This window comes from Papio anubis, chromosome 8, assembly GCF_008728515.1.
Source record: "Papio anubis isolate 15944 chromosome 8, Panubis1.0, whole genome shotgun sequence".
In the NCBI taxonomy this organism is placed as follows: domain Eukaryota; kingdom Metazoa; phylum Chordata; class Mammalia; order Primates; family Cercopithecidae; genus Papio; species Papio anubis.
The window spans coordinates 85,439,992-85,554,510 of NC_044983.1; the positions used below are offsets into that span (position 1 = coordinate 85,439,992).

Below are 114,519 nucleotides of genomic sequence, written 5' to 3' on the forward strand. Positions count from 1 at the left end.
TTTGCAATTTCTTAAATTGCAGGTGTTCTTTTGGATTCTAGGGATGGTGATAATAATGACGAAGATAAGGATTTCACCTCAAAGTAAACTCATTATTTTTACTCTTTTCTAAGTTCAAGTCAACTTGTCCTAACATCTTTATTTCATAATGCCGCCGTTTCATCTAATCACATGCTAACTACTGGGCAGTCTCCTGTATTTAATACCCTTCCTTTCCATTTCCACTTGTCTCAAGCTGGTTCAAGCTCTCCTCCTAATTCCAGTAGCTTCCTAACCCATCACCACCCACGTCCCCCATAATGTAGGCTACATCCTGCGCACTACCAAATAAACATCTGAGAGCACACTCCTGATCACATACATTTTGGCTTTCAAAAGCATTCTGTAATAGGGGGGAAATGTCACTTTCAAAAGGCTCGTTGAGGCTCAGCACCGTGGCTCATGCCTTTAATCCCAGCAGTCTGGGAGGCAAAGATGGGAGGATCACTTGAGGCCAGGAGTTTAAGATCAGCATGGGCAACTTGGCAAGACCCTGTCTTTATAAACAAGTTTAAAATTAGCAGGGCATGGTGGCATGCTCCTGTATTCCCAGCTACTCAGGAGGCTGAGGCAGAAGGATCACTTGAGCCCAGGAGTTCAATGCTGCAGTGAGCCATGATCATGTGCCACTGCACTCCAGCCTGGGCAATAAAGCAAGATCCTGTCACACACACACACACACACACACAAAAAAAAGAAAAAAAAAAAAAAAAGCTGATTTACCAATCTCTTTATCATCATAGATGCAAAATCCTAAACACAGTGTTAGCAAATTGAATCAAGTAGTATCATAAAAAGAATAATCATAACTAAGAGGGATTTATCCAGAAACAAAAGGATGGGTTAACATTGGGGAAAAAAATAAATGTAATTCATCAGAATAATTTTTAAATAGGAGAAAAATCATGATTATCTTGATAGTCGCAAAGAAATTGATAAAATTTAACACCCATTTATGATAAAAACCTCTCTGCAAAGTAGGAATAGAGAAAACATCCATGATCTGATAAAGGACATTTACAAAAAAAACTACAGCTTACGTTATACTTAAGGTAAATTAGCGAACATTTCCCCATGACATCAGTAATGAAACAAGGAGGTACATGCTCTTACCACTTATTTTCAGCATGGCTTTAGATGCTCTAGCCAATGTAATAAAGGAGAAAAAGTACCAAAAGACATTAAGTTTGGAAAGGAAGAAATAACAGTCATTATTCACAAATTACATGATTGCCTATATTGAAAATAAAAGACTGTTGGCAAACTATTTTAATTAATAAATCAACTTAATAAGGTTCTAGATATAGTATCTAGATACAAAATTTAATTGTATACTTATATTCCAGAAAATAAATAGAAAATTACATGTATAATTATAATGGCACCAAAATAATCAAGTACTTGGTAATACATTGATCAAAATATGTAATACAAAATATTATTGATTACATAACATTATTGATGGAAAGTTTTTTTTTTTTTTTGAGACGGAGTCTCGCTCTGTCCCCCAGGCTGGAGTGCAGTGGCGCGATCTCGACTCACTGCAAGCTCCGCCTCCCGAGTTCACGCCAGTCTCCTGCCTCAGCCTCCTGAGTAGCTGGGACTACAGGAGCCCGCCACCGCGCTCGGCTAATTTTTTGTATTTTTAGTAGAGACGAGGTTTCATCGTGGTCTCGATCTCCTGACCTTGTGATCCGCCCACCTCAGCCTCCCAAAGTGCTGGGATTACAGGCGTGAGCCACCGCGCCTGGCCGATGGAAAGTTTTAAAAGTCCTAAATAAATGCAAGGATAATGGATCATGTTCACAGATTGTTAAGATGTCATTTCCTCCAAAATTGATCTATAGATTCAATATAACTTCAGTAATGTCTCAAATGCTTTTTTTGAATAGAAATGGATAAGCAGATTCTAAAATTTATATGGAAATGCAAATGCCTAGAATGGCCAAGTCAATTTTGAAAAACAAAGCTGGAGTATTTAAATTATGAAATACCGAGATCTATTATAAAGTTACAGTTATCAAGTTAGTATTTGCTTGGTACAAGGATAGAAAACAGGCAAATGAGTCAGAATAGAGGGACCTAAGAGAAGTGGACACATAAGGTAATTTGATTTTTCAAAGGTGATTACAGGGCAACAAAGGAAAGTCTCATGTGCCCTCACCCCACCCCACAAATTAATGATCCCGTTTATTAACATGACACAAAAAATGTGTTCACATAACACAAGAAATGAAGACTGATCCCCCTAATTCATTTAGATGAATTAGACTTCATCTAAATTCCAGATGAATCATAATTTAAATATGAAAGTAAAACAATAAATATTGGTGGAAGAAAACATGATTTCAAAGTAGGCAGATCTTTCTTAAGTAGGACACACAAAAGTATGCCCTGCATCATCGAATCCCTAAATTTCACTGATTTAGTGAAGCATTAACATTTTGCAGGAATTTTCTTCCACACTCTGAAGTATACATACCTCACCAACGCCTCCAACCTGTTTGCCAAATCCTTGCTCATCCAATCTGGCGAGCATCATACCATCACTGTAGTAGAACAGTGGGATGTTCTGCAGCATGTCCAGACACTTCAGGTCTCTTGGGACTACATTATGCTAGAGGTTAAGGAGATACAACTTAGCTCTGGGTCAACATTGCAAATATTTTCTAGTATTTGTTCTAATTAAATATGAGCACTTTTGGATTCTACTTTCTGATAAAGTTGGGGAAACACATGTCATCATACCAAACACCCCAAACCTGTTGCCTAAGGTCATGGTGCTCTGCTCTTGTAAAGATTTCACATCTGGTACGGCAGCTCTAATTTTATTACTTTGTTGATTGCAGTAGTCAGCTGTTTATTCTCCAGAAAGTGTCAGGCTTTTGTAGGTCAAGTATGATGAATTAAATGGAGATATAAAGGGAACCAAAAAGAAAGCACTAATATCTATCATTCCTCTATATTGTTTTTGCTCACTGTCATGGCTGTACAATTTCAGAGGCTGCTCCCTGTTGGCCTTGCCCACATTGATAGCTCTTACCCTATAGGCCAAGGAGCTGATGTGAGTATTGTAAGAACTACCAAGGATGTTCATTTCGATTATGTATTTGGGAACTAGGGAAATGACCACCACGTAGGTCTGTGTGTTCAGTGGACCCACTGTGTGCCAGACCTGGACAAGGACTCCCTGAACTCTCTGGCTTCTGAATACCTCTGCTTTAACCAGGAGCCATACTATTTTGGGTTCATGTGTATCAATAATGATCATGTCCCACAGCCCTTCAAGTATGTGGGCATTCTCTTTTCCTCAGTGTATGATTTTCCAAGTGAATGGCTATAGGTCCCTTAAGGGAAAGACTGAGCGTAGGGTAGGGTGCGGGGAGGTTATTACCATATACTCTTGCTATGGGATTGCAGGATCCTTCTTCCTGGCAGTCCTGCCTCTCCACCAGTCAATGGGTTCTGGATTGGTAAAGTGGCTCAGGTCATGAAATTCAGAAAGAGACTGTGACTTTCTATTGAGGCTGCTTCTCTGAGCCTTGTGTCTTCCATTCTTGTTACCTGTTCACTGAACAGATTGAGTATATTCTTGGTTAGCTGTCTTTCCCCATAAGCATGCCTTATTCTGTTAAGCATCCTTTAAGCTCGCTCTGGGTCAAGAGCTCTGCTGCCACTTCCATCTTGCCACTCAGGATAATTATACCATTCTGATGGTTAAGTACCAGCAGCTGGCCTCTATTATTTCAGGATTCTATTATCCCCCTTCCTATCTGTGAACTCAGTTCCATAACAGCATCTTTTATCATCAACCATGACCTACAGAGGATACTTACCACTCAGCTTCTCAGTGATGCTGGTGCCCTTCTCACCAGAGAATTCCATGTCTCTTTAATAAATGGCACATCTCAACTGGAATTTTGACATCTGGGGGTTTCCAGCCTTACATGGTATGGCCACTCTAGCATACCCATTTCCCTGAGCAGTTTGATCCCTGCTTCCACCATCTGCCATGGCAGCTGTGGCATTTTTACTTCTCTTAGTGTGGGCCACCACTTTTCCACAAACTCCTAAGAGCTGTCATAGAAGCATGATAGCAATGTTTCCCAGAGTCCTTGCCAGCATGTTCGATACTCTCTCCCTGGAGACTGCTCTCAAATCAATAAACTCTCCCTCATACAAATTTACTTTCCACTCTCCTCTTGTTCAGCCTCCTCAGAAGGCAGCCCCATAAGTACTGTCCTGTTCCAGCTGTTGCATGGTGGCAGGGTTCTACAGCTCCTTCTCGGTAAAGCCACCTCCTTCCTGTATCAGGCCCAGTTCTTCCCGGCTGGGAAACACTATAACTTAGCCCAACTTATTGTCTGATTGTCAGGATGAAAGACGGTAGAGGCAGAGTGATGAAGGAAAACTGAGACCCCACGATTTCTATCTGTTGCTTGGTAACAATGCAGGTCTAATTATCAGAGCCCAGAAAAAAATTGAAAAGAGGAGCATGATGCAAATAGGGTTTGCTTTTAGTAGCAAATTAGTCTGCTTATTACTCCATGCTCCCTGCTGCTTGTACCTTGCTGGCATCTCCTCTCACCTCTGTCATGGTATAAACAAACTCTTCTAAATCTTCAGAGTATTGACAGAGTCTTCCCTTTACATCTTGCCTTAAATGAAACTTTGCTGTCACCCAAGACCACAGCTTCCCATGACAGATTCTAGGCTAGTTTGCTCCAATGCCTCTCCCACTCACATCCACCACAACTATGGGCCACTAGGGTTACTACTTCCCCCTAAACTTTACCTTCCATTTTAGTGTATTACTCTTCCTGCTTTGCAAAACCTCTCCTTGGTCAGGATCATTTCATGTAACTATCCACCTGTAGACCTTCTTTTCCTATTACCTACTGCAGGTATGACCATGTCAGTTGCCCATATTCATTAAGGACACTGTCACGTATGTGAGAGATTTTACTCCATCTCAACTCTTGCCATCACTCTCAACTATGCTGAAAACTCACTCTAGGCTCACCATTCTTCAACTGTCTCAGCTTCTGTGACTTTCACCTCTACTCCACACATACCACCCTCTCGGTTGGCCACACTTTCGATCTTCACATCATCAGAACCTTCTTCACCCTTATTCTCCTGCTTTCTAACTGGAGCTGCCTGGCCTTCCCACTTCTTTGTATGTTCACTTCCATTGCCCCTCTTTTTAGCCTCACCCAGGACTCCAGCCACATGATCCTTCCACTTTACCCAGGTGTCAGTCTCCTTCCATCCTCCTTCTTATCCGGGCTGGACATCAGGATTGATAGCTCAGTAACTTTGCTGTCAGTCAGCTTCTCAGTACTGAGCTGTAGCTCTCAGAAGTACTTTTACTCTGAGATCTCTCAGCTCCATAGCTCACTTGTCTAGAAGCCCTAACAAACTCAGAACTATGAGTCAATCCCACAATAAATTTCTCTACTGAGACACCTGAGTAAAATCTGTCCATCTTCAAAAATACAGAGCCAATGCCAATCCATAAACTCTTATATCAGTTGAACTACAGAATACAATTGATCAGTGTCTTTTCCTGCTTTTAAGAAAATCTATTCTCAATAACTCTGAAGAGCTATTTGACACATTTGCTGAACTCCTCAGATCTGATCATCTCCTGCTTTCCTTCCAAGAAAATGGTATCGTATCTTACTAGAAATTGATGCAAGAACTTCCTTACAATTTCTGACCTTACACTGCTGCTGTTCGTATCACGAGACAAACCTCTTGTCTTTTAAAATCTGTACCCATGCCTTATCCTTGCCTTCTTATTTCTGGTTTAATATGATTTTACTATTCAGTTCAGGATCAATTTCTCCATGTGCTTACACCCATCTCCTCTCATTTACCCAGGGTTTTGCTTTATCGGTTATCCCTTTCTCCTACTTGTTTTCAGTTTCTCCCTTTGGTTCCCTTACCTTACCCTAAAAATATTTACCTTGTCCTCTCCCCCAAAATTCCATTAACCCTGCCATTAATTTCCAACTAATGTTCAGCTAAAGTATAAGTTCAATAGTGCTAGACTTAATTATTTCAAGATCACACAATGGGTAACTAAGAAAGGTAACTCAGTCTCCTCTTATCCATAAGTGGTCTTAAATAATAGCTAGCTTGAAGTGTTATTGTTAGGAATAAATGAGATTATAAATCAAAAAGTCTCTGAGACAAGTCTCAATCAATTTAGAGGTTTATTTTTGCCAAGGTTGAGGACAGGCTTGGTAAAAAGACACAAGCCACAGTAGAATGTGTGGCCTGTAATTTTTCCAAGAATTTTGAGGGCTTCACTATTTAAAGGGGAAAAGTGGTCAGGAGGGGAAAGAGGAAAAAGAAAAAGAGGGAGGGTATGGTCACACTCTTGTGAATCCACACGTTGCACAAGAAAAGGAAGGGAGAGAAGGAACAGTTGATATATTCATATCGTGCTCAATAAATCTGCACTTTACATAAGATAAAGTAAACATAGAAGAAGCAGCAAATATGCATTTGTCTCAGGGTGGGTCGGTTGGGGGGGCGGCAGGATGATTTCTAGTCTCCTCTTGTCCCATACCTGTGAAGATAACGTGTTAATTTACATCATCAGAGGGAGGCCCCCTGTGGACATACATGGCCATCTGTCAGTTTAAGACAAAAGGAAAGGTAGTTTTTTCATGACTCAGTTTCTGAGCTTAACTATTCCCTTTTGGCATAGTGAATTTGGGGTCCTCAGATTTTATTTTCCTTCCACAAGATACTATACTATATACATGGTAGTTGTTAAGCAATTGTGAGTTTCCTTTTCTTCCTTTCTAGTTCCATGAGGGAGGAGGTGGTGTCTAAGACATGTCTGTGTTCCTACTGTCTAAATCACTTTTGTGTCTCATATTTACCATAGTGATGAACACATGGAAGATACATAACTCTTTGTTAAACTTAATTATTCATTGAACCTCTTCCAACTTTTACTTAGATTGCAACTGTGAAGGTCGTTGGGGTGTGGGGTGTGGGTGAATGAGAAGCATGTGGTGAACAAGTGTTGATTCAAGGTGTATCTTTATTATTATGAATATGTCTGATAGTAAGGTGCAATGAGTTCTATTTTTGTGTCCCAATGCTCATTCTACTTTACTATAATGGCTTTGCTATAATAATTATATATTTTACTAGAATAAATAATTTAACTTCTATGTGTCTTGTTTTATCTTTATATGGGAATATAACAATATATGTATGATTAATCTGTGCATAAGAAATAGAATTGACACATCAGTGGATTACTTGAATCATACTGGCTGTTTGATCATAGTTTTTTTTTTTTTTAATTTAAAGATAAAAGAATGTAAGACTCCAAATTGCAGAGTATAAGATTTGGCTTCACTGAATGAGAACAAATAAGTCTGTGTAATGGGATCATGGGCAAGCCTCCCTTGCAGAAGTCATTCCAGAAGCGAATTAACAATTGCAAAGCACTTTGAAACTCTGAAGCTTAATATTTACCTAAAATATGTAAATTAGTCGGAGTATTCAAACACCAGAGATACATAAGAGCTAATATTATATATATATGTTATATATATATTTAAGTTATTTTTATTTTAACAGTATTTCACAATGACCTCCTTAGTACCACACCAGGTTACCTGTAGCAATCCTATCAAATCTAGTTTATTTGCAAAATCACAGATTTTTAGAACTACAAGTGATCTTATAGTTCTATACTTTTCTCATTTATGCAAACACCCTAGTTTTATGAGGAAAATAAAGCTGATAAAAGTTAATTTGTCCGGTAGCAGAAAGCCAATTTGTCACAGAGTTGTGACAAGAACAGTATCATCAGGTGGTTTGCTTCTCATTGCAACTCTCTTTCAATCCCTTCAGCTCCCAAATGGAATAGACTTAGTTCCTGGAGCACAGCACAACTCTTGAGCAATTTCTGTAATGTACAATCTGGGGAGTGAAGGCAGGATCAAAAACCAGAGAGGCCTAGCACAGTGGCTCACATCTGTAATCCCAGCTACTCTGGAGGCTGAGGCAGGAGGATTGCTTGAGCCCAGGAGTTTAAGGCCAGTCTGAGCATCATAGTGAGATCCCATCTCTAGAAAAAAATTAAAAGCAAAAATCCAGAGGGAGGAACATTATTCACTGTAGCTCCCTTTTCCCTGACTCAGACTTGCCCTGTAAGGATGTCAGTGATCACTTGTCTGGCACCTTCCACCAGACGTAAGCATGACTCTCCCTTTCAGGTGGGCCTTACTGATATTCTTCAGTAGTGAGTCAGAAATCAAAGAGTGTCTCAGTCTATTTATTCTATTTCCAAAATAATATGGAGTAACCCTGTGGCCATTTCTGAAAGGTGTGGGTCTTCCTCACCGCAGCAGCACAGGCTGGTATAACAACATGGCTTTGGGGCTGGGTGCCAAGGGGTTTACTTGCAGCTTACTGCTGTTGGGGATGTCCAGTTAAACACAACATTTCCTGCCATCCCAGTAGACTCACAGGCAATTGACTAGAGATTGTGAAGACAAAAATAAATCTCACACTTTATATAGACAAGCAGATACAACCATTTCATACATGTTCTTTTTTTTTTTTTTTTTTTTGAGACGGAGTCTCCCTGTTTCCCAGGCTGGAGTGCAGTGGCCGGATCTCAGCTCACTGCAAGCTCCGCCTCCCGGGTTCACGCCATTCTCCTGCCTCAGCCTCCCGAGTAGCTGGGACTACAGGCGCCCGCCACCTCGCCCGGCTAGTTTTTTGTATTTTTTTAGTAGAGACGGGGTTTCACCGTGTTAGCCAGGATGGTCTCGATCTCCCGACCTCGTGATCCGCCCGTCTCGGCCTCCCAAAGTGCTGGGATTACAGGCTTGAGCCACCGCGCCCGGCCCATACATGTTCTTAAGAGGAACAATAATTAGTCCTCAAGTAAGAGGACTTGACAACACCCTTTGTCACACCTTGTTCATTCCAAATTCACTTGGTAATTAGGGTGATCACCCATATTAACTAATTGGGTTGATTTAAAGGAAAAATTAACTTATTTTATCTTTATGACTGGGGGTAGGTTTCAACTTGAAGCTAGGTAAACAGCTGAAGTTAGGCTCCTACTTTCCCACAGAAATAGGAGATAGGATAGCGGCACTATCTTCTTTGATTATTACTTTGCAAAGGAGTGGCTGTAGGGTCCTTAGACACTGCTGCATTGTAAGGCTGGCAAGAGGCTTACTTAGCCTTAAAAAAAAAGAGAGATTTGCATACATTTCAAAGAGACAACGAAAGAATTTGCAAGGACAAGATTTATAAAGCAAATGCTCTAAGAAAAGGGAGGAGGGGAAACCTCTTCCTTTATTTTCAACAGGGAGAATTAAGCCTCTTATTCTTAATTTGTGTTTGCCCTTACATTCCCAACCTCTCTAAGCCTGATCACCCTCTTCAACCTCTTTTCCTGGGGCAGAAGCTGTGAGCCTTAATTTCATTCAAACACAACTCCATTTTGGATACTGCGTGTCTTTTTTTTTTTTTTTTTTTTTTGACTCTAACAAAAATATTAAACTGCACTGGCCAGACGAGGTGGTTCATGCCTGTAATTCCAGCATTTTGGGAGGCCTAGGCGGGCTAATCGCCTGAGGTCAGCAGTTCGAGACTAGTCTGACCAACATGGTGAAAGCCCATCTCTACTAAAAATACAAAAATTAGCTGGGCTTGGTAGTAGGTACCTGCAATCCCAGCTACTTAGGAGGCTGAGGCAGGAGAACCGCTTGAACTCGGGAGGTGCAGTTTGCCGAGATCACACCACTGCACTCCAGCCAGGGCAACAAGAGCAAAACTCTGTCTTATATATATATGTGTATATATACATATTTGCACTAAGCATAATTTCTAGACACCAATGCTTTCGGTAAGGCCTTTTGTAGGTTTTTTCTTTTTCTCCCTTAGGGTAGTTTACTTCATGGGTAATCATCCTGTTGAATTTGCTTAGTAGTTATAGCTTGTGATTCTGTGAGAAAAGAAAAATCATTACATAGTGGTATCAGGGGTTCTATGCTGATTCTGGGCTAATTACTGGCCATTCTCCATGTGCATGATGATAGTGAGCATTTGCTGGCTGTTTTGTATGTGTCATGTTCTGTTCTAAGTGCTTTAAATATATTATTTCATTTAAATCTGAGTAGAAGCTTTTGAGGTTGGCACCCTTACTATTGTATCTGCATCTCACAGATAAGGGAATCAAATGAGAAAGTTTGTAACTGGTTAAACATTATACATCTAGTGAAACATGTAGCTTGGCTTGAACCCCAGAAGTCTGACTCCTGAGGTTCCACCCCACTAGCAAAGAGTAAAAAACAGTGGCTGAAAGCAGGGGCCCTATAGCGTGACAAGGCTGGGTTCAGATTCCATCACCGTTGTTTACTAGCTGGACAGTTTGCCTACCTGTGTTGTGCCTCAGTTTCCCAAATGCTGATAATGATAATATAAGCCTTATAAGTGCTTGTGACAATTAGTGAAATGTGTACACAGACTGTGTGCAGAATCTGACACACAGAAAAAATTAAGAAATACTAGCTTTCATGAGAAATAGATCCTCAGACACTGAAGTTATGTTCCATGGCTCCCCCTCATGGAAATACTGTAACTTAGTGCATTTTGAATGGCCTCTTTGTTTTATGCCCCTTGTCTGTTCCTTAGTAGCGCCTATCACTGCTACACATTCTCCTCTAAATTACTTTTGTGATAATCCCATTAGAAAATGTTAACAGTCTCAGTACCTCATTCAACAAAGTGTTTGAGGGCTCACCATGCACCAAACATTGTGCTAGATATGAGGGACAGAAGGATGGTAAATTTAAAAAGATAGGCACCCCACCCTACAGCCTCTAATATGTAAGAGAAAGACGCAATTGCAATTGTAATAAGGGCCCCAAAAGGGAAATTCAGTGCCCTGTGAAAACATATAGCTAAGGCAAGGGCTGATTTACCTGAAGCTGGTAAATTTCAGGGCCTCTCGCTTGCACAGCTCTTCCAAGGCCCCAGGGCAAATTTTTTTTCCAGTCAAATTCACAAAAGTAAGTTATTTTAACAAAAGGAGTTAAAATAATTATCTTTCCATTCCTATTTCTGTCAAAATTCCTCTCATGTTGGATGATGTTGGAGTGGTCACCAGCAGTTTGAGTGTCTGCTAAATTGAATTGGGGAATTAATTTATTTCTTAGATCAATTCAGAAATACTTGTGTGGTTGGTCGTCACTTCAGTATAGAGTTAATGCTAGTTGTCCCTCGGTGGGGCTGTCTTCCAGCAGACTGGACTATACTTTCTGCCCGCCTTGTGACGTGTACGTGCAGGGCCAGAGGTGGTACTGAAATGTAGAAGTGTCCAGTGGTACCCAGCTCTGGAAGTAAATGGGAATTGGAGGAGAAGCAAAGTTTGAATCGTTTAAAGTGTATGAAGCCATAAGCTAGTACCAAATTACGTAAAACTGTTAGCAGAGGATATGGTTTCATGGATGCAGAGTCAAAACAGAAGTTTGTCCCTGTCATGAATAGTCACAATGTAGTGTTTACTATTATGAATGCACCATGCTTTTTTTGGTATATGATAATAATTGCATGCAACAGAAATTTTTAGAAATTCTGTGTTGGCCAGATACAAATCTGTAGTGGTCCTATGAATGGCAAGTCTAAGTGTGTGTGAGGCATGATTTAGCACTTGAACTCCCTATTCTCTCTATTAAAAATATGCGTATAAAATCTTCAACAAAGGAAGAGGTGATCAAAGAGAATGCAGCCCGGATATGTAGGCGGAAATTACAAATAGAGGCGTGTTACATATTTAAGTAATTTGAAACATTACCTTATATTTGTGTGAAATTTAGGATACTGTGAATTTTTTGGAATTTGTCATTTGTTATAATTTCTTTTTATATTCTAAGTTAATATTTATTTGTGCATCTAATTTTGTATTCTTTTTCTTAAATGACTTCCCAAAGTTTGTAAGCTTCAGATACCACCAAACTTGGATGCTTCCCTAATGGGAAGACCTGAATTAGTGTAGAAATCAAGGCAACTTTTCCTGAGAAAACAAAATTAAAGCTGACCCCTGATTATGGGGTCAGAGGCAGCCATACTAGGGTGATGATGTGAAAGTGGGGAGAGGAGGTGTGTGTGTGAGGGAAGCAGCCATTGCTGGAGTGTAGGAGTCTGCCAGGCACTAAGGCTGAACCATCAGATAGGAAATCAGAAGAATAGCACCAAAGGGAGAGATCTGTACTCATGATCCAGTCACCTCCCACCAGGACCCAATTCCAACATTGGGGATTACAATTCGACATGAGGTTTGGGTAGGGACACAAATCCAAACCATATCACTAATGTTGCAACTTCTTCTTAGAAACAAGATGAACCCCACTTTTAGGCCTTTGGATTTCAGAAAATATTAAAAATTAAAAATAATGTAATCATTTTTTTCTGTTGATATTCAAGACACGCTAGTAGTATCAATGTTCAACCATATATTCAAGGATAAAAGTAATATTTTATTTTATTTCAATTCCATTCTTAGCCCTATTCATCCCTCCATGATTGTGGGAATTGTGAGAAATTCAATCTTAGTCATCTTTAGTGCCCTGTCTCCTTTCTTCCCTTTCGGTATCATAAGAAGGACCCTAAGTCCTATACAGGCCTTTAGGGGAGGCCTCTCTGATTTTCAGTTCCTAGTGGTTATATTTTTCCTAACCAGCTTATTCCTTTGAGGTTCCAACCCTCTGCTTCTGTACCAAGCTTGGGGAACATAGTAAAACAGAACCCAGAGTCCAGGCTGCCTAAGTGTTTTATGTAGCTATTTCCCTCTGACAGATTGTACAGTGTGGGTGATGCAGTTTTGATGTGTGTCCCCACCCAAATCCCATATATTGAAATGTAATCCCTGGTGTTGGAGGTGGAGCCTGGTAGAAGGTGATTAGATCACAGGGGCAGGTTTCTCATGAATGGTTTAGCACTCACTATTCCACTTGGTACTATCTTTGCCATAGTGAGGGAATTCTCCTGAGATCTAGTCATTTAAAAGTGTGCCCCTTTGCCTTCCATGAGTGGAAGCTTCCTCAGGCCTCCCCAGAAGCAGATGCCACAGTGCTTCCTATACCACCTGCAGAACCATGAGCCAATTAAACCTCTTTTCCTATAAATTACTCAGTCTTCGATATTTATTTATAGGAACGCAAGAATGGACTAATACGGGGGGTCTACCTAAAACTTTTGCAACCTTCTTTTTCATGTCTAGTGTATGGTTGTGGTAGACAGAGTTCTCAGATGGTCCCATGAATCCAGTCCCTGGTATTCATGCTCTGTGTAATTCCCTTCCCTTGAGTATGGATAGGAACTGTGACTCACTTCTAGTTAACAGTATGTGGCAAAGGTGAAAGAATTTTGCAGATGCAACTAAGATCCTGTGAAAGAAAAACAGAATATAGGGACTCTGCACTCACTATGCCATAAGGAAAGTTAAGCTTGGGAACTCAGTCACCAATACTGTCTTTTTGTTGTTGTTGTTCCCAAACCGATAGCTGTAATTTCATAATCCCAGGACATAACGTCATTTCGTCTACTCCCTCTTTTCACATGTTTATTTTATCTTATGTAAAATGTAGATTTACTGAGGCTAATCAGAGTCTCAAAAGAATGGAACCATCTGCCTCACTGTCTACCCTCTTTTCCTTTTTTTTTTTTTTTTTCTCCTGCTTGCTCTTTCTTTTTTAAATAAAGAATTTCCCAAAACCCCCTTTGGAAAAAGCATAGGTTACAGATGCTTCTGTGAGTTGCATTTTTTTCCCCAGACATGTCCTCAACCTTGGCTAAATGATCTCTAACCGACAGAGACCTGCCTCAGTCACTTTGTGGTTTGCAGTCCCAAGTCAGTTGATTTTATTTAATCAAAAGGAGATTAAGACTATTTTCAGTGGGCCTCACTTAATCTGATGATTGTCCTTAAAAGATGGGCTGGGGCCTCCCTGAGGTACAAAATTATCCTTGCTGGCTTGATGTAGCAAGCAGTCTGCTGAGGAAGCCCACATGGGAAGGGATGGAGGTGACTTCGAGAAGCCGAAGGCAACTCCAGCCAACATCCAGCAAAAATCTGGGGCTGTCAGTCATATGGCTATGAGGAAAATAATTCTGCAAACAATCTGGATGAGCTTGGGATCAGATCTTCTCCAGTTGGGACTCCAGATAAAAACAGCCCAGTTGACACCTTGATTGCAGTCTTCTGAGACCCAGAGCCAAGGATTCAGCTAAGCTGTGCTTAGACTCCTGACTCCTGTGAACTGTGAAATAATAAATGATTGTTTTAAGTTACTAATTGTGTTACTCCATTCTCACAATGCTATAAAGACATACCTCATACTGAGTAATTTATAAAGAAACGAGGTTTAATTGACTCACAGTTCTGTAGGCTACACAGAAAGTATGACTGGAGACGCCTCAGGAAACTTACAATCATGGGGGAAGGCGAAGGGGAAGCAGGCTGTCTTACACAGCTGGAGCAGGAAGAACAGAGAGGGTGGGAAGTGCCACACACTTTTAAACAACCAGATTTCCTGAGAACTCTATCAGGAGAATAGCACCAAAGGGAGAAATCTGCCCCCATGATCCAGTCACCTCCCACCAGGCCCCAATTCCAACACTGGGGATTACAATTTGACATGAGGTTTGGGTAGGGACACAAATCCAAACCGTATCACTAATGTTGCAACTTCTTCTTAGAAACAAGATGAACCCCACTTAAAATTTGGTTTGGAAGTCAAGAATGACAGTGCCCCTATACATATATCAAGAGCATAGCAAAAGGTTTATTATTGATATATTCTCAAGGTTTTTTTTTTGGGAGGACAGAACAGGCCCCCTAAATTAGTCTAAAAGTTATTTAAGAGAGCAAGTGTTCTGGGCTGAATTGTGTTACTTCTCCTTTCTCCCAGCCAAATATATACATTGAACTCTTAACCCCCAATACGTCAGAATGTGACTATATTTGGAGATAGAGTCTTTAGGGAGATAATTCCAGTTAAATTAGGTCATTGAGGGTGGGCCTTAATCCAACACGACTGGTGTTCTCATAAGAAGAGGCAATTTAGAAATTGAAAGGTGCACAGGAGGATCATGTAAAGACATAGGGAGAAGATGGTCCCACAGTGGCTCCACAAGAAACCAGCTCTGCTAACTTGTGGCCTCCAGAACTGTGAGGAAACAAATTTCCATTTAAGCCACCCAATCTGTGGTAGTTTTGTTCCTGGACCAAACTGAGGGTCAGCTGCTATTTCTTGCTGCCAGTAATGAGATGCCGATGAACTGGGGAGGAAGAAAGTTTTTATTTCTGTAACCAGTTACAGGCTTGGAAATTATCACCAAACCAACTCAAAATTCAAAGTTTTTCAGAGTTTATATACTTTCCAAGCTATATGTCTACATGTAAGTGTACATTCATCTAAAGACATAAGTAATTAACTTCTTTTAATCTATAACTAAGGTCTGAGTACTGAAGACCTTCCTCTGGAGCCTCAGTAAATTTACTTAGTCTAAATGGGTCTAGGTGCTGGGTGATTACCCTTATTTTGTCTCCTGCTAGATTACGGAGGTTTGGGGAGTTCCTTCAGTCCTCCAATAGACTTGTTTGTGGAGGCCTGGGGAGTTTCTTCAGGCCCCCAATAAAACTTGTTTAATCCTGAATGGGTCCTGTTAAGAATCCTTCATTATTTTGTCATGCTTTAAGTTTAAGGCCCAGGAAAGGTCTAGGAAAAACTGCTGATGGGTTTTTGTTACATCCCAGCCTTTGTATAAGGACATTGGTTTTTTTTTTTAGCTTTTAATATTTAACTTATCCACTCAGTCACTACTGAAACAGTTGTGATGGAGGCCTGCGTTAGTGAAACCTGCCACACTTTCTCGTGGCAGCCCTAGAAAACTAATATAGCAAGGAAAAAATGTTTTGGGGTTTTTATAATGGTTAGGGGATTGGGCTGGACAAACAGTTTCCACACACAAGAAAGGGCTTGGCTGCCAGAGCCAAAGGAGGGAGCGTCTGGGCTTTCTTATCGACTTGCCCAGATGCGGGAAACAGGGGAAGAACTATCAGCAATCAAACGTCAAAAAAGGGAGTCAGACTTTTACTGCAGCTAAGTTTGTGGTAAACACTATTTCAGGGCACCATCTAACTCCAACGATAGTGTCTGTGTCACTTTTCTTGAGGTCTTTTTCTGAAGCAAGCCCTGATGCTACTGTCACAGGCCAGAGTGCTGGGGAATCAATAGTCCTGGCCCTCAACCGTTGGCGTGAGAGTTTGTGTGCTAATACCCCAGCTTCCTCATCCCTTGGATGGGATTTCTCTGAGGCGTGGGTTCTCCATTTCCACCCAGAGTTTCCCCTGTGGCATTAAGCTCTAGTAGCCCACTGCCAGACGCCTGGATGACTTACCTGGGTTGCCTATCTTCTCTTCCCTGCTAGTGCTTCCCCAGGTTCTCAAATGGGTCACTTGCACTGGATACCAGCCTCAGAGTCTGCTTCAGGAAAATCAACACTGAGACAATGAATTAATACTGCTTTCAGGGCACTGTCGAGGCCTTCCAGCCAAAGATAACCAGGGACAAATCTGCAGTTGACAAATAAACCAGTTGGGTTTATTTTTTTTTGCAGTGAAGGACACATGCCATGAAAAATTATAGGGTGTCTCAGTAAGAGGTGTTAGAATGTTAGAAAGAACTTCTTACAGGGTTTGGATTTCAAATGATTTAGGAGATGGCCTAAGGAAGTTGGGGTTCACTCTAGAATGGATGTTGTCAGAAAGGGCGGGCAATTCTGTGAGAATCTCAATAAATCTTACTTATAGTGAAGGAAGATTAAGTCTATAGGTAGAATGAGGTTAAAGTTGTAATTGGAAAAGAAATAGCAACTCATTTTGGCCAAGAGACATTGTGTTTGGTGTTTTGTGGGTGGCACCATGAGTTGTTTTCGTTGGTGCTTAGAACTATGAAGTTGACTTGCTTTGCCTCACCTTATTATGATCACAGAGCAACGTTGTCTGAATTGGTATTCTGTGTGAAGGTTTAATAGATTAGTATGACCTAGCTGTGAGTCCCGGGCCAGGTTCTGAATATCAAGGGCTGCTTTCTTTATCAGCATTTGGAAAATTCCACCACATAGTAAACACTCAATATCATCTACCACCAGCCTGAGCCTGGGGCCTCACACCCGTCCTCTTTTATCTAAAATCCTGAATTAGCTATGAATATTCACATTTTACGAATGAGGAAAGAAATGTGATCTGAGCTAATGCCTCGTGTCAACAGGTATATTACACTAAGATGGAGAATGATATACTGAATCTGCGTTTGCCTTTAACGTGTGTATAACTTCGAGAAAAAAGCCAAGGTTGGGCGGTCGGAGCCACGCTGCATCTCGGCGACAGGGGGCGGTGTGTCCTGCGAAAAGTCAAAACGCCGGCAGCTGGCCTTGGTGTTTTTCAGGCTCTTAGCCTTACGGAAAGTGAGGCCGTGTTTTACATCCAACATATTATTCTGATAATATGTGACTTGGCGCCACGCGGACTCCGCACTTAAACACGCACTTAATGGATAAACATATACTACTGAAAAAGGTTTTCGCCCTTGGTGGGCAGTGTAGGGGACGCGCAGCTGCAATCTGCAAACCTTTGCAGGGCGCAGGGGTTCGTCCACCCGCTCAAGGACACAGAGACCTCCGTGCTCTGCTATACAAAGCACTCCCGGCCGGACCAGAGAGCAGGAGAGAGCATCAGCCAGGCAGAGCTAGGCGGCGCCCTCGGCCCGAACCTGAAGGTCAGGGCCGCGGGGCGTCCTCGCCGCCTGGGTCCCAGTCCCGGTCCCAGCTCCCGGCAGCCCAGGCAGCGATCCCAGCCGCAAGAACTTTGTTCTTTTTGTCCCGCCCCCTGCGCTGTACCGCCTTCGCTGCCTTCCGGCCCGAGTTCCGGAGAATCAACATGACGCTGCAGGCCAGGGTTTTCTTTGCTCTGGGGTCGCGGCTGCCCTGTGGCCTCGCTCCTCGGCGGGTAAGGCGGCCGGGGTCGCGGGGAGCGAGGACAGGGCGTCCCGACGCGCAAAGAGAGAGGACAGGGCGTCCCGGGTCCTCGGAGAGCGAGGACAAGGCGTCCCGGGCCTCGGGGAGCGAGGACAAGGCGTCCCGGGACGCAAAGAGAGAGGACAGAGCAACCCGGAGCGCGGAAGAGAGGACAGGACGTCTCGGGGCGCAAGAGAAAGGGCAGGAGGTCTTGGGGCACAAAGAGAGGACCCGGCGTCCCAGGGGCTCAGGGAGCTAGGACAGGGCGTTTTGGGGCGCAGAGAGAGGGCCACCAGGTCCCGGGGAGCAGGGCAATGCCAGGAGTGAGCACCGGGGCCCAGGTCGTATTCCACTCTCAGATGAAGCCCTGATGTGTGTAGGGGAATAGGGAAGACACGTGATTTTCGAAGTTTTCACAGTTCTGCAAGTTTCCAACTTGTGTGTAAATAGGTAGGAAGAGGTAGGGAAGAATATGGCCCTCGCCCGTCCGTTAAGGAGTGAGAGAGGGACCAGGCCGAGCGAGCACTGGTCTTTGACGTAGTTTGTTATGAGGAAAGCCCATCTATGTGTTATGGAATTAAACACTAATACAAACAAATTCTCATAAAAATGAAACAAAAACAAAACCCCAGCTGTTTATAGACTCACCTTCCCAGATGTATAGCTGGGAGAGGTCTGTCTTACACTGGCTTCCCCCTCTCTCTCGCCTACACTCCTGTCAGCATGTCTCCATTGCACCCATAATGGAAATAAAATACTGCAAGTAAAAACAGGAAGAGGAAAGAGAAACAAAAACAAAAAAAACCAATATCCAAGACAAGCCCTCCGCACATCTAAATTACAAAATTGTAATAAGTAAACTAAAAAGCACGTTTTCTTTAGCCAGGCAGAAAAATTAATACCTCAACTGTGAAAAAACTTCTTTTGATTTGATAGAATAGACAGCCATGGTGTTCTTTTTCAAAAAATATGGGCAGCAGTAGTTCCAAATAGGAATACAAAGAATTAGTATGATGGTTCCCTCAAGTAAGAGATCTTTCTTTTAAAAAGTGAGATTTGTTCAGGGTTAGGTGTTTGCTGAGTTTTGTTTTTTTTTTTCCTCCCTGTGAAAACTGGGTTATAGATCATTTTAAAGGAAGCCTATATTTTCTGATTCTTTCTCAGAGACATTTCTCATTTGAAACCTGCAACAGCTCTGTGATGTCTTCAGAGATTTTATTTTTTAACACACATCATTAGGATTGTAGTAATAAGGTCACACAGACCTTATCCGAGCTCTTCTGACACCATTAGACAATACAGTTTGAGAGGGAGAAAATGAACTCATTTAAAACTTAATTGTAATCTGACAATTTTGAAATTTCTTTGCGGAAAAAAAAGTGGAAGTTTTGAGGATCGAGGTTGGGAGGCAAGAGAGGCACCTGTTAGTGTGGTTTGTCCCCTTCCTAGCACATGTAGCCTCAAGTTTGAATTCCTGGGAGAAGAGAAGTGTTTACATCTGTGAAGTGGGAGGTTGTTCCAGGGAACATCATGTTTTTGTGGGCAAATACAAGTTGTTATAATTAAAACCCCTAATTTGAATATTTTTGTTACCAAGAACCAAGGCAAATGTTTCATTTGTTTTAAAACCTATTTGTGAATTGCTCTATTAAATTGTGCTGCTGACGAGTAGACCTCATTTCAATTTAATAAGTATTTATTGAGGACTGGCTTTGTGTCTGGCCCTGTGCTATACCCTGGGACTCAAGATATAAAAAATATGAGCCCTGCTCTCAACTGCTGTCAAGTTGCTCTCAGTTCTATTGAGGAAAACATTCAGTCGTTCAGTTGTTTATGAGGAAACACTAATTAATTAAGTACCTACTAAGTGTTGGGCATTCTTTGGCAATTTGTGGTTGAAAGACATTCCTACCTTCAATGCAGTATAGTCTCATATATGTTTTTTAAGCCACAAGTAATAATGAATGAGTAGGCCTTAAAATCAATTTAATGGAGCAAAACAGCCCTTTGGGAGGCTGAGGCGGGCAGATCATGAGATCAAGAGATCAAGACCATCCTGGCCAACATGGTGAAACCCTGTCTCTACTAAAAATACAAAAGTTAGCTGGGCGTGGTGGTGTATGACTGTAGTCCCAGCTACTTGGGAGGCTGAGGCAGGAGAATCCCTTGAACCCAGGAGGTGGAGGTTGCAGTGAGCCGAGATTGTACTACTGCACTCCAACCTGACAATAGAGTGAGACTCCATCTCAAAAAAAAAAAAAAAATCGGAATAGAATAGGGTATATCTAAATTCATCTCATGTAGTAAGGTTGTTTATTTTGTTTTATATTTTTATATTTTTATATATTATTTTTTATTTTTACATATAGTGTATATATATTTATATAATAAAATATATTTTATTTTATATATTACTTATATATGTCAAAGAGTGAGACTTCATCTCAAAAAAAAAAAAAAGTAGTAACTATCAAGAATAAAATCACTATTTTTAGAAAAATGGTTCCTGGCCTCTATTATTCAGCAATACAGTTAAAAAAACAAAGTAACATATGACCTCAAACTGGCCACCCAAAATTAACTAGGTTTAACATTTGGTGAACATCATTCCAGGCATCTGTTCTGGTAACAGGATGGATAGGCATAATTTTACTTGGATGTCACATTTTCCCTTAGAGTGTAGTCAACTTTGTTTCATTGCTTTCTCATGATGAATATTGTCTTGGAGCAGTATAAAACCAGCTAGATGTGTTTTCTATATATATTTTTTTAAATCTGGAAGCCTAAGTATTTCTTTATTCAGTGTAAAATTCTGGAATATAAGCTGTATGCAGGCAAATATTTTCATCTGTTTTGTTCACTGTTTATACCTAGAACAGTGCTTGGCATAGAGTAAACATTCATGTATCTGTTACATGAATGAATATGTGTACTGTGTTGCTATGAACATGTGTATGTTGCTATATAAAACAGATTTCTTGCTATGTTTCACAGTCAAAGAAATCTGAAAAATGGTACTCTAGTGAGTCACCAGCAGACATCAATAGACTGTGAAGATGCAGATGTGTATTATAATGCGTATATGACCCAAACTGCATACCTAGAGGAGGCAAGGTAGGCTTCATGGAGGAGGTGGCCCCAGTAGCCTACTGTTAAACCAGGAGATGGAATTTGTATGGTCCCAATGGCAATACAGACCTAAGGAATAGCATGTATCAAGAAGTGAAGGAGTGGCTTATTTATAAAAATTCAAGTGGTTTGGTATTGTGGAGTTGGTGAAGTATGGGAACAGAGAAGCGTGTGGAGATGAGATCAGTCAGGTTGCTGGGGGACAGGGCATGGTGGGCTTTTCTTATTTATGTAGAAAATTGAGCATTTACTTTTTGCTAGGCACCTTACTAGGGATATGAGGGTGAGAAGAAGAGCTGATCCCTGCTGTCAGGAAGCTTAGAGTCCAATGGTGTTATGGTGTGATGTGCTGCATGTTAGGTTGGGTGTTCTTGCCTTTGGAGGGGATCCCAAATAAATAGCATCCGTTTTTTTCCAGTCTGAAAAATGAGTAAAGGTGGAAGCCAAAGTATCACTTTTATTGTGGTTTGTGAGAGGCAGCTGGGCCCATCAGCTGCATCTCCCAAAGTAGGCAGACTTACATAACTCTGGAGGAAGGCGGAATATTGCCCTCTGAAGGCAGCTGGCTCCCAAGAGGGAGACCAAGGAGGACTGTTCATACCCAACGATCCTGTCAAAATTTACTGGTCATCCACTGTCTCTGCAGGGACAGATTGTACCTCAGTTTGTGTTGTTATAAAGGAACACCTGAGGCTGGGTAATTTATAAAGAAAAAGGTTTGTTTGGCTCATGATTCTGATGCCTGGACAAGTTCAAGACTGAGCATCTGCATCTGGTGATGGCCTAAGGCTGCTTGCACTTGTGGCAGAAGGTGAAGGGGAACTGGAGTTTGCAGAGATGGAAGTGAGAGGGTCCTGGGAGGTGCCAGGTTCTTTCCCAGCCTGCTTTAGTGGGAACTAAGAGTGCAGACTCACTTGCCACTGCCAGGATGAGGATGGTACTATGACATTCGTGATGGATCTGCCCCCATAACCGAGGCACCTCCTATTAGTCCCCACCTCCAACATTGGGGATCACATTTCAGCATGAGGTTTCAAGGGACAAGCATCCAAACGTCCCTAGCAGGTTGACTGGAGTTGTACTACCTGAGCTTCTCTCAGTAGGGAGATGTCAGGACTGGGGAAGAAGCATCTCCTGCTCGTGGGGGAAGTATGTCCAGTTTTATGAGAGTGTTGTTGTTTGGTATATATCAAAGCTGAGACCTGAAGGATGAGTAGGAGTTAGCCAAAGGGAGAGATGTAAGAATGTTTTAGACAGGAGAGTAGTCTATGTGAAGGCCCAGCATGGAGGTTATCAGTAGAGAGCAGGGAGGCAGGAGGTGAGAGAGAGCTTAGTGAGCAGCCTGTCAGCTGTGTTAAGGAGTTAACACTTTGTCCTGAGGGATGGGAGTGGAGACAAACGGCCAAACCCCGAGTAATCCTCTCATCTGATGAGAGGTGATCGTGACCTCAACAAGGGCGTGCATTGGGTTTGGAGACACTCGAGGTTGAGTGATATTTGGGAGGTAAAATCAGAGGCCTTGGTGATTGGTTGGTGGTGAGGATGCGAGATAGGGCTGAGCTCAGAGTTGACATGTTGCCATCAAAATTGTGAGCAGAAATACAATATCCTCAGGTAAGACTGGAAGTAGGGAGACCAAACATCAAAACACCAGTGATGAGGGTCTGAACTGAGTGTAGCATTAGAGCTACTGGGGACTAAAATGAACTGGGCTTGGTTTGAATGTATGGGGCAAGACGAAGCCCAGATTTCCGTCTTTGGCCCCTGAACTAAGGACAATACCACTCTCTTGAGTGAGGACGTTAAGTGGGGACTGGAAGGAGAAGAGGAGTAAGTGACATCATTCTTGAAATGTCAGTAGGATCTGGGACTCCTCAAGTGGTATATAGATAATTAAGCTACAGAGGTGGAGGAGAGAATGTTAATTCTCCCTGGGAGTGTTAGGGAAGGCACCAGAGCTCTCACAGCTGGGTTTCAATGATGAATGTTGGGTGACGATAGGGAGCAATTTGTGTAAAGACAGGGAGGTAGGAAAGTTTTGGGGAACCCTGAGTACTTTGTTTTCCTGAGTGTAAATTTCAGGGGAGATGAGGCAGGAGAGAGGGGCAGGAGCTAGGTCGTGAAGACATATGCTGTAGGGAGCAAAGGAATCTGGATGTTCTGCAGCTACCAGGAGCCGTTAGAAGATCTTAGGAGAGAAGTAACATGAGCCCGTTGATAGTCATCTGGAGATCAGTTAAAAGATGACATAGAGTAGGCCCTCAATGTTTGTGAATATTGTGAGTTTGGGGTTTGAAATCAGGTGGTGGATAGAGAGGGACACTGGGGAGGTAAAAGGCATGGGGCTTAGAGATGGATGGGATGTATCAGGTGAAGAGGAGGAGAGGGAGTCACCGAGGTGGGGCAGGGCAGGGCAGGTGGTGGGGGTGGGGTTAGTGGATGAATCTTGGCCTTGTAGCTTAAGTGTGCATCTGAAGAAATTTCAAACAAACTTCCTGCCCAAACTAAAAAGCTAACTTTATAGTATTACCAAAAAAAATCTAGATCTCAGATATCTCCCAAAGGTCATGATAATGGCATCAAAAGAGGAGGGAATTTAAAGTTATCCAGAGTTTCTTATAGCCCATGGTAGAAAGCATGCCATTGAAGTTTAGCAACTTTTAGTTTTTGCAGAAAATTCTAGGTAGAAAATGATCAGCATTCTCAGCTGTCCACAGCTCTTTCTAAGTTGATGAATCATTCTGAGATCGAAGTGCCAGGGTAATGATAAATAAGTCTAGAATAAAAAGTCAACTGCACTTTGATCCCTTGCAGTCTGGGAAACTCTCACACTGCATTGTAACATGAAAGCAGTGATAGAACTGTAGGCTTTCATAATTGCTGGAATGATGAAATGATGTTGCCATTTACCTTTAGCCCTGATTTATTCTCTGTGCTTCAAAACTATATTTCCTACTGCAGCTTAGATATCTCTACCTGACTATTCCAGAAGCATCCCAGGTGTAGCATTTCTAATGCAGAACTCATTATCCTCAGTGCTGCAACTTGGTCTTCTCTTGCCAACCCAGTCATTTCAGTTACAGCATTACTCTGCATGCAGTCACTTAAAACTGGAACTCAGTTACCTTCCGCAGCTCTCACCTTACCAGGTCTGGCTGGTTGGCTTCTGGGTTCAGGCTAATTTACATTTTAAATGTGTGTGGAATGTGTTGTCTTAATTTCTGCTGCCCTTAGTGTCTCTCACCTAGACTAATGACTTCTGTCTGATGGGGTCTCCATTTCCTTTTTTCTGGCTCACAGTTAAATCTTAATTTTTCTAGAACACAAAGGCAGTGCAGATGTAACAGGGATATTGAGGTAAAGGTGAGAGGTAGAAAAATCTCTCTCAGTTCTTTTCAGTAAACAGGAGACCTGTTTATATGCTTTTAATGAAATAGGCAAAAATGTGATAAAATAGACGAAGAACAAAAGCCCAAGCTCATGTTGTTGGGCATGAGGCAAGAAGAAATCATGGACCTAGTGGATATCCTGAATACCCTGACTTGATCATTGCACATTCTATGCATGGAATAAAATATCACATGTACCCCACGAATAGGTAAAAATGTTATGTATTAATAAAACCTTAAAAAAAGAAGAAATAATTGGACCAGGCAGTATTAGGTACAGTGGTAACTCATTACGTCCTCATTTTTGGGGACCTTTGTTCTTGCAAGTAGTTTTATTTGCTAACTTCCCACCAGTTCACATGATAGCATCCTGGGCTAAGCATCACCATCTCTTGCCTGGCCTGTTACACAAGTGTCCTAATAGTTTCCCTGCTTCCAACCTTGCCCTCTACACTCCATGGCAGCCAGAACCATCCCTTAAAACTTCAGGCAGATCATGTCCCTTCTCTCCTCAAAACTTAGAAGATGTTTCCCACTTGACTCAGAGTAAAAGCCTGAGTCTCCACAGTGGCTGACTCAGCCTGAATGGTCCAGTCCCCTTTACCTCACTGACCTCTTCTCCTGCCCCTGTCTCCCTCCTTCCTTCTTCTGCAGCCACACTGGCTTCCTGACTATTACCCCATCCATAAGCATGCCCCCTGCTTAGGGCCTTTGCTCCCAATCCCTTTTGCCTAAAACCCTATGATTCATTCTTCTCCTTCACGTCTTTGCTCCAATGTCACCTTCTCAATGAGGCCTTTGCTGATGACTCTATTTAAAGTACCAATGCTCTATCCCTAATGTCTGCCTTATTTTTTCCCCACACTACATACCAACTTTTAATATACTACATATTTAACTTAATTTCTGTATCCCTCATTCCCTCAAGGATAATCTTGCTGAGAATAGAATATTGTGTCTTTTTTTTTTTTTTTTTTTTTTGCTGCTGTACTGCCATGCCTAGAACAGTGCCTGGGGTGTAATATATGCTCAATAAACACTTGCTTAAAATGAATAAATGAATAAACTCTATATCTATCATAATGTCATGTTTATCCCTAATACTTTTTCATGTAAGCAAATTCTCAAAACAAACTCTTTGCAAGAGCAGAGATTCTAATTTTTGGTTTAAAAAAGATTGTCATTATAGTTTTGGTTAACATGCTAGGGGATCAGTAAGAGATGACTTAAATCAGAGGCAGGCAGGAGTGAAGACCCTAGCTGAAAATTTCAAATTGCCTCTTAGCTCTGTGATTTCATCTGTTTTTATTTTGTAGTATCGGGGAAGCATCTGTTCAGTCTGCATCTAACTGCAGACAGATAGGCACTGTAATAAAATGAGATGTACACCCTAGAGCATAGAGCACCGACATTTTCAAGGACTCATGTTCACTGATATAAAATGTATCATTACTCAAAAATGTAATTTCTGTCTTGCTCCTGGCAACTGCATAATTCAGCTTAGCCATTGGAGCTTGGAGTCCAGCTAGGCAGTTTCTTTTATATTTGTTCAGCCTTACCTTCATGTTGCTGTGGCAACAAGATCTGTGCTCTGCAGAAGCTGAGAATATCAGTGGCCTCTGTTCAGTGCCCTGCTATAAGTTAAGGAGCAGGCAGATGTGCTTAAGCAATCTACACAGTCATGGAGCATGAGTTAACAAGGCCTTTGGCAAACCTTCGGTGTGGTAGTCAGTTATTTTAATGTCTGCAGGGCAACTATTGGCATTTGGGGTGAGACAGTTCTTCATTCTGCAAGACTGTCCTTTTCTGCACTGGAACATCCAGTAGAACATTCCACCTAACTATCCCTTGTATTTGCAGATGCCTCCATCTAAGGACCACATACACTCTGCTGAAGTGGCAGTGGTCTGGCCGTTGGAAAGAATGCATGCATGGCACAGAAAAGTGCCTTATAGCAATCGGACAAAATAAATTGGGAAGTAGTTATGGAAGGCTTCCTGTGTTCAGGAAGTACATAAGGTGTTTTGGGAATGCAGATGTACATTTGTCAAACTCATGCTTTGAAAAATACGGTTGTCCAGTGTTTACCATGCTGACATTTTAATATGACAGTTAAGTCCCAGTCTGCAAAACTCTTATGTGAATTTGAGTTGGAGTAAATTTGATCTCAAAAATATTCATTCAGCCTGAACCAACAGATACTTAGAAGCTCTAAGAAAGTAGATATGGAAATATTTCATTATTTTTATAAATATAGTTCACACTTTAGTGTTTAATATAGAGTAGTTATGCTTCAAGTAAGGTATATGTCCTTATCATGAAATTGATTCTATGCCATTTTTTTTCTTGCTCTGTTTTCTTCTACGCACTTCTCATATTGTGTGCTTGCCTATATGATTCAATTTTGTGTTAGCTATTGTTAATGAAAAAAAAATTTATGAACATGTTGAACATTCAAGCAATATAAAAGGATATGCAGTGACAGTGTCATAAGGTTATTATTACTATGGTTATTACTATGAATAGTTTCTTGTGGATACTTCTGACGGTTTTTGTGCATATGTCAACATATGTATGAAGATATCCTCATTTTAAAAAACCACACGAATGGGAGCATGTTACATGCATTTCTCTACCTTGAGTTTTACACTTAACACATAATGTCTCACATTGTTGGTATCCAACAAATACTTATTGAATAATTAAAAAATGATACATCTATAGCCATGTTTACAGTCAGCATATACATTCTAGCTCCTTCTTTTGGTAGATAATAGATCCATATAACAGTGTTTTGTAGTATAGATGTGCTCTAATTCATTGGCTATGTCCCCTAAGGAAGCACACATAGATTGTTTTGTAGTCTTTCTATTACAAACAATGTTTTATTGAATCTCTTTGGCTATTTTGAGTCTCTTGCATTTTCATACCAATTTTAGGATAAGCTTGTCGACATTCACAAAAAGCTGATTAGGATTTCGATAGGGATTTTGTTGAATCTGTTTATCAATTTAGGAAGTACTGTCCTCTTAACAAAATTAAACTTTCCAATCCATTAACATAGAATGTCTTTTTATTTACTTAGGTCTTTAATTTCTTAATGATGTTTTGTAGTTTTCAATTTATAAGTCTTGTACTTCTTTTATTAAATGTATTAGTATTCTTTTCAATATGATTATAAACAGAATTGTTAATTTCATTTTCATCTTAATGTATATCTTTGATCATAGCTACTTTTCCCCCTGCTTCTTTCCCAGATGAACGAGTATGTATGTGTTTTAGATAAATTCCTGCATGTGGATTTGCTGGGTCAAAGAGTATTTGTATCTAACATTTAAAAAAGTGTTGCCAGATTGGCCTCCTAAGAAGTTGCCAGAATTCTTATCAACAGGTTGTAAGGGTGGCTTTAATCAGCTGTTTCTTGTATTATATATGATAAAATTTGAACCTTACTGGTCTAGTAAGAGAAAAATTATGTCTCCTTTTGTTTAAATATGCTTATTTAGTTATAAATATGGTTGTATATTTGTTTTTTGTTTGTGTGGAGTACCTTTCTAAGCCCTTTGTCCAGTTTTTCTATTTGCAAGTAACTCAATACTTAACATAGATTGATTTAGATTTTCTTTTCTTTTCTTTCTTTTTTTTTTTTTTAAGAGGGAGTCTTGCTGTGTTGCCCAGGCTGGAGTGCAGTGGCACGATCTTGGCTCACTGCAACCTCTGCTGTCTGGGTTTAAGAAATTCTCCTGCCTCAGCCTCTCGAATAGCTGGGACTACAGGCGCATGCCACCACGCCCGGCTAATTTTTGTATTTTTAGTAGAGATGGGGTTTTACCATGTTGGCCAGGTTGGTCTCAAACTCCTGACCTCAGGTGGTCCACCTGCCTCAGCCTCCCAAAGTGCTGGGATTACAGGCATTAGCTACCGCGCCCAGCCTGATGATTTAGATTTTCTATTCTTGGGATGGCCAACCAAATGTTACATTCAGTAAGACAAGCATTTACCGAATGCCTAATTGGTGCCAGAAATTGTACTGTAGTGATGAATATAAGGTAGTGTCCCTGGCTTCCTGAGCATCCTGATACGTTGATATGAATTGCGGCAACTCCTTAGCAGGCCAATTTGGAAGCCTTCCATTTGCCTGTTTTTAATAGGGTGCCATTTAAAAAGTGTTGACAGAGATATTGACAATGTTGTCTGGTTTTGAAGGCCAATTCCGCTGGGTTGAGAAAGACAGTGGTTGGTTCAGGTCAATGAGAAAGCAGGAGCAAAGGCCAGAAGGTGAAAGAAGTTGACAAGTTTTTGGAATGCTGAGGGCTTGGTAAGTGTAGAGTTTACTTCTACATGGCAGACCAGTCACGAGGTGGGGCTAGGAAAGTATTAATACATTGGCACCATATTGTCCAGTGGCTTGAATGCCATGCTCAAGAGTTTGATTTTTGTCTTTTTGACTTTGGAAGGCATCCATGTTTTTGAGGAATGGAATTTTAATGTGGAGGACCCATCCATAATGATGATGACGATGATGATGGTGATGATAAATAGCTAAACTAAGTGCTCAAAAGATAATTCATTTAGCCTCACAACTCCCATATGAGAGTCTGTTATTTTATGAATTTTATATATTTGAAACTGGATCTTCTTAATAATGTACCTAGCACATTAAACAATTATTTTTGTAGAAATTTCTTTTACATGAAATTTAGTTATGGTGCCAAAAAAAAAAAAAAAAGCCTTGCCTCTTCTTTCGTTTTTTTTGTTTGTTTGTTTTAGTTTCTTGTGTGGTACTTAGACTAGGCATCTAGGAGTCACATACTCAGATGCCTGAAGTCCTTGAAGGCCCTGTTTATGAAAGGCCACCCAGTGAAAAGGGCTCACTTTTCCTGTGTGAGTCAGGGCTGGGCAGAGCTCAGGCCTTGTCTCAGCAGGGCTGTCATAGTCGTACTTAATCATGTGGGAAGGTGTGCCCAAGTGTTGGTAGAGCTTCTGACTTTTATGTGTATTCTTCCATTATCTAAATGTTGGCTCAAGTTTTAAAAAATTTGGGCAGGATAACAAAACATATTTGGCCTAGAATCACTAATCTACTTCTGTTTGTGATACTCTAGACATTTTAGATTAGCCAAATTATACCTAAGTAATTTATGTATATATCTCATGGATATACAGTCCTTATCCTCGAGGGGAAGGTGCAGTGTCAAGACTCTCGGAATTGCCATTTTGAAGATTAAAAGTGTGATCATGTCTTATTAGTTTAGATGCTGTAATTTTGGAATACATGAAGGAGGAAGCTATTGTTTATATGATGTGGGAGAGGGATGAGTATGGTGAGGAAGGTGGGTGATAGCTAATTTTTTGTGGGAGAGATTTAGAGCTTGTAACTAAAAAATAATTCTGTATTACCAAAGTTGGAAGACTCTAGAACGTTTTAAGAATTTTAGGTCACTAAAGATCTCCAGAGAAATCAATCTTGATATGAAAGGTATTATTTACATTTTTGAAAAAAACTTATTTCTCTAAAAACCATAAAGCAGGACTTGAAAATCTGTAAAAGCCTGTTTGGTATCCACATTTTATAATTCAAAAAAGCCCAACCAAAATACTGTTTCAGGTTATTAAGGATGCTTCTTTGTAGAAGCAGGGGATTGAGTATGATGTGACCCTGTGACATCTGATCATCTCAGTGGGTCTTAATGTTGAAATGAACATCTTCCTTTTAGGCAGAGAAGATGGCTTGAATTTATATTAACACATAATGCTGTGTATTGTTAGGGGGTAATGAGAATTAAAATAGCTTATCAATTTCTTCACTTTGGTGGGGAAGTGGAATCATAAGGTTAGTATTGATCAGATCATATAAGATAAAAAAGTGCTACGTAATAACCTGTTACATTGTAGACACTAGGAATTATTTTTATCACATGTGACATTTTTACCTTTATATCCTTTTCTCTACCGGTGAGGAGGTTGAGGAAATGTTTTAAAATAAATTTAAAAATAAAGTTTGTATGCAAATATCTTGTTTAATTATTTTCATGAAGTCCCACATCAAATCCCCTATACACATTAACATTAAAAAGTTAAAAATTATGGTAAAGCCTTCAGAAAATTAGAATACTTTTTTCATTATTATTAATGACAAATTTACCATTCTATTTGAGTAAACTTGTTGATTCATCATCTTAATGTAATAGTTCTGAAGGCAGGTGGCAGCCTTAAGGAAAACTGCCACTTATGTAGAAAAAGATTATTGTGGAGTTGCTTGGATTACTGTGCTTTGGCAAAAGGATATGAAAAGAAAATGCTTTGTCAATATGAAGCTAAAATAAATATGATGACTATGGAGCATAACAAGATTTACAAATGTATCTTCAATTATTTTATACATGATCTCAAATTTTGTCTTTCAGTAACTTTTTTCCTGCTTATAAAGATCTAATCATACTTACTGGATAGATTTGGAAAGTACTAAAAGCCAATCAAACAAACAAACAAAGCAAATAATTATCTATAATCTCATCACTTAGCCATAACTGTAAACTAATGGGTGGACTGTGAAGTCAGATACTGGATTTAAGTCTTTATTCCCCATTATTATTTATTTTTAAAAGTTAGCTACTTGACCTTTCTGTGCTTCAACGTTTTTCATCTATAAAATAGGAGTAACAATAGAATTTACCTTATAGAGCTGTTTTGAGGACTGTGTGGTAAATATTGAATCTACTACTTACTGTTGTTATTTCCTTCTAGTCTTTTTTTCTAAGCATATATTTTTATTTGTAGTTAAAAAATACCGTATATTTGTTTCTTTTTTTTTTTTTCATTTAACATCACATTATAAACATTTTCTTGTGCAGTTTCCAGTTGATGAACAGCCTTGTTCTAAATCATTGACCACATTTTCTTATTCTTTCCTTAGGATAAATTTCAAGATATCCTGAATCAACTGATGACAGTATATTTAGCTTACAGGAATACTCTGGAAGGAAATGGCAGCTTCTGGAGTTTTAACTGGAGTTTTAATCTTGCCACCATAACCTAATGGAATATCACATAACCTCCCTGGTGTGATCATTAAGCTTAGCAGGATCTCAGAGAATAGACAGAGGAATATGTAAGCTGGTTATCAGAGAAGGCTCTGGAGCCTGTCAGTCTGTGTTTTAACCGTGGTTCTGCAACTTTGGCAATATATATATTTTTTATCACTCTGAGCCCTTTCTGTACAACAGGATAAAACTAATACCTATTTCCTGTGGTTGTTGGGAAGATTAAATAGTTTGATATGTAATCCTGGCAGGTGGTAACCACTTAATGAATGTTAGCTCCTATTGTTCATTATATTAAATACCTAAAGTTTGTTTTATGATTAAATGTGAGAGAATGGCAGTGATGTTTGCATGTAATGTAAGTACAAGCTGTTACATATAAAATAGGGCAATACAAATATTTTTGACTCTGAAATGTATTGATTTTTCCCTCCGTTTAAAATAAATAACACAAATATTCTGTTTCATGTTTTGTGGCCAGAAGCTAGCATATGAAGAGGCATTTGATTTAATAAACCTTATAGAGAATTTTTAACAATTTTCTTCAGTGATTCAAAGGTGGAAAGTGATTTTTATCCAGATTATTTTCGTTGAAAGACAAAAATGCTTTATGTTAGTTTTTAAAAAATTAAATTTGGTCGGGTGCAGTGGCTCATACCTGTAATCCCAGCACTTTGGGAGGCCGAGGCAGGCGGATCATGAGGTCAGGAGACTGAGACCATACTGGCCAACATGGTGAAACCCCGTCTCTACTAAAAATACAAAAATTTAACTGGGCATGGTGGCGCGTGCCTGTAATCCCAGCTACTCTGAGGCAGGAGAATCGCTTGAACCTGGGAGGCGGAGGTTGCAGTGAGCCAAGATCATGCCACTGCACTCCAGCCTGGTGACAGAGCGAGACTCTGTCTCAAAAAAAACAAAAAACCAAACCAAAACACAACAAAATTAAATTTAAGTAAAACACCTGCAGATAATAATGTAAGCATTTGTAGTGTTTACTATATGCTACACACTGCTCTAGGTGCTTTACCTATAATAACTCATATAATCCTCATAATGCCATATGAAGAAATTTATTTTATTGTCCTCATTTTGTAGATGAAGGAACTGAGGCACAGAGAGGTCAAATAACCTGCTGAAGGTTATACAGCTTGGGAGAAATTTCTGTGCTATGTAATCCAGCTCCAGAGCCTGTTCTTTTTAAATCAGAAAGCAAAGAATAATAATTAAGTACAATACCAATATGTTTGCAAAGAGTTTGTGTTAATACAAGAATTTGATTACTATTAAATTCAAGAGCATGTTTTAAAAAATTCATCTGTTTTTTGGAAATATATGTATGCAAATTTCAATTCATTTTTGCCCTTTTAGTTTTTCAGTTATGGGACAAAAATATTATATCAAAACACTGAAGCTTTGCAGTCTAAATTCTTTCCACCCCTTCAAAAAGCGATGCTACCACCTAATAGTTTTCAAGGAAAAGTGGCATTCATTACTGGGGGAGGTACTGGCCTTGGTAAAGGAATGACGGCTCTTCTGTCCAGCCTAGGTGCTCAGTGCGTGATAGCCAGCCGGTAAGTCCCTTACCTTAAGCCTATTGGTGATGCTTTTGAAGAAACTATTCTGTGCCATAGTATTGAAAACACTGTTCGCCTGAGTTGTTTGATTAGCATCTTAATCTTATATGAAATGCTAGAAATATTCTTTAGATTATTTAAATAAATCATTTTGAAAAAGTCAGGTACTATTTGAGATGAAAGAAACAATGAAAACCGTGGAACTGATGTTTGGGTAAACATCCACAATTTTCATTATTTTAATTTCCCCAATTCAGTGGTAGAATATTTCTTTTTCTGTACACAAAGATGAAGTTAAAAAGCTTGACATGCAGCCAGGTGGGGTGGTGTGTGCCTGTAATCCCAGCTACTGGGAAGCTGAGGCAGGAAGATCGCTTGAGGCCCAGAATTTGAGACCAGCTGGGCAACATAGTGAGACCTTGTCTCAGAAGAAACTTTTTTTTTTTTTTTTTTAAGCACTACATGGAGGTTGCTTTGTCTTCAGTGGGAATGATTATGGTTACTGCTTTAATTAAACATTAAACCATGAATATATTTTCTTTGTAAAGCTGGCTTATTAAGGAATAATTTAAATCTGTGAGTAGATGATGTTAAAGTAACTGGTTTAAAAGTGACTAATTCAATAAATTAGTATCAAATATATAAAAATGATCTAAATTTGACTTTTAGAAAAAAATTCACGTTGATTTTTGTATATAAATAACATCTATACTTTCTCAGAAATGCTTTTCTTTAAGCTATGGATTCTCTGTATTCTTCAATTTATGAAATTGAAAAATATAATATGAAGTCATACAAGGTGTTTATTTCTAGGAAGATGGATGTTTTGAAAGCTACCGCAGAACAAATTTCTTCTCAAACTGGAAATAAGGTACATTAAAAATCAGTTATTTAATTTAGATTTAGGAATTATAACATGTTCAAATAATTTGTTCATGTGTTTGGTTTAAGAAACCTGGAAAATGTCATTTTCTTTTTGTTATTTTGCAGGTTCATGCAATTCAGTGTGATGTGAGGGATCCTGATATGGTTCAAAACACTGTGTCAGAACTGATCAAAGTTGCAGGACATCCTAATGTAAGTGTAGTGATGACGAAGCCGAACTGCCAGACACTTGATGTTGATAACACCCAACAACTTGTACAAAGGAAATAAAATGTTGATATTGATGTAGGACAGGCAAGTCCCAGTCTGGGGCTTAGCCTGGGAAGATTCTTGGCTTTACCCAGGAAAGAATTCAAGGATGAGCTGGTGGTAGAAGAGAACAGCTTTTCTGAAGCAGCAGCAGCAGTGGAATGGATTTGTGACTGTTCCTTCAGAGCAGGGCAACCCCATAGTCAATGTGCTAGGCATAGCAGTTGAGAGGCAGTTTTATAGTCATATTTGTACCCACTTTTAATTACATGCAAATTAACTAGGTTTATGCAGAAATTTCTAGAAAAGGGTTGGTAACTTCTGAGTCATCAGTTCGTTGCCATGGAAAGGGCAGTAACTTGCTGGCATTGCCATGGCAATGGTAAACAAACATAGTGCATTGGTGGATATGTCTAAAGAGGGGGTGCTTTCATCTAGGACTTGGTTTAACTAGTCCTCAATCTGGTCCTGTGTTGGAGCTCTGCCTCCAGAATTAGGCCCGCCTCCTACCTCAATATGAGCAAGTGCTGTGTTGAGAAGCACCTATTTTCTGTCCCTCGGAAAATGCCAGTTCTGCTAAAGCAAAGAATGGAGTAGAAAGACCGCTGCACGACTTCCTTTCAGGAATGCTTAAAGAATCCATTTATGATTGATCGGAAAACAAACTTGATTTCACTTTATTTAATAAGATTATGAAATAACAAGAGCAGTTATCCAAGAGCACAGCATTGAGTTTAAATGATTGATGCTTTTTGCTTCTGCTAATAACTTTTGATTGTCTTCCTCAGTGGAGAACAATATAAACATGAAAAACTGTAAGAAATTCAAAATTTCTCCTTTTAATACCTGAAATATGCATGAATTTTTTTGCTGTTGCTTGGTATATTTACTGGAGAGAAGCCATTTCTTCCAGTAGTCTCAAAGATAGCACTTTCTATGATAAAGGTGTTTTCAGAACCAATAACATTGAATCTCCTGTAGAACTAGCCAGAATCTTTATTGATGGTAAATAGATCATCAACCACAAGCTGCTTTGGTTAAGTTAAACTAAAATAACACCAGAAACAAAAAGGCATTTCTTGACATCTTTGAAATAAAATAGAGTCACATGGTAAATATGTTTATCTGTATTAATTTTCTTTTTCTTTTTACCTTTTAAAATTTTATTCATTTATTTTGAGACAGGGTCTTGCTCTGTCACTCAGGTTGGTATGCAGGTGGCACAGTCATGGCTCAGCAGAGCCTTGACCTCCTGGGCTCAGGCAGTACTCCCACCTCAGCCTCCCAAGTAACTGGGAATACAGGCACATGCCTCCACACTCAGCTAATTTTTAAAAGAAAATTTTTGTAGAAATGGGGTCTTGCTTTGTTGCCCAGGCTGGTCTTGAACTCATCCCAAAGTGCTGGGATTACGGGCATGAGCCTCTGCACCCTTTTAGTTTTCTTAATAACAGAATCTACCCTAATTTAAAGACAGCTTAGGATTCTGAAATTTGGTAACTAACATAGGAGGTTTTCACAGACTCAGACTACCAAATCTCATGGTATTGTTTCGTAGGCAACTGTGAACTTCAACTTTATTGTATTATTTCTATTAATATATTTCAGAAACAAAAACCCTGCAGAGAAAATGTTTTTCCTCATCTAAAGTTTCTGTAACTTGCCTTGTCCATTTATTAGATTGTGATAAACAATGCAGCAGGGAATTTTATTTCTCCTACTGAAAGACTTTCTCCTAATGCTTGGAAAACCATAACTGACATAGTTCTAAATGGCACAGCCTTTGTGACACTAGAAATTGGAAAACAACTAATTAAAGCACAGAAAGGTATGTTTATTTGCTTTTCTCATATTTATTTGACTCTTATGTGTGCAAGGTTCTATGCTAAGCTCTGTGATACTTTAAAAGTCAATGAGACAGTCTACACTTGTACAACTCACAATGTAATGGAGAAAAATGATATTTAAATAATAACTATGTATTACAATTTGAGCAGTAATAAATGTATGTTTCAAGTGCATTGGCAATCCAGGGACAGGAATGACTAACTCTCTTTAGGGTCAGTGATCAGGTTGAGGAACAAGATGCAACTTAAGCTGGAAGTTCAAAGATCTAGATGTAGAGAAAGAGGAGGGAAAGGACATGTAAATGTCCATGGATAGAGGCCTTGTGGAGAGGAGGAGCATAAGTACATAGGGAATGATGAAAAACTTGATGTTATTAGAGATGGGGAGAGGAGTAGGAAATGACTTTGGGAAGGTGAGTTGGAGTGTAATTGGGAAAGTTCTCAATACCAAAATAAGGAGTTTAATGTTAATTCTGAAAGAAATAGTAAGTATTTTTGTGTAGATTTCCATTGAAAGTGGAACAAAGAATGTGACTTGATTGGAAAGGTTAGTGACAACAAGATGGATGATGGAAGGAGTGCTATTCAGGAGGATTTGATTTTTCTTTTAGCATGTGGCTAGATTGCATGGGAGATAAAGTAGAAGATATTTAGAAGATGAGATCAACAGGCCTTATTGATTTGATGAGAGTGTTTTCAGATGGGATGAAGAGTCTGAATGACGTTAATACCACTGAGATTAAGAACACTGGGGGGAAGATAGATTTAGAAGTAACTTACTAGGAGAACATTTTTGTTAGCGTTACGAATGAATTACTTTACAAAAGTTCATAGGTACATGAATAGCAAACATGTCTAATGTATATATGTGTGTATATTCACATATATCTAGAACCAGCGTACATTTATTCACCTGACAGACACTTACTAATGACTTTTGGGTAGCAGGCCCTATACTCATACTCAAAGCAGAGGTGGACAAGACTCTGTCCTTGAATAATTCGGGGAACTTGAAGGATGGGGGTATTTTCTGAGAGAAGGTGGAGAGTATTCTAAACAAGGAAAATAAGGAAGAGTTCTCATGCTCCTCAGAGGGTGTCCTTTGAGGGCTGAGGGGAGGAAAGAGGGCATGGAGCTGACCAGGTTCCTCCCTCTGGTTCAGAAACCTTTGCCTTACAAGGTTCAATTTCTTCTTTTGTGCAGCGCAGGTGATCCTAGCACCAGCTTGAGATAGGATATAGGAGCAGAGAAATGCTACAGAGGCACTAACTGTGTGTGTGTGTGTGTGTGTGTGTGTGTGTGTGTGTGTGTGTGTGTCTGCTCACACACATACACTAATAGCTTCCATCCTTTCTATGCACTCATTGAAATTGAAATTCCTGGTTACTCATTTCCATGACGGCAGAATGGATGTGATTTGTAATTGGAATTTGGATGATAAGTATTTGATTTGATTTTTTTTTTTTCCGTGGGGGGTGGGAAGATGGATAGGAGTGGGAAGGGGGACAGGGAAGAGTGTGACTCCTCTCTCTTCTCTTCTCTATCTGAGGAACCTTGATCTCTGTATCTCTCCTGTGTCTCTGCCTCTGATTCTCTCGCCCTACCCCTTGCTCATGTCTCAATCTCATTCTCTACTGCTCTGCCTCTGTCAGCTCCTCATTTTTAGTTCTCTGTTTCTCTCTTCATCTGTCTCTTTTGTTTCTTTGTCCTTCTTTGCCTCATTGTCCCTTATTTCTTCCCTTGCTCATCTCTGTGACACTCGATTTCTGTCTGACTCTCCCTTCTTTCCTCATTATTGTCTTTCATTTTAACATGGACTCTGATCTATTCTTGTTCATCACATTGGATTAAAATTCTATGGGCTTCATTAAAAATATATTAGATAAGATACCTTTTTAAAAGATGGAAGCCAGTTTTTATTCTTCCAAGATTCCTGTCAGTTATTGATGCTGTAAGCTGACAGAGCTTAAAGAACTTCTTGGACCACTGGACTGAGGGGAGTAAACGATAAAAGATTTGTCCTGGTACTAGATCGACAGTCAAGGAACTGAAGCGTGACATTTTTAACAATATCATGTCTTCCAATCTTGCACCATTTATTTAGGTCTTCTTTAATTTCTATCAGCAGTGTTTTGCACAGGCATTGTACAAGTTTTGTTAACTTTCTCCCAAAGTACTTAAATTTTTGGTGCTATTGCAAATGGCACTGTTTTCTAAATGGTATTTTCTGTTTCTTTTCTTGTAGTATTTAGAAATACAATGGATTAGTTTTGTGTATTGATGTTTTCCCTAGGAGCTTGCTAAACTCAATGGTTATTACAGTTGTTTGTTTGTTTGTTTGTTTAGATTCCTTTGGATTTTCTACATTGGTAATACTGATAATGAAAAAAAGACATTTTTTATATTTTCCTTCCCAATTGATAAGCCTTTTATTTTCTTTCTTGCCTTATTTTACTGGATGGGACTTTCACTAAAATATTGAATAGTAGTGGTAAAAACTTAGATTCTGCTTGTTCCTACTATTAAGAACAAATCAAATACATGGAGGAAAGCAATTAGTTTTTCACTATTAATTATGATTTACCTGTAAGTTTTCATAAATATCCTTTATCAGCTTTAGGAAGTTCTCTTCTATATCTAGTTTGCTGATAGCTTTTTTAAAAAGTTATTATTATTATTATACTTTAAGTTCTAGGGTACATGTGCACAACGTGCAGGTTTGTTACATATGTATACATGTGCCATGTTGGTGTGCTGCACCTATTAACCCATCATTTACATTAGGTATATCTCCTAATGCTATCCCTCCCCCCTCCCCCTACCCCATTACAGGCCCCGGTGTGTGATGTTCCCTGCCCTGTGTCCAGGTGTTCTCACTGTTCAGTTCCCACCTGTGAGTGAGAGCATGTGGTGTTTGGTTTTCTGTCCTTGTGATAGTTTGCTGAGAATGATGGTTTCCAGCTTCATCCATGTCCCTAAAAAGGACGTGAACTCATCCGTTTTTATGGCTTCATAGTATTCCATGGTGTATATGTGTGACATTTTCTTAATCCAGTCTATCATTGATGAACATTTGGGTTGGTTCCAAGTCTTTGCTATTGTGAATAGGGCCACAATAAACATACGTGTGCATGTGTCTTTATAGCAGCATGATTTATAATCCTTCGGGTATATACTCAGTAATGGGATGGCTGGGTCAAATGGTATTTCTAGTTCTAGATCCTTGAGGAATTGTCACACTGTCTTCTACAATGGTTGAACTAGTTTACAGTCCCACCAACAGTGTAGAAGTGTTCCTATTTCTCCCTATCCTATCCAGCATCTGTTGTTTCCTGACTTTTTTTTTTTAATACTTTATGTTCTAGGGTACATGTGCACAGCATACAGGTTTGTTACATTTGTATACATGTGCGATGTTGGTGTGCTGCACCCATTAACTGGTCATTGACATCAGGTATATCTCCTAATGCTATCCCTCCCCCCTACCCCCACTCCACAACAGGCCCCAGTGTGTGATGTTCCCCTTCCTGTGTCCAAGTGTTCTCATTGTTCGATTCCCACCTATGAGTGAGAACATGCGATGTTTGGTTTTCTGTTCTTGCAGTAGTTTGCCGAGAATGATGGTTTCCAGCTTCATCCATGCCCCTACAAAGGACATGAACTCATCCTTTTTTATGGCTGCATAGTATTCCATGGTGTATATGTGCCACATTTTCTTAATCCAGTCTGTCATTGATGGACATTTGGGTTGGTTCCAAGTCTTTCCTATTGTGAATAATGCCACAGTAAACATACATGTTCATGTGTCTTTATAGCAGCATGATTTATAATTCTTTGGGTATATACCCAGTAATGGGATGGCTGGGTCAAATGGTATTTCTGGTTCTAGACCCTAGAGGAATTGCCACAGTCTTCCACAATGGTTGAACTAGTTTACAGTCCCACCAACAGTGTAAAAGTGTTCCTATTTCTCCACATCCTCTCCAGCATCTTGTTTCCTGACTTTTTAATGATCACCCTTCTAACTGATGTGAGATGGTATCTCGTTGTGGTTTTGATTTGCGTTTCTCTGATGGCTAGTGATGGTGAGCATTGTTTCATGTGTCTGTTGGCTGCATAAATGTCTTCTTTTGTGAAGTGTCTGTTCATATCCTTCGCCCACTTTTTGATGGGGTTGTTTGATTTTTCTCTTGTAAATTTCTTTAAGTTCTTTGTAGATTCTGGATATTAACCCTTTGTCAGATGGGTAGATTGTAAAAATATTCTTGTAAAAATATTCTCACTCTGATGGTAGTTTCTTTTGCTGTGCAGAAACTCTTCAGTTTAATTAGATCCCATTTCTCAATTTTGGCTTTTGTTGCCATTGCTTTTGGTGTTTTAGACATGAAGTCCTTGCCCATGCCTATGTCCTGAATGGTATTGCCTAAGTTTTCTTCTAGGGTTTTTATGGTTTTAGATCTGACATTTAAGTCTTTAATCCATCTTGAATTAATTTTCGTATAAGGTGTAAGGAAGGGATCCAGTTTCAACTTTCTACATATGGCTAGCCAGTTTTCCCAGCACCATTTAATAAATAGGGAATCCTTTCCCCATTGCTTGTTTTTGTCAGGGTTGTCAAAAATCGGATGGTTGTAGATGTGTGGTGTTATTTCTGAGGGCTCTGTTCTGTTCCATTGGTCTGTATCTCTGTTTTGGTACTAGTACCATGCTGTTTTGGTTACCATAGCCTTGTAGTATAGTTTGAAGTCAGGTAGCATGATGCCTCCAGCTTTCTTCTTTTGACTTAGGATTGTCTTGGCAATGCGGGCTCTTTTTTGGTTCTGTGTGAACTTTAAAGTAGTTTTTTCCAATTCTGTGAAGAAAGTCATTGGTAGCTTGATGGGGATGGCATTGAATCTATGAATTACCTTGGGCAGTATGGCCATTTTCACAATATTGATTCTTCCTATCCATGACTATGGAATGTTCTTCCATTTGTTTGTGTCCTCTTTTATTTCGTTGAGCAGTAGTTTGTAATTCTCCTTGAAGAGGTCCTTCGCATCCCTTGTAAGTTGGATTCCTAGGTATTTTATTCTCTTTGAAGCAATTGTGAATGGGAGTTCACTCATGATTTGGCAAATGCACCTTGTTTCAGAAGTGGGAAGAGTAGAGCATAGTGGAAAGCTTTCCTTATTTGTCAGTAGTGTGAGTGCAAGGTGTATGTTGCTTAGCATATGTATATAAGAACCACATGAGTACATTTTTTATATTGTGTCTACATATTTTTTCTAGAACAGTAGGTGCATCTAAAGAATATTTTAAAACACATTTTTAGTTATCTGTTGAAATTTATTAAGGCAGTGTTAGTATCCTTTTAAAATCACTTTTTGTAGAGTCATATCGTTTGATGGGAGAGTTCAACCTCATCAGTTAAAATTTCTTAGAGCAACTGTGTACCTTATTTTGGTGTTTTTTGAAGATAAGGTAAAGGTAAAGTGATTTGGGAATTTTGAAAAGAAATTTTTTTTCTTTCTAAGTAGTAATTAGAAATGTCTTGGCAAGGCAGTAGTAGTTACATAGTAGTTAAGAGTGCAGGCTCTAGAGCCTAACTGCCTAGTTCCAATCCTGGTTAATACTTGTTAGTCCTATCAACTTGGACAGATCAGCTTGCTGTGCCTGTCTTTTCTGTAAAATAATGTTAATAATAAAGCCTTTCTCCTAGGATTGCTCTAATGATTATATGAGCCAGTGTCTGTAAAATGTTAAGAATAGTTCCCGGGCCAGACTAGTACTCAGTAAATGTTAGTTATGAAAGAAAATGTTAAGTTTCCTCCAAGGTGGGTGTATTTTTACATCTTTTACAAGGGGACCATCAACTATCTGAAACTTAGGTTTTGACTCATAATTAAAATTGGTTAGAAAAACCAGAGCCCTGATATCACTTATTATAATTAAACTTAAAAATAACAGCCTACATGAGGGATGTATTTATATTAAATGTTTAAATGAGAAAAGTGTTTCCTTAGTAGATAATATTATTTATATAAGGTTATTCTAGTTTTTAAATGTTATAGTCCTATTTTGAGTAGCTTTTAGAGAATTAAAGATTTTTAGATTTTCATATGGGCTCTCATTGAAAAATGGCTGGGAGACAGGTATCCTCTGTGCTCCCATCAAAAAGACAGAGAAGTTTGTCTTCTTACCATGATTATCAGTAAGATTAATTGCTAGCAATAATAGTAGAAGAGTTAGAACTGCAACAACAGCTCAGTTGTGTATTTAGGCATACAAGGAGTTCAGTGTTGCTTATATGTGACGTATAATGCCTGAAGGGGTAGGAGATGAGGCCAAGCAATGTGGACTTTATCCTTTGGTGATAGGTAAAGTTAAACAAGGATTAAAAAAAATTCTTAAGATACTTTATTTCTGTTTGCTGGAAAATTGACATAATACACTATGCTAGTCCCCCATTGTGGCTACAACAAATGACCACAAACTTAACAGCTTAATATGTCAAACACTTATAATTTTATAATTCTGTTTTTCACAAGTAAATGCACAGAGTTGCTTGCCTGGTTTCTCCGCTTCAGATCTTATAGGCTAATATCAAGGAGTCACCCAGCAGAGCTCACGTCTTGGAGGCTCTAGAAAGACTCTATATACAGGCTCATTCAGGTCATTGGAAGAATCAAGTTCCTTGTGGTTGTAGGACTGAAGTGTATATGTTCATGGTTGCTGTCAGCTGAGGGCCACCCTATCTCCTAGGGACCTCTCTCTGATCCTTACATAGGGACTGGTACATCTCAGAGCCAGTAATACCACAATATGTCTTTCTCATGCTTGGGGATTGACTTTCCCTTCTACCACATCTCTCTTGCCTGCTCCTTAAAATTCATCTTTCTGACTACAGCCAGAGAAAGTTATCTGTTTTTAAGGGTTTATGTGATTAGACTATGTTACTTGGATAATCCCAGAAAGGTCCCTGTCTTAAATTCTGTAATCTTTCTTAACATCTTCAAAGTTATTTTGCCATGTAATATAAGAAATTCAGTTCTTAGGAATTAGGGCATGGGATCTTTAAGTGGGGTCATTCCGCCCACACATATTTCTTGTCTTGTTAGAAAGGAAACCCTCAGAACAACCAGAAAATTTTGAAATAAGTAAATAATCATGTAATATCTGTAAAGTAAAACATGCTTCCTTAGAATGGCACCCTTATGCACTGCTCAACCATGTGTAGCAGCCCTGACCTACCGGCGGTTCAACAAAGTCTTAGATGTGTCCATGAAACTAGGGGACTGGGATGCCTGTTGGAGTCTTGGCTTATACAGTTACCTTCCATTCTGGTGATGTTTCGTAACACAACTTGCCAAATTATTAATACACAGGTAGTAAATGGCAGTCTTTTTGCATGAGAGCAGAAGAGTAATAGGTGGAATCAATAACAGCAGTAAATTAACAAGTAGTTCTTAGAATCTAATGACATTTGCTGGACACTTCTTATGTTCCTGTTTTACAGGAGATAAATCTAGGGTCCAGAGCAGGGATGCGACTTCCCCAACGTCTCATAGCTGTACAGCTAGTAAATAGTGGAATCAATTTCTGAGCCCAGGTGTCTGTACTATTCCCCTTCTGTTGGTCACTGGAACTAAAATTGTTTAGTGAATCTTTCAGTTTTCATAGTTTGTACTGAAACCAGATTTTAGAGCTTTTGAATCTTTTAAATCATAATCTTGCACGTATCATAGCTTTTTTGATATATAATATGATTTTTGATGTTCTTTTATTACTATTTTTTCCATTTCAAAATAACGAAGGATGGGCTAGCATATTTATTTCATTTATTGCTTCCCTTCTCTATTTTCTTAACCTCATTAATAATATAAATTCATTTCTATTGTATGCTCTGAGCTGTTAGAAACTTGCCTTTTATAAAGCTTTTCCATGGGCAGTTATTCTAATTGAAATAATGGGACTCTGTACAAGAAGGAAAATAAATGTGACTAACCCTGGGGATCTAGGAATTCTTTGCTTTGCACTTTAGCACCACTGTTCATTTTTCTGAAGCTACTAATTGTTTCACCTTGCAGCATTAATGCTATTGGAACAGTGCAGTTTCAAACTTTTATCTCCCTTTTACACTCAGGAGAATTAAAAGCCACATTATCTCATTCTAAGAGGTGGGCTACCCAAATTTTCTAGGCTGAGAAAATAAAACCTAAAGGGATAAAGAGAATAGTAAAATAACTTTCATTTCAGCATCTAAATTGTGTTAGGATGGCTTAACTCCTTTCCCACGCTTGGAGAAATGTATCTGTTCAGTCTTAGTTGAAAGATAGTGCACTTTCCATTGGAGCATTTGCTTTATATTTGTCACTTTTAAAGCAGTTTTTTTTTTTTTTTTTTTGTAATTTTGCTATAAGAATGATGCAGTTAGCATCTGTTGTCAGTGTACTGTAATGGAGCTCACTAATGTTCTACATCCCTCCTCGTTCACAGAGTACGATTTTGGAAGCAAAGTAATTTTCAGTGATCTGAAAGCCTGTTTGATATATAAAAGGAGTTACCAGAATGACTAACATAACCATTCTTATTTTTTCCTATCCTCAAAATGGTACTCCTGCCCCCTCCTCCACCCCCGTGTTTCCCAGGATGTGCTGAGTTTTCTTTCTACTCTGGAAAATGCTGAGAGAAAGAGAAAGTAAATATATGGAGCAGAGAAAAAACTTATCTGAATATTCTTCAAAATACTTTCCTTGTAGTCCTTCAAATTTAAATTTCTAAAAGTATTTACTGTTATGTAAAATATGTAAACTTATTTTGATCCTCTTGCAAATATTATTGTCTTATCCAGTGTTATGAATAAATAAGAAGAGAAAAATCACTGATTTCTCAGGACCTAAAGATTACTCTTTTAAGCCTGCCTTCCTTCTTTCTTTCTTTCTTTCTTTCTTTCTTTCTTTCTTTCTTGCTTTCTTTCTTGCTTTCTTGCTTCCTTTCTTCCTTCCTTTCTTCCTTTCTTCCTTTCTTCCTTTCTTCCTTTCTTTCTTTCAGATGGAGTCTCGCTCTTGTCACACAGCCTGGAGTGCAATGGCATCATCTTGGCTCACTGCATCCTCTGCCTCCTGGTTTCAAGTGATTCTCCTGCCTCAGCCTCCTGAGTAGCTGGAATTACAGGCATGCCCTACCACACCTGGCTAATTTTTGTATTTTTAGTAGAGGCAGGGTTTCACCATGTTGGCCAGACTGGTCTCAAACTCCTGACCACAGGCGATCTGCTCCTCTTGGTCTCCCAAAGTGCTGGGATTACAGGCGAGAGCCACTGTGCCTGGCCTCATTCAGTTAATTTATTGAGAACCTGCTGTGTCCTAGATACTATTGACCACTATATGTACAGTGTCACTTTTTAATATAGCTTTTATACAGTCAGTTATTTTAAAAAGAAATTTAGAAAACAAGAAAAAATATTTTATATTTACCTGCATATTTACTATTTCTTTCCTTTTGACAATCTGTTTCTCTATAATGTCATTTTCATATCATCTTGATTTTTGAAGGGTATTTTTGATGGATGTGGAATTCAGAGTTAACAAGCTTCTTTCAGCACCTTAAAAATGTAGCTCCATTGTCTTCTAACTTATATTATTTTTAGAAATGAGAAGACAATGAAAATTTTTATCTGTGTTTGCGTATTTTTATTGTTTATTTTTACCTTTGGCTGCTATTAAGATTCTATATATCACTGGTTTTCAGTTATTGATTATGACAATGTCTTTATTTTTTTCCCCCTGTTTATCCTGCTTGGGATTCATTTAGCTTTCTGCATCTGTAAGTTACAGTTTTTACCAAATTTGGAATTTTTTAAGTCCTTATTCAAGTATGTTTTCTTCCTCTGTGACTCCAATTATACGTTTGTTAGAATGCTAGATACCGTTCCACAGGTCAGTGAGATTCTGGGTTTTTCCTCAGATTTTTTTTCCCATTTGTCTTTCATTTTAGATAGTTTATATTGCTGTGTCTTCGGATTCATGGATCTTTTCTTCTACAGCTAAGCTTATTTGTTCAGTTTTTCATTTCACATATTGTATTTTTGTGCTTTAGAAGCCATATTGGTTTCTATTTTGTATTTTCCATTTTTCTCATCATATTAATATTTTCAGTGAAATCTTTAAAAATATTTGTAATAGCATTAAAAGGCTATTTGTCTGCTACTTCTGTCTTCTCTGTCATTTCTGGGACTCTTTGTCTATTAGTCATTTTTCTCCTTGTTAGGTTTCTGTGTCTTTATGTGTAGTAATTTTTTATTGCATGCTGTGAATGCTATGTTGTTGTTGTGTACTTGTGTCTGTGTGTATTTTAATTTTTTTTTTTTGAGGTGTGTGATTTTTTTGTTATTTTGGAAAGCTTTTAAATTACTTGTGCATCAGCGTAATCATTTTTAAGGGTCATTTTAAAGCTTTATTTCAGCAAGTATATAGTAGTCTTTACTTTGGGGCTAATTTAACCCTCCTACTAACTCATGTTTTTTTTTCCTGAGCTCTCTACTGAAAGCCCTGAATGTTCAGTGAAGCTGCTTAGAACTCACATGTCTCCCAGCCCTATGCGAGCTCTGGGAATTGCATCACTTACAGCTTCCTGATAGTTGTTCTCTGCTTGGCCTCCTGGAATCTCACACTAAACATGTATAGCTTATTATTTATCTAAAGACTCATTGAGATTCCATGCAGCTTTATGGAGTTCTATTAATATCTCTGCCTACTTTCCTCCTTGGAGGAACTCTTAGAAACCTTAGTTTCCTCAGGCTCCCCAAACCGATCTCTATCTTCTTAACTCAGTGTGAATGCCATTTTCTGCTTAGGTTCCTCCTCCTCATCCTTCCATCTATATAGTACCTTTAGGCAGAAATCTAGAGTATTTCAGGGCTTATTCATTTTCCTTCTCTCAGAGATCATAGTCCTTCCCTGCCTGCTGTGCAGTATCTGTATATAATTGTAGCATATATCTTACTCAGTTTTCTTGATGTTTATAGCAGAAGGGTAAGTTCATTATGGCTGGAGGCAGAAGTCCCTGCTAGTTTAATTTTAATTCTGATTTATTCTTATTCAAGTAGTATTTAGTTAATGGGAATTCTGACCAGCTGATTATACAAGGTGCAATAGGGGCATGCCTCTGAGATTTGGGCTTTTGTATTGACTCACCAGGCATGCATTCCAAGTAAGTGCAGACCGGGCCATCCTAAATCACAAGATTAGTAGCAAGACATATCAATTTTCTTATTCTCTCATTAATTTAGAGTGAAGTTTTTAAAAATACTTCAGTTTTTCTTACACCCTCTTTAATCAGATCCCATTTTTATAAATCATGTTTTCCTTATGTGAAGTGATACAGCTGTATTGCTAATCAACTGTATCCTTTTAAAATTTCAGGAGCAGTATTTCTTGCTATTACCACTATCTATGCTGAGACTGGTTCAGGTTTTGTAGTACCAAGTGCTTCTGCCAAAGCAGGTGTGGAAGCCATGAGCAAGTAAGTACTTCCTTGTCAATCCTGTTGCTGAACGTAACTAATAGTTTGGTGGTGCAGGGAACTAAATTCTTGCTTTCTGGTGTCCATCCAGAGAAAAGTAAAACAAAGACTTGGATTCACCATGAGACACACATTTTATCTCCCAGATAAGTCTTATTTGTCTATAGCAGCATTGTCCTGTGGAACTTTCTGCAGTGATGGAAATGTTCTGTAAATATGCACTATCCAATAGCCACATGGAGATATTGAACCCTTGGAATATCCCACTATGACTGAGAAACTAAATTTTAAAAATTAATAGTTGTATATGGCTAGTGGCTATGTATTAGACACCACAGGACTATAGCTTTTTTGCTCTCCCAAAGATCTTTATCAGTGCCATCCCTAACCCCTCTCATAAGCACATCTTTATTCTTTTATTTCACATACTGTTTAAGGTTAATGGGACTAACACAGACTATGAGCACTTGCCAAGCCCAGTGGCCTTCTCTCAGCAGAGTATAACTGCTTTTTTTTTTTCCTCTGAGACAGGACTTCACTCTGTTGCCCAAGCTGGACTGCAGTGGCGCAATCATAGCTTATTGCGGCCTTAATCTCCCAGACTCAAGCAATCCTCCCACCTTAACCTCCCAAGTAGCTGGGACTACAGGGAGGTGCCACAGTGCCTGGCTAATTTTTAAAAATTGTAGAGATGAGGTCTTACTGTGTTGCCCATACTGGTCTGGAACTTCTGACCTCAAGAAATCATCCTGCCTCAGCCTCCCAAAGTGCTGGGATTACAGGCATGAGCCACCATACCCAGCCATGATTGCTTTTTGAATTTGTTCTCCATTGTCTTTGTTAAAATGGGGATTCTCATCATTTCATTGCTTGTCTGGCTTGCTGTAATCACGGTATATTTCTTTGCTACCAATCTCTTCCCCTTGTATTTTTTATTCACATTTTCACCAGAATTATCTTTCTAAGAACATGTATGTCTGCTCACGACACTCCCCAGCTAAAAATCTTAGATCATTTCCTGTCACTCTTTGGAATAAAAGCCAGAACTCACTATGGCATTCTAAACAGACTTGTCTCTGGCCATTGTTAATTAATTTATTTATTCAATAAGTATTTATTGTATACCTTATATGTGCTTCGTCCTAGGGATATGATAGTGATGGAAATAGAACAGTCCTCATTGTCAGCTGAGTTTAAATTTTTTACTATTCCATTTATTATTTCCATGCTTTAATTTCCATTAACTGTTCCATGTTTCCCTAAACGTACCATACAGCTTTCATATGTCTATGCCTGAGTTATATTGTTGTTGGAATTTTGCTGTGATGTTTTGCTTACTTCCTTTGGGATGTTTTCTCTGTAATCATTTCCTCCTCTCTGCCTTAAAACTTTGTTTAATCCAATCTAGTGAGAGGACAAACACTAATAAGTAGATTCTAAAATGAAGGTAATATACCAATATAGCAGAGGCAGAGAGCAGGGCATGGCCGGCTGGAGTGCAATGGTGCGATCTTGGCTCACCACAACCTGTACCTCCTGGGTTCAAGTGATTTTCCTGCCTCAGCCTTCCAAATAGCTGGGATTACAGGCATATGCCACCACACCTGGCTAATTTTGTACTTTTAGTAGAGATGGGGTTTCTCCGTTAACATTAAGCAATCTGACTTCCCCACTTCAGCATGAGTTCTGTGAGAGAAAGGGCCATATGTTTGCATCCTCATTACCCAGAAGGTTCTGGTCCATAGCTGGTGCTCCATGCTTGTTCAGCTGAATTGTGGTACTCTTCTTTTAGTAGTCCCAGAGCATTTTTAATATTTAAGTCAGTAAATACACATTAGTTTGAGACAGAAAGAAATATTTATTCACAAGCTGAATCTTAGTCTGAATAGAGATAATTACCATTTTTAAGGTCATGTGGTGTTGGAAATAAAGGATGAGAACTTGACTATTTTGGCAGCATTTGTTCAATGTCAATATTTGTTTTGTGAGAACCCTTCAATGTTGTTAGAAGTTTTCATCTCATGTCCTTTAAGAACTGATTTGGTGCTGCTTTTATTGTGTTCCTGCATATAATAGATGCTCAGTAAACATGTGCCTTCCTTTACAGCTTGAGTTGCCATCAACCTTCTTCTCATACTTTATAGTACACAGTCATACTAAATAAGGCATTGTAGGTTCCCAAATTCTACATGTTGTTTGGGCCCTTGTCCTTTACTCATACTGACCCATATGCCTTGGCTGTCTTCCTTTCTCCATCTGTATTAGTCCGTTCTCACGCTGCTACGAAGAAATACCTGAGACCGGGTAATTTATAAAGAAAAGAGCTTTAATTGACTCACAGTTCCACATGGCTAGGGAGGCCTCAGGAAACTTACAATCATGGTGGAAGGCACCTATTCACAGGGCAGCAAGAGAGAGAATGAGTGCCATGTGAAGGGGGAAACCCCTTATAAAACTGTGAGATCTTGTGAGAACTCACTCACTATCGCGAGAACAGCATGGGGAAAACTGCCTTCAGGATTCAGTTTTGTCTACCTGGTCCCACCCTTGACATGTGGGGATTATTACAATTCAGGGTGAGATTTGGGTGGGGACACAGAGCCAAACCATGTCACCATCCTACCTCCTTAATCTGTCAGCTCCTCCTTTCTCCTGCCTTTTGCAGCAAACTCCTAATCCTTCTTCACCCGTCAGCTCAAATGTTACCTCTTCAGAGAAGGCTTCCCTGTCACTCCCACTTAGGTTCTTCTTCTTTTAAGCAGGTATGGCTCACATCACACAATTCCCAGCCTAGTAACTAATTCATTATATAACCAAGCTCACCTCTCTTGAGAGGGAGGGACTGCTCTTTTGAGAGCAGGGACTGACTTTATTTGAGGCTAAGCAGTATTTATAGTATTGATACATGGTAAGTATATGATAAACATTTGTTGAATGAACAATAATAATGGCTAACATATTGAATATATTGTTCTTAGCATCTTAACATGCAGAGCTAACTGTATGAGGTAGATTCATTATCAGATTACAGTAGTTCTTCAGTATATCAGCTAGCTTAATGACTGTTGAAAGATCATGCTAGCAATTGAACAAATGTATCTGACACACCTCTGAGCACAGAGAGGATGGCTTTTCCTCTAGGCAGATTTTCTTAACAGGTTGCTCAGTTTTTCATAGGATAATATAGACTCTGCTCAGTACAGTAATTCTATTAAGACATGAAGCAATTTAGAGTACATACACTATAAATAAATGTCCAGGGTAGCTATGGCAATGAAGTTTGTCAAAAACATCACTCAGAGAAGCAATTTTTATGTATGTTCTGTCTGAAAGAGATACAGCCCACCTATTTCTCTAAAATACATTCATGGATTAAGTCAGATTAACAGGCTATCTTTACATGTACCCTATTCTGTAGAACTGGTTTTACTGAATTGACCTTTGAAGTGATGCTGTAAGACTGTATTAATGGATGTCTGATAGTTTCATAGAACTTAGCCCATTTTTAAAATTGTTATACTTTACATTCTGGGATACATGTCCAGAATGTGCAGGTTTGTTACATAGGTATACATGTGCCATGGTGGTTTGCAGCACCCATCAAGCCGTCATTTACATTAGGTATTTCTTCTAATGCTATCCCTCTCCTAGTTCCCCAACCCTCGACAGGCCCAGTGTGTGATGTTCCCCTCCCTGTGTCCATGTGTTCTCATTGTTCAGCTCCCACTTATGAATGAGAACTTGCGGTGTTTGGTTTTCTGTTCTTGCGATAGTTTCCTCAGAATGATGGTTTTCAGCTTCATCCACTTCCCTGCAAAGTATATGAACTCATCCTTTATTATGGCTGCATAGTATTCCATGGTGTATATGTGCCACATTTTCTTTATCCAGTCTATCATTGATGGGCATTGGGGTTGGTTCTAAGTCTTTGCTATTAAGAACAATGCTGCAATAAACATATGTGTGCATGTGTCTTTATAATAGAATGATTTATAATCCTTTGGGTATATACCCAGCAATGGGATTGCTGGGTCAAATGGTATTTCTGGTTCTAGATCCTTGAGGAATCACCACACTCTCTCCCACAATGGCTGAACTAATTTACACTCCCACCAACAGTGTAAAAGTGTTCCTATTTCTCAACATCCCCTCCAGCATCTGTTGTTTCCTGACTTTTTAATGATTGCCATTCTAACTGGCGTGAGATGATATCTCATTGTAGTTTTGATTTGCATTTCTCTAATGATCAGTGATGATGAGCTTTTTTTTTTTCATAGTTTGTTGGCTGCATAAATATCTTCTTTTGAGAAGTGTCTGTTCATATCCTTTGGCCACTTTTTGATGGGGTTGCTTGTGTTTAATTTGTTTAAGTTCTTTGTAGATTCTGGATATTAGCCCTTTATCAGATGGATACATTGCAAAGCTTTTCTCCCATTCTGTAGGTTGCCTGTTCACTCTGATGATGCTTTCTTTTGCTGTGCAGAAGCTCTTTGGTTTAATTAGATCCCATTTGTCAACTTTGAACTTAGCTTATTTTATCTATTGCAAGGATACAGTATCTTAAGGAGATTGTTATACTACACAATTTTCCTTTTGTAAGTCTAGAAAGACTTAAACAATTTTTCGTATTAGAAACAATTGTGCTTTTCCTGAACAATTAGCTTGCCTTTCCTTTATGGGTACTGTGGATTGTGTAACTGATTAGGCTTACCTTTTTTGTATAGAGTCATGGGATGAATAGATACCAGTTTGTGATGTGACTGTTGCAGTTATATGGAATGTCACACACTTCAGTAAATGTAGATATTAACTTCATTCTTGGCTCCATTATATTTCGTTATCCTGGCTTTTCTCTCTCTTTATCTTGCTTTTTTTTCTTTCCTTCTTTCTTTCAAATTATCCTGTCTTCCTCATTTGCATTATATGTATTCTTTTAAGCTACCTTGTCATTATTTGAAATTACATTAAGTATATATACACACAAATATATGTATGAATGTAAATTCCTAAAATGAATTTAGATTTTAAAAGAGCTATCTGTAAAGTAAGCTTTTAAAACAACTTACTTTGAAGGTCTTTGTTTGCTATTAGTGTTATATTTTGCTTCAGGACATTAAGCAAGATTTTGTTAGATTCCTATTTCCTTTCAAGTTTAGTTCAACAATTATATTACAGCCTAGTTAGACATGGATGTGGTTAATATTTTCAGTCGATGTAATCTTTTACTCAAATAAAACACTTGTGATGTTATAGACATTGTAATCCAATGTACAGGGCTATGAGTAAAGTTATAATGAACTTTGTAACTATGACTCAACTCCAGAAAACATGAGGGAAGGGCATAAAGCACTCACGTTTTTATGTGAGTAACGAATACCTACTCTAAAAATGTATATTGACATTGGACTTCATATTCTAAACTACAAATGGTAGGTGGTATAGCATAGTGGTTAAGGACACGAAAATGTAAAGGGTAGGTTGTACAGTAGAGTGACTAAGGGTACAGACTGAAGCTAGACCTCTTCAGATTGACAAATTGGCCATTTGACATAGAGAAAATTATTTAACCTCTCTGTGCCTTAGTTACATTATCTGTAATATAGGGAGCAATAATAGTACCTACCTCTTGGGGTTGTAATCTCTGACATGTAGTAAGCATCTAGTGAGTCTCAGTTATTACTGTTTTTAACATATGGTATAATATCTCAGAATGTATGTTGTTGATTTTAATTTTTAGGTCTCTTGCAGCTGAATGGGGTAAATATGGAATGCGATTCAATGTGATTCAACCAGGGCCTATAAAAACCAAAGTAAGTTGTATTTTGCTTGTTATCACATTGTGAATGATTAAATAATGAAACACTGATAGATATATTCTGGTTGTTGTGTAAAGGACTTTCCAGAGATGCCTGGGTTTAGAGCCCTGGTTCTAAGGAAGAGGCCTTTGCCTTTATTCATTATCGAATATAAGAAATAAGGAGGCGGGCAGGAATATAGCAGCTATGCAATTTCTTCATAATGTCAATTTCAGTGTCTTAATCTTTTGGGATCTTTTATGCCATCAGTGTTGGCACTTTATCTGATTTGCTTCAGTGGTTATTGTCCTGTATTTGTTAACTTTCGTGACATTTTAAAGGGTCTTACATTGTCTGACGTCCTTTTTTAAAAAAAAAATCAAGGAAGTGTAACTATATTTATAGTTTGAGAGATGCTCCAGTAACTTATTATACAGTCTTTGTCTTGCTATAGGTAGGTAGCATTTTCCTTGACTCATGCTTGTGCCCTTTCACTCTCAGTCAATTATACATGTCATCTAACGCCCACATCTCTCTGATTATGAATCCTTCTGACAGCATGGATTTCACCTGTAAGTAATAATCCTTGCAGATACTCATTGCAACTTGTAATTATCTCTAATGTTGTCACAGATGTTGCTCAGAATGTCCACAGCTTCTCTGCTCTCTCATTATTCCAAAATAACTTCACCCTCACACTTCTCTTGGTTTTTACCTAAAGCAGGTATTTATAATGCCAACCAGATGTAATGTTGAAAGGTCAGGCAAAATTTGGTAACTTGTTTCAGTTGTGTAAACATATTGGAAAATAGTACTAAGGGATATTTGGGTTATAGGTAGCTCTGGGTATTAATTAATAACTTGGAAATGTCCATATTAGTTTATTTAGCAGTTTAAAGGATGGGAAGTAGAAATAAAAACTTCCTGAGTGATTGCAACTTGATTGACTATCTTATTTATCTGACAATTCAATACTAAACAGTCTAATACAGTTAGTGGAAAGAAACTTAAAAACATAACATTAAAACACATGATTCAGGGTGGCCCTGTCCTAAGCATATCTGAAAAGAGGCTTATAGACACAAATGCTTCTCTCCAGGATACCAATATCTAGGGAAAAATCACCTGCGTTTTATTTATTTATTTAACCTATCTTTATTGACTGTTCACTGTATGCAAGGATACTGAGAAAGATACAGAAATATCTCTAAGAAAGTGCTTACCACTAAGTTTATAGTCTAGCCACTGAGATAGGAGTTGTACCCAAATAATAACTATTTACTGTTAAAGAGATTAAAAGAAAACTGAAGTGTAGAATCTCCCTGGCATGCACTTTTTAGAACCAGGATTGGGACCAGTTGCTACCCCTTGTCTCTGGGCTTTATACCCTCCTGGGAAGAACTGGAGGTCTCTCATGGAGTCCTCTGAGTGTTTGTTCTGTCTTCTGGCTGCGTTATTGAGGAAAACTGTCACCTAAACTTCAAGGCACTAGTACAGAAAAATCCAGTTGTTTTTATTAATCAGTGCACATCCATAATTCATCCTGGTTTGTTCCTTCACATCACTGACAGAAAGCAAATTGTTTGGCAAATTTAGTTATAGTTTTTCTCTGTCTAGAATCTAATTGAATTTCTACATCCTTGTTTTCTTCCTTTTCTAATATTTTGGGATGAAAGAAAAGGAATTTCCTCTTAAATATTTCCTATGAGCCACTTTTCTGTGTTTATTAAATGAAAAGCCAGTAATACCACTGCCTTTACCACCTAAGCTTGTACATATTTCAGAGTACCTTTATATACATTTTTTCATTTGATGCTTATAACAGTTTTGTGAGGTAGCTAAGATAGATATCCTCATTTTACATAGAAGAAACTAAGATTAAAAGGGTTATATTTTCCAGTGATCTATTTTTTTTTTAAAGAAAAATTTGGTGAAATTGTTTTTTACTTACAAAGCCTGAGGTTTTAAGCTGCATGGTAGCATGCCATTTTATACACATTTTTTTCTTAAGTAGGAAAGGAGTTGATTGAAAAACCCAACACAACCCAATTGTTTTCTTAATTTCTAAGGGTGCCTTTAGCCGTCTGGACCCAACTGGAACATTTGAGAAAGAAATGATTGACAGAATTCCCTGTGGTCGCCTGGGGACTATAGAAGAACTCGCAAATCTTGCTGCTTTCCTTTGTAGTGATTATGCTTCTTGGATTAATGGAGCAGTAAGCATTGTTTATTTCTTTTCACTTTTTTTTTCAGGAGTGTGTTTGGGGCAGGGAAGTCTGTTCTGGAACCAATCCTGACAATGCTAAATGTAAATATGATTTAAAATACGTATTTAGCTGTAAATAATATAAAAATATTATATATATTGTTTAAACTATGACATTTATTCAGTGATGTATTAGTCCGTTCTCACACTGCTAAAGACATACCTGCGACTGTAATTTAGAAAGAAAAGAGGTATAAGGGAAGCGCAAGGAGTCAGGGAATTCCCTTTCCTAGCAAAGGGAAGCCTTGACAGATGGTACCTGGAAAATTGGAACACTCCCACCCTAATACTGCACTTTTCCAATGGTCTTAGCAAACGGCCCACCAGGAGATTATATCCAGCACCTGGCTTGGACGGTCCTATGCCCACAGAACCTCACTCAGTGCTGGCACAGCAGTCTGAGATCGAAATGCAAGGCCACAGCAAGACTGGGGGAGGAGCATCTGCCAATGCTGAGGCTTGAATAGGTAAACAAAGTGGCCCAGAAGCTCAAACTGGGTGGAGCCCACCGAAGCTCAGAGAGGCCTGCCTGCCTCTGTAGACTCCACCTCTGAGGGCAGGGCATAGCTGAACAAAAGGCAGCAGAAACTTCTGCAGACTTAAAGGCCCCTGTCTGACAGCTTTCAAGAGAGTAGTGGTTCTCCCAGCACGGAGTTTGAGATCTGAGAACGGACAGACTGCCCCCGCAAGTGGGTCCCTGACCCCTGAGTAGCCTAACTGGGAGACACCTCCCAATAGGGGCCGACTGAAACCTCATAAAACCGGGTCCGCTCTGAGACGAAGCTTCCAGAGGAACGATCGGGCAGTAACATTTGCCGTTCTGCAATATTTGCTGTTCTGTAGCCTCCACTGGTGATACCCAGGCAAACAGCATCTGGAGTGGACCTCCAGCACACTCCAGCAAACTCCAGCAAAACAGACCTGCAGCTGAGGGTCCTGACAGAAGGAAAACTAACAAACAGAAAGGACATCCACACCAAAACCCCATCTGTGTATCACCATCATTAAAGACCAAATGTAGACAAAACCTCAAAGATGGGGAGAAACAAGAGCAGAAAAGCTGAAAATTCTAAAAATTAGAGCAGCTCTTCTCCTCCAAAGGAATGCAGCTCCTCGCCAGCAATGAAACAAAGCTGGATGCAGAATGACTTTGATGAGTTGAGAGAAGAAGGCATTAGACGATCAGTAATAACAAACTTCTCCAAGCCAAAGGAAGATGTTCAAACCCATTGCAAAGAAGCTAAAAACCTTGAAAAAACATTAGACAAATGGCAAGCTAGAATAAATAGCATAGAGAAGACCTTAAATGATCTGATGGAGCTGAAAACCGTGGCATGAGAACTACGTGACACATGCACAAGCTTCAGTAGCTGATTTGATCAAGTGGAAGAAAGGGTATCAGTGATTAAAGATCAAATGAATGAAATGAAGCGAGAAGAGAAGTTTAGAGAAAAAAGAGTAAAACGAAATGAACAAAGCCTCCAAGAAATATGGGACTATGTGAAAAGACCAAATCTACATCTGATTGGTGTACCTGAAAGTGACGGGGAGAATGGAACCAAGTTGGAAAACACTCTTCAGGATATGACCCAGGATATGACCCCAACCTACCAAGGCAGGCCAACATTCAAATTCAGGAAATACCGAGAATGCCACAAAGATACTCCTCGAGAAGAGCAACTCCAAGACACATAATTGCCAGATTCACCAAAGTTGAAATGAAGGAAAAAATGTTAAGGGCAGTCAGAGAGAAAGGTCGAATTACCCACAAAGGGAAGCCCATCAGACTAAGAGTGGATCTCTCGGCAGAAACTACAAGCTAGAAGAGAGTGGAGGCCAATATTCAACATTCTTAAAGAAAAGAATTTTCTACTCAGAATTTCATATCCAGCCAAACTAAGTTTCATAAGTGAAGGAGAAATGAAATCCTTTACAGACAAGCAAATGCTTAGAGATTTTGTCACTACCAGGCCTGCCTTACAAGAGCTCCTAAAGGAAGCATTAAACTTGGAAAGGAACAACTGGTACCAGCCACTGCAAAAACATGCCAAATTGTAAAGACCATCGATGCCAGGAAGAAACTGCATCAACTAATGAGCAAAATAACCAGCTAACATCATAATGACAGGATCAAGTTAACCTTAACTGTAAATGGGCTAAATGCTCCAATTAAAAGACACATACTGGCAAATTGGATAAAGAGTCAAGACCCATCAGTGTGCTGTATTCAGGAGACCCATCTCATGTGCAGAGACACACATAGGCTTAAAATAAAGGGATGGAGGAAGATCTACCAAGCAAATGGTAAACAACAAAAAAAGCAGGAGTTGCAATCCTAGTCTCTGATAAAACAGACTTTAAACCAACAAAGATCAAAAGAGACAAAGAAGGCCATTACATAACAGTAAAGGGATCAGTTCAACAAGAAGAGCTAATTATCCTAAATATATATGCACCCAATGCAGGAGCACCCAGATCCATAAAGCAAGTTCTTAGAGACCTACAAAGAGACTTAGACTCCCACACAATAATAATGGGAGACTTTAGCACCCCACTGTCAACATTAGATAGGTCAACGAGACAGAAAGTTAACAAGGATACCCAGGAATTGAACTCACCTCTGCACCAAGCAGACCTAATAGACATCTACAGAACTCCCACCCCAAATCAACAGAATATACATTCTTCTCAGCACCACATCACACTTATTCCAAAATTTACCACATAGTTGGAAGTAAAGCACTCCTCAGCAAATGTAAAAGAACAGAAATTGTAACAGACTGTCTGTCAGACCACAGTGCAATCAGACTAGAACTCAGGATTAAGAAACTCACTCAAAACTGCTCAACCACAAGGAAACTGAACAATCTGCTCCTGAATGACTACTGGGTACGTAACAAAATGAAAACAGAAATAAAGATGTTCTTTGAAGCCAATGAGAAAAAAGACACAACATACCAGACTCTCTGGGACACATTTAAAGCAGTGTGTAGAGGGAAATTTATAGCACTAAATGCCCACAAGAGAAAGCAGGAAAGATCTAAAATTGACACCCTAACATCACAATTAAAAGAACTAGAGAAGCAAGAGCAAACACGTTCAAAAGCCAGCAGAAGGCAAGAAATTACTAAGATCAGAGCAGAACTGAAGGAGATAGAGACATCAACAACCCTTCAAAAAAATCAATGAATCCAGGAGCTGGTTTTTTGAAAAGATCAACAAAATTGATAGATCACTATCAAGACTAATAAAGAAGGAAAGAGAGAAGAATCAAATAGACACAATAAAAAATGATAAAGGGGATATCACCACCAATCTCACAGAAATACAAACTCCCATCAGATAATACTATAAACACCTCTACACAAATAAACTAGAAAATCTAGAAGAAATGGATAAATTCCTGGACACATACACCCTCCCAAGACTAATCCAGGAAGAAGTTGAATCCCTGAATAGACCAATAACAGGCTCTGAAATTGAGGCAATAATTAATAGCCTACCAACCAAAAAATGTCCAGGACCAGACAGATTCACAGCTGTATTCTACCAGAGGTACAAAGAGGAGCTGGTACCATTCCTTCTGAAACTACCCCAATCAATAGAAAAAGAGGGAATCCTCCCTAATTCATTTTATGAGGCCAGCATCATCCTGATACCAAAGCCTGTCAGAGACACAACAGAAAAAGAGAATTTCAGACCAATATCCCTGATGAACATTGATGTAAAAATCCTCAATAAAATACTGGCAAACTGAATTTAGCAGCACATCAAAAAGCTTATCCACCATGATCAAGTTGACTTCATCCCTCAGATGCAAGGCTGGTTCAACATATGCAAATCAATAAACATAATGCATCATATAAACAAAACCAAAGACAAAACCACATGAATATCTTAATAGATGCAGAAAATGCCTTCGACAAAATTCAACAGCCCTTCATGCTAGAAACTCTCAATAAACTAGGTATTGATGGGACATATCTCAAAATAATAAGAACTATTTACGATAAACCCACAGCCAATATCATACTGAATGGGCATAAACTGGAAGCATTCCCTTTGAAAACTGGCACAAGACAGGGATGCCCTCTCTCACCACTCCTATTCAACATAGTGTTGGAAGTTCTGGCCAGGGCAATCAGGCAGGAGAAAGAAATAAAGGGTATTCAGTTAGGAAAAGAGGAAGTCAAATTGTCCCTGTTTGCAGATGACATGATTATATATTTAGAAAACCCCATCATCTCAGCCCAAAATCTCCTTAAGCTGATAAGCAACTTCAGCAAAGTCTCAGGATACAAAATCAATGTGAAAAAATCACAAGCATTCCTATACACCAATAACAGACAAACAGAGAGTCAAATCATGAGTGAACTCCCATTTACCATTGCTTCAAAGAGAATAAAATACCTAGGAATCTAACTTATAAGGGATGTGAAGGACCTCTTCAAGGAGAACTACAAACCACTGCTCAATGAAATAAAAGAGGACACAAACAAATGGAAGAACATTCCATACTCATGGATAGGAAGAATCAATGTTATGAAAGTGGCCACACTGCCCAAGGTAATTTATAGATTCAGTGCCATCCCCTTTAAGCTACCAATGACTTTCTTCACAGAATTGGAAAAAACTAAATTTCATATGGAACCAAAAAAGAGCCCGCATTGCCAAGACAATCCTAAGCCAAAAGAACAAAGCTGGAGGCATCATGCTACCTGACTTCAAACTATACTACAAGGCTACGGTAACCAAAACAGCATGGTACTGGTACCAAAACAGAGATATAGAGCCATGGAACAGAACAGAGCCCTCAGAAATAATACCACACATCTACTACCATCTGATTTTTGACAAACCTGACAAAAAAAAAGAAATGGGGAAAGGATTCCCTATTTATTAAATGGTGCTGGGAAAACTGGCTAGCCATATGTAGAAAGCTGAAACTGGGTCCCTTCCATCTTATGCAAAAATTAATTCAAGATGGATTAAAGACTTAAATGTTAGACCTGAAACCATAAAAACCCTAGAAGAAAACCTAGGCAATACCATTCAGGACATAGGCATGGGCAAGGACTTCATGACTAAAACACCAAAAGCAATGGCAGCAAAAGCCAAAATTGACAAATGGGATCTTATTAAACTAAAGAGCTTCTGCACAGCAAAAGAAACTACCATCAGAGTGAACAGGCAACCTACGGAATGGGAGAAAATTTTTACAATCTACGCATCTGACAAAGGGCTAATATCCAAAATCTACTGAGAACTTAAAGAAATTTACAAGAAAAAATCCATCCCATCAAAAAGTGGGTGAAGGATATGAACAGATACCTCTCAAAAGAAGATATTTATGCAGCCAACAGACACATGAAAAAAATGCTCATCATCACTGGACATCAGAGAAATGCAAATCAAAACTACAATGAGATACCATCTCACACCAGTTAGAATGGCAATCATTAAAAAGTCAGGAAACAACAGGTGCTGGAGAGGATGTGGGGAAATAGGAACACTTTTACACTGTTGGTAGGACTGTAAACTAGTTCAGCCATTGTGGAAGACAGTGTGGCAATTCCTCAAGGATCCAGAACCAGAAATACCATTTGACCCAGCCATCCCATTACTGGGGATATACCCAAAGAATTATAAATCATGCTACTATAAAGACACATGCACACATATGTTTATTGCGGCACTATTCACAATAGCAAAGACTTGGAACCAACCCAAATGTCCATCAGTGACAGACTGGATTAAGAAAATGTGGCACATATACACCATGGAATACTATGAAGCCATAAAAACGGATGAGTTCACGTCCTTTGTAGGGACGTGGATGAAGCTGGAAACCATCATTCTGAGCAAACTATCGCAAGAACAGAAAACCAAACACCACATGTTCTCATTCATAGGTGGGAATTGAACAATGAGAACATCTGGACACAGGGTTGGGAACACCACACACACGGGCCTATCATGGGGTGGGGGAGGGGGGAGGGATAGCATTAGCAGATATACCTAATGTAAATGACGAGTTAATGGGTGCAGCACACCAACATCACACATGTATACATATGTAAGAAACATGCACGTTGTGCACATGTACCCTAGAACTTCAAATATAATTAAAAAATAAAAAGAAAAGAGGTTTAATTGACTCACAGTTCTGCATGTCTGAGGAGGGCTCAGAAAACTTCCAATTATGGCTGAAGGGTAAAAGTCATAACTTAACATGGTGGCAGGCAATAGAAAGAGAGGGAGAGAGAGAGAAAAGGGAGACAGAGAGGTGTGTGTGTGTGTGTGTGTGTGTGTGTGTGTGTGTGACGGGGAAAGAGCCCCTTATAAAACCATCAGATCTTGTGAGAACTCACTGACTATAACAAGAACAGCATAGGGGAAACTGCCTAGTCCAATCACCTCTCACCGGGTCCCTCCCTCCACACCTGGGCATTATGAGGATTACAATTAAAGATGAGATTTTTGTGGGGACACAGCCAAACCATATCAAGTGATAAATTAATAGATGCAAGTTACCTTGATAGATATACCTTTAAGATGATCTTCAAGATTGGGTAGATTTTTGAAATTGTGGAGATGTTAGAAATAGAATTATGAACTGTGTAAATCAATTTAGGTTTAATCATGAGTTTTATCTTTAAAATTTGGGCTTGATTTAAAGTGCCAAAGAGATATTCCATCCAAAGTATGGGAAAATGGCTAGTGGTTCAGAAACTTTTTAAAAGGAGTAGTTTCAGAGTTTAAAATTTTGTTTTTTCCAGGTTGTTAAATTTGATGGTGGAGAGGAAGTACTTATTTCAGGAGAATTCAATGACCTGAGAAAGGTAATGCCATTTTGTGTGTATAATGTAATATTAGCAGCTCGGATACTAAGCTTTAAAAACATGTAAAAAGCACATTAAATTGACATCTTTTTGTGTTAGGTCACCAAGGAGCAGTGGGACACCATAGAAGGACTCATCAGGAAGACAAAAGGTTCCTAAGACTACTTTGGCCTTCATCTTGGTTACAAAAAAGGGAATAGAAATGAAACAAATGATCTCTCATCTTTTGACTATTTCAAGTCTAATAAATTGTTAATTAACAAACATGCATTGAATATGTATTCTGTGCCAAGCCAGTGATAGCCATTGTATATTCAAAGATGAATAAAATGAAATATAGTCCTTCAAAACATTAAAAAAAAAAAAAAAGGAGGCATGGGGAGAGTAGGTAGTAGGTAAAGATTCCTCTTTACCACTAAAAAGTGCTTAGAAGTGCAGAGAAAACAGATCTTTGTGGCTTGGAAAATCAGGAGAAACTCAATGGTGGGGGTAGTATTTGAGTTACATATTATACTATACCTATACTGATAGGGCCTAAAAGAAAGAAATTAGAGGATACACACTAAATATAATAGACTTTGCCTTTCCAGTATATTTTCTTTTCACTGGACTTGTGAATTACTTCTTTGGGTAACTCAGTATTAACTCATATCTTTAATTTTTACTAGGACCTATTTGTAGCCAGGCATTTCATTTAGTACTGAATAAGCTATAGCCCTTGCCCTTTTGAAATTCATTATCTAGCAAGATAGTCAAACTTATAAATAATTATTTATGGTACATTGTGATAAGTATTATTCCAGCAGTATTTGAGTGTGGAGGAGGAAGTAATTCATTCTGTCTCGAGAGTTTAGAGAATGTGATGCCTAGGAGATAGCATGCCATCCCAGCTGTAAAAGAAGAATAGATTTTTCTGGGTAAAAAAGGTAAACAAAGTCTATAAAATATTTTTGTGTATCATTTGATTAAATTTCCTCTTTGGTTTGACTAATTTGTCATCCTGAAAATCAAATAATAATGAATCCAAAGTCTCAAGTCTACAGAGCTATACTTCTGAGCCTATATTTTTAAAATGTCCATTTTGCTTTCCCAGGAGTCACTTATACCATGTTCACTAGACTGACTATCGCCATTGCCCAAGTTGACAGGAGAGGAAACCGGCTTCCATATTACCTCATCTAAATAAATCTGCAAAGGAATCCAGTTTTCCTGTTTGAATATATATGCCACAAGCCCCATGGAAACCCCAATTACATTGACAGTTAATTGTGTACATAAATTACATTTATTACATTTAATTGTGTACATATAGGGGAATGTTATAGGTTTGGAATAAGTGGCCTGACATTTCTAATTATACTGACTTTCACTGGGCTTTTTAGGCTGTTACACTTTTTCTCCACATGCTTGCAATACAATACTCTCAAAATAAAATGCAGGCAGTTACCTAGTCTCCATTTTACCTTTTGTACTAATCGTGCCTATTAGTCTGTTCTCATGCTGCTAATAAAGACATAACCAAAACTGGGTAATTTATAAAGGAAAGAGGTTTCATTGACTCATAGTTCAGCATGGCTAGGGAGGCCTCACAATCATGGCAGAAGGTGAGTGAGGAGCAAAGTCATGTCTTACATGGTGGCAGGCAAGAGAGCTTGTGCAGGGGAACTCCCATTTATAAAACCATCAGATCTTGTGATGCTTATTCACTATCACATTATTGTGTTGATATTGTGTCCACACACCATTAGTGATGGTTTATCACTCATTCCATTTCCAAACCCAGCTTCCCACCCACCTCTCACCAAACACACAAAGACACTTTCCCTCCACTGATTCCACCAATATAGCCGTGTTTCTCTTTCTGGTTAAATTGATACTAAATGTTTACATTTATATAACTTAATACATTTTTTTTTCCAGTGTTGTTTCAACCTTTTTTTTAAAAAAAAAAATTCAGATTACATGATAAATCAGATCCTTTTTAAGATAAATATTATTTTTAGTATTCTGTTATTTTGATGTATCATAATTTATTGGAAATAGGATTATTTATAATTTTATTATCTTTTTAAATTTTTATAAAGACAGTGTCTTGCTATATTTATCAGGCTGGTCTTGAACTCCTGACCTCAAGTGATCCTCCTACCTTGGCCTCCCAAAGTGCTGGGGTTACAGGCATGAGCCACTGAGCCTGGCCTTTGTTTTAAAATTTTTTGTTTTTAAATGTTTTTCAAGAATGCTGATGCCTCCCTTGCCAATGCATTTTAAAATTAGTATTAATATTACTTTTGATTGGAAAATCATAATTGAATTCATTTATGGGGTACCCTGTACATTTTAGGGGTACAGTGTGATGTTTTGGTATATGTATACTGTTAGGCAGGAGTCTAGACCCAACATGGCGGCGTTACCCGGTGTAGCAGGCCTTTTGTTAAAGACTCCCTTCACCCTTGTACACACCCGCAGACTTACATGCATCAGAGTTCCGGCTGGGCAACCACACTCCCCCATGACCTGCAGCTCACCTGCATTCCACAAGTTCGTAAACAGCAGTTTCAGTTAACAATTTCCAAAGACCCCTTCCTCGTGACCCTTACTCAACTCCTGCCCTAGTAGTTTCAAGACCCCCCCAGGCCCTGTTTGCACAACCAGCTTCCCTACCTCTCAGGCTATAAGAAGCCCCTACCCTCCTCCCTCAGTGCAACTTCCTTGGCCCGCACCTTTGGACCGAGGAACCTCGCCCACGAGTCCTAATAAAAGCTATTCTCACTGCCATTTGCCTTGTGTCTTCGTTCCCAGTTCGGCTCCAGCCTCAGTTTACCTTTACATATACAATGTGGAATGATTAAATCAAGCTAATTAACATATCTATCACTTCTCTTACCTACTGGCCTTTATGGAGAGACATTTGAAATTTACTTTTATTAGTTATTTTTAAATATACAGTACATTATTATTGACTATAGTCACCCTGCAGTAGATCCTAAAACCTGTTCTTTCTGTCCGAAATTTTGTACGCTTTGATCAGAAACCCTCTTCTTCCCACTCCCTCAACCTCTAGTAAACCATCATTCTACTTTTTTTTTTTTTGAGATGGTGTCTCACTCTTGTTGCCCAAACTGGAGTGCAATGGCATGATCTTGGCTCACTGCAACCTCCACCTCCAGGGTTCAAGCAATTCTCCTGCCTCAGCCTCCTGCGTAGCTGGGATTACAGGTGCATGTCACCATGCCCGGCTAATTTTTTATAGTTTTAGTAGAAACAGGGTTTTACCATGTTAGCCAGGCTGGTCTCGAACTCCTGACCTCAGGTGATCCGCCTGCCTAGGCCTCCCAAAGTGCTGGGATTACAGGCGTGAGCCACCATGCCCAGCCAATCATCATCTACTTTCTACTTCCATGAGTTCAACTTTATTTGATTCCATACATAAGTGAGATCACAGGTTACTTTTATTTTTCAGTATTATAAATAAAACAACATTTTTGTGTATAACACATTTTTAGAATTTGGAATTTTTTTCTCATTTTTAGAAGTGGTATTATTAATCAAAGTTATGAAGCTTTTAAAGTTTTTTTGATATACATATCCAATTGTTATTCCAAAGATTTGTATGGGTTTAAACCCCCCTGAGTAATGTGTGACAGTGCCCATTTCAACAAATACCTGCCAACAATTAAAAGTATTCACCAATTTTACATGTAACAAATGATAGTACCATTAAAAACTTACTATTAGTGAGATTGAATACTTTTATACACTTGTGAATTTCCTGTTTGTCGTTTTACCTATTGGTATCTTAATGGGGTATTGTAAAATTTTTGATTTGTATGAGTTTGTATGCAATTCTTTTCCTCTGTTAAAGACAAAAATAGTTCTTTTAATAGTTTCTTAGTCATCTATTGCATCATTATTATGTGTTATTACAAATGGTTGATGAGAAAGCAAAGCTTGCCAGCATGGCAGAGAGGATCAGAGAAGAGAGATCATGGAGATACTGACTAACAGATATTTTTTCCTGAGTCTGAAAGAAAAACAAACATTGTTTATGGGTAATTCTATGACAGACCACATGTGGGCTGTAACCACATCAGTATTCACCTTAAGAGTTACTTTGTCACTCAATACCTTCTGTAAGAGTCCTGCTTCTATTGTACTAGTGGAAGAGTTAATACTCAGTAAATTAAAGATTATTGGTAACAGTTTCACTCATCTTACCATTAACATGTGAAACCACCTCCGGGAAATGTTTCGGGTATAGAGTGACAGCCATTGTTTCCTTATTGTTCTTGTGGAAACTAAAACAATGAGAATTTAATGACTTTGAATAATAGAATTTTAGAGCTGGTAAAGCCTTAGAAAATGCTAATTCTCAATGTTTTTGTTTTACAGTTAAGGAAACTGCAGACCTACAAAGTTATGTGACTTGCCCTAGGTCACACAGTAAGTCAGGCTCATGTCTCTCACCCAGTTGGATATTTCTTGGGATCATAACTTAAGAGACAATAACAAGGTTTTTAGGAGTTAACAGTTACATTACAAAAACCTTGGAGAAAACTCATCAATGTCTTTAGCTTGTTAGTTGAAGTATGACTTCTAAAAATGCACAAATCATGAATTATTACAAATGAATGCACTCAGGTAGCCTTTCCCCAGGTCAAGAAACAGAAGAAACAGAACATTACCAGGAACCCAGAGGCCTCCCTTCTGCCCACCATCGTGACTCCTTTCCTCCTCCTCACAGCTAAACACTGTCTTGACTTCTAACCCCATCGTTAAGCTGTTTTGAGATTTATATAAATAGAATCACACAGTATGTATTCTTCTGTTTTTTGGCTTTCTTTCTGTGTGTAATTGCTTATGCATGCTCATTGTTACATTCCATAGAATATAAGGTATATATGAATATACCACAATTTATTTGTTAGTTCTGGTGTTAGTGGACATTTGAATTATTTCTAGTTTGAGGCTATGCCAAATACAAAGCTGCCGTGAACATTCTTTTCTTTTGGCGAAAATATATACACCTTTATCTGTTAGACTGGTAATACCTAGAAGTGAAATTGCTGGGTTTTAGGGTATGCTTGTGTTCAAATTGAGTAGATACTGTCAAATGGCTTCCAAGACTATTCACAATTTAGCCTCCCGCCAAGCTGTTTGGGAACTTCCACCGTGCAGCATCCTAACCAGTAGTGAGCATTCAAATTCTCTTTACTTTGAGCCATTCTGTAAGTGTGCGGTGGCATCTCGTGTGTTTAATTTGCTTTTTTTTTTTTTTTTTATTTATGAGAGAGGGTCTCCTGTTGCTTAGGCTGGAGTGGAGTGACACGATCTCGGCTCACTACAGCTTTGACTTCCTGGGCTCAGGTGATTCTCCCACCCGAGTTCCCTAGTAGCTGAGACTACAGGTGCATGCTACCGTGCCTAGCTCGCTTTTTGTAGAGACAGTTTTGCCATGTTGCCAGGCTGGTCTCAAACTCCTGGGTTCAAATGATCCTCCTGCCTCAGCCTCCCAAAATGCTGGGATTACAGGCGTGAGCCACTGCACCTGGCCAATTTGCATTTATTCTGATTACTAATAAAATTGATTACTTGTATATGTTATTGGATATCATTTGGGTATCCTCTAATGAAAAATTTGTTCAGCTTTCTTACACATTTTTCTATTGGGTTATATTTTTAAATGTTGGTTTCTAGGAGTAATGTTAATATATTTTGGGTATGTGCCTTTGTCAAGTATGTGTTGCAAATATCTTCTCCCACTCTGAAATTTGATTTTTCACTCTCTTTAATAGTTTTTTGTTGAAGTGTATAGTCTTTCTGAACAGAAATTGTTAATTTTAATAGAGTCCAATTTTTCAATTTGTTTCTTCATAATTGGATGTGAAGAAATATTTTCATGCATGAAGTATTGAAGTTATTCTCCTGTGTTTACATATGTTTCATATTTATATTGATAATAAACTTGGAATGAATTTTGTTTGTGGTATGAGGTAGGCATTATGCCTGTAATTTTATATTTGCCTATTTAGATTCATTTTTTTCATTCTTCATCCTGTTCTGTGCTCGAGGAAGCAGACCTGTCGAGGTAAGTGCGACTGATGTAGCTGAGGTGTAGGAATTTCTTTGTGTGATAGTGCTCAGGAATTAAAGCCTACTGTGCTAGTCCTGCTTCTAGATTCATGACAGTTATTGCTGACAGCCCTCTAGGAAGTCTCTTCAGAAATTTCCCTATCATAATTTGTTGTTGTTTTTCTTTCTTTGCTCATGCTGTTACTGTAAGAATGCCAAATCTGGTAGAGTTTTGGTGCATACTTGGTAGTGAATAGTTATTTTTCTATGAATGAAATACAGGAAAATTCTGTATGTTCCTGTTATTCCTTTGGAGATATTTCAAGAAGAAATATTTGACTATGGGCTGGGCACAGTGACTTATGCCTATAATCCCAGCTCTTTGGGAGGCGACGGCAGGTAGATCATGAGGTCAGGAGTTCGAGATCAGCCTGGCCAAGATGGTTAAACCCCATCTCTACTAAAAATACAAAAATTAGCCGGGCGTCGTGGCGGGCACCTGTAGTCCCAGCTACTCAGAAGGCTGAGGCAGAAGAATCACTTGAACCCAGGAGGCAGAGGTTGCAGTGAGCCGAGATCATGCCATTGCACTCCAGCCTGGGCGACAGAGTGAAACTACGTCTTAAAAAAAAAAAAAATTAAATATTTGACTATGTCAGTTGGGCAGAAAACTTCAAATATTTGGAAATTTTGAGATTTCTTTGTAAATTTTAATGTTAGAGACACCCCTCAATTCAACGAAGTATCCAGTAGTTCACTGAGTCACATTTATGTTTATTTAGATTCCTTAGACCATAATAATTTCATCCTACATTTCCACCTGGATCCATCATGGATTGCATGTCAGCTGACATTTTGAAGAAAAAAACAAATACAAGAGATTAAAGTTATTTTCTTCTTTCTTTATTCTTAGTAGTTAAACTCAGTCTAATGGCAGTGCTTCCATTTACACGCTAAAGGCAAAGCCAATCTCCTACTCAACATCATTTGATGAATTTTAGTTTTTGGCAGATCTCGTTTCTGTTTGTTCTTGAGGGAAACATTATAGTTCACATTTTTTTTGTTATTTTTATGAATTCAGAAAATAAGTGTTGTATTTATAGAACAGGGACATTCAAGCTGACCCAGAACGATCATTAACTCCTAGGCAGTAACTGTAAATTTCACATGGACACATCTTTCATAGCTCCCTGTTTCACAATCAAAGAAATCTAAAATCACCAACTGTTACATGTCAACTATAACCAGTATAGGATATTCTAGCTACAAATATGTGAAACTGTGACTTAGATGTGTGTTAAAGAATGTTTTAGAATCTTCTTGCTAGATAAGATAAATGATTACGTTAGCATTTCTTTTCAGATGTTATTTTTTAAACTCATTTGAAACTATTTGCAGATAGAAATAGAACTATTTTGAATGCTGATCTCAATATGAAATATAGAATCCACAGAATACACAAAAGTATTGATGATATGACATTCAATAATCAAGATGCTATGAATTTTACATTAAAATTTAATTATGTAGTAAAAAATAGAGTTGTTATAGCTAGAAAAAAATATTTTCAGAGGCAGCAGATACCCTTGGTGGAAATGAACAGTTCTACATAGAAAGAAAATCCAGGAAGTATGCAAACTAGACACCAGGATACGCAGTATATTAGATTTAATCAGAGATTACACAGAATATGACATGAAACAGCAGTTGACTAGAATAATTATTATCTGCAACACGTGAAAACAGTTTAGAAAATGAATTTAGGTCATATTCTCTGACAGTAGGCTTGTTGGAAATACAGGCATAGAATCAGACAGATTTATGTGTCATCTGGTGCTCCCTTCCCTTGTCACCGTATCAACTTGAACTGATAGTTTTGTATGGATCCAAGCAGTAGACATGCTGTTGATTGGTAAACTAAATCTGTAATGAGACTGTTAACGTCATAAAGCCACAATTAACTATTTATTTATATTTTGGTGAGTATTTTAGATGCAAAAGCACATTCTTCCTAATAGTTGGAAATAAGCTTAGAAATATTTTGTGGGACAGTTCTATGATTGTCTAAAATAAGAATGTTTGGCTTGTCATACATAATTCCATTATTCAGTGACAAATGTGCATTTGTGCATCAGAGACTAGAATTTTAGAAATTAATCCTGGTGGAATTTTTAGGGAAATCTTGTTCAACTATATTTATGAAAGCAAGAATATGTTATTTTTTAAAATTGGGTGTACTGATGGGCCTAAGCATAGACTTTCTTCTTTTCAATCATATGGTTACAAAAACTGTATATTACAAACAGTATAGAAACAAGCTGAAAAGAATGAGCCACACATCCTGGATAATTATCTATATGCAGTTAAATTTACAGATATAAAAGAAAATACAGCCTACTCCCTTATAGTGCACAGTTATTTTTTAGATACAGTGTATCACTAGCAAGTGGTTGCGACCACCAACTCTAGTTATCCCCAGCACAGAGAATAAGAGCAAGATCCGTTCGGTACAGCTTCCCTCCATCCGACAAAGCCATTATGTTCTTCTTGTATGTTGTAATATTATTAATATCCAGCTCCTGGATAAATATAAATGGCGTTGTAATCCAGTTAAATATGGAAGTTAATTAACCACTGTCAAATGATAAAATTCGAGATGAAACTACTTGTTACATCAATCCATTAACAAAAGAGCTGGATTAAATTCTTATACAAATGTGAATAATCACAAGGTTGTTTTAGAAATCTATTTATTACAGTTACCCTGATTTAGGCCAGAACCAAATTGAGTTAAGAATTGAATTCTATTTCTGCTCCTCTATAAATTTTTAAAGTAGATTATGTGCGGTTGGTTTTGGATGGATCCATAGAGTCTGCTTAAAGGAGTAAGTGCCATGGTAAGTAAGTTACCTGTTTATTCTTCTCGCACAGATCCTTCAGTAAAGCATCCAGTTCATTTTCATCTATGTATCCATTGCCGTCCTGGGGGAGGAGAAATAAAATACTATACAACCAACTCCATCGACAGTAGTGGGAAATGAAGTAAAATGGAAATAATAGGAATCCTTAGAAAGTCTCCCAACTGCATATTTGGCAGATAATCTGTTAGGTCAGACCACCCAAGTTTTTAGCTGCTCCAAAGTTGTAAAATATGCAAGGTATTAGTTACCTCTCATTCAACACCTTACATTTGTAAAAGATCTTGAACTTTTCAAAGTACTTACACATGTAATTCACTTAATGTTAACAATATCATATCTTCTTCTAGGACAAGTGAGGAAACTGAGGGCTGGGGAAGGTATGTGGCTCCATGTCACACCAGGTGGTGGCAGAGTTCTATTAGAGCCCACAGTCCAGGAGTAAACAAATTAGAAGCAAAGGATGTGACCTAGTGACATCACAAATAACCTTTATCTTGCTGGATATTTTCACCTAGCTTAGTCCTCATTCAATCCTGCAAAGTGGTGTTATTATTATCTCTTGTTTACAAATGAAAAAATTGAGGCTCACATGAGTTTGGTATCTTGTTCAAAGTCTCAAAGCAGGTAAATCATAGTGTGGGATTCGAATCAGGGGTTTGTGTAGTTTGGGCATACCATAATACCTTTCCTATGAAAAGAATGAGTTGCTTGTGTAATTTTCATAATCATTTTTTCCAAATTCTTCTCAAGAATCAAATTATAGATAAGAAGACAATTTTAAGGCATCCAAATCGGAAAGAAATAAGTTAAATCATCCCTGTTTGCAGATATTATTTTTATAGAGAGAAAACCCTAAAGACCTCACAAAAACTGTTGGAATTAATAAACAAATTCCATAAAGTTGTAGATGCAAAATTAACAATGAAAAATTAGTTATGATGATAAACCATCTGAAATGAAAATTAGAAAACCCCATTTACGATAGCACCAAAAAAATAAAATACTTAGGAATAAAGTTAACTGAGATGAAAAACTTATACACTAAAAATCACAAAACACTGATGAAAGAAGTTAACAGAGAAACAAATGGAAGGACATCCTGTGTTTATGGATTGGAAGGCTTAATATTGTTAAAATGTCTATGCTACTCAAACACATCTACAGATTCAGTGCAATCACTTCCAAAATCCCAATGGCAATTTTTACAGAAATAAAAAACCCTGGCCGGGCGCGGTGGCTCACACGTGTAATCCCAGCACTTTGGGAGGCCGAGGCGGGTGGATCACGAGGTCAGGAGATCGAGACCATCCTGGCCCACACAGTGAAACCCCGTCTCTACTAAAAATACAAAAATTAGCTCGGCATGGTGGCGGGCGCCTGTGGTCCCAGCTACTCAGGAGGCTGAGGCAGGAGAATGGCGTGAACCCAGGAGGTGGAGCTTGCAGTGAGCCAAGATTGCACCACTGCACTCCAGCCTGGGTGAGAGCAAGACTCCATCTCAAAAAAAGAAATAAATAAAAAAAAGAAATAAAAAACCCTAAAATTCATGTGAAACCAGAAAAGATTCCAAATAGCCAAAAACCATCTTGAGAAAGAAGAACCAACCTGGAGACATCACACTTCTTGATTTCAAAATATGTTTCAAAGCTACAATGATTAAAACAGTATAGCACTGAAACAAAAATAGAAACATAGACTAATGAGCTCTCAGTTTCACATATTATGGTCAACTGATCTTTGATAAGGGTGCCAAAAACACAAAATGGGACAAGGATAGCTTTTTTCAACAAATGGTGTTAGGTAAACTATACAGCCCCATGTGTAAGAATGAAATTGGACCCTTAGCTTACACTATATAAAAAAATAAATTTGAGATAGATTAAAAAATATAAGATCTAAAACTGTAAAACTCCTAGAAGCAAACAAACATAAGGTATAAAACCTTTATGACATTGTTCTTAGCAATGATATCGTGGATATGAAACCATAAGCAAAGACAACACAAGCAAAAATAGACAAGCGAGACTACATCAAACTAAAAAGCTGCACAGCAAAGGAAACAATCAACAGAGTGCAAAAGCAGCCTACAGAATACAGAAATATTTGTAAACCACATCCCAAAAAGGGTTAATTTCCAAAATTTATAAAGAACGCCTATAACTCAATAGCAAAAAATGAATAATCCAATTTAAAAAATGGGTTAATGACTTGAGTAGACACCTACCCAAAGAAGATATATAAATGGCCAACAGGTAAATGAAAAAATGCTTAACATCACTAATCAAGAGAAATAAAAATTAAACTAACAATAAGATATCTCCTCACACCTGTTAGAATGGCCATTATCAAAAATATAAAAGACAAGTGTTAGAATGAAGAAAAATTGGAACTCTTGTGTACATTGGTGGGAATGCAAAAATGGTGCATCCACTATGAAAAACAGTGTGGAGAGTCCTCAAAAAATTAAAAATAGAACTGCATATGATCAATCTCAGCACAAGACAAATACTGCATGATGCCACTTGTATGAGGTATGTAAAATATTCACACTCATAAAATAGAATGTTATTGCCAGGGCTGGGGGGAGGAGAAATGAGGAGTTACTAATCAATGGGCATAAAGTCTTAAGATTAATAAATTCTAAAGATCTGCTGTCAAAATTGTCTCTATAGTTTACAGTACTGTATTTTATACTTAAAAATTTGTTAAGAGGATAGATCTTATATATTAAGAGGTCTTACTGCAATAAAAAAGAAAGGAAAAAAGTAACAAACTTTTACCTGATCATATAGCTCAAAAGCCTTATTGAACTCTTTCCCACACATTTTGATTCCCTAAAGACAGAGAAGAGAGTAAATGTTAAAATGTTATTACTATGTTTCCGTATGTTTCCCTTGACAAGTCTCCCACAGTCTAGCTTTTCAAGGAAAAATTATTTAAGGTAGTAAAAAGTTAAGTACCTGGAATTTAAGAAGAAAATTCTCCTGCACTGGTAGTAACCTTTTGAGAGAAAAACATTATATTAATATATTACATTTTTTGAAAAGGATCCACTTATAACATTTTTCATGGTTCCTAAACTCACCTGGCCATCTCAGTTAATTCCAGCTTCCCATCATTATTTGAATCAAATAGTTTCAGCTGAAAGACAGAATGCCATTATTCTAGCTATTTGAGGAAGATATTGCACGAAGGAGATGAACTTCAAAATAAAGCTGTTTGAGTTATCAACTACTTGTATATATATAGTAAAATTTTAAAAACTAACGTTTTTAAAACTTTCAATGCAAATTTCCAATTCTGTAATGTGTCAATTGCTAGAGTTTATCAGAATAATATAGAATAGTCAAAAAGAGAAATAGTGGTTTTAGCTATGTTTCTAGAATACTGTCACTTTTTTATTGCAAATACGTTTATATGTGTATCAAGATGTGGGAGGGATGGTGTCTGACAGTTTTTGCACTTCTGGAGTGTCTCCAATAAGAAAATAAATATTTATTTCACCCTTTTAGAGCATAGAATAGCACAAACAGAAGCAGAAAACAGATAACAAATAAATCCTTAGAGAATATAATTTTTGAATAATTTTGAATTGTTTTATTTTCTATTGGGCATTAGAAACTCCATAAAGCTCTCCAACTCTCCATTGCACTTATGTATACATCATTCACAAAGACACATCCAGATGTAAACACTCATACCCGTATTTGGGAAGCTTTCATCTTTTTAGACAGTAGCAACTATTGCTATAATATGTTATACCAAAGTAGTATATATGAATTACATTAAATATATAAAATGTGTACACTAAATGAACATTAAATATGTGAAAAATTAGCATTATTTTTGTTTTAAAAGAACAGAATGTGTCCAGTGCTATAATGGATACAGATTTAGTGACATCTTTTTAAGGAGGAAAGGAAGGGCATTCTATGGTTTGAGATGTTCTAAGAATCTTTTGTAGGAGGCAGATTTTTTCAGGGTCCCATGCTGACAAAACATTTTATAATCCATTGACCATAAATTCTGATATTGTCACACTATCAAGATGCTGGACAGCTCAATCACTTAGTTTTGTGCCCATGGGGAAATATTTCCCAACATATATATTTAAATTTTAATTAGCTTTTGATTAATTTGCTTCCTGGATTTGAACTGGTTTATGACATTTAATCAGATATGTCAGGCCAATCCAACAGAGGAAAACTCCCATCTGAGTGGATTTTGAAAGGCTGCTTCAATATTGTACCTGGAAAGGAGCCTTTCTTTAAATAGGTATCCCTTAAGATTGGAACAAAATAGAAAATTGATAAATGTAGGTTATTGTCCATTACCCAAAAGTTATTCAGAGCTTAGACCTGCTGATTGTGACACATAGCAAGATACTCTCCTCCATTTGTTTGCTAATGCTATTGTAAGTGGAGATGTAATGAGGAATTAAAGATGACCATGAAAACCTTTTTGGTTGTTTTGAAACTAAAGCTTAGCTCCACTTTATAATAAATAACACTAGTTGGTGAATAAGGCAATAGTAAAGTTGTAGTAGTTCCCCACTCCAACCCAGATAAAAGTAAGCTGAGATGCTGAAAGCAAACCTCAGTTACATCAAGTATAATCAAACCCTTTATTAGATTGTTTCTCAGAGTAATTAAAAAGTCTAACTCCTTCTTCCATCTAATATAACAGTAGCTTTTATAGTATAGAGCTATGTTTATGGTTTATTGATTTAAACCCATGGAGTAAGAATTCACAGTACTGAAAGCATGTATAAATATATGTATCTCCTGGTAATCCAAATTCTGTGATGAGTCAAAATGAGCAAACTTCGTCCAATAGAAACAAACTAACTTCATAGACATTGGTTTATTTTATCTGGAACCTTATTTATTTGCTTTTTTTTTTCTCTCTCTCTCAAACAGTAGGTGCCTTTGTGTAAAGCAGTTTTCTTGGCTCTATTATCAACATTCTATAATTGATCTTAGTTATCACTGTTTAGCATAGCATTAGCCTCAGGGCATATTTAGATTTCCTTATTCAAAGCACCAATACAAAACCCCAAAACAACAAAAATCAAAAGAAAGAAGGAGACCCATTTTAAGTTGCTTAATTAATAAAGTAGCTAGACAGTCCTTTAAACTCTTAACAAAGTGTGATTTCCCAAAGTATGATAAAAATGGATTTAGGACCTCTATAATAAGTGAGTTTTTGGTGATATAATTTATAAATACAGTGTACCTTATATATGTGTAAGTTATATAATTTAGTGATATAATTACACTGGCTTTGGAAGAAAAACAAGTCATCTTTTGATAGATAAAAATTACTCTAGCTCTACAATGAAGAAAATGCTCATATGTTGAGTCTTAAAGCCAATGCCTGCAGAACTCAAAATGACAAGATGTAAGCATCCCTAAGTATTTCACTTTTCAAATGAAATGACACCTATATGCATATGATGCCCACACCACCGTTTATTTATTTCATCCTGTGTAGCCTTGGGAGTTAGCAAGAACATCATACTACTTCATGAGCTCTTGGGTACAATCTTTTCAAGATCGGTCTTACCATTAGGTCTGTATACTCGGCTAATTTTGTGTCATCAACAGTCTTGTTTGCTTTTTCTAGTAGGTCCTTTAGAAAGTTCTGTTAAAACAAAGAACACTTAGATTAATTTCATTAATAATATATCATCTACTTTCATTTCAGAATGCCTTGGAACAGGACATACCAGGAATGCCAAGAAAGTCTCTTTTTGAGGGTAGAAGCAGGTGAGTAGAGGGACTTATAATAGAAGAAAGACTAAACCAGGTGGTCCTCCTGGCATTCCAGCAACGAATCTACCTTTGACAGGAAAATACCTGCTTTTTACTGAGACTTGATTGGTCATTGTCTGTGCATTACCATGATTTTATGATTTCAGTTTATCTGAATAAACCCTTTTAAAACCAGCCAGCCCAATGGATGTATTTCTTCTTGCTGATATCTTCACAAGTACTCATGGGATTGTTCTGCAAGAAACACAAGGGCCTTTATACCTTTGGAATATGTGTGAAAAAATATCAGTAAACCTGATAGAGATCTATTTCTAATTTCAAATCCATTTTCTGCCCCCCAGGCTATATTTACACATCAGTTTATAGCCAGCATGATGCTTGTTTCTCCAGAGGGCCAGTGGATAGTTTTTGGCTTGATGCAGTCCAAAGCGCTTTAGTTAAAATGCTTCCACTGACTATTTAAATTAACAAAATTGGCCACAGATGATGTCATTGAATCTTTGAAAGATATATGAATCATATTAAAATAGAGATTAATGTGGGAAGATGAAAAAAAGATGATTATTATCTTGACAGCTGGAGCTTAGGAGTGAATTTATTTTTTTTAACAGAAACGTAAATCAAATAAAAGCTTTACAAAGATTTGAAATATAAGTGACAGTGTAAGCACTTAAGCATATAATAGTCATTCATTTTGTTTAGTGCTATTCATTCGTAACTCCTTTATTTTCTCAGAAAATGAATTAACGCAATTAGGTAAAACTAGGCAGATACTGTGCCCAGATATTATTGAAGGATTAGATTTCTTCGATTCAGCAATGACTTATCTCCCTCCTAAATGTTCCAGTTCTGGGCTGATTTGATGTCACCTTTTTAAAGGAAAGAGACTCTTTTCTTAGTTTGACAAATTTTTTTACATCAAATATTCCACTTCAAATCCAAAGTGAAGCATGGAAAATTCAAAGTTATCTGTTGGGGTTGAATTTTATTTTTGAGCCTTATGGGGCTTTTGTCAGAGATTAATTGGGTTAAAAAGCCTCATCAGAGACTAAAATGGTGGTCACAAAAATAGCCTGGGAGAAACCTTGGGACGCAGAGATTCAAAGTCGTGTCTGAGAGCAAGTGATGTTTTACTCCATTATGGATCTTAAAATTAGCTTTCTTGAAAGATCCATTAAAAAAGAATGCCAACTTATCTTCAAAATTCCCCAGGGAAGAGGACTTCTATTTAGAATCTCTTTCAGAGAATAAAATTTAGAACAAAGAAGGAGACTTTTAGAATATTTAGAGGTCAGTATTGGAAATGAGCTAAGGTTTTCATTATGAACTAAAAAGGATCTTTAAAAGAATATTTTTGGTCTAATAAAATAAAAACACAGTAGCTTAACTGTCACCTTGTGGGTTGTTGAGCTGCAAGTTTGTAAAATACATTGTTTTTAGTGACTTCACATTAAAAACGTTTACATTTTCAAGAGGATACAACTGAATATGGTTTAGCCATTTTGCCATGGCCCAAATGTCCCAGTTTCATCTTTAAAATTGTATGCTACTCAAACCATGTTGAACTATGACTAGAACTGTTTGATATTCATATTTCCCCACATAGCGAAAAAGCAGCTCTTAATAAATGAAGTCTGAAAGCATGTAGTGCTGTGGGGGGTGGGAGGGAATCATTCTTAGCATTACCAGATATTCTAGGTCCAAATCTAGGTTCTGTTCCTAGGCAGCTGTGTAATCTTGAAAAATCATCAAATCTCTCTGCATTCCACTCTCACTGTTTTTATATTAGGAGTGATAATACCTGCCTTGCATATTTTTCTGTGAGGATTAAATTTTAAAATACATTCCAAGCACCTTGTACTCTGCCTGGCACATAGCAAATATTAACTCACTTATATTTTAGTCACTCTGTGTTCTAAAAATAGAAAAAGTAGGGTCTTTAAGATGGAGATGTTTTGGAGTCGGTTTGAGGAAATGAGAAGAATACTTCCATATTCCTGAAAGGCCAGTAAATTGAGTTCATGAATAATACAATTTATTATACATTGCATGTCACAAAAGCTTTCATGTGCAGAATCTTACTGGAGCTTCACAATAAGCATGAGAGGAAGGATTTATTACCCTCATTTTAAAGATTAAAGAAAATTGGAAAGATGTAGTAATTAATGAGGTAAGACTTGATTTCAGATCTCTGTCTTTTCCTTTATATCCTCCTCTGTGATATCTGAAGTGATAAATTCATTTTCTAAGTTGCAGTTTTTCAAAAGTTTAATTATAGAAGAATTTTTATTTTTTATCATTGTTGAGAGACAGTAGGTTGTATAGAATGTTTACAGGCCTTGGAGGCAGACAAGCCTGGATTTGCACATCAAGGCTCTGTCTGATTTCTGTGTGGCCTTCAGTATATCACTTAACTTCTCTCAACTCTTCCTCACTGGGGTAATACAATCTCATACAACTTATGCATTATGATTAAATAAGACATTATGTGTAAAGTAGTTAGCATACAATAGCTATTCAGTAACTTTTTCTTCTTTCTTTTGTAAGGAAATTTATTTATATGTGTTTATTTTGAGAACTAAAACTACAAATTTCAATACAATGAATGGATTTTTCAGCTTATCTATAATTCTATCTGTCTGTCTGTCTTATATTTGTGTATGCCATAGAAAATGTTAATTTCTTGCATTACTTTACAGAATTTCAAGAAGCAATTGAAGTTGCTTTTTTGATCTGGTACTTCATTAACAATGTCGAAGAGTAGGTGAAAATGTGACACTGTTCAACATTAGTTTCTTTTGTGGGAGGTTTTTTAAAAAGCTAGGAAACTCTTAGTTCATAATTGCATTTGAAAGGAAAAACTTAGCACAAGTTTTTATTTGCTTACCTTAAGCTCCTCAGTTTCTATGAAGCCACTGTGGTCAGTATCATATTTTCTCCATGTCTGCAAGTAATTTTGGGTAAGGAAAACAAACACATTGTTAATAAAAGGAACAATTTCCTACTTTAAGCAGCTTTCTTAAAGGGGCGGCTTTCTTATACCTTCATGAATTCTTCACAGGACTTCAGCTGCTGGCATCGGAAGAGCAGCAGGAAATTCTCTTCTGTGGGTAATATGTGAGCCAACTGGAAAAGATGTAAAAAGAGAGAAACGTGTTGTAAGTTGCTCAAAAACAAGTCTCTGCCATTACCTGCTGCTTAGTTTCTCTTCAACCTGTTCCCTCACAGGCTAGAAAAGTAGGAGAGGAAAACATTAGAGTCGGCTTTCCCTTTCTGGTACTTTCCTATGGAGTGCCATCGATTCTTCAATGCTCCTGTGCCCTTGTGTGCTTGGTTCTTGGGCCAGTGAGGTGGCTGCAGCAAACCTGTGCTCAGGTAGAACTAGCGTGGCCACTTCTTGTCTGCTGGACATTCAGGCAGATTCATCCTGTTGGCTTGAACCCTTCATGTGTTCTATGCCACAGATTAGGGCTCTCTCCTCTCAGGGTACACAGAAAGGCACACGTGGGGGCCATAAATTTCATGTGAAGTGAAAGAAACCATGAGAAACATAAATGTTGGGGAGGGGAGTGAAGGGGTAAAATGCATTCCCAAGCCTGAGGAGAAAGCCTACTGTGAGATACAAGAGAAGATAAACCAAAGACAATTTTAAGGCAATGGAAAAGAAATTCACCAGGAATGGTGGGGGCATTAAACAGGAATAGGAAAAGCCAGTTCTAAAATTGTTGCTTTCCACTGAAAGGACATCCATTGCTTGAATCCAGGGCTGGGGTTTATTTTCTGATCTCCACGGCATGCCTCTATGACATTTTCCCTTAGATCTCATTTCATAACTTCAATCCTCCTCTCTTTTTTTTTTTTTTTGGAAGAAAAAAGGATTCCATATCCCATTTTATGACTAATCTATTGCGTGCGGAGAAGGAAGAGCTGGATTGATGGCACCACTGCAGATGTGAGATCTATTTCTGGCACAGTAGCTAATTAGCTGTGGTCCCCAGCAACCCCGAGCCATTTCTGAACTTCAGTACCCTCATCACTAAAACAAGGACTTGAAATAGAAGCCAGTGTTTGTTTCTTGAATATATTGGGTTCAAAACGCCTTCTGTTGGAAGCACTGCATTTTCACCATTAAAGAAAGAATCTACACACACTATATTTCACCTGATTTCCAAGATTTGATGAATTCCCTAGATCGCAGGCCTGGACCCTCATCCATGGATTTTAGGCCAAGAGCCTGTAGTCTAGATTAGCCTTAAAGTCAAAGTCTACCAAATTATAGAAAAGACTGTAATAACTTTTTTTAAAAAATCATCCTTTTAGGTTCATTTAAATATTAAAAATTTAATATAAAATGCACTATTCTACTTTATATGCAAGGAATCTCATTTTTCTTGTGGCTGTGTATGCCCTTTAGCTTATCTTATTTTTAGATTTTTGAAATAATATTTCAAATTAAAACCACTTGGTTTATAGGCACTACACGTGTGGGTGAGACTAAGGGAAAGGGTCAGATCTCATATCAACATGTTTAATATGACCTAGTCACAAAACATTTTCTTATTTATTTATTTATTTATCTATTTTGAGACAGAGTCTCACTCTGTTGCCCAGGCTGGAGTGCAGGGGTGTGATCTCGGCTCACTGCAAGTTCTGCCTCCTGAGTTCACACCATTCTCCCACTTCAGCCTCCTGAGTAGCTAGGACTACAGGCGCCCGCCACCACACCCGGCTAATTTTTTGTATTTTTAGTAGAGACGGGGTTTCACTATTCACAGGATGGTCTCGAACTCCTGACCTCGTGATCCACCTGCCTCGGCCTCCCAAAGTGCTGGGATTACAGGCGTGACCCACCACGCTCAGCCTTCTTATTTATTTTTAAAGGAAGGTCACTAGTGTGGATAGATGATAATATATCTAAAAAGTAAAAATCGGGGTTTATAATCTGCCAGTACTTTTTAAAAAATGTAATTAGCTTTTGGTACACAAACACATTTGCATCATTGCAGTGTGTGTGTGTGTGTGTGTGTGTGTGTGTGTGTGTGTGTTATCCAGGTCCCTCATTAAGTGCAGGACATACTTCTGTGACCTTTGCATTCTTTCAATTCCTTTGAATACTTGAATCAGAAAATTCTATATCTCAGAAATAATGTAATTTAATTCTATTCAAAGACCAAACTTTTCAATTGAGGATGCTAAGGCCCAAAGAAGTTGAATGACTTGACTTGATGATTGGCAGACTGAAAATCACTTTAATTTGGTGACTATTAATAGATTAAGTCAACAACATGCTTATTGAAGACAGTAATAGAATGGTTTGGTTACTTCTTTGCTCTTGGACTGCAAATAATGAATTTGTTGGTGATTTTTACACGTGACAATAAGACAGTTTGAATATGATAGGCTGTTTCTACTAATTGAAATCTAGGACGCCATTTTCCTTATAAAAATCCCTTTTTTTCCTCATCTGTAAGTGGGCTTCTAGTGGAAAGTAGATATAAATGATTTTCATTATTAAAGTATCCAGATATCTGGTAAGTTAGACCTAGAATGTAGGTCTCCCCCCAGAGCTAATGGGGAAGAGAAGGGAGGGAGAATGGCAGTGGGTGGGCTCGGGATGTAGAGGGACTCTGGAGGAGGGAAAAGCACCCACGCCCCTCCAGTCTTTTGTTGAGGCTGGCCTCTTCTATAATAATACTTCGCTGGAGGGATTCTGAAGAATGTCTTCTTGAGGATTTTAAAGAAGATAGAAAGAGAAGATAAAGTAACCCAAGAAAGAAGAGGGAACAAAGACGGAAGACAATAAAACACATCAAAGAGGAAGAAAATATGTCAGAGGCAGACATTTAAAGGGAAGATTGAACAATGGAAATGGATGTTATGTATACATTTTGGAGGGTTCTGCATGATATAGAAGGTCTAGCCACATTTTATTATGGTTTTTCATGAATATAAGTGTTCATTTAGGAAAAAGGAGATAGCTAACACCAACTCATCCTTTATTTATTGGTATGCAACTTGTTACATACTTCTTACAGTTTTTGCGTGATCTTCCTCTAGACCATTAATTTCAAGAGGGCAGGGAATAATACTTTTCTGCATCCCCTGAATGTCCAGCATGGTATCTAGTGTGTTATATGCCTGAAATAAATGCTTGTGGATTGGTTGGTAATTTTACTTTATTAAAAACACCTACTTAAAAGGATTTAGAATTTTTTTTGCTTATTTTCATCATAATTCTCTATTTTATTTGGATTTGTATAATTAATGTGTGTTGCTTTGAACAAAAATGAATAATTTTTCTTTAAATATTTTACATCTCCAAATCCACTGAATACATAAAAACAAAAAAAACAAATTAATGAGCTAGTAAGCAATCACTAAATGTAAAATTAGGGAAATTGCCATCTTTGTTTCAACATAAAAGTTCATGTAACTCACATGAAGTTCAGAGGTCTCCTAAATGTCAGATACAGAGATAGTAAAAATGGTCTCCATGTCTACTATAAATGTGTATTTCTTGCCCATACTGCTTTGGTCTTATTCTTAAATTGTTAAAAAATGCAGATTATGTCTATGTGCAACATATTCAATCTGTTTTAATTTCACTGAACTGTTGTTACACTCAACATGATACCATCCTATTTTATAGATGTTAGAAAGGAGTCTTAAGCATATGAAAGATTATTATGTATATATAGGATGTGGCTATAGTGAGTGTAAAGAAATCTTTCTTAAGACACGTTTCACAATGTGGTGGTCCTGTGTTGCCTCTCAGTTTTTCTGTCAATGTGTATGAATCAATATTCAAGTTTCAGAGCTGGGCACAGTAATTCTCCAGTTGTAGCCTTTATGACCATGTCTACAAGGTGCCAAAGGTCTTTCATATCGGAGGTGTTAAGCAGAGTTGCTTTATTCTCAGATATGCTAAGTCACTGTTGTTTATAGAAGTACCCAATACTACTTATTCCAGTAGTATTGGTGATTCCGTAATCTTTGGGCTGCCTGCCTGCTCTTTTATGAACTCCCAAAACTTTTTTTATGAGTTGGAGAAGAGAGTGAAGAATATCAAGGTGTTGAGTGGAAGGCAGGTAGCTATGGAAATAAGTAGAATCCCTCAGAGCTTCATTTCTGAGAACTGGTTGCCTGTCATCAAGAGTAGGAAAAAAAAACCCAACAACTTTCTACTTGCTTGTCTCCCCTACTAGTCTACATGCTCCTTGATGATGGGGTCTGTGTCTTATTTACTGTTTCTTTGGCCAGCAACTGCACAAATTGTAGTAAATATTTTATTGAAGCAATACAGAAAGGCAATTAACTATTTGTCTAGCGTCAGGATAGGCTGTAAATAAACGTAGGTAAAGTTCCTTTGGAGATAATTGCAATAATTTATTACTGAGCTGTGAATAGGGGTTGGGGTGGACATTGTGATATGCTACCCAGAACTCCCTTCAAGTGCTGGGCGTGTTGCTGCAGCCTCACCTGTGAGGCCCCATTGAAAGAATACCTGGGCTGAAGAGAGCTGTGTCCCCAAGGAGGTGGCATCCTGTGACTGATTAACATGGGGATATAAAAGCCCAACTGTCTCACTCAAAACTAGAGACATCCCAGCTTCAGAACTCACTGTAGGGTCAGCTGATGTCCCCGTTGAGACTGTGACACAGCCCAGTTTCTCCCTCTGCCCAGATCTATTCTCTTCACTTCCATCCCAGGGATATTGATCCCAAGAGCACTTCCTAATAAACCTGCTCATTGCTACTCTTCCACTCAGATCTGCTTCCCAGGGAACTCTACCCATAACAGGGGTCTTTATCTCTCTCTTTTATTTCTAGCATAATACAGAGCCTTTGCCTGATGTTTTGGAGTAAGTTGAAATCTCTTGCTGTGGTTCATTTGGCTACTAAATACTAGGCACTGTGCTGGTGACCACAGTCACCACTAGTGAGAACCGTATAGGGAGGCAGATACTTTCAAAGAACTTTTCCCCTGACAATTTCAAAGCGGGAGATAAAAACAACAATAAAGCTAAGTACCAGTTGTGAGGAGAGTGTACATGAAAGGCAACTTCATTAGTGATATAAATTATATCACAGTGCATATGAGGCAGAATTCCTAACTTTTAAAGACAATCATGGTATGTTAACATTCTTGAACATGTATTAGACAAGCATTCAATTCTTTTTTCACTTGAGAACTAGAAAAATGTTTTCCCTAGCCAGTGAGAAGTGAGTCCAGGAAATTTGAAAGGTAAATAACTTTATCAAAAATGTAAAGCTCTTTCAGTTTAATAATTTGAGTTTGACAAATGATATAATAAGTGGGGGGAAAGGCTTTGCATTCAGAAGATGGGGTTGATTTTGTAGTAAGTTATTTTTATATGTAACAATAACTGCAAATACATTTGTTGAGTTTTTATAGTGTGCCAGGGTCGATCTATTTGTTCAACATGTATTATTTGATACTGATGATCATAACAACCTTATGAAGTTAATACATTGTCATTCCTGTTCACTGCCAAGGAAACAGAGGCTCAAAGAGGGTAAATGGCCTGCTCTCACATAGATTGTAGTTGGAGCCAGATTTGAAGGCAGAGTCTGACTTTCTTGGCTTTGAGACTCTGTCCCTTACCTTCATCACCCTCCATTAAAATCCTCAATCAAAAAAGTATTCCTAATAAATCATTTAGAAAAATATATGCAGAGGGAATTTTAAAATCAGATTTCATTGTCAGTCATTTCCCAAAATTCTGTGGTGGAAAAGTAGTCTTCCATGAAAAAGTATATTCACTATGGCCAAACTCACAGGCTCAAATCCCACTGCAGATGAAAAGAGGGAAAGGCTGGAGGACACCTTGCTTCCCTGGGAGGGTTGTTATAGTTTTAGGATTAAAATAGCTTTTAGATGCATTTTTCAGTGGATGCACTGACCTGGACAGATAGAAACAGTAAGAATGGAGAGGATGGTGGGTTCTCACACATTGCCAAAAGGATGAGGTGAAAAACTTGTAGATTTGACATCTACTTAAGAGAAATACCTATATTTCATGTGAACACCAGAGAAGAAAGCTCTATTATCTGCTAAATCATTCAGTCTTCTTTTTTTAAAAAAATTATTTTAATCAGCTTTCTTTGCAGTAGAGTTATTAGTCTGAATAAATTTGGAACATTTTTTTGACCGTTACATTTTTTGTTAAATTATCTCAGAATTTCGATGCTCCTGTCTTGAGTTTGTGTTAACAATCTCTTTATTTCTAAACTGTATTTGTGTGAATTTTTAAATCTATTTTAAGGCAAGAAATTAGAAAGTTAAGAAAGAAACATATTTGTTTCTAGGTAGCAAATGCGTGTTGTTAGAAAGTGTCAGTTAACTTTATCAGGTCAGACCTTTGAAAGTTAACCATTACATATTCTAATCTTTTGAATGACATCTTTCAGGGACAAACCAATTTGACCTATTCCGTCAGGAAAGCAGACCACTGCATGAGTATAATTTGGTTTACTTTGATTAGATTTTGATGAGTTTGTGAGTGTAACTATTAAGTGAGCATAACATATAAGTAAATCCATCTTCCTTTCCCTTTGAACACCAAAGTTAATGTGTGCTTGATGTCAGCAGGTAGGTTATCATAAATTATAGAAAACATAGAATTTTGCATTCCTTTATAGCTGGCTAGAATTTTTATGTTCTATATTATTTATAGGATTTCTAAGCAAGTGATGTATGTCAAATAGGAAAAAGAAAGGATGAACTTCATTTAATACAGCTTTCTGGTTACACTAGAGAGCAAAATATAAGTTCAGACATTTCCTACTCTCCCTCTCCCCATTTCCTACATGTAACCTGTAACTTTTAATTTCTATTTCCCAAATATTTTCAGAATTTCTCTTTTCTTCACTCTTAACCATCACAGAGTGAGCCAACATGCATGTGAACTATTGAAGCAATCTCCTATTTTTCCTCCCATTCTCCAATTCTCTTCTCTCAACCTAATGCCCTCTTCCAGATCCCTTACTCCTATGTCTTGGCTGATAACTGAGGTTAATGAAAAGACTTCTAAAATCAGAGTGAGATCTAAGTTTGTATATAGACTTTGTCACTCCCTGCAAGTGGGACCTTGGATACATTATTCGACCTTTTCGGGCTTCAGTTTCTTCATCTTTAAAATGAGGAATGTTGACTAGTTCTTCCCAAGAGTCCCATCTAGCAAAAAGTTCCATGTCCTGGAACACTAAAACCTTCCAATCAGTTTATATATATCTCATTTGTCTCCCTTTAAATTATTTCTTCTTCAGCTGATCAAAAGTTCTGCTGAAATCATGTTTCGAGGGCTTTGCCCAAATAACTTCTCTGCAGAACACTTTCTGCATCCCTATCCAACCCGGCTAAACTTAGAAACTTGCCATAAGTAATCAACCAACTGAAGCTTGAAAACCTTTCCTTTTAATGCAGAAAATGTACAGATTATTTATTATTTAAAAAAAGGCAGAATAGTTTGGGGGAACATGTCTGGGTTCTGACTGTTCTACCATTTATTTCTTACTTTTTCTGTGACCTTAGGCAAATTCTATTGAAGCTTCACATTCCACAACTATAAAATAGATCTTCATTTTATATTTAAATTTACTTAATTTTCTTATTATGAGGATCAAATGAGATAACATATTTGAAAACACTTTGTCAACTTTATTTTATACAAATGTGAATTCTTTTATTTTTATTGCTATAAAAGCTTCTCACTTCTTTATTTCAGACTTCATTGCCTTCTCCATCCTCTTCTGTTATGTATACTTCTATATCTTTCCTTACACAGAAAGCCTTTTATTTCCTGTAACAGTTTCTTATCTAAAACTTCTGAGGAAATTTCCTTCATTAAACCTCTAGGACAATGCATCTGCTAAACGGCCTCTAACCTCTCATTCAAAATAAAGCTTAAATAATAAGTCACAATGATTAGACTGTATCACATAAAGTAAAACCTGGATTCAAAACATCCTCATCCATTTTATCCTTTTAAAAGTGTAAAATCCATGTGAATCAGACCAATGCTTTTTACTGCACAATCTAGTATCACTGAAGAAATGAAATTGAATAAATAGCTGAGTCCATTGGAGTCCTTCAAGGTGAAGTATGTTAAATGTAAGGTGACAGGCTTTCCTTTACTAGGATTATAAAGTATGTCAAACTCTAAAAGAGCCAATTCGTAATTTCGCTGATGTCATATTTCCAAACTAGTTTTGAATAATTAGAGTACCTCATCTCATTTATGTTTAATTTAAAAGTTATTTTCTTATCCTTGATGGTTTCATATCTTGATTAGTTGGCCTATATGTCAATCTGTAAGTCCCATTACTATTATCTATTTATATAGTAATGAGTTACACATAGGTAAAGGGGAAAGTATGTACTCCAGGGAAAAATTTTAATTACAAAGATAATAATAGTGTGTCCTCTCTTAACTCTATTTGTATCAGCTGTTTAAAAATAAGTGTATTTCATATTGGCATCACAAGTGTCCTATAAGATCAATTATTTGAAAACCAGGTTATTTCTCTGAATCAAAGGTAAATTATTACTAAATGTTGTTGAGAGCCAGAATACCTCACAATCTAATACACTGAGAAACACTATATAAATAACATAATTATGTTATGAGTTGGCATAATTTAAATTACGACCTTATTAATTTTTCAGGACAAAGGCTTCCACCCAATTTCTCTAATAGGCTGCTGAGATAAAGAAAGAGGCTAAGACACCACAGGCTGGAAACGTAGACAGCTCTTTCACAAATCTGAGAATGCAGAAGAATTGATGCATAATCGGTTTTGCTTCCTTGATTCACAGACAAAAATAAGTTGCCCTTAATAGGAAAAGTCAGTGTGAAAGGATAAAATTTGACACCCACAGTTTTAACTTTCAGAGACTCACACGAAATCTGTACCTATAACAGATCATAAAATATTCACTGACTCTAGTTAAATTCTTCCGTTTTTACTAAGGCCAATTGTCAAACAGGATGCAGCTTTTTGCCATGAAAAACAAGGACTGTAAATATTTCACAGGGACTACAAACATTTTATTTTATATTTTAAAAGTCAAGTCTACACTGTTAAGTGGTAAGAAACACTGATGGACCATATGCTTAGATACTGCATTGAAGTGAGGCTGGGTAATGGAATGTGATTGATTCTCATCTAGAAGTCAGGGACTTGTTCCTCTAACTGCACCTGTGCCAGCAGACAGCTGTATGACCAGAGGCAAACCATTTTATTTCTCCAGGGTCTCAATTTTGTAATATATGAAATTTAGGCCCTGGGTTAGGAATACTCTTAGATGTTTTTCATTTGTGAACATTTTTTAACTTTGTACTTCTGAACAGAAGATAATGTATTACTTAGGTAAAATAAACCTCTCTGAATGGATCTTGCTATATCGTACTTGAATACAATTTCAGAATTGAAACTCATTTATTAAAATTAAATCAGAAAAATGCATAAATTCCTTACCTCTACAATTCCTATTTTCCCATCATCTCTTTGCCCATACTGATCCACAAAAGTCTTCATTTCAGGTGATAACTCCTAAAATTATATAAAAGCAGGTAAGAGGTTTGTAAAAAAAATACCCAGTTATGCTTGTGACGGTGTTAATAACTTACTGCAAAGAAAAACTAAAATTAGAACCATATAGAAATATGCATAATGATTAATTATTCTCATAAAAATTAAAGGCATAACTGATACACAGTATTTATTAGTTCCAAATGAAAGAGTTATAATCATGTTGATTATTTCTCAATATGATTTATCTTATTATTAATTTTGAGAATATGCTATCCTTTGAAAGTGTAGTCAGAATCATTCCATTCATAACTTTTAGTGAATTTTAACATAATCATCACTGTCAATATACTTTAAACATTGCTTACTTCACTAAAGATTACCTTATATTGATACACTATCTTGTCTTACAACATTTTTCTCATTCTAACATAATGTTTTATCTATGGAAAGTAATGTATGTTTTCAGTTTGAATAAGCAAAAATTATGAATGTTAAAGAGTAACTCACTTTGTAAGCAAAGATTGTTTTAAGCATAAAAGAGGCATTCATCAATTAAATAAATTTTAAAATTAAACTTTAATTAGAGAGCTATGAACTATAAACTAGTGATCTGAACATAGAACTGGTATTCGGGAGGTTTAATTTTTACCCTTGGGTCTCCAACATAGCCCATTTAAAATAGCCCTGTTGCATTAGCTGAAGCCTATTTAAAATAGGTCAGCCCTTACTAATGTTCTATTCTACGTCCTTGGGAAAGCAAATTAAGGTCTCAGTTTTCATCGTAGCTAACAAGATGGTGGTATTATCTACCACACAAGTTTTCTCTGGGGATAGATAGGTTAATATAATTTAAGGGCTATATTGAGACTAAATATCATTTTTACTAGTATTTACAAAATCTGTTTGGAACCAGTGTAGACATCTTTAGTAGAACTAAGATAATAAGTAATAACAAAGCAATATAATTATATTTTAGTCTTTATAAAACTTACAATGGATAAATTACAATTTGTATTTATTTAATTTTGTTATAGAAACAATTGTAAGAAAATGAAAGTGTCCAACCACGGCAATAGTGGGAATATCAGGTCCTACAGTTTTTTTTAATTTTTACATATACCTTAACATAAACAAAAACCAAAGCATCTGTCCTTAAATTTTAAAATAGTGTAATACCACTACTTTAACTAGCAGACTTGACATTTACTTTGTGAAGTTTCTGACAAGTATGTCAAAATCTATTTTTTAAACAGTGCAAAAGATATACTCATCATCACCACCAATTAAAAATGTATAAAAATGAGTCCAAATACAAAGACCAAACAGTATGTTTAGTGTAAAAGGATAGTTTTTGAAAATATATTGCACTGTTATATTTCATTAATGTTATATTCACGTAGTGAAAATTTTGAAATTTCCTGTTATTAACATGAAAAGCCAAACAATGTTTCCATTAATGGAATGAAATTTGTTATCCTATGGCTAGAAATGCAAAAAGCTTGGTTTATAAGGGCAATTTTTGTGTTCTAAAGAAAGAGAAGAAATATATACAAGTAAGTTTAATGCAATGAAGTTGGTAGTATAGTGAAACATGTATCTATTATATGAATCTCTGAATCCAGATCTTGATTTAGATTTTAACTACCCAAATCAAGAAAAATACTCAATTCAGAAAAATCCAGATTGTATTTACATTCCAGAAAAATGGCCAAGAATCAAGGTATTAAGCAACTTGATATAATCCTATAACTATGCTTGTTTAGTATCATTACATTATAGTCTAATAATTGGAGCTTTGACTATTCGAAAACAGAGAAAAATAATTAAATTCTAAATCTCCAACATGAAGATATTGCTTACAAAAAGGTACAAATATTAAAATCAGAGGAAGAAAAATACATTTTTAAATTTCGTGAATATTTAAATTTCCAAACTGAAAATAGATTTCAATATTAAAATTACTTCTGGACAAATTAAAATATAATTATTTAGCTGCCAGAAGCATCTTCCAAGATTTTAATTCTAAATTTTGTGGAAAGTAAGACTTTTCCAACCGGATTTTAAAATATGTATTTTTAAATGAGAAAGATAATTGCTTTTATTAGATTAGCCAAAGATACATAGAGCTATAATGACAATATTGCATAAATTTATTTACATGGCAATATATAAGATCTGGGGAGGGTGAAGAGTATATAAAACATTTTTATGCTATTTTATTCCATTCTATTATACTTTTAGATTATATAATGTTAAGTCTGGGTAAAAGAATCCCTAGAGCACAATCTGGTTTAAAATCAATTTGGTCAATGATTTTTGTAACTGATAGTTTTGTAATGCATTATAACACATTTAGAACCCTCTGGGATTCTTTTGAATATGCTATACAGAGATGTATATTACACAATTTTCAAGTTAGATAGGGCAAAAAGATAGTTCTATTATTAAATTTTATATATATCACTCAATATTAGAGGTGGTGATCTGCTATATAATATATACATCATTGGTAGTGTAAAATCTCTTTCTAAACATAGTCAAGAAGGCCAAAGACCATTAACATGTAACCCATTCCAATTCAACACGGCCTTCTGAAAGACAGTGTTACATAAACCTCAGTAGAGTAGTACAATTTTTAACCCATTTTCCTCTGGACAACCATCTCATCTATGTTTAAAAGCTGATTATATTTTATATTTGTGCTGACAACATACTTTCTTAACAGGTTAATCTATGCCCAAAGGGAGTCATTTATAATTAATAAGAATTGTCATTTGTTTAATTAACTAATGGCTTAAATAACAAACATAGCCATTTTCAAAGCACCATCAATTGCTGCCCATCAGAGTATCACTTTGCTTTTTTTACAATACATGAAATTCTTAAAATTGTTTTACTTTTTACTTCTCTACCTTTTGGGTTTCTTGCTTTCAACAGAAATGAAGACCTTTTCTTGCTAAATTCCTGCTCATTGTTAGGTTGCAAGTTGGGCAACTTTCCCTTAGTGAGGACAAGATGTGTTCTCATCTCCCCAACGACATCAAAATCACAACAATAATAATTGGTGATAGAGTAAGAGATCCATAATCTGCAGATCTGTTTCTTGACCACCAAGGGGCAGAAAAGCATTTCCACCCCCTTATTTCTCACACAATAAAACAGAAGTTAAAAATTACCTAATCAAACTCAGTAGTAGAAGTGGTGATCCGCTAAAGAATCTCATGCACCCACAGTTTCCTTTTAAGACCTATCAAAGCAAGGACTAGTATAGAATATATATATATATTTAAAACTGCGATTTCAGATAGCAAGGTTTTTCCCTTTAGAAAATCTATCTCTCTCTCTCTGTCTTCCCTTCTCCCTTCTTCCCTCCCTTCTCTGTCCCTCCCTTCCCCCTCTTCCTCTCTCTCTCTCTCTCTCCCCCCCACCTCTGTGTCTCTCTTTCTCAGTCTGTCTCTTTCCCCTTTCCCCTTTCTCTGTATGCGAATTGGAAAAGTGTTCTTTCTTGCCTTTCGCAGTCAATAAACGTTTACATTACCCAGAAAGAGCTTTACCCTGCTGACTTTTTGTGAAAACACAAGAATGTTTTAATTTGGGGGTTGGAAGTCTTTTTTTTCTTTTTCGCAAACTTGAACCTACCAATCCAGCCTTCTTTCGCGCCTGCTGGAGCTCCTGGATCAAGTTCTGCAGCTCCTTTCCTTCCAGGTAACCACTTCCTGCAAAGACAAAGAGGCACCCTGGTGTCAGATATCTCATTCCGAGTGTCTTCCCCGTTCACTTTCCAAGACAGTTATCTTTCTGGCGACCCGAGAGGCTCTCTCTTGCCTGGACAGACATTGATTAACCAGCAAAGCGTACAGACGCGGCAGCGCTCCCCTCCTGGGGTATCAAACTTTAGATCCACTGAGGAGGACAAAGGAGGATGGTTGGGGTGCTGAGCGCAGCCACAGAAACTTTGGGGGAGCAGTGTCCCCCAATCCCTGCTCTCACTCTCTCTCCTTCTACCATTACCGTTCCTGGAAAGACAAAAGTTTAAGGTTTGGGGATTACGGTGGAAACAATATAAACTTTCAGGTTGACGGTTTGGCAGCCAGTCGGGAGATAAGAAGATAAGATTAGGCAGAAGGGGGAAGAAGTAAAGAATAGAAAGGAGGGATAATGGGATCAGGAGGCTCAGAAAAGGGCAAAGAATGGGAAGGGGCATGGAAACGGGTCTTGAAACAGTTAAAAAGAGAAGATAATCACCGTCAGCATCGAAATGAAGCCAGATCTCGAAAAACTGTGAGGCTGTGATGAGGGACGATTGCAGGTGGAATTCTGCCATTGTACAGCGGGGTGTGTGTCTGGGTGTGTGAAATGCGTGTGTGTCTGTGTCCGCGCGAGAAGGGGGTAAGCAAAAGCTCAGCGTGTGCGCGAGTCAGAGCTGCGGAGGGAGACCTGGGCGCGGGCGCTGCCGGGCGCTGTCCTCGGTGCTGCTCAGCTCAGCGTTCCTCCAGACTTCTCTCCCTACACCCCGCACCCAGTTCTCAGTATTTATCCCGACGGCCCAAAGCCGGGCCACGCCTCCTCCAGCCTCCCATTCCTCACTCCCCGCCTCTTGCTCTCACCAACCTTCTTCCCCTCCCTTCCAGTTTTCTGCTCGGTTCCCAGGAAAGCTAGTGGAGCGGGAGTTTGGGCTTGTTGGAAGCAGCAGGTGGTGGGAGATCCTTTTCTCGGAGATTGGATGCTGAAAACAGAGGCTCATTTCCCCCTACATCCTCCTAGTCCAGGAAGAATCTTATTCCTGAATATTATAGTAAAACTCTTGTTACCTAGAGAGGTTTTAATGTTCAGATAGAAGGGGAAAGGTGATGACGGGTAGAATCACATAAATGATTATTATATTTATGTGTGATTTCTCCAAGACTTTTCAGTATTTGTTTGAAAAAAAGAAAAAAAAGCACATGAAAACTTGGCACACATTAGAATAATTTGATTAATGTATACAACGAGTTCAGTGCTATCAATAATCACTCTATTTTGTGCCATCAGATCAATGTTTCTTAAGATGGTTTCTATGAACTAACCTTGCCAGTATGGAAAAGCGAGATTATGATTTTCTTTTCAGCATGAAGTAGAATTATAATTGGAAAGTAACATAGTTAAATTATAAAACCTTAAAATCTTAGAGAAGGAAGTCATCTTACAGATACTAGAGTTTACTGCCTTTCAGTTTAGAAAGAGTGAGTAAACTAAAACAAAGAGAAAGGAAGGATCTTACCCAGGTTCATAAGCAAGTACGTTAGTGCAACAACCACAGCCCCATTGAGTGGCCTTAACACACATACATCTCCTTCTTTCTATGCTGAGCAACCCCTACTGGAGAATTTTTCAGAAATTGGAAGTCACCATCAGAGCTGGAAAAAACTATCTAACTAAATGTATGCTATGTTATGTGTATATATATGTGTAATATATGTGTGTGTATACACATATGTATATATGTTCTGTATTATATATACATATGTATATGTGTTATGTATTTTAATATAATTAATGATATATTTAGATTATTTCTTATTTACATAAATACTTCTGGAGTATTTGGCTTTGAGTCTTTTGGACTTTGAAGTCCACTAGAAATGTATTCCAAATGTCTAATTACAATTGAACTAAAACAAAATGAAGGAACAAGAGAAAATCTACACATAGCCCATATAAGCTTAAAGTGAATTAAAATGAATTTACCAGCCAGGCGCGATGGCTCACGCCTGTAATCCCAGCACTCCGGGAGGCCGAGGCAGGTGGATCACGAGTTCAGGAGACCCAGACCATCCTGGCCAACATGGTGAAACTCATCTCTACTAAAAATACAAAAATTAGCTGGGCATGGTGGTGGGCGCCTGTAACCCCAGCTACTCGGGAGGCTGAGGCAGGAGAATGACTTGAACCCGGGAGGCGGACGTTGCAGCGAGCCAAGATCACACCACAGAACTCCAGCCTGGTGACAGAGCAAGACTCTGTCTCAAAAAAAAAAAAAGAAAAAAAAAAAAGATTTTACTAAGCTCTATATTCTTAACCTTGTGTAATTGAGTTTGGGACCCCTCAGATTTATTTTTTTTGAGATTATGGCTCTATCCAGTACTATATTTGTGGAGTTTTTAAATAAGTATCCTTTTCAGAGACCCATCAATTTGTAGCTAGCCTATTTCAATAATCTTCTCAATGAAATCCTCACTTTCATAGTACTTTCCAGTTCATACATTATTTTTACTTCTGACACCTCATCTGATTCTCACTGATGGTCCTATTGGTCATTATATTAGTGACCAGCGTCGCTGTGTGAAAAATATAGTGTGTGAACTTCGAGACCAGTGCTAGAGAATAAACTTTGAAGAGAGGATGAGAACGCAGTGACTAAGGAATGACTTGAAGAAGCACTCTGATCATTGCGAGTCTTGACAGAGCTAACAATGCCTACACTTTGGATACAGTTCTCGACAAAGAAAAATGCTAGAAAAAGTATGTAGGAATATGGACTGAACAAATTGATGAAAAAAGAGCAACATTTCTACTATTTTAAAAAATAATTAAAATTATTTTTTTTTCCTAAAAAGAGACCACACACTGTGGTATAAATTCCTAAACATTTTCACCATAATCTGTTCGGTTTTTAGAATTTTATCTTAACTTCCAAAATCATTACAAGACAATTTATAAAAGTTAAAAATATTTATATGAAAGTAATCTTTTTTCTTATTCACTTTCCTGAAGCTATGGCAACTTCCAAATTTCCATTTAGGAATGTATAGGTATTGTGACTTGAGAGAGAGTGAGAAATAAATGGGAGACTTCCTTGGAACTATGTCTAAACAGCAAGCACACTTTTTTTGTGTGTGTTCTTTTTATGATTATATGAAGTGACTTTTGAGGGAACTAATGTAGATTATGGAGATCTAAAGCATCGCTTAGTGCTGCGCCTACCATGAAGTAATCAACATTAAAAGATCCATGCTTATGGAAATATACAAGTCCATATCTAAAGGGTTTTTTTTGTTGTTGTTATTTGGTTTTACAGAAAAGGGACTATGTTTTGTGTATTATCCTTCAACTTTTTATAATTAATTCAAGGGCATCCCTCCAGTATTAACATCAACATCTAATGTATACTTTTTACAGTTTAATATTTTATTAACTATAATTATAGATATGCAGATTTATTTATAGTAGTACACTGTGACACACAATGCTGCAATAAACACCTTTATACATTTATATTAGCTATACATGTTTCTGATTACAACAGGGCAGAGTCCCAAAAGTAGTATTTTTAGTTAATAGAATGCATATTTTAGATTTTAATACACATTTCCAAATTATTTGCTCCAATTTGTAGCAATTTATACTCAAATGTCCAAAGTCTGAGGATGACTTATCCTCATTAACTATGAATGCTATTGCTTTTTAAACTTGATGCTAATGTAATAAGTAAAAAAAGATTGTTATTCTTCCTTTAATTTTCATTCAATATTAATTTTTTTAAATTTACCTTTTGGTTTTCTAAGGTGAACTTGTTATTCTTCAGAAATTTTTTCTAATGGCAGAAACATAATTTCATAAAAACTGTTTTTCCTTAAAATTGTTATTGGTCCTAGACTGTCACTTCAAATCAATATCTATTTTCAGATGTATATTTTGGGCCATTTCTAGATTAAATTATACTTTATGGTACTAGTAAAGAACTGTACGATCCAGATCTACAGATTTGAGGTAACTTGAGGAATACTTCTTCCCTCATTCATTAACTAGGTAGTAAGGACCTTGCACTCAGGAATCTTTTAATTTCTAGGATTCTGGGGGAACTACAAATGCTTTCAATAATGAGAAGATTTTTCCATAAGATTGGAGTTTCTAAAAACAGCATTGCAAACAAAGCATTTTTATGACTTGCTTTATAGGCTTCATTACACAACATTAAGGTGAATGGGTTCATAATCCAATATTGTCACAAAAGTAGAAGCAATTTATGTTCCAAAAAAAATCTCTGGGGTAATTAAACTGCATTTCCCATTTCATGTTACTGAATTACCACATCTCCATTCATATTCAGGCTACCACAATTCCAATTCACTATGCAAACTGGAAGACTCAGAACTTCCCAGGTTTAATGAATGCTTTCTTAGCCTCCATTCAGGAAAGAAAACTCCCCAAAATATTTTACTATGGGTTTAATTGCATGAGGAGTATAATGCATCACTCTCTCTTGGCGTCCTAGTCCCTCACTGAGGTGTCCTTAATAGATGAATGAAGCCTGCTAGGGGAGTTCGCAGTTTTACCTATTAGTGTTCTCTGAAAGATCCCTCATCAGCATGATACTGCCATTTGAAGAACTTTTCCCCCAAAGCGAGGGATTTGCATACATTTAGTCAGAGAATTCTGTCCCCTGGGCTGGCTAGGTAAATAATTATTTCATTCTGGGCATCAGAAGTTTTTTTTGTTTTGTTTTTGTTTTTGAACTGACCAAATGTAGCTCATATAGGGCACAGTAGAAAGTCTTGGAAACAGTGATATGTGTCAAACTGTGGACTGAAACAGGAAAGTGTGGCTTGGAGCTGCTGCCTGCAAGTATTTGCAAGGCTAACATAAGAAGAGGGGGCAGATTTTCTCAGAGACACCAGAGGTGACTTTTGCTGCCCTTTAAAAATACTTCTCAAATTTGAGCTCTTCTACAGGAATGGATACTGCATGAATGGTACAATTCCCCCATAAGAACACTCATTCAGTCACTCAGAAATATTTAATGACTACAGTATGTTATTCAGGATGCTACCATAGTAAGCAAGACAGAGTCTTGGACCTCATGGGATTACAGTTTGCAGGGAAGAATGTAGAGTAGAAGCTGAATGGCCAGCTTCTACTGGGAGTGTCTTGGAGGGGATATGCGCACTGAGGGTGTTTTGACTTTATAAATTTTGTGATCTCTTCCACCTCTTTAATTCTATAATTTTGTGACTGTGCCTACTCTGGTAGTTTTGTGATAAGTAGTATGCATTTGCAAAATTGATTTCTAGAAAGGAATGTAGACTGTTGCCTTGAGCAAAAATGATTTTCCTGGTTATTAACTGGCACATTTGGGATAATTTTGAAGTCCTTGGCCTCATTAAATTCATCTAACCACCTGAATTACAAAAGCCAGCAAATACTGTTACAAATATTTTAATTTACATTAATTATATTTTCACTTTTCAAAGAGAATCTCCTGATATATAAAGAAAAAAGGATACAAAAATGATATTTTATAAAATTTTTATATGGTTATCTAAAGTCATCAGGCTTCTGCCATTGATACCGATTTTCATCTATTTTAAACTCCACTTTTTACATTTTATCTCTGATATGTGATGCATCTTATAGCTAATGCTCTATAATTGGCAAATTGATAAATGATAATCATGCATCTTAAATCAATTGTATTTTAAACTTGAGCAAATTTGTTAATCTCCTTCAAAAATTTCAGTGGGTACCATTTGCATGAAGAATAGATTTTAAGTCCATAAGCCTAGACTCCAAAGAACTCTGCAATATATTTTCTGCCTTATTTGCAACACTGTTCTATAATATCCAACTCTCTAGTCACAAAAAATAAAATTTAAAAAACCCTATATATTTTGAGAATGTCTTTGCTTATGTTATTCTCTTTTTTTGGAAATTTCCTTTCCTTCCTCCTTCAGCATTTTTCTGTTGGAATATTATCCATCAGCAGGCTTGTGCAGGTATAGACTGTGCCAGCTTGTTCTCTCTTGGCCTCTCGTCAAGGGTAATACTTCTGTCTGCAGAGTATCTTTGAGTAGTTTGCTATTCTCTGTCTTGCCTGCCTGGCCTCTCAACTATTGGACAGTTATTTATAAAGTGGTTTCAAAGGCCCAACTTTAAACACTTCCTTAGACAACCGGTTGGTCCCCTGCTCCGGGAGATAACCATACTGATACTGAATTTAGTGCAGACACCCAGTTAGCATAGCACACTATCGCCCAGAACTCCTGAGCTGAAATGATTCTCTGTCTCAGACTCCCAAGTAGCTGTGACTACCAGCACATGCCAACACACCTGGTGAGTGTGCTCTTTCTAAAAGACATACATGACCATGTCCTTTCATTCAGTGGTTTCCCATGGTATGGCATATGAAATGCCCTCTAATTTCACTTTGCCCTCTGACATTAGGTTTCTCAATATTCTCTCCCACCTCAATTTTTTTAAAGCTGTGCTGAATTACTTGCTTTTCTCCAAATATTCAGTTCTTTGAATATTTTTGTCTGCCATTTCCTCTCCCTCTAATCTTCCAGGATTAAGAATCACTACATCTTAAGCTTTTCTTGACCTTTTCTTTTGTTGCTCAAAACTGATCATTCCTTTATTTGTACTTCCACTAACCCTGTACTTACTTTTATTATAAAATGTATTGTATTGATATGCCTTTTGGACTGTGCTTCTCTCTTGTCCATGAGTCCATAAAGACAGAAATTGAGGTGTTCCTAATTTGTTGTCTCCTTTGTGTCAAATATGGTGCCTAGTACATAATGAATGTTTAACAAGATGTTGAATAAATTAATGGAGAGTTAGAATAGTAAGATTAGCATACCATATATTAATGACTTCAAGGAAGGACAAGACTTTATTGCAGTGGTTCTCCAATATGGTTGCGTATTAGAATCACTCAGCTTAAAAAAACTCAATGCCAGATTGTAAGAATATTAAATCAAAATATCAAAGAATGGGACACAGACAAATTTTAAAATCATTCACGTGGTCCAAATGTGCTAACATCATTGAGAAATACTGCTTAAATACTTAGTAGTTTCAATAGATTTATTGAAAGTTCACCCATTTTAAGTGTATAATTCTTTGATTTTTAATAAGTTTGAAGAGTGGGAAACCACCACCAAAATATAGTTTAGAACTTTTCCTTCACCTCCTGTATTTATATTAGGCCTGCTGCTTGTGAATCTCTACTCACACTCCTCCAGCCCCAGGCATCCACTGATTCACTTCTGTTTCTATAAATTTTACTTTTCTGGACATTCTATATAAATGGAATCATCCATTGTGTAGTCTTTTGCATTTAGCTTCTAATGTTGTTAAGGGTTATCTACAATGTAACATGTATCAACATTTCCTTACTTTAAAAAAAAATTTTCCATAAGTTATTGTGGTACAGGTGGTATTTGGTTACATGAGTAAGTTCTTTAGTGGTGATTTGTGAGTCTTTGGTGCATCCATCACCCAAGCAGTATACACTGCACCATATTTGTAGTTTTCTATCCCTCACCACCCCCCACGCTTCCCCCAAAGTCCATTTTATCATTCTTAAGTCTTTACGTCCTCATAGCTTAGCTCCCACATATCAGTGAGAACATACGATGTTTGGTTTTCCATTCTGAGTTACTTCACTTAGAATAATAGTCTCCAATCTCATCCAAGTCACTGCAAATGCTGTTAATACATTCCTTTTTATGGCTGTGCAGTATTCTATCGTATATCCCTTACATTTTTATTACTATTTATGTGCTGTATCTATACAATAGTATTCCATTTTATAGATACAGAACATTTTGTTTATTCATTTATCAGTTAGCAGACATTTGGATTGTTTCCTGTTATGCATTATTATAAATAATGCAGCTAGGAACATTCACATACAAAACTGTGGGCAAATGTTATAATTATTGGAAATAGAATTGTTAAACCACAAGAATTTAGATTTAACTTTCAAAAAATTTTTCAAACTTTTTGCCACTGTGGCTTTATGATTTACAATCCCACTAACAATTCTTGGAAATGTTAGTTTCTCCACATTCTCACCAGCAGTTGTTATTTTCTGTGTTTTTGAGTAGAGCCATTGCAGTCAATGTGTAGTGGTATCTCATTATGGCTCTAATTAACATTTCTCTTATGATTAATGATTTTGAGCACTTCTCATGTTCTTATTAGTCAATCACATGCCTACTTTGGTGAAATGTCTATTCAAGTCTTGGTTCTTTTGTAAATTGGGTTGTTTTTCTTCTTGTGACTATTAGGAGCTCTTTATTTATAATATATGTAAGTATTCCACCAAATATATGATGTGCAAATATTTCACCCCAGTCTGTTACTAGTCTTTTAATTTTGTTAACAGTGGTGTCTTTTAAAGTGCAAAAGTTTTGTTTTAATAAAATTTATCTTTTTTCTTCTTTTTATGGCTGTTTCAGTGCTGCATCTAAGAGATCTTTAATTCCATGCCATAAATTTGTTTTTCTAAATTATTTTTTAGTTTTTACATTCTAGTTCTTAATTTTAGGTCTACAATCCATTTTGAGTTCATCTTTGTGTATGATGTGACGTAAGGGTCTAAGATTACTCATTTGCATATGGATCTCAAAATTTCCTACCATCATTTGTTGAAAAGATTGTTCTCTTTATACTTATTTGTCTTGATATATTTGTTGAAAATTAATTGATTATAAATACAAGGATTTATTTCTGGACACTCATTCCTGTCCTATTGATGTTAATGCCTATCCTTATAATGATACTACACGGTCCTGATTAACTTTATTGTATGTTTTGACCTTGAGTAGTGTACATTTTCCATTCTTCTTCTTCTTTTTCAAAAATTGCTTTGACATTGTTAGGTCCTTTCCATTTCCTTAAAATTTTGGGTCACGTTGGCAATTCCACACAAAAGCCTGCTATAATTCGACAGAGTTTGTATTGAATCTGTAGATCAATTTGTTAGAGAATTTCCATCTTAAAAATATTTAATCTATATGTGATTATGAAATATCTTTTCATTTACTTAGACCTTTAATTTCTCTCAGAAATATTTTGCAGTTTTTAGTCTATAAATCTTGCATTCTTTTGTTAAATTTATTTCTGAATATTGAATTAATTTGATACTATTTTAAATAAAATTATTTTTAAATTTCACATTTAGACTGGCAGTATGGTAGAAGTACAACTGATTTTTATGTTGACTTCATATTCTGTGACATTGCAAAACTCATTCGAATTCTTAGTAATTTTTTTTGTGTGTGTGGCTTCCTTAGGATTTTCTACATATTGGATCATTTCACCTGCAATAAAGACATTTTGACTTCTTCATTTTAAAACAGAATTTCTTTTCTTTTTTTCCTCCTCTTCCTCTTTTTCCTCTTCCTCCTCCTCTTCCTTCTTCTTATTTCCCTTCCTCTTCTTTTCCTTATCCTCCATTTCCTGCCACTAGTTTTCCTCAGGCTCCTCCGGGACAATTTGAATAGAAGAGGTGGGAGGGGACATCTCTGCCTTGTTCTTGTTCTTAGGAAGAAAATGTTCCGGGATCTCTGGGGTGTCAATTTTTCTGGCCAGAAATCTCTGTGGCCACTGCGCCTTTGCCCAAGTCCTTGTCCTGCACCCAGGAAGAATGAGGTGTGAGGACAAGTGAGGAGTGAAGAATAAGAGTTTTACTTAGTGTTTGAACAGCTCTGAGGAGTGGGTAGCTCCTCTCTGTGAACAGGTCGTCCCGTCGAGTGTTCATCTCTCAGCAGAGAGGAGGTTCTGGAGAGGGTGGCTCCTCTCCGCAGGCATCTCTGCAGGTCTCCGAAGCTCTCAGTCGACAGGGTAGCTCCTCTCTGCCAGCAAGTCGTCCCTGCAGCTCTTGGCAGAGAAGGCACTCCTCTCTCAGCTGAGGCGGCCCTGGAGAGGTTGTCTCCGCAGCTCTCAGCAGAGAGAAGGCCCTGGAGAGGATGGCTTCTCTCCACAGGTGTCTCTAGAGGTCTCTGAAGCTCTCAGTAGAGAGGGTAGATCCTGTCTGCCGGCAGGTGATTTCTGTAGCTCTCATCCCAGAGGGTACTCCTCTCTCAGCAGAGAGGAGGTCCTAGAGAGGTGGCTCCTCTCCGCGGGCATCTCTCCGGGTCTGTGAAGCTCTCAGAGGAGAGGGTAGCGCCTCTCTGCCTGCAGGTCGTCTCTGCAGCTCTCAGCGGAGAGCGGAGAGGGTGCTCTTCTCTGCAGTTGGTCGTCCCATTGTCTCCAGCTATCAGCACAGAAGGTAGGTCTCACTACAGCTGGTCATCCAGTCCCACCAACTCTGTCCACTCTCTTCGTTCTCTGGCCATCCTCCGCACTGCTCTGGCGGAGCCCAGGGCTCTTATAGACCTCATAGGGGAGGAAGTGCGTGGGGACTGGCCCATGGGTGGCCATGGGCGGGCCCAGAAGAGGCACCATGAGTTCCTGCTCCGGTGCCCGACTGGTCGCCTGGCCCTCAGCCTTCAGGCCCTCAGTGTCCTGAAGGTGGGGCCTTACTGGGGACCTGCCCCCCTTCCACCCAGGACTCTTTCTGCCTCCCACTGCCATTCAAGGCCCCGGGTCTCGGCCCCAACCCCACTTAGAGATCGGAGCCGGCACCAGAAGCAGAGAGAGGCCAGGCAGTGGGAGCGGACACCCCTGAACCTGAAGAAATGGCCGCGGGCTAGGGTCCTTCCTGCAGCCCCCGACGGTGCAGGCTGCAGGCTGCAGAGACGCCCAGGTCCTGAGCCAAAGAGCGTGGCCGCGGCAGCAGCTGGGAAGGCAGATTCGGCCTGCTACAGGCCCTCCCCAAGAGCACAGGGAGGCTCCCATCCAGGGCTACAGTTTGGGCAGCTGTAGTCCCATCCAGGAGGAAGGGGCTTCTGCTTACTCCATGGAGCAGGAGGCCTGGGTCTGCAGCTGGGTTTGGGCAGCTGGCAGTGGCACCGGAAGAGCTCCCGCTCCAGCTCAGAAGGGGCGGGGCTGCCGCCGACACCATGGTGTGTGCAGCCGAGCCATGCCTCCTTCCTGCAGCCCCCGTGATGGCCACAGCCATCACAAACATTTGGTGTTCCCGTTAAGTGTGATATTAACTGTCGTTTTTTTTTCATAGCTGTTCTTTATCAGTTTAGGTAGGTTCTTTTCCCAGTTTAAGAGTTTTTGAAATTATCAAACACTGTGTGTTACTTGAAGTGACACACATACACAGATCATATATGTGGTTTGTTGTCCTTTATTCTGTTAATACAGTGTATTACATTACTTGATTTTTTAATGTTAAACCATCTTGCATTCCTGGGATCAAATTCACTTGGTCATATGGTTTGATCTTTTAATATATTGTTGAGTTCAGGTAGTCAATATTTTATTAAATTTTAATATTTAATATTTATTTGATTTGTTGTTAATTTTTTTGCATCTGTATTCATAAGGGATATTGGTGTCTAGTTTTCTTATTACGTCTTTGTCTGATGGAAGTATCAGGATAATACTAACTTCATAGGATAAATTGGAACGTGTTATCTCCTCTGTTTCCTGAAAGAGTATGTGAATTATTTCTTATTGAAATGTTTGATAGAATTCACTGGTAAAGCTACTTAGGACTGGGCATTCCTTTCTGGGAAGATTTTAAATTACTTGTTGAATTTTGTTACTTGTTACAGGCCAATTCAGATTTTTTATTTCTTCTTGAATATGTTTCTTGTAATTTGCATCTTTCTGGGAATTTGTGCACTTTATCTAAGTTGTCTAATATGCTGGCATAAAATTGCTCATAATAGTCTATTATAGTGCTTTAAATTTAGGTGGGGATGTAAGTAATGTTCTCTTTTTATCCCTGAACTTTCCTACTTTTTTCCAGGTTAGTCTGGCTAAGAGTTTGTCAATTTTGTTGATATTCTCAAAGGACCAACCTTGCAATTTATTATTTTTTCTCTTTTGGTTTTTCAGTTTCTAGTTTATTCATTTCTAATTTAATCTTTATTATTTTCCACCTTCTGCTTGCTTTGAGTTTAGTTTGACCTTTTTCTGGTTCTTATGGCATAAGTTTAGGTTTTTGGTTTGAGATTTTTTATCTTTCCTGATATGTGTTAAAGCTATAAATTTCCCTCTAAGCGTTGCTTTAGCTGCATTACATGCATTCTTATATATTATGCTTTTGTTTTCATTAAGTTCAAAATATTTAAAAAATCTTCTTTGAGATGCCTTTCTATCCCATGCATTCTTAGAAGTGTATTGTTTTATTTAAAATTATTATCCATGTAACCTAATTTATTTATTTTGTGATATTTAATTTAATTTTCTTGAGGACATAGTATGTATATTCTATGATTTCAGACATTTTACATTTATTGAGACTAATTTAATGGCCCATTCTATAGTTGGTTGTGAATAATGTTTCTTCTCATTTGAAAAAAAATGTATATTCTGCAGTCTTTGGGTGGTCTGTTCTAGGATTGTAAAGTTAGTCAAGTAGGTAGATAGTTATTCTTATCTTCAATGTACTTAGCTGCATTTCTGTCAAGATGGTCTCTCAATTATTGAGAGTGAGTTATTAAAATATTCAATTATTGTTTTCAGTTATTTATTTCTCCTTTCAATTGTGTCAGTTTTTGCTTCATGTATTCAATCTGTTTTTAACTGTTTATACATTTATAATGGTTTTATACATTCCTGATGCATTGATGCTTTTATCATTAGAAATGATCACTCTGTCTCTTGTAATAGTTCTTGTTTTAATATCTATTTGTTCAACGTTTACATACCCACTCTAGCTCTCTTATGGTTACTTTTTTTTTTTTTTTTTTGAGACGGAGTCTTTCGCTGTGTCGCCCAGGCTGGAGTGCAGTGGCGCGATCTCCGCTCACTGCAAGCTCCGCCTCCCGGGTTCACGCCATTCTCCTGCCTCAGCCTCCGAGTAGCTGGGACTACAGGCGCCCGCCACCACGCCCGGCTAGTTTTTTGTATTTTTAGTAGAGACGTGGTTTCACCATGTTAGCCAGGATGGTCTCGATCTCCTGACCTCGTGATCCACCCGCCTCGGCCTCCCAAAGTGCTGGGATTACAGGCTTGAGCCACCGCGCCCGGCTCTTATGGTTACTTTTAACATTTCATGTGTGTTTCCATCTATTTTCTTTGAACCTATTTGTAGTTTTTGAATCTAAGGAGTCTATCTTCTGGATAGCGTGCTGTTGGGGTTTTTCCTTCTTGTTTAACAACATCTGCTTTTTTGAATGAGATATTTAGTTCATTTATATTTAATGTAATTATTGATATGGTTGTATTTACAGCTATCATTTTATTCTTTATTTTTTATTTGTCCCATGTCTCTTTAGTTTATCTCTTCCTCTCTTTCTTTCTTTTGTCCAGTAAGACAAAATAAATATTTTTAGCAAACTATTTTAGTAACTCTTTTAATTTTTTACTACTTTTGAGTCATCTTTCTAGTCATTGTTGTAGGTGTTAAATATACATTTAAACCCCTCAATGTACTCTAGAATAGTTCTCCTGAGTTTTGCTTTCACTGTCTTTTCTTTCTCTTCACTTTTATATGTGTGTATATGTGTGTGTTATATAATTATACATTATATTATTTAATTATATCACATATAATGTATATATTTATACACTCAAGAAGTGTCAAAATTACTATATTATACATTCTTATTCTTTTAAAGAAGTGAAAATGAGAAAATATATTTATGGTTTTTATATTTATATATATATTTACCATCTATCACTCTTTATATTTCCATATTTTGATTCAAATTTTCATCCGGTTTCACTTCCTTTTAGTCTGATGAACATCTTTTAATTTTTTTTTGTATGACAGGTCTGCTAGCAATGAATTCTGCTGGGCTTTGTTTGTGTGGGAATGTCTTAATTTCATGTTAATTTTCAGAAGAGTTTTGCTGCATATGAAATCCCTGATTGACTACATTTTAATTTTAACCCTTTGAATACGTCATTCCATTGCCTTCTGGCCTCTATTGTTTTTGGTGAGAAGTTAGCAATTGATTGTTTTGCCTTTTTTTTTTTCTTTTCTTTTCTTCTTTCTAACTGCATATGATGAGTAATTTTACTCTTACTACTTTCAAGATTTTTTCTTTGTCTTTCTCTTTCATCAGTTTAACTATGACACATCTGGGTGTAGAAACTTTATCCTGCTTAAAGTTCATTAAGCTTCTTGAATATGCAGATTAATATTTTTCGTTAAACTTTGGAATTTTTGGTCATTATTAAATTTTTTTTCCCATTTTTTTCTCTGTTTGCTCTCTACCTTGGACTCTAATTACACATGGTTAGTATGGTTCATGTTGCTCCAAAGGCCTTTGAAGTTCTGTTGACTTTTCTTCAATCTTTTTTTCTCTGCTATTCAGACTGGATTATAACTACAGTTCTATTGTCAAGTCATTGATTCTCCCTTCTGTCATCTCATATTCCCTGTTGAGCCTCTTGAGTGAATTTTTCATTTTAGTTATTGTAATTTTCAACCCCAAATTTCTATTTCATCCTTTCCTTTTTAAAAATAATTTCTATCTCTCTAAAATTATTTTTATAAGCACATTTATTTTATATATGGTAAATAGTATGTTTTGATATGTATATGCAGGTATACATCAGAGATCCGAGTTCAGTTCCAGACTACAGCAATACAGCCAATCTCACAATAAAGTCATGCAAAGTTTTTGTTTTTCCAACACATACAAAATTATATTTCCAATATACTGTAGTCTCTTGTACGCAATAGCACTATGTACAAAAAAAACCGTGTGCATGCCTTAATTTAAAAATATTTTATTGTTAAAAATGCCAATGATCACCTGAGCCTTTAGTGAGTCATCACCTTTTTGCCAGTGGAGGGGTTTTGCCTTGATATTGATGACTGCTGACTGATCAGGGTGGTGGTTGCTGAAGTTTAGGATGACTGTGGCAATTTCTTAAAATAAGACAACTATTAAGTTTGCTATATTTATTGACCATTTCTTTCATAAAAGATTTCTCTATAGCACGAGATGCTATTTGATAGCATCTTATGCACAGTAGAACTTCTATCAAAATTGAAGGCAATCCTCTCAAACCCTGCAACTTGTCAACTAAGTTGATGTAATCTTCTAAATTCTTTGGTGTCATTTCAACAATGTTCACAGCATCGTTACCAGGAGTAGACTGATCTCAAGAAACTACTTTCTTTGCTCACCCATAAGAAGCAACTCCACGTCTATTACAGTTTAATCATGAGATTGCAGCAATTCAGTCACATCTTCAGGTTCTACTTCTTTTTTTTTTTTTTGAGACAGGATCTTACTCTGTCACCCGGACTGGAGTGCAGTGACATGAATACAGCTCACTGCAGCCTCAGCCTCCTGGGCTCAAACAATCCTTCTGCCTCAGCCTCCTGAGCAGCTGGTACCATAGGCATGTGCCATTATGCATGCCTAATTTTTTGATTTTTGTAGAGATAGGGTGTCACTATGTTGCTCAAGCCGGTCTTGAACTCCTGCCCTCAAGCAATCCTCCTGCCTAGGCCTCCCAAAGTGCTGGGATTATAGGTGTGAGCCACTGCATCTGGCTGGGCTCCACTTCTAATTCTAGTTCTCTTGTTATTGTCATTATGTCTGCAGTTACTTCCTGCACTAGTCTTGAATCCCTCAAAGTCATCCACAGAGGTGGGAATCAAATTCTTTCAAAATCCTGTTAATGTGGATATTTTGACCTTCTACCATGAATCACAAATGTTTTTAATGGCATTTAGAATGGTGAATTCTTTCCAGAAAATTTCAATTTGCCCAGATTCATCAGACGAATTACTGTCTTTGGTAGTTATATTATCATGAAATGTATTTCTTAAATAATAAGACTTGAAATTAGAAATTACTCCTTCATCCATGGGCTACAGAATTGTTGTTGTGTTAGCAGATATGAAAACAAAATTAATCTCCAGGTACATCTCCATCAGAGCTCTTGAGCAACCAGATGCATTGCCAATGAGCAGGAATTTTGAAAGGAATCATTTTTTTTCAAAGGAGTTGGTCTCAACAGTGGGCTTAAAATATTCAGTAAACCATGCTGTAAACAGATGTGCTGTCATCCAGCTTTGTTTTTCATTTATTGAGCATAGGCAGAGTAGATTTAGGGCAATTCTTGAGGGCTCTAGGATTTTTGAAATCATAAAAGATGTAAACTTCAGTTTAAAGCCACCAGATGCATTAGCCCTCAACAAGAGATTCAGACTGTTCTTTAAAGATTTGAAGCCAGTCATTGACTTCTCTAGCTATGAAAGTCCTAGATGGAATTTTCTACCAATACTAGGCTGTTTTGTCTACATTTAAAAAATCTGTTGTTGGCTGGTCATGGTGCCTCACGCCTGTAATCCCAGCACTTTGGGAGGCTGAGGTGGGAGGATTGCCTGAGGTCAGGAGTTCGTGACCAGTCTGGCCAACATGGTGAAACCCCATCTCTACTAAATATAAAAAAAAAAATTAGCAGGGTGTGGTGGCGTGTACCTGTAATCCCAGCTACTCGGGAGGCTGAGGCAGGGGAATTGCTTGAACCAGGTAGGTGGAGGTTGCAGTGAGCTGAGATCATGCCACTGCACTCCAGCCTGGGCAAAAGAACAGGACTCTGTCTCAAAAAAAAAAAATTCTGTTGTTTAGTGTAGCCACCTTTATCAATTATTTTAGTCAGATCTTCTGGATGACATTCTGCAGCTTGTATCTCAGCACTTGCTGCTTCACCTTATACTTTTATGTTATGATGATAGCTTCTTTCCTTAAACCTTATGAACCAACCTCTGTTATCCTCAGTCATTTCTTCTGCAGCTTCCTCACCTCTGTCAGCCTTCGTAGAAATGAAGAGAGTGAAGGCTTTCCTCTGTATTAGGCCTTGGCTTGAGGAAATGTTGTGGTTGGTTTGATCTTTTTATCCTGACCACCAAAATTTTTCCCATATCAGCAACAAGGCTATTTAGATTTCTCATTGTTTGTGTTTTCCATGGGAGTACCTCTTTCAGTTTTCTTCAAAGGCTTTTCCTTTGTATTCACTACTTGACTACCTGGCGCAAGCGGCCTGGCTTTCATCCTGTCTTAGCTTTTGAAGTGCCTTCCTCACTAGGCTCACCGATTTTTAGATTATGTTTTGAAGTGAGAGATGTGCAACTTTTTCTTTCACTTGAACACTTAGAGGCCATTATAGGGGTATTTTAATTGGCCTGATTTCAATATTCTTGCGTCTCAGTGAATACGAAAGTATGAGGAGAGGTAGAGAGATGGAGAAATAGCTGGTTGGTAGAGCAGTCAGAAGTCACACATTTATTAATGAAGTTTGCCATCTCAATCGCTTCTTGGCCTTTTGGCTAAGATCAAGTGTGAAGTTTACCATCTCATATGCTATGGTTTATGGTGCCCCCGAACAATTATGCTAATAACAGTAAAGATCACAGATCACCATAACGGACATAATAATAATAAAGTTTGAAACACAGCAAGAGTTACCAAAATGTGACACAGAGACACAAAGCTAGCACATGCTATTAGAAAACTGGTGCCAATAGACTTGCTTGGAGCAAAGTTGTCACAAACGTTTAATTAGTAAAAAGTGCAGGATCTGAGGCATGCAATAAATGCAATAAAACAAGGTATGCCTATACATACTAAAATGATTACTACAGTGAAACAAATTAACATATCATTTTTCTCACATAATTACCTTGTTGTGTGTATATATGTGTGGTAAGAACACCTGAAATTTACTCTTTTGGTAAATTTTATTACACAATACAGTATTTATTAATTACAGTAATCATAGTTTACATTAGATTTCTAGACTTATTTATCCAACATAACTGTAACTTTGGACCCTTTGACCAACATCTCCCCATCCCCTTCTACCTGTAACCACCATTATACTCTATTCTATGTATTCAACATTTTTAGATTCCACATATAAGTGAGATCATGCAGTAGTTTTCTTTCTGTGTCTGACTTATGTCCCTTAACATAATGTCTTTCAGTTTCACTCACGTTGTTGCAAAGGGCAGGATCTTCTTTTTTTTTTTTTTTTTTTTAGTCTGAATAGTATTCCATTGTGTGTGTATACATTATATTATATTTTATTATATTCAACAATTTGTTTGTCCATTCACCCATCAGTGGACACTTAGGTTGTTTCCATATCCTGGCGATTGTGAATAATACTCCAATAAACATGCAAGTGCAAATACCTCTACAGAAAATTTCATTTCTTTTGGTTATATATTCACACCCTTTCTAACACTTATCTCTTGTCTGTTTGATAATATTCATTCTGATAGGTATGAGGTGGTATTTCAGTGTGGTTTTTATTTGCATTTTCTTCATGATTAGTGGTGATGGGAATCTTCTCATATCCCTCTGGGCCATTTGTATTTCTTCTGTCTATTCAGGTTGTCTATTTTTTAATTGAATTATTTATTTATTTTTTGTTGTTGAGTCGTATGTAGTCTTATATTATCCTGGATATTATTCTTTTACTGGATGTGTGGTTTGTAAATATTTTCTTCAAATATGTAGGTTGCCTTTTCATTTTGTCAGTTTTTTTCATTGATGAGCAGAAGATTTTCAGTTTGACATAGTCCCACTTACTTATTTTTTGCTTTCGTGGCCTTAAGGTTTTTTGTGATACCTAAAAAATCATTGCTGAGACCAATGTCTGGAAGCTTTATTCCTGTGCTTTCTTTTGGAAATTTTACAGTTTTAGGTCTTCTATTTAAGTTTTTAATTCATTTTGAGTTAATTTTTGTGTATGGTATAAGATAAAGGTTCAAATTCATTCTTTTGCATGTGGCTATTCAATGTAACCAACATCATTCTTTGAAAGATTATCCTTTCCCCATTGCTTATGTGTGGTGCCCTTGTTGAAAATTAGCTAAACATATATGGTTGGGTTTTTTGTTTTTTGTTTTTTTTTTTTGTCTTTCTGTGCCTGATTTATTTCACTTAGCATAATATCTTCCAGTTTCATCCATGTTGCTGCACATGATGGGATTTCATTCTTTTTTATGTCTGAAAAATATTCACATTTTCTTTTTTCATTCATCCATTGAAGGACACTTAGGTTGTTTCCATATCTTGGCTACTGTGAATAATGCTGCAATGAACATGGGAGTGCAGCGGTCTCTTTGAGATCCCAGTTTTAATTTCTTTGGATATACACCCAGAACAGGGATTGCTGGATCATGGGGGTAGTTCTATTTTTAGTTTTTTGAAAAACTTCCATACTGTTTTCCATAATGTCTGTGCTAATTCACATTCCCACCATCCAGTTTACAAAGGTGTCCTTTTGTTCACATCCTTATCAATACTTATCATTTGACTTTTTCATAATCACCATTCTTTTTTTTTTTTGATAATTGCCATTCTAACAGGTAAGAGATGATATCTCATTGTGGTTTTGATTTGCATTTCCCTGATGATTAGTGATGTTGATGACTTTTTTATATACCTCTTGACCTTCTTTAGAGAAATGTCCATTCAGATCTTTTGCCCAGTAAAAAATATATTTATCTTTCAACTTTTAGGTTTTGGGGTAGATGTGCAGGAAGTGCAGATTTGTGTTACCTTGGTAAACGTATGCCTTGTGATTCACTGCATACATCAACCCATATGGTTGGGTTTTTTTAGCTCTCTTTTCTGTTTCATTGATCTAAGTGTCTGTTTCTATATTGTTTTGATTACTTAAAGCTTTGTCATACAATTTGAAATGAGAAAATGTGATGATTCTTAGTTCTTTCTCAAGATTATTTTGACTAAAAAGGTATTTTATAGTTCATATTAATTTTAGAATTATTTTTCTATTTTTGTGAAAAAATACTATTGGAATTTTGATAGAGATTATGTTTTATTTGTATATTGCTTTGAGTTGTGTGGATATTTTAACAATATTCATTCTTCCAATCCATAAACCTGGGATATGTTTCCATTTACTTGTGCCTTCCTTAATTTCTTTTATCAAGGTTTTATAGTTTTCAGTGTACAGATATTTCACTGCTTTGATTTAATTTATTTCAAAACATTTTATTTTTAATGTATTTTAAGTGGAATTATTTTCAGGATTTCTTTTTTGATTAGATCATTATTGGTGTAAAGAAAAGCAACTAATTTTTGTATACTGATTTTGCATTTTGCAACTTTACTGAATTTGTTTATTAGTTTCTATAGATTTTTTTTTTTATAGAGTCTTTAGCATTTTCTACATATAAGATCATCTGCAAATGGGTAATTTTACTTCTTCCTTTCTGATTTGGATGCCTTTATCTTTTGACACTGATTGCTCTTACAGTTCATTACTGTGTTGACTAGAAGTGGTGATAGTAGGCATCCTTGCCTTTTACCAGATATTGGAGGAAAAGCTTTTAAGTTTTTCCTCATTGATTATGACATCTCTGGCCTTTTCATAAATAGCATTTATTGTGTTGCAGAAGTTCCCTTCTACATATATTTTGTTTAGAGTTTTTGTTACAAATGGGTGTTCAACTTTGTCAAATGTTTTTCTATTATCTATAAAGATGATCATGTGTTTTTTATGTTTCATTTTATTTTTTTATTTTTTTATTTTTTTTTATTTTTATTTTTATTTTTTTTTAATTTATTTATTATTATTATACTTTAAGTTGTAGGGTACATGTGCATAACATGCAGGTTTGTTACATATGTATACTTGTGCCATGTTAGTCTGCTGCACCCATCAACTCGTCATTTACATCAGGTATAACTCCCAATGCAATCCCTCCCCCCTCCCCCCTCCCC

At 37.5% G+C, this 114,519-nt stretch overlaps 2 protein-coding genes across 4 annotated transcripts; one reads left to right on the plus strand and one right to left on the minus strand.

Annotated features, from left to right (window-relative positions):
* The first annotated feature begins 17,955 nt into the window (after nt 1-17,955).
* On the plus strand, nt 17,956-62,907 carry DECR1 (2,4-dienoyl-CoA reductase 1). Of its 2 annotated transcripts, XM_009213292.3 has the most exons (11): nt 18,025-18,106; nt 28,839-28,950; nt 33,047-33,249; nt 34,066-34,123; nt 34,243-34,329; nt 36,067-36,214; nt 47,639-47,738; nt 53,476-53,548; nt 55,603-55,749; nt 62,579-62,641; nt 62,741-62,907. In XM_009213292.3, exons 3-11 carry the CDS (start codon nt 33,128-33,130, stop codon nt 62,798-62,800), a joined length of 858 nt encoding a protein of 285 aa, XP_009211556.2. In that variant the 5' UTR covers nt 18,025-18,106; nt 28,839-28,950; nt 33,047-33,127; the 3' UTR covers nt 62,801-62,907. The 2 variants fall into 2 exon arrangements, with proteins under 2 accessions (XP_017817651.2, XP_009211556.2); XM_017962162.2 differs by lacking the exon at nt 28,839-28,950 and having other exon boundaries at nt 17,956-18,106.
* A 6,684-nt stretch (nt 62,908-69,591) lies between these two features.
* CALB1 (calbindin 1) lies at nt 69,592-94,479 on the minus strand. 2 transcript variants are annotated; one of them, XM_003902949.5, is made up of 11 exons: nt 94,208-94,478; nt 93,602-93,678; nt 89,906-89,980; nt 80,448-80,531; nt 80,293-80,349; nt 77,197-77,274; nt 74,717-74,772; nt 74,592-74,631; nt 74,412-74,465; nt 71,621-71,692; nt 69,592-71,289 (listed from the first exon to the last, which is right to left on the minus strand). In XM_003902949.5, the coding sequence occupies exons 1-11, from the start codon at nt 94,284-94,286 to the stop codon at nt 71,176-71,178; spliced, it is 786 nt and encodes a 261-aa protein (XP_003902998.1). In that variant the 5' UTR covers nt 94,287-94,478; the 3' UTR covers nt 69,592-71,175. The 2 variants fall into 2 exon arrangements, with proteins under 2 accessions (XP_003902998.1, XP_009211557.1); XM_009213293.4 differs by having other exon boundaries at nt 71,276-71,344; nt 94,208-94,479.
* Between the last annotated feature and the right edge of the window lie 20,040 nt (nt 94,480-114,519).

What these genes read in the sequence shown, in the direction of transcription:
- DECR1 (XM_017962162.2), top strand. Translation starts at nt 18,038, where the DNA reads ATGACGCTGCAGGCCAGGGTTTTCTTTGCTCTGGGGTCGCGGCTGCCC. An exon ending in AAGTTGCAGGACATCCTAAT is followed by an intron (nt 34,330 to 36,066) that starts GTAAGTGTAGTG and finishes TCCATTTATTAG; the next exon opens with ATTGTGATAAACAATGCAGC. An exon ending in CTTCTTGGATTAATGGAGCA is followed by an intron (nt 55,750 to 62,578) that starts GTAAGCATTGTT and finishes TGTTTTTTCCAG; the next exon opens with GTTGTTAAATTTGATGGTGG.
- CALB1 (XM_003902949.5), bottom strand. Translation starts at nt 94,286, where the DNA reads ATGGCAGAATTCCACCTGCAATCGTCCCTCATCACAGCCTCACAGTTT. An exon ending in CCGAGTATACAGACCTAATG is followed by an intron (nt 74,773 to 77,196) that starts GTAAGACCGATC and finishes TCTGTCTTTCAG; the next exon opens with CTGAAACTATTTGATTCAAA. An exon ending in TGTGCGAGAAGAATAAACAG is followed by an intron (nt 71,290 to 71,620) that starts GTAACTTACTTA and finishes ATATTTATCCAG; the next exon opens with GAGCTGGATATTAATAATAT.